This window comes from Pleurodeles waltl, chromosome 8 (genome assembly GCF_031143425.1).
Source record: "Pleurodeles waltl isolate 20211129_DDA chromosome 8, aPleWal1.hap1.20221129, whole genome shotgun sequence".
NCBI classification, from domain to species: Eukaryota; Metazoa; Chordata; class Amphibia; order Caudata; family Salamandridae; genus Pleurodeles; species Pleurodeles waltl.
This window is the reverse complement of record NC_090447.1, coordinates 1,435,850,207-1,435,994,385: the sequence shown is the minus strand read 5'-3', so window position 1 is coordinate 1,435,994,385 and position 144,179 is coordinate 1,435,850,207.

Sequence of the window (144,179 nt, the reverse complement as noted above, 5' to 3'; positions counted from 1 at the left end):
TGGGGGTTCTTGGTTGCTAGACGAGTCCAAATTGCACTTCAGCTGTTTAGAGATGCTTGCAGGCTTCTTTATGATTAGAAGCCCAGCAAAGAACACAGTCAGTTGCTCCATTCTTCTCCACATGGACAACATCTCGGCCGTTCCATATATAAACCACCTAGGCAGCACCAGATCCAAACAACTAGCAGAACTAGCAAAAGGATTTTGGGATTTTTGCCTGTTAAACAAAATTTTTGTCAAGGCCGAATTTCTTCTAGGCAAGTTGAATTCTGCAGCAAACTGGCATTCTCGACACCTTCGAGATTCCAGCGATTGGAAGTTTCACCCTTCAGTATTCAACAACCTTCAGCACAAATGGTATCCTTTTCATATAAATCTCTTTGCTTCCTGTCTCAACACGTAACTTCCTTGATTCTTCAGCTGGCACCCAGATCTCTTAGCTCTAGCCTCAGATGCTTTTTTGCAGGATTGGTCAACTTCAATGATCTACACCTTTCCTCCTTTTCTCATGATAAACAGAGTTCTGGCACAAGACAGACATCAACAAGCATCTCCTGTCCTGATAACGCCATTCTGGCAATCACAAGTGTTGTTCCCTCCCCTACTCGAGCTATCCATCAATTTTCTAGTTCTCCTGCCTTCCTTACAAGATCTTCTCCTGAATCCTTTCGGCCATCTGCACAGTCTGATTTTATACAATGTCCTTACCCTCTCAGCTTGGAAAATAACAAGAATTCCCAACCTTCTGCTCTTATTTCGGCAGGAGCTTTTAGTTTCTATAAGTCATGGGCTCCAGGGACAACGAAGGCTTAGAAATCATCTTAGTATTTATTGTCAAGCTGGTGTATGGGAAAACACATCAATTCCTTTTCAGATGATGTAGTATTTATTGTCAATTTCTAGGTGGCAGAAGCTAGCAGTGGCAAAAGATATCGAACTATAATCTTATACAGATCAGCTATCTCTACCAACCATCCTTGGGAAACCAGTGGGCGAACATCCACTCATTTGCAGACTACAATTGGAATAAAATGTTGTAATCCTCCTGTTCCAAAATATAGTTCATTGTGGGATGTAAATGTTGTTTTTAAACTGTTTCTATCATGGTCTTACAATGTTTTTTCTTCTCTAACGATGTTATCAGCTAAACCTACTATGTTGTTATGTTTGATATCAGTTAAACGACTTTCAGATGTTAGAGCATTGGATATTTCCTCTAGACAATTTACTCCAACAGGTGTTTTGTTCACAGTGCACAGACGCACTAAAACCAATCTCTCCTCTGTGTTTCATCCTTACTTTCCCGACCAGCCCAAACTTTGTGTGGATCAATGCTTAAACATTTATGAACAGAAAACCGCTGAGCTAAGAATGTCCTCAGCTACTCAACTTTTGATTTCTTTCAGAAAACCTTAAGAACCAGTTTCTTCTCCTACCCTTGCCCGTTGGGTTAAATGGATCACGTCATTAGGGGGAATAGATACTTCCATTTATGGGGCCCATTCTTCTAAGGCCTTTTGGGCAGTTTCCCATCTTGAGGACATTCTCAGATCGGCTGATTGGTCAAACGACAATATGTTTAAAGTGTTTTATTGCAAACCTGTACAAAATGCTGCTTCTTCTGTTATTAATTTGCTTTGAACAAGCATAATATGAGCCTCCAGTCTTGAAATAAAATGTAGATTTTCCTAGTAAGTTATGAAGGAAAATCTTCATTTTATTAAAGACATGGAGGCAAGTATTATCCCACCACAACATTGATTAACTTCTTGTCTTTTTTCTCCCTTCCAATCAGCAGCTTCCACATCTGCGACAACTTCTTCATAATCTTTACTCACATAGATCTTTTTCCTGCATCACCACTACATACTCTAGGAATCTCCAAGGAGCTCTTGTGTACCCAGCTTCTCTTCACGCCAGTATCACTCTTGCTTTAATGAACTTTTGCCAAGAACTGTTTTCTCTTGTTATGGCTACGGCTATTATTTCTTCCATTTTATCGTTATTCAATACTTTTTGACACCTCGCACAAGAAAAGAGGGCTGTTCTCAGTCAAGCTAAGATGTTACTGGGGGTGTATTGTTGTGATTGGTTGGTTTGATTCTCACACTACTGTTTTAATCCCATTGGCTCTGCCTGATGGGATTTGTAGTTTTTTCTGTATGTTATCTTGACTGTGGCTATTAAATTAGCAAGAATTGAAAAAGCATAATACTCGCCTCCATGTCTTCAATAAAATTAGGACTTTCCTTCATAACTTACTACCAAAATCTACATTTTTCAACACAGTTTTGCCATTTTAGTGGGACATACACCATTTTTCCTATTTTTTGTACTTTCAATTTCTTTCCAGTTAGTGACAGAAATGGGTTTGAAACCAATGGTGGATCCTGGAAAGCTATACATTTCTGAAAAGTAGACAGAATTCTGAATTCAGCAAAGGGTCAGGTGTTTAGATCCTTTAAGGTTTTCCTGTAGAAAGTAACAGTTGAAATAAAAGAATATTGAAATTTAGTGGAATAAAAAAACAGCCATTTCTGTCTACATTTTCATCTGTAACTTTTTCTAGCTATGGCAGATTTTCGTTACGTCCGCTGAACTTTTCTGGTTGCGGGTATAAATAGGGTTTCTAGGTTCATCAAAAACCCACGGTACTCAGAACCAGTAAATCAACTGCACCTTGCAATGGATTTTCATTGTGTAACGGGTATACAGCAATTCATTTGGTAAAACATAAAGAGGGAGAAATAGGTATCAAGGAAACCTATGTATTTCTGAAATGGGCAAACAATCTGGAGTTTAAAAGCAGTGGTTATTTGCACATTTCTGAATTTGGGGGTACTCACACTACCATGTGAATTTCATGGCATTTCTCAAAATGACTTCTTTCTTACACACTGCCTTACATTTGGGAGGTGTAAATGCAGAGAAAGACAACTGGTAATAACACTTGTTCTGCTATTCTGTGTTCCCCCAAGTCTCCCGATAAAAATGGTAGGCCTAGTGCCCGAAATAGGAAACGTCCCAAAATGCAACATGGACACATCACATTTTCCCACTGAAAACAGACTCGTTTTTTGCGAAGTCCCTAGCTATGGATTTTGGGCTGTAGCTCAGCTGGCACCAAGGGAAGCCTAGCAAACCTGTACATTTTTGAAAACTCGACACCTGGGGAAATCAAGGAATGGGTGACTTGTGAGGCTTTCACCATGTTCTGTCACTCAGAATCCTTTGCAAACCTCAAAAGTTGTCTAAAAAACACATTTTCCTCAGATTTCGGTTATGCAAAGTTCTGGGATCTTAGAACCACAAACTTCATTCCAACTAGCATTCCCCTAAGTCTCCTGATAAAAATGGCATCTCACTTGTGTGGGTAGACTAAATGTCCACGGCAGGAAACACACGAAAATGCAATGTGGACACATCACATTTTTCCACTGAAAACTGACATATTTTTTGCAAAGTGTCCAGCTCTAGTTGGTTCTAGCTTAGCAGACACTTAGGGAAACCTAGCAAACCAGTACATTTTTTTAAACTAAACACCTAGGCGAATCCAGGATGGGGTGACTTGTGGGGCTCTCACCAGGTTCTGTCAGCCAGAATTATTTACAAACCTCATAATGTATCTAAACATAAATTTTCCTCATATTTCGGTGATACAAAGTTCTGAAATTTGAGGGGAGCCACAAACTTCCTGCAACCCAGCATTTTCTTAAGTCTCCCGATAAAAATGGTACCCCACTTGTGTGGTTAGGCGTAGGGCCCGCTACAGGAAATGCGCCAAAACGCAACGTGGGCACATCACATTTTCCCACTGAAAACTGTCACGTTTTTTGCAAAGTATTTAGCAGTGGACTTTGGGCTCTAGCTCAGCCGGCAAATAAGGAAACTTAGCAAACCTATACATGTTTGAAAACTAGACACCTAGGAGAATCCAGGATGGGGTGACTTGTGGGGCTGTCACTAAGTTCTGTCACCCAGAATCCTTTGCAAACCTCAAAATTTGTCTAAAAACATTTTGCTCAGATTTCTGTGATGCAAAGTTCTGGAATCTGAGGGGAGCCACAAACTTCACATTCCCCTAAGTCTCCCAATAAAAATGGTGCTTCACCTGTGTGGGCAGGCCTGCTGCCGGTAACAAGAAACTACCCAAAGTATAACGTGGACACATCACATTTTTCCAATGAAAACTATGCGTTTTTGCAAAATGCTCAGTCGACATCTAGAGAAACCTAGCAAACCTGTATATTTTTGAAAGGTAAACACCTAGGGAAATCCAGAATGAGGTGACTTTTGGGGCTGTCATGAGGTTCTGTCACCCAGAATCCTTTGCAAATCTCAAAATATGTCTAAAAAACACATTTCCCCACATTTCGGTAATGCAACCTCAAATTTAGCTAAAAATTCACATTTTCATCACATTTCTGTGTGGATCACCGCGCTTGCACAAACTTCCTATCACCCAGCATTCCCTTGGTCTCTCAATAAAAATGATACCTCACTTGTGTGGTTGCCCAAAGCAGAGTCACCTTAAAAACTTATCAAAAAAACTGCGCTTATGAACACGATTTGGTGCCCCCTCTATCTCTAAAAGTTTTTGGCCCTTCCCTGTTGCAGGTAATCTCCCCACCCACACAAGTGAGGTATCACTTTTACCAGGAGACTGAGGGGAATGCTGGGTGGTAGGAAATTTGTGCTGGTGCAGTGAACCCACTTGGTAATGTGAGGAAAATGTGATGTTTTTTTTTGCTAAATTTGAGGTTTTCAGGGTATTCTGGGTAAGAAAACTTGTTTGATTCCACTACCCTTTACTCCCCTGGGTGCCTGGTTTTTGAACATATCTAAAGTTTGTAGATTTTTCCAAGACAAGAAGCAAGCACTCTATCACGTCTCTTACTTCTGTGATGTTCCACACACTCATTCTGTGAAAAAAGCACCCATAGGTTTTGTTCAAAAGACACCTCATCCACCAACCTAGTTGATGGCACGCTTCATCATTGGGGTGCTTTGATGCCTAATTACAGCAAGCATTTTTTTTCCAGGATAACACACACACACTGGTTGGATTTGGCATAAGGGTGAGTGATGGATTAAAAAAAATATATATTATTAACAAGAGATTTCAGAATAATTAAATGCTCTGTTATTAATTGATAGGTCACAAAACTGAACCAATGACTCACAGCTCGTGAGCTGTAAAGCCACACCAAGGCCATTCACACTCCTTGCGACCTTGTCAAACTTAAGATCATTCACACTGCCAGCTGCTGGCCCAGCACATTACAGCATTCACAACAAGAGAGAATGCAGAGACAATGTGCACCTGGGCAGAGAAAGACAGAAAAGACCATTATTACTGAACAACCATATAGTCATCAAGTACACACACATACCAGTTGGATTTGGCACTGGGGTGAGTGCTGGTTCAATAGATTAAATTTTATTAACAAGAGATTTCACAAAAATGAAATGCACAGTTAATAATTGAAAGGTTAAAAGACGGAACCAATGATTCACAGCTTATGAGCTGTAAAGCTGTGTCAAGACACCAACTGATTTACTGTCTATTCACACACCTTTCATATGTGATACACGCAAGACCATTCATGCCGCCAGCCGTGGGCCCAGCACATTACAACACTCACATCAACAGACAGCGCCGTTCAAGGGCCCATCACTTTCATACACACACATGACTGACACAGCAATCACACTGGCTGAAGGAGCGCGTGGACTGACGTTTGGCTAGCAGTGTGTGTAGTGACCAGCAGCAAGTCACTACTCGCAAACCACCAGCCATGCACCAGCTCACACACACTGCCAACCTAACGTCAGTCCACGCACACCACCAGCCAAGCGCCAGTCCATGGACACCATCACATTTTCTTAACAAAAAAGAAAACACAAACCAACTATAAGTAAATAGAAAACTACAAACACAACAGCTCTAACTAAATACATCACACTAATGCCACCCGTGAAACTTAAAAAAATATATAATATGATCAGACCAGGCAACGCTCACATGTGCTCCCGGAAGTGTTTTTGGTGTGGTACATTATGAAGCAAGCGAACACACACAGCCCAGGTTTAGAAGGACAACCAGGACAGTGCATGTCACTCTCCTTCCGCATGCCTCTTTGCATACATACTCTACATTACTTACAGGAATTGTTTTTTTGGGTGTTGGATGAATATAATCAGCAAGTGGCAATCTACCCACATCCTTACCATTCCAACTCTACGAACACATGCCTGTTCCACTACAACAAGGCTGCTTATCACAGATTTCTGAAACTGAATAGAAGTCATCTTTGACTCCGGAGAACAATCCTTGAAAACAAGAAAAGCATTAAAGGTTGCTAAATGGAAGAGATGAATAGCCAACTTCTTATACCAAATGTAAGCCTTATGAACAGCAGTGTAAGGTTCCAACCTCTGATCTACTCTATCTACACCCCCCATGTGCTTATTGTAGTCTAAGATTCACACAGGTTTGTGCACTTCAGCAACCTGATCCCAAATGGCCATAGGTGAAGTACTTTCATCATGGATGGTAGTCAGCATGTAGACATCCCTCTTGTTTCTAATTTCACAGCTAGCAGTTCATCATTACGCAAGGCACTGCACTGTCCCTTCTCTTGATTTTTTACACACAAGCTCCCTTGGATAACCTTCTCGGTTAGAGCGGATTGTGCCACAAGCAACAGTGTCCATTTTGAACAATTCCTTAACACTTGCAACCCAGAGTAAACATTATCTATGTACAAATTATGACCTTTGTTAAAAAGATGTCTACCAAGTTCCCACACAATTTTCTCACTAACTCCAAAAGTGTACGGACAATCAGGTGGGGCCAGTAGTGGAATCCCTACCGATATAGACCCAGAAATTATAGACATATCCTGCACTACTCTCACACATCATATACATCTCAATTCCATAATATGCCCTCTTACCAGGAATGTACTGCCTAAAAAACAAATGGTCCTTGAACAGGACCAAAGACTCGCCACAGCTATATCTTTACCTGGAACATAGATCTCTGGAAATCAGTCCACAAAGTGATCAAGGACAGGCCTAATCTTAAAATGACGGTCACAATCAGGGTGATCTTGTAGCAACGCTAAAGCATTATCAACAAAATGCAGCATCCAAAGCAGAAGTAAATAACAATCACAACTCATGAATGCAGGAAATATGGCTGTTGCCATCAGGGGACTGGTAGACCAATATGTGATGGCTTTCTTAATAACCCCATCAAAAACGTTAACCCCAAGAACTTCTTCAACTTTTCCAGATTTGTGGGAGTCCACCGGGTAGCTCTAGAGTGGGGCCTAAGTCTGGCACTGTTGTCCCTCAAATACTGTTCACCATACAAATCAGTCTGCTCAACAATCTCACCCAAAAATACATCATCCATAAACAACTCAAAGAAATGTATAGGTAAAAAGTTTTCAACATTCACTCTATACCCTGCGACACCAGTAAAGGCAGGCAATGCCTGCTGCACCATGTTTCAGGCAACCCAGATGTCAGCCCTTCTAATGGGAAGCCTTGCAGCCCCAGGCTGCAATCCAGATGCCTCTTGCTGCACTATCAGCACATCAGTGTCCTCCTCAAAAACAGGCACTTCATCTTCACTGCGAGTGGCTTCATCATCAGATGATTCCTCTTGGACAGAAAATTAAATGCCAGAACCTTGTACTTCCTCCCTTGCCTCAAATGCAGAGTCAGTCTCATAATCATGGTCAGAGGAAGATTTAAATATCTACCAGATTCATGTTAACAACCTGCTGAGCGGTAATCCTGCAGCTGGCCATGATCCTTACTGATAGAAGTAACTTGACAAATAAGTCAACAACAACCAACACTGTGTAAAACAAGGAATAAATGAAGTGTGGCTTTATCATAAAGACCTATATACAACAATACCACTCTATTACCAGACACAGCAAGCACCAACAATATCCCACTAAAAATAAAAAAAAACAAAATAAAATACACATAAGACAACACAATACACACTGTGCACAAATCTAAGAAGAATTTCACACACAATAAAACATAAGCTAAATATGCTGCGTTTATTACACCATTTACAAAAAACTCATTCATGCATGGCAAGGGTACTCATTTTGAGTAAACAGAAAAAAAAGGTTTTCCTTACTAAACACATGCAACTATGTAAACTGCAGGTCTACCACTGCCAAAACTGCAAGCAGGAGTCACAGCAAATGCCTTAACATTTTTGGACTAGAATAAAAAGGAAAAATAAAATATTATGATCACAAATGCAAATAATGCGCCAGTCCACAAACACCCCACCACCAAACATTCAGAAACTTTCCCTGTTGTCTAGTTATCTTCTGCATGCCTGGGGGGCACATGGGCCTAAACAAATGGCCAATCTATCCCCTGAATGGGGCAGAAATGGCCAAAATACATGCTCCCCAAAGGGGAGCGACCCTTCCTCAAGGGGCTGCGCCCCATACAAACAAAAGGTGGCACAAATCATCCCTGGTGCCTAGTGGTTTCTGCCCTCCTTGGGGGCAGATGGGCCTAGCATAAAGAGGACGATCTACCTGCAAGGGGGACAGAAACAGAAAAAATGAATGCCCGCCAAAAGGGAGTGACCCTTGCCCCAGGGGCTGCTCCACAAACAAAAAATAAACATGTGCCACAAATCAACCCTGGTGCCTAGTGGTTTCTGCCCTCCTTGGGGGCAGATGGGCCTAGCATAAGGAGGCTGATCTGCCCCAAAGGGAGCGGAAGTGGCCAAAATGAATGCCCCCCCAAAAGGGAGCGAACTTTGCCCAAGGGGCTGTTCCTTAAGCAAAAATAACACATGCCATAAATAGTCCCTGGTGCTTAGTGGTTATTGCCCTCCTTGGGGGCAGATGGGCCTAACATAAAGAGTCTGATCTGCCTCCAAGGAGGTCAGAAATGGCCAAAATTAATTTCCCCAAAGGGGAGCGACCCATGCCCAAGGCGCTGCAGGCCGAACAAAAAATAAACATGTATCACAAATCATCCCTGGTGCCTAGTGCTTTCTGCTCCCTTTGGGGGCAGATGGGCCTAACAAAAAAGAGGCGGATCTCCCACCAAGGGGGATAAAAACGGCCCAAAGGGGAATGACCCTTGTGCAAGGGGCTGCTCCCCAAACAAAGAAAATGGCCAAATAACATCCCTGGTGTCTAATGGGCATTCCTGCTGCACGATTGCAGTGTGTTCATGCAAATGGAATGCTCAAAGAGACATTGAAGGAAAGGAAAACCCTTTCCTTTCCCCCCGATGCCCTTTTGTAAAAACAAAAAAAAAAACTGAAGAGAAACTCACCTTCCAGCATGTCAGGGGCAACTTGTAATGGTGTTGGCACACGGTGCGGGCTGACATCATTAGATGCCATGGGGGGTCAGGGGTGGCAGCAGAAGTGCTTCCGCCACCATCCCTGGTGGAGAGGTATACAGGGGTTCCCCCATGGTGGGTGCTAGGATGTACGGGGCCGTCCCACACACATGCCCACCACAGCATTGGGCAGTACCTGGCGATCCCACGGACACAAGGGGTTAAAGTGCCAAAAACGAAATGCAGATTTTCTGTCAATATACCTTCCATTAGACCCGATTCAGGAAGATTGCCTCTGTTTTAATCTGTCAGTGAGGAAAATACATTCTCCCAAGACTGTGTTTTTTTATCTCGCACTTTCCTGCTCTAAAATATTGGTGTGTATGTAATGGAGCTGCTGAGAGAGTTTAATTTAGAATTTGTGTTGGCATCAATGGGATGGGTGTGGAAGAGGGAAAGTCAGGTGTAAGGGGTTTTGTTTCTAAGTTAAGTGGGTAGATGGGAAGTACTTGAAGAGGGATAAGGGGTAGTGCTGTTGATAGCAGTCAGAGAGAGTCAAGTGGGGTGGAGAGTTGGGGGTATATGGAAAAGGAGAGACTGGACCAACAGTGAATTGGAGGAGAGGTGGGGTAGCTTCTTCCAGGGCTGGAGTACCTACTCACAAGGTGTGCATTTTTTCTGGTGGTAATTTAACCAAGTGGGAAATTTGAAGTTTCTGTTGTATGCATAGGGTTGATTTTTAGAGTGGGGCAGAGGATTGGTTGATAGAGGTGGTGCATTGAGTGGGAAAGAAGGGACATGCTGGGAATCGGTGAAGTCAGTGAGGGTAGTGGAAGAACATGTATTGTGTTTAGTAGTGGCCATACATGTCCATGGGGGTTGTAGGTAGAGTTTATTACTGTGTTTGGGCAGTGTGTGGGTTTAAGCCTTTGAGATTATTCTTAGACCTGGGTTGATTGTTAGTGGAGATGCTATTGGAGGCGAGTCAGGTGTGGGGTGATTGCTGTGATGGCATGGGGATTCGGTTTTGCCAGGATTGTGTTGTATGGAGGTTAAACAATGTGGAGGTAAGATTGTCCAATTTGTAATGTTGAGGGTTTCTTACTTTGAAGTTATTCTTGATATTGAGGAGCCTCCTGCAGTGGGAGACAGAGTTTGACGTTATAGTCAGATGCTTGCATTATAATGTCTATCATTGCTAATGATTCAGATGGTCATTATAGCCTTGAGGTAGGGTGATGTTGTAATTGTGAGCTCCCATCCACATGTGTGTTCTTAGATACCTTACATTTGGAGTCCTTAGAGGACTTTGAGCTAAATCTGTATCCTGTGGGTGATGAATACGGGTTGGTTTTTAATTTCCCTTTTTTAGAACAGTAGAAGTGGTCAGCTATGAGTAAAACCTGGGTTTTCCTTAAGGGATTTTTCTTTGCAGTTTTTCTACCATTAACTCATTGAGTATTTAGAGAGGTAGTTATATGTTCAATGTTAGATCTCCAGAAGAGAGGAATCAGAATACTCTGGTGTGAATGAGGGCTGAGAGTTTAGCTGGAACCCCTTCACTTCAGGTCATAGTTTGAATAGGCTGGGCCAGGTAGTTTTCAGTGGAGTGGGTTCGGTCAGGTAAAGTGGAGGCTTGTACTGTTCTAGACTGGAAAGGAAGGGCATAAATAAAAGCTTGTAGGAGGAACTAAGCTCAAGGATGTATGTTCATGTTCCATAAGAAGGGGGATTTGTTGAGGACTATTCTTGAGATTGTAGTGATCAATGAGGTTAGAATACCAGCAAAGGGATGATCAGAAGAGGACTAGTCCTAAGAATAAAATGATCAGAGTGGATTTTTTTCGACTGGTGTGTTAAGACCAGGTGTAGGAGCACTTTGTGTGGGATTCATTTTCTTAGAAGAAAGAAAAATATGTGGCAAGCAAATGTAAGATTCCATTGGAAATGGTGTGTCTATAGGGAACAAAGCACATTCAGGCATTTGTAGGGCTTTTTGGGCAACCAACCAGACATTGTAGATTATGACTGTTTGAAATGGGGTCTTTGGTTGGCAGTCAGGTTACCCCCTGTCCAAGCAAGGACCCTTACTCTAGTCAGGGCAAAGGAGAAACACACCTGGTTAACCCCCACTCACCCCCTTGGTAGCTTGGCACGAGCAGAAAAGGCTCAGCCCAGAAGCAGTGTGTAAAATAGTTGTACCAACACACATAGTAATGCAGTGAAAACACTACAAAATGGACACCACACCAGTTTAGAAAGTAGGTAATATTTATTTAAATCAAACCATACCAAAATAATAAAAATCCAGCTTACACAAGTCAAGATATTAATTTTCAAAAGAATCAGGGGGTGATTCTAACCTTGGCGGACGGCGGAGGCCGTCCGCCAAGGTACCGCCGTGAAATGACCGCACCGCGGTCAAAAGACCGCGGCGGCCATTTAAACATTTCCTCTGGGCCGGCGGGCGCTCTCCGAAAGAGCGCCCGCCGGCCCAGAGGAAATGCCCCTGCAATGAGGACGCCGGCTCAGAATTGAGCCGGCGTAGTTGCAGGGGTGCGACGGGTGCAGTTGCACCCGTCGCGTATTTCAGTGTCTGCAAGGCAGACACTGAAATACTTTGCGGGGCCCTCTTACGGGGGCCCCTGCCGTGCCCATGCCATTGGCATGGGCACGGCAGGGGCCCCCAGGGGCCCCGCGGCACCCCCTACCGCCATCCTGTTCATGGCGGGTTTCCCGCCATGAACAGGATGGCGATAGGGGCTGTCAGAATCCTCATGGCGGCGGAGCGCGCTCCGCCGCCATGAAGGATTCCCCCGAGCAGCGGTAAGTCGGCGGGAGCCCGCCGACTTGCCGCTTCTGACCGCGGCTGAACCGTTGCGGTCAGAATGCTCGTGGGAGCACCGCCAGCCTGTTGGCGGTGCTCCCGTGGTCGGTGGCCCTGGCGGCCACCGGCCGCCAGGGTCAGAATGACCCCCTCAGAGTCTTACTCCATAGAAAACAATGGAAACGTTGATTTTACACAAAGTACCTGGCTTGCGTCAAAAATAAAGCTGCACGGGCGAGCGGGCATCGGAAAAGTCAACAATGCAAGTGAGGCCGTGTGTCGTTTCTTCTCTGGTCAGGTTGGTGATGCGCTGTTTTCCAGATGGGGCGTCTCAGATCCACGCAGGATCAGGATGACCTTGACAACCAGGGACGATGCATGAGAAATCTGGTTGCACAGTGTTATAAAACCACACTGAGTGGGGTTTGCGTCATTATCAGCAGCCGTAAGCATGTGTTGTGCGTTGTTTCACCAGCCACGATGCGCCAATCTCCCAGCCGCGATGCAGGTGAAGTGTTGATTTCATCTGAGAAGCTGGCAGCGTGTCGTTTATCAGCCCCGTAGCAGATGGTGCGTCGAAACCTTTCCTGCACGGCGTTCTGTGCGTGGATTTTAGCTCTTGTTCTGCCAACTTCACTTTCAAGGGCCCAGGGATTGGATAGGATACCACTTGGAAGGGCAGGAGTCTCAGCAGAAAGTCCAGGTGCTAGCAGAGGAAGTCTTTGATGGCCCTGAGACTTCAAAACAGGAGGCAAGCTCAGTTCAAGCCCTTGGAAATTCTTCTCAAGCAAGAATGCCCATCAAAGTCCAGTCTTTGTCCCCTTTCACAGGCAGAAGCAGCAACTGCAACAAAGCACAGTCACAGGCCAGGGCAGCCCTTCTCCTCATCTCTTCTCCTTGGCAGAGGTTCCTCCTGAATCCAAAAGTGATCTTGACTAAATCATGGGGTTTTGGGTCCACTACTTATACCCTTTTCTGCCTTTGAAGTAGCCCAATTTCAAAGAAAAGTCTCTGTTCTTTACATGATCCTGCCTTGCCCAGGCCAGGCCCCTGATACACATCAGGGAGTTGGAGACTTCATTGTGTGAGGGCAGGCACAGCCCATTCAAGTGTAAGTGACCACTCTTTCCTTCACTCTAGTTCAGAAATTCCATCAGGATATGCAGGCTACACCCCAGCTCCGTTTGTCTCCCTGTCTAGAGGGGATTCACAAACAGCCCATTTGTCAGTCAGACCCAGACAGGGAATCCACAAACAGGCAGAGTCACAGAATGGTGTAAGCATTTTCAAAGTGACAATTTAAAAAACAACTTTACCAAAAGATGTATTTTTAAATTGTAAGTTCAGAGACACCAAACTCTAATTTCTATCTGTTCTCAAAGGGAGTCTACACTTTAAGAATATCTAAAGGCAGCCCCCATGTTAACCTATGAGAGAGATAGGCCTTGCAAAAGTGAAAAACTAATTTGGCAGTATTTCACTGTTAGGACATGAAACACATCAGTACATGTCCCACCTTAAACATACTTTACACCCAGCCCATGGGGCTACCTAGGGCCTACCTTAGGAGTGCCTTACATGTATAAAAAGGGAAGGCTTGGGCCTGGCAAGTGGGTACACTTACCAGGTCGAATTGGCAGTGCAAGACTGTAGACAGACCCTCAGTGGCAGGTCTGAGCCATGGTACAGGGCTACTAATGTAAGTGGCACAACCAGTGCTGCAGGCCCACTAGTAGCATTTTATTTACAGGCCCTGGGAACCTCTAGTGCACTTTACTAGGGACTTACTGGTAAATCAAATAGGCCAAATCATGGATAAACCAATCACTGATACAATTTACTCAGACAGCATATGCACTTTAGCACTGGTTAGCAGTGGTAAAGTGCCCAGAATCCTAAAGCCAACCAAAACTGGCCAGAAAAAATAGGAGGAAGGAGGCATAAACAGGTAGTAAGCTCTATAAATGGAAGAGGGGACTACCTGCTTAAACTTCATATGTTGCGAGTGATTTTCATAAGAAACCTATACCCTTTAAAAGGATGCAGAAAGGCCATGGCGACGACCACCAAAAGACAGACTCTGCCGGCTGTGTGGGCTAACACCCAAAACGGTGCTCCACCTGCTTTGTCTGTGCCCCTGGACCCTGGAGGAGCATTGCAGACTCCTGAGACCACATAGCGTTCAACTGGGGGTCCTCAAATGCAGACACGCGTTAGTATTCTGCCTTAACTCCACTAACCAAAAACTGATCGTTCATACACTGAGATATTTGGAGGGTGTAGATTACGCACTGGACAATGTACTCACGGCTGACAACAAGACTCTGCAACGAGCCCTCAGCCAGGAAGCTAACACTATAACACCGCAGCACCTATATCACCAGGTCTGCAACAGACATAACTCCATGGTCTTATTTGCTATGGTTCTATTTTCATTTAAGTGCGACGGTCTGTTTTTACTGTTTTGCTTTGTATAAGTGCAATGGTTTTCATTAACTAGAAGCACTTATAATAAAAATTGATTTGATTTGATTTGATTTGAAAAGGATGCAGACCTTTTACCAACACTGGGTGCAATGCTTTCTCACTGGGGTCACACCTCACCAGCAATGTAATATTACTGATGGCCTCAATAAGGCATTTTTTGATTTGGAGTACATATAACCTCTGGGGGTATAAGTTGCTGTTAAAATTGTGTGTAGCAGAGATGTCTATTATTATTATTATTACTATAGTGTATACCATGCTACCACAAGGTTAAAAACGTACAAGATTTTGGGCCAGATGTATCATTCTTCACAATAGCGATTACTCAATTGCGATTTTTAGTGAATCGCAATTAAAAGTCATCGCTATTGGAATGTATTAGGAGTTTCATACTGCGATTCGCAAGTGCTCACAAATGGACCTACCTCATTATTATGCATGAGGTAGGTCGCAATTTGCAACCCATTGCGAATGGCTACAATCACAGGGATGGTGTAGTGCTGGGCTCAGCAGACCACCATGTCTGTGATTGCTTTTAAATAAAGCAATCTTTTTTTTTTTTTAAATGCAGCCCGTTTTCCTTAAAGAAAAACGGGATGCGTTTAAAAATGAAAATGAAAAGTTTTATTTTCCTTCTTTAAGAGTAGGCAGTAGTCCGTGGGACCACTGCCTGCTCTTAAAAAACGTTTTTGCATGCATTTACAAAGGGGAAGGGGTCCCTTGGGGACCCCTTCCTCTTTGCAAATGGGTTACCACCAATTTGAAATTGGTGGTAACTGCGATTGTTTTGCGACCGCATTCACGGTCACAAAACAATCATACATACTTCTTCGGTTCGATATTAGGAAGGGACACCCTTGACACGCCCCTTCCTAATACCGAATCGGTATGTAGTCGCATATCCAATTTGCGATTGGGTAATAAGTTACTAAATCGCAAATTGGACTTGTTACATAACAAAATGCATTTTTGCCATTGCAAACTGCCCAACAAAAATGTTTGATACTGGCCCCAAGTTGTTAGGACTGTTCTTGCATAGTATATGTTTGTCAACATGTTTCTGCTCATCTGTTTCGCCTGTATGGTTGTGGGGATTCTGCAGGGCTCAAACAACAAATAATACATCTATCGCCCTAGTTGCGGACTTCTGGTCTGTGTGCTGTACAAAGTATAAAAAGATTTATCCTGACCATAATTTCATGCTACATGCATTGTGTCTGAAACTGTATTTGTTGCTGTTTACCACGACAGAGCTTATATTAAGCACAAGGTTTGAGGGTACAGTCTCAAACAATAAGAAGAGGATAAATAAGGAACATTTCTCATATTTACAGGGTCCTTATCCACAGTATTCAGTGCATCCCATACCGGGCAATGCCATGATCTGTGCACACAGTGTGCCTTTTTGTCACTGTATTCCATCGCAAGCCATGACGCTTATAAACTAATGTAGTTGAAGAAAGACAATGAATATGGTTAATTCACTGCCATGCTACAATGGGGGTGTGGAGTTTTGAATCTGTGACATCATCAAAGGTTGTCAGAGAATATGGGGGTCATTCCAACCCTGGCGGTCGGTGTTAAAGCGGCGGCTAACCCGCCAACAGGCTGGCGGTTTAAAAATTTGAATTCTGACCCTGGCGGAAACCGCCAACAGAGACTGCCACTTTAACACTCCGACCGCCACAGCGGTACAAACAAACAGCGCGGCCGTCACCGTCAACAGACAGGCGGGAGTCAATGTACCGCCCACCCTATCACAACCCACCAATCCGCCACCTTTTCCGGGGCGGTAGCCCCGCCGATAAAAACACGGCGGAAACAGACATTTCAAACGGAAAACGCTCACCTCCATACACCCCACGAGGAATCTGGACAGCATGGAACCCGAACTACACATCCTACCAGCTATTGTATTCCTGCTCCTCTACCAGGAGCACGAACGCCGGCGCAGAAGACTACGGTGAGTACTGCACCTACGACACAGGGGAGGGGGGAGGAGAAAATATTACGGGCACACATACGCTACACACTCACCACCACCCTCACCCACTACAACACACACATCAATGCATAGCAATACATCACTGTTACAACCCCCAAACCCCCCGGAAGATGAAATGATCATAAACAGTCGAATATATTGTATTATCGGCATATAAAAATATCACACATTTAAAACTAATATATACATAAATATTAAAAGTCCGATACTTTTAGCAGTCATTGTCCGTGGACCACTGGGCCCAAATCACATGGGCAAGGCCCACACAGGATACTGACACCAACAGAGAGAACACTGTGTAGTGTGGTCAGTTTTACGTATATTTTGCGCATTAGCTTCAGGCCTTAGGCCTCTGTGCCCTTTGCCCTAAATATATTTTATTCATTTGCTAACAGCTTAGAGCCTCTGTGCACTTTGCTCTAAATGCTTTCTATTAGGCTTCGTACTGTTATTTTACAGAATAGCCAGTTCTACGGTGTTGTTTTTTATTCATATCACACTGTTTTGCCTACTTCAGCACTGGAGTTCTTCATAACATATTCACTCTGTGCTTTAGTCAAGGATACAGTCTGGTACATTGCCGTTAGACGTGGTAGGAGTCTAGACTTGCCATTTCTGCGTAGGAACATTTTGTGATCACGATGACATGTTAGTTATAAAATCACTTCCTTGTCCCAATACATGCAAGAGGGAGATTCCGACCAGGGAACCACAACTAGACGCTGACAGCCTCGTTGCAGATGCTGAACCAGATCACAGGCCTTTGCTCAGGTATGAGTGTGTCCGTCTCCCTAGTGATACAGAAAGGCAAGCTGAAAGCTTAACATGCTGAACAAGCAGAGGGAGAGTAGAAACGGTTAGGAATTATGATAGCTTTATTTCTATGTTTTACTCTCCTGGTTACTATATCAATCCTACTATGTTGTATTGTTCTGGTTATTGCGGCTCACGCCTTAATATCTAAAATACAGTCGTTTTATTAAAACATTATATAAAACTTATACTGTCTTTGTCATTTGTATATGAGACCATATAGTGAATGAGAGAGTTGGTTTGGATCTGAGTGACCACGACTTCTCTGAGAAGTTCCAAAGATGTCATGCGCTCGGCTGCCCAATCATTTCTTCCCCGTGGGAGAAATGAGGCACTGCTAGTTAGCCGGAGCAACAACCGGATTTAGGGTGACAGAGTTCCTTACACGTGGGTCAGACTCAGTCCCCCACACCGTTATCGATCCTGCTGCCTAGAAATCCAGTAGTCTCATTTAGGATAATGAGAGCCCACGCGACATGGCGCCGCCAACGTTTGGTCTGGCTCTAATGTTTGGGTCCGACTGACTCTCTCGGTCTCGTATATATTTTGACTCCTTGGTTCCGTATGCGGAGACGTCCGTGGGGCTGAGGGTTTCGGCCACCACAGGTTGGGTACATCCTATTACTTAGTGGTTGGTTGTTCAAGCTTGAACTTTGAAAGGAAATACCCCGATATTGGTGTGCCTTCCCTGTCCTAGAGCTATTATTGTTATACTAATGGCGAATCCAGTTGTAGTAGATATACCGCTTAATATGCGATTCCGCTCAAGGGTCATCTGATAGCACATGGACTGACGGTCCAGGGGGGTCCAGTCACTTTTGTGGTGGACGCCCATGCAGCCTATAGATCAGAACTTTTTTATTCTTGGGTCGTATTTCCAGCAGCTGATGGGGGTACAAATACTTTTCACGAATATACTGTTGCGAATGTCCCTGGACAATACAGGGCTTATGCATACTTAGAAATACCTTTATCTTATCAAGAACACCATAATTGGCTTGATGGCGCTCTCCCACATTCAGTAACACCAGTACGGTTAGGTCCGTTGAGTAATGATGGTCCGACCTGGCCTTTATTGGCTACATATACACCATATCCTGGAGTGGCAAATGTGGCAGTGGCTGAAGTGCGTCGTTTATATGTGGAATTAACTGCAACGTACAGACGATTAGTTCAGTTTGTGATGCAGACATTAAATACTAATGCAGCGCGTGCTGCTCCAGCTCATGCACATGCGGTGGTGCCGGGAATAAATCCGGCCACTGTACGCTCTGTAATGGGCAAGGTACCGGCTAAATGTGAGGAGACTCCATTTTGGCTGGCGCAAAAAATTAATACGCTGGAAGCAGTATTTCCCCATACGGGACCTCAGGATAAGCATAGAATTTTGACGATGTGTTTGCCGTATGGGATGGTTCCTACGGTGGATCTTTGTAATACTTGGGGCACGGTGTTTGCCGCTCTCTATACTACAGCACACGGTACACCGACTTTGGCTAATTTGCCGGAGGTGCTTAAACAAATTCAGGATGAATATGGGGCTGCCCCTGCCTTGGATTTAGGCATGCAATTGATGGGTAATTTTGACGCGGTTTCTTCTATTATTTTGAGTAATCTCAAGGGGGAGACTGTAGCACTAGCAGTACGAATGCGTCTTCGGGACGTTCCGCAGATTAATCAGGAGCGGGAACTTCCGAGAATAATAGCTGAAACATATTCTAGTATTGGTCGTGATAGCCTAGGGGCTCGACCGCAGAAACCACAATTGCAGGGTAAAAATAATAAGGATAATTCTAAGCAACAGCAACCTGAGGGTGCGAAAAAGCGCTGGGATAAGAAACAGCAAACACCTAAGAAAGATGGTGGGCAGTCTCCGCAACCGGAGACCCCACAAAATAAGTATAATCTCAGGAATAGGGATACTTTGAAGACGCCTGATAGATATCAATATAATGATACGCGCCAATCTCGTTCCTTTCAGGACTCCTCGGAGAAAAGAAGTGAGAGAGGTGGGCGGTCAGAGCGGAGGACGGAGTACGTGAAACCGAGACAGGATTCACAACGCTAAGCGGAGGTTTCTATTAAACAGGAAGAGAAACCGCTGCAACAAAAACAGCAGTTTAAAAAGAAGAAAGTGGCAGCAGTCTCAGTTAGACATGCCGCTCAAGAAGAGAGTTCTCTTGACGAACAAGACATGGGCGGTAGCGCTGTTAGACAGCGCGGCAGAGGTCACAATAGTTCGCCGGAGTCTTCTAGAGCATCTGGAGGTGAAAGCAACTGATGACTTCATACAAGTCGAGACGGCGGATATGCGAGTCTCTGATCCTGATCAAGTATATCTTGTGACTCTACGATTAGAAGGGGACATTGACCGCGTTGTACACGCCATCTTTTGGGACCATATGGTGAAATCATATGATGTCCTGTTGGCCGAACAAGATTGGCCACCTGACTTTGTTCGCGACTGTCCAGTTGGGGAGGAGGTTATTGCGCCTTCCTTTTCACCACTTGTTCCGAGAGAACTAGCGGAGTCATATGGTAAATCATGGGCTCTAGCACAAGCCCCCGCCCTATATAGAAATAATGTGGGGTGGGATAAACAATCACCTTATCATGTAATTCCCATTATAGGAGAACCTCAGCCACAGCCGCAATATCCTATTAAATTTGAAGCAAGGGCATCGGTTCTGAAAATTCTTACACAATTGGAGTACCAAGGTGTGATTGAGCCTTGTGTCTCGCCGATGAATAATCCCTTATTTCCGGTTGCTAAACCGGACCATTCCTATAGGATAGTGGTGGATTACAGACATTTGAATAGTCATACACGCACATATGCTATACAGAATTCACATAGCGCTGCGCTTATGAATAATATAGTGCGTAAAAAATACAAAACAACCTTGGATATCTCGAATGGATTTTTCTGCCAGAATATAGCACCCGAAAGTCGGGACTATACCGGTTTCAGTGCGTTTGGCTCTCAGAAAAAGTTTTGTCGTTTACCTCAGGGGTATAAGAATAGCCCAGGACTGTTCTCGGCTCGTGTGACTGAACTTCTGCACGAGTTGGACCCTGAGGCGTTATCATATGTTGATGACATTTATTTGACGGACGATGAGATTCTACAACATCTCAGTCGCGTATCGCGCATTGTTGTGGGTTTTGCTGATATTGGTTATAAGTTTAATTTTAAGAAATCGAAGATTGCCTTCCTCAGTGTTATTTTCCTGGGATATGAGTTATCGAGTGAAGGCAAGAGCCTGGCGCCACATTTTTTGGAGAAATGTGCTTTACTGCAGCCTCCTAATACGGTTCGGAAGCTCCAGTCTTTGTTGGGGTTTCTGAATTTTGGCAGAACTTACATTCCTGATTATGCTACACGTATAAAACCCTTATATGAACTGATTCGCCCGAATTTTTCAAGTAGATTTTGGACGATTGAGCATACACACAAACTGCGAGAGCTGCAGAATGATCTCTTAGCAGTTAAACATTTACACACGCGGGACAATAAAACTCATTTGGTCATCAGGGTGATTCCTGGGGCTCTTGGATTTACGTATGTCACCTTTAATGAAGGGGAGACAGTCCCGATAGCATACAAGTCCCACTTGTATTCTGCTGCAGAACAACGTTTTGCACAGACTGAGAAAATTCTCACTGCAGTACAGATGGCTGTGATCAAAGAAAGACCGCTAGCCCAGGGCCAACGCATTATTGTCGTTTCCCCAATTCCAGCCTTGGAGGCTGTTACAAAAGCGAGTGTTCCTAATTCGAAAGCTTTACACCCGCGGTGGATACAATGGGCTACGTCTTTGACGGCCACTGATGTGGATTACATATTTGACCCTAAGCTGCAGACTCAAGAATTTCTTCAATATGAAATAGAGTACCCGGTTCCTGCTGGCACATTACCTATTGACCAATATGAAGTGGTCATGTATACCGATGGCTCTGCGCAACCGGCGGTTGGGACTAAACAACAGTATTCTGCTGCTTGTGCGGTGGTGAGCGGGACTATGGAGGGGGGAGTTTTCTGCCCCGACATACTTATACTAAAACTTTGGGAGATTGCACGGCGCAGCTGGCTGAGCTCAAAGCTCTTTTGTTAGCGTTGGAGCATGCAGAGCCGGCGATATTGACCTTGCTAGTCTGTGACTCCTACTACTGTGTGCAATCCTTCAATGAATATCTGCATTATTGGAAAATGAATGGGTTCAGAGATTCTAAAGGCAACACCATTAAACATAAATTGTTGTGGGGTAAGGTTGCGGGTCTGAAAGAGACGCTTCCTAAAGTCCATGTTGTACATACACTTGGACACCAGCGCGTTGGAATACACGTTGCTGGGAATACTTTGGCTGATGAGGCTGCAAAGTCGGCAGTGGCTATCGCCACTGTAGCCGCGGTAACTCGTTCGAGTTCAAAACCAGACATAGAGATTTCGGCTGCCATAAAAGCTACGGCTGATGGCACGCCATTTCCTAAAGGATTCCCTTCTAAATATAGTTACTGCTTGAGTGGTGCACTAAATGCTGTTGTTAATATTCCAGGCGTTGGTGTACGTGAGTTACCGAATAAGATTGAGAGACCTCGATTAATTTCTGCAGCGCATGAAGGGGTGGCATCTGCGCATGGTGGTGTGGCTGCCACGATTTCGCTTTTACAGGCCCGTTATTGGTGGCCTGGTCTCTATAAGGAGACAAAGCAGTATGTCCTTTGTTGTGACGTCTGTCAACAAATTAAAGCATCGTCGGCTAAACGCCCGCAGCAGACTCCTCTTCTGATATCAAATAGACCATTACAGTGTGTGTACTTGGACCATTGTGGTCCACTGACACCAGATAGTGCATACAAATACATATTGGTTGCTGTAGATTCGTGCTCCAGATTTGTGTGGGTCTGGCCACAGCGCTCGGCTGACGCTCGGACTGTTATTAAAGATTTGCGTATCTTTGTCGATACATTTGCAGTTGCGACTTTTCATTCGGACCAGGGCCCTGCTTTTGCCTCTAAGGCATTCAGGGACACCATGGCTTCGTTGGGGGTCCAACTCCAATTCTCGTCTCCATTTCATCCCGAGGGAAATTCTGTCGTGGAGCGTTTAAATCATGATTTAAAGCAATCCTTAACAGCCAGGGTTATAGGTACGGGTCGTAGTTGGCTAGCCCACCTGTATGGAGTACAGAGAGCACTTAATAACTTGCCTAGAAGGTCACTGGGGGGTCGTACTTCATATGAGTGCCTGTTCGGAACACGAATGTATGTTCCTGATCTGGATGGTCCTGGTGTGGAGGCGGCAGATACGCCCTTTGACATAAATGATCGTGTCACTGTTTTGCAGGATTTACAACAATTCCGTGAAGATAACTCTTCTGCAAGTGCTGCCTCCTCTGGAATTAAGGATGAGCCAGTAACACCTACTGGTTGGATACCCAGGATTGGGGATCTAGTGCGTGAAAAGGTCGCAGTAAAGAAAGAATTTGGTCCTTCTTATCGAGCACCTGTCCCGGTGTTGGGGGTGAGAGGCACGAGAACTGTGATTTTGCCGCCGCTGCAAGGGGCCAAAGGAAATCGTTTTGTTTCCATTGATAATGTCAAGTTACAACATGTAGCCGATTCTGCACAGCAGACCAAGAGGGACACCCAGTAGTTCCGGCATCCCTCTCACTACTGGGGAAGAAGTCCCGCTGCAGGTGATTAGCACCGACCATGTTTCCTCTCCGAGCTTGGGGAGGGTGGAAGATGATCTTGCGATTGTTCCACAGTCGACGATTGATATCGATTCTTTTTCTCAAGTTGCTGTACGTTCTACTGATGTTTCTGAACATGTTATTTATAGCGTACCTAGGAGAGAACCTCCATCAGCTTCCTTGTTCACTGTTGCACCTTTTGCGAGAACTGCCTCTGGCTGCTTCAACGACGCGGATGCGGCTGTATCCAGCTCTTCGTCTTCGCTGTCTTCAATCCGAGGTCCACGTAAGCTACTAAGTTGGCTTAAACGTACATATTTTGTTGTTCCTTGGAACTATTTGTGGCTTTTTATGGCTGTACTGACTATTTTTTTATGGTTGGGATTTGTGGTTACCTTTTTTCTAGTAATACATGGTCATTTTCTTCCTGATCGATCGGACATTGAGCACGTGGAGACTGTGTTGAGACCACATTTTTCGTCTCATATGGTTCGAAGAGACTTATCCAATGTGAACATTTCTGCAATACCAATTCCGGATGGAATTGTGTGGGATAAAGTAATGTTTGATATATATGGTCCCACTGAATTGATTCAAATACCGTATGTTCTTAAGTTATCAATGAATGATATTGTTATTCCAGGCATTGTTTCTGATGATTGGGATGTGAAGACAGTAGATGCTATGCTAAAATATTTGCAATATTATACTGTCTATGACGATGAAGATGCTTACCAATTTAAAGATAATCATGGTGATATGTTTTTCTACACCTATTATGGACACCACTTTATTCACAAAGCGAGTAGCCCTAAGTCCATCTTTAATTATGTACAATGGGAACATTGCTCGACTCCTCCACAAGGGAGTTCGAAAACGTATAATGATAAATTTGCATATTTTTCTGGGCATGATCAGCGAAACGCTAAGTCTTACTATTTTAAAGTGACACCGTATTCTAATAAGCAAATTTTGTTGACCGATACTAAATTACTGTATTCTAATTCGTTTGTATCTAAACTTTCGGTCGAAGGATATGAATACTGGTTGAAGACTGTTGACTTGAAAAGTGTTTGGGGTACGAAAAATTGGCAGATGCAAGGCAGAGATACATTATTTCGAGCATGCATTATCCCTGTGCAAATGATTTTCCTCAATGACACAGTACAACAGACTAGTTGTTTGGGCTTGGCGTCGATTAGAGAATTGACTTTGCCTAGAATACCTGTCCCTTCTAAATTAAATAACTGGCAGCACTATGTGAATGCTACTTTTAGTGAATTTACGCATTGGGTCCAGAATGGTACGCTTAACGCTTCATCGTTACATCCGGGAGGGTGGTTATTGTGGCCTGTAGACACTAATCAGTGTCATCAACGTTTTGTTACCTCTTCTGGGGGGTTCAGGACTAGTAGGGCAGACCCTCGTTACATTTCACCAGAACATGCAGATATAATAACTACATACAGCGTGGGGAAACTTTGTCAACAATGGTTGAAGTACTCCACGCTGGGTGCAGTTAAGTCACACCTCAAGTTACTGTCTAATGGTACTGATTTACAAGATTTCTTGTCAGGTCTCAAGGTGCCCCGGAGAAAAAGGTTCTTATACGAAGTGTATAATGAGTTTTGGAAACTTTCCCAGCAGGAGGCTGCAGCCCGGTTAAGACAGATTGATCAAGAAAATCTGCTGCAGACTTTGTCTGTTGTTGATAATGGCATGCATACCCTTTCTGACCGTGTTTACACGATTGACAGCATTGTCTCTTCTGCTATTGACATTATAAAATCAGACATGTCTTCTTTATATCATGGGCAGAGTCAGACACGATCTATCATGCAGCTGGGTTGGACTCTTCAGACCTTGAAGGCGGGTCGCGTTCCATGGCAGCACATTCGTGCCAGAGAGATCTTTATCTCCTTTAATTTAACTCGTCAACAACAATTGATGGCTAAGAAGGAAGCAACGTATGTTATGTTAAATATTGAAAAGTTGGAGAAACTGCCTTTTACAGTGGCTGAGATTCCGTCAGCTGAGTGGTTGATTCATGGGGTTATTAATTTGCCTATCTCCACTCTGCAATTTACTTCTTGTTTGAAGCACATTCCGGTGGGTAGATATGAACTATTGGGTGACAGTTACATACACGAGGTGTGGGAGCTTCCTTTTCAGTACAGATGTGTTAATGGTTTGCGGGAAGTTTTTCTTAGCGGTAGCGAATGCGAAGCTTCTGTTAGCCATTCCATGGTTTGTAAACAGCTGTCCTTGCACGGAGCGTGTAATGCTTCGATTGCTAACTTAGCTTGTTATCTGAAGGGAGTTCCAGTCCCGGTAATTAAAAACACTTTCCAGGTGCTTTCTAACGGCAGTTACATTGTTCTTAACAGCGAACACTGCTGTGGCATGCGTGCCGGAATAGTTTACGTCGTTGTCGTCAACAAGGCCGTTACGTGCTGCGGGAATGTGTTGTTTCCCCCTACTGAATTTAGGGAGGTAGCGGACATCTGGCCTCATATTGCTACTTCCAAGGTTGATTTCGACAAGTTGAGTCGGCTGAAAGCTTTATTGTTTCAAAAGCATGTGGCCCTTACATCTGCTAGCGAGACCTACGCACTTCAAGTGGCAAGGTCATCGGCGGAGATACAGTCCCTTTTGAATACTAACTTTCCGAGTCACTTCGGTGAACTTGTGGGACGTATATTTAATGCATCCAGCACTGCTGGTATTGCTCATTTTTTCAAAGCCGTTGGTGTTGGTTTCGTTCACACCTTCTCTTCCATATTCGGTTTGATACCTTCGGCTATACACTCTATTTTCGGAAGCATTTTTGGGGGTTTCCCAATTACTTTGGCTTTATTGGCTGGAGTTTTGCTATTGTTGCTATTTTTTCGCAATGGCTGCCCCGCCGCAACGAGATCCTGTATTGCTGCTCCCGTCAGCGCAGCTGTGTCGTGAACGCATGATGCAGTGTTTTGGAGCAACACTCCTGGCTCATTTGGAGTGTGACTGGTCTTTGTCGTTCCGACCGGTTTTGGATTGTGTGCAACCCGTGTTTCGATGCCTTTGGTGCTCGTTTGAACATGCACTGGCTTTCTGTCTCTCACTGCAGCGCTCTCCAGTGGTTGATCTTGATCTGTTGATGTTCCCGATTAGGGCTCATTCCCAGACTTGTGCACTGCGGTTGCGTTTGCTTTGTGAAAGCGGATTATGAGATTCCCTTCCTGGAGGAAGATGGTTTTGTCTCTTTCCGTGGCACTACACGGGGTGCCGCCCTGAATGGTTTTGGGGCTTTGGAACACACCTGCTCCATGGTACTTTGTGGCGTGGATCTTCCGATATTGACATATCTCGAAGTGGAGGAGCTTCTACGTTCTATTGCTTCTGTTTGACAATTGGATTTTTTTTCTCTCTCTCCCGACTAAATTGACACTATATTGCAATTCGCTCTATCGTCACATGTTTCCTAAATTTATGACTTTGTTGTCTTCTCATCTTGTCGAAATGTTGGGTTTAAATTTAGGTCATGTTTTTTTTTTATGTTGTTGGAACCACTTGCTACCGACAAGGGGAGGGTGTAGTGTGGTCAGTTTTACGTATATTTTGCGCATTAGCTTCAGGCCTTAGGCCTCTGTGCACTTTGCCCTAAATATATTTTATTCATTTGCTAACAGCCTAGAGCCTCTGTGCACTTTGCTCTAAATGCTTTCTATTAGGCTTCGTACTGTTATTTTACAGAATAGCCAGTTCTACGGTGTTGTTTTTTATTCATATCACACTGTTTTGCCTACTTCAGCACTGGAGTTCTTCATAACATATTCACTCTGTGCTTTAGTCAAGGATACAGTCTGGTACATTGCCGATAGACGTGGTAGGAGTCTAGACTTGCCATTTCTGCGTAGGAACATTTTGTGATCACGATGACATGTTAGTTATAAAATCACTTCCTTGTCCCAATACATGCAAGAGGGAGATTCCGACCAGGGAACCACAACTAGACGCTGACTGCCTCGTTGCAGATGCTGAACCAGATCACAGGCCTTTGCTCAGGTATGAGTGTGTCCGTCTCCCTAGTGATACAGAAAGGCAAGCTGAAAGCTTAACATGCTGTGCTCTAAATAGAACAAGCAGAGGGAGAGTAGAAACAATTAGGAATTATGATAGCTTTATTTCTATGTTTTACTCTCCTGGTTACTAAATCAATCCTACTATGTTGTATTGTTCTGGTTATTGCGGCTCACGCCTTAATATCTAAAATACAGTCGTTTTATTAAAACATTATATAAAACTTATACTGTCTTTGTCATTTGTATATGAGACCATATAGTGAATGAGAGAGTTGGTTTGGATCTGAGTGACCACGACTTCCCTGAGAAGTTCCAAAGATGTCATGCGCTCGGCTGCCCAATCATTTCTTCCCCGTGGGAGAAATGAGGCACTGCTAGTTAGCCGGAGCAACAACCGGATTTAGGGTGACAGAGTTCCTTACACGTGGGTCAGACTCAGTCCCCCACACCGTTATCGATCCTGCTGCCTAGAAATCCAGTAGTCTCATTTAGGATAATGAGAGCCCACGCGACAACTGCAGGGGCATCAGATAGAAAATCTACAGCCACCTCAGGGGGAAGGGAAGAGGGGGCACCTCAGCCACATGAGTACACGACGCCAGATCCACGAGGGGCCTCCATGGCCACTGTCCCATCCTGGGGAGTGCAAAGCCACAGTCTCTCAAGTCCATACAGTGGGTGGTTTGCCCACTGTACCATCCTGGGGAGTGCAAAGCCACAGTCTCTCAAGTCCATACAGTGGGTGGCTTGCCCACTGTACCATCCTGGGGAGTGCAAAGCCACAGTCTCTCAAGTCTCTACAGTGGGTGATTTGCCCACTGTTACATTCTGGGGAGTGCAAAGCCACAGTCTCTCAAGTGGATGACAGTGTCCACTGGTTCTGGAGGGGGACTGGTGCCCAGAGTACTTCGTGCAGCCCTGCCCGACACAGATGCGGCACTGCCCCTTCCGCCAATGGGCCAGCGGTGCTTGAGATGAAGGGCCCAGCGGAGCGGTGCTTGAGATGAAGGGCCCAGTGCAGCGGTGCTTGAGATGAAGGGCCCAGTGCAGCGGTGCTTGAGACGGCGGTGCCCAGCGGAGCAGTGCTTGAGATGAAGGGCCCAGCGGAGCGGTGCTTGAGATGAAGGGCCCAGCGGAGCGGTGCTTGAGATGAAGGGCCCAGTGCAGCGGTGCTTGAGACGGCGGTGCCCAGCGGAGCGGTGCTTGAGATGAAGGGCCCAGCGGAGAGATGCTTGAGATGAAGGGCCCAGTGCAGCGGTGCTTGAGACGGTGGTGCCCAGCGGAGCGATGCTTGGGATGAAGGGCCCAGCGGAGCGGTGCTTGAGATGAACGGCCCAGCGGAGCGGTGCTTGAGATGAAGGGCCCAGTGCAGCGGTGCTTGAGACGGCGGTGCCCAGCGGAGCGGTGCTTGAGATGAAGGGCCCAGCGGAGCGGTGCTTGAGATGAAGGGCCCAGCGGAGCGGTGCTTGAGATGAAGGGCCCAGTGCAGCGGTGCTTGAGACGGCGGTGCCCAGCGGAGCGGTGCTTGAGATGAAGGGCCCAGCGGAGCGGTGCTTGAGATGAAGGGCCCAGTGCAGCGGTGCTTGAGATGAAGGGCCCAGTGCAGCGGTGCTTGAGACGGCGGTGCCCAGCGGAGCAGTGCTTGAGATGAAGGGCCCAGCGGAGCGGTGTTTGAGATGAAGGGCCCAGTGGAGCGGTGCTTGAGATGAAGGGCCCAGTGCAGCGGTGCTTGAGACGGCGGTGCCCAGCGGAGCGGTGCTTGAGATGAAGGGCCCAGTGCAGCGGTGCTTGAGACGGCGGTGCCCAGCGGAGCGATGCTTGAGATGAAGGGCCCAGCGGAGCGGTGCTTGAGATGAACGGCCCAGCGGAGCGGTGCTTGAGATGAAGGGCCCAGTGCAGCGGTGCTTGAGACGGCGGTGCCCAGCGGAGCGGTGTTTGAGATGAAGGGCCCAGTGCAGCGGTGCTTGAGACAGCGGTGCCCAGCGGAGCAGTGCTTGAGATGAAGGGCCCAGCGGAGCGGTGCTTGAGATGAAGGGCCCAGCGGAGCGGTGCTTGAGATGAAGGGCCCAGTGCAGCGGTGCTTGAGACGGCGGTGCCCAGCGGAGCGGTGCTTGAGATGAAGGGCCCAGCGGAGCGGTGCTTGAGATGAAGGGCCCAGCGGAGCGGTGCTTGAGATGAAGGGCCCAGTGCAGCGGTGCTTGAGATGAAGGGCCCAGTTCAACGGTCCTTGCCCTGTTCAGCGGTGCTTGCCTTGGCGGTCCTTGCCCTGTTCAGCGGTCCTTGCCCTGTTCAGCGGTGCTTGCCTTGGCGGTCCTTGCCCTGTTCAGCGGTGCTTGCCCTGTTCAGAGGTGCTTGCCCTGTTCAGCGGTGCTTGCCTTGGCGGTCCTTGCCCTGTTCAGCGGTGCTTGCCTTGGCGGTCCTTGCCCTGTTCAGCGGTCCTTGCCCTGTTCAGCGGCGGTGCTTGCCTTGGCGGTCCTTGCCCTGTTCAGCGGTGCTTGCCCTGTTCAGCGGTCCTTGCCCTGTTCAGCGGTCCTTGCCCTGTTCAGCGGTGCTTGAGTTGGCGCTCCTTCATTGCCCAGCTGGGCTGTGGCTGGCGCTCCTTCATTGCCCAGCTGGGCTGTGGTTGGCGGGGCCCTCCTGGGCAGCTGGGCTGTGGCTGGCAGGGCCCTCCTGGGCAGCTGGGCCGTGGCTGGCGGGGCCCTCCTGGGCAGCTGGGCTGTGGCTGGCGGGGCCCTCCTGCACACCTGGGATGGGGCTGGTGGGGCCCTCCTGGGCAGCTGGCCTGCTGCCGGACTTGTCGGGCGTGCTACCCTTCCCACCCTTCCCTGGTCGTCTGTGGCCCTTTCCCACCTTTGGCGGTGTGCCAGGTGGCACCCCACTTCCAGCCGGAGCCAGGGTAGGGATTTTGGTCCCTGGTGTCCTTGGCCTCTCGCGCCGGGCACTGGTGATCTTTGGGTGTTTTTCCGGGGGTGGGCTGGCCGTGCCTTGGCTCCTACCAGAACTAGTTGCCCTTGAGGGTGGGGGACTCCACAGTCCTTGGACAACAGTCTTGATAGGTCCTGGTTTGGTGGTGGCTGAGGTGCTGATTGCAGTCTTATTCGATGGACGGGGTGGGGGAGTTGTTGAAAAGAGGTCAAGTTTGGAAAGGAAAATCAATTTGGAAAGAGAGGGACTGCTAGGTGTAGTGGGTATGGGAGTGGAGGAAGAGGATGTGGTTGTAGGAGTGTGGAGTCTGGTGTCTTTGGGTGCAGGTGCTTGGGCTGGAGGCTGTCGTGAGGTGGATGGCTGTTGGGTGGGTGGCTGCCTGCGTTTGTGTGGTTTGGAAGAGGGGGTGACAGACACACTGGGAGAGGACACAGGGGACGTATAAATGGTAGTGGGGGTGGTGACTGCACGTGTGCGGAGTGTTCTGGTGGGTGTGCTGGTGATGGACGTAGTGGCTGAAGATGTTGTGCATGCAAGTGTGAGTGGAGACGTCACAGGGAGGGAGGAGGGAGACGAGGAGGAGGGGGACACAGTGGAGGCAGTGGGTGTTGGTGTGTCTGCATGTGGATGTTGCTTGTGTGAATGCCTGTGTGAAGTGTGGTTCTTATATCTGGATGAGCTTCCCTTGGGTGTTGAGGTGTGTGCAGGCTGGTCTGTAGGTGTGTCTGGGATAGGCAGAGGTACAGGGGATTGGGTCTGGGTGGAGGAAGTTGGAGGGGGGAGGCTAGAGACAGGGACAATTGCTGCCGTCAGTGCTGAGGCCAGAGCATTGAACGATCGCTGATGGGCAGCCTGACCCGAATGAATGCCCTCCAGGTATGCATTACTCCAGTGCACCTCCCTTTCTACACCCTGGATGGCATTCAAAAGGGTAGACTGCCCAACAATGATGGTCCTCAGGAGGTCAATGACCTCCTCACTGAGGGCAGCAGGGGTGACAGGGGCAGGGCCTGAGGTGCCTGGGACGAAGGAGATGCCCCCCTTCCTGGGTGAGCGGGCACGGGGCAAACGCTGAGGGGTTGCTGGGAGGGCGGTGCTGGTGCGGTGGGTGGCGGCTGTACCTGTTGTTGCGGGGGGCACAGATGTTGCCGCCACCACAAGGGAGCTCCCTTCAGAGGACGAGTCGGTGTCACTGATGTCTGCCCGAGTCCCCGCTGTGGAGCTCCCCTCGCCCTCTGTCCCACTGGTGAATTCGGAGTCCGTTGCATGGCCCTCCATGGCCATGTGGGATGCAGCTCCCTCGTGCTCCGATGCCACTTCTCCTCCGCCTGATGATGCTAATGCACACATGAACAGGAAGACCACAAAAAAGGGGAGGGGGAGAAAGAAAGACATGTTGAGTGCATGGATTACCGCTACCGTTGGCGGAGAGGACAGACACAGAAGACCCCTGCACTACTATGCGCACTTGGGGTCCACTACTCAATCAGTGGGACATGGCCTACAAGCCTATGGACGACAACTGCACACATAGATGACACAGGGCCATGAATAGCTGTACTTGGCACCCTACAGAGGTGGGGGGCGGGGGCACAGGGCCATGCCTTACGGAGGGGCCTAGCCTACAGAAATCGCCCTGGCCTAGAGATACCCACAGCCCACCTCCCCCACCCAGACACCTCCACTGCGCGCAAAGTCACCAGAATGAGAGTGTACTCACCCCCTTGTGTCTGCTGTGATGTCCTCACGCGCCCATCCAAATCGGGGTAGGCCACCGCCAGGATCCGGGACATCAGGGGGGTCAATTGACGACTGGCACCCCTTCTACGTTGGGAGGCCATCCCCAGCAGAGCCTCCGCCATCTTCCTGCTCCCGCGTCGGATGTCATCCCACCTCTTCCGGCAGTGGGTGCCCCGTCTGTTGTGGAACCCCAGGGTCCGGACATCCTTGGCGATGGCACGCCAAATAGTGATTTTCTGGTGGGCGCTGACCTATGTGACATGTACAGGGGGAGAAAAAAAATCATCACCTTCTGCATGCTTGATGTGAGTGGCCCCCCATCCCCACCCTTGCCATGTGGCCAATGCTCTCATCTGTCGTCTGATGCATGCCTCAATCGCTCCCCTCCCCACCATCTTTCATCCACCCGACTCAACCCAGGCATTGCCCACAAAGCATGGTCCCACTGTACTTACCTGTTGGTCTGGAGGACCGTAGAGTAGCGTATGCTGGGGGAGGACCCCATCCACGAGTTTCTCCAATTCTTCAGAAGTGAAGGCAGGGGCCCTTTCCCCAGTCGCAGCAGCCATTGTCTCTTCCAGACCAAGGTCACAGCAGCACTTGCAGTGTAGGTCCTCTCCTGTGGAAGATCAGGTGTCGAGTGAATAAGTAGATAGAAAATGGCGGTCACGCCCGCGGCGGTGCGTACCGCGACCGCCGGCGCACATCGTCATTGGCTCGTGAAACCCATAGGGTTCAATGTTAACCAATGCGGCTTTGCGCCGCGGTCTTCGACCGCCTACCGCCACGGTGTGCCACGCCAGCGCATTGACCTCACATCCCATTGTCACACTTCACAGGTCAGGCAGCCGCCATTTCAAGGGCCCACATGGCTTAATTTCTACTGCGTCACACATACCTAGGCCTTTCCTCAACACTCATACAAACCATTCACTGCATAGTGAATCGTGTTGTGTGCAAGCTGTGGGAACATACCTGTGGGTTGATTGACTCTGTGCTCGCTGTTGTCCTTCCTAGGCACCGTCCGCTGGGCAATGCGAGGAGATGGAGGAATCTTCCTGTGTACAGACCGCTGGTGGACCTGTCGACAATGGAGGAAAGACATGTCATACCGACATACAGGCTTGACCGAGCCACTATACAGGAACTGTGTGCTCAGCTGGAGGCAGACCTGATGTCACCCATCCGCCAACCCACAGGGATCCCCCCTCTAGTGCAGGTGCTGTCAGTACTCCATTTCTTAGCAAGTGGGTCATTTCAAACAACAGTGGCCATATCATCAGGGATGTCTCAACCTATGTTTTCCAAGGTGTTGTCCAGAGTGTTGTCTGCCCTGCTGAAACACATGAGGAGCTACATCATTTTCCCTGAGGTGGGGGATTTGCGTACAGTGAAGGGTGATTTCTATGCCCTTGGACAGCTCCCCAACATCATAGGTGCCATTGATGGGACACATGTGGCTTTGGTACCCCCCAGCAGGAGTGAACAGGTGTACAGGAACAGGAAAAGTTATCATTCGATGAATGTACAGATGGTCTGTTTGGCAGACCAGTACATCTCCCATGTTAATGCCAAGTTCCCTGGCTCAGTGCATGACGTCTACATCCTGTGGAATAGCAGCATCCCGTATGTGATGGGTCAACTCCAGAGGCACCGGGTGTGGCTATTAGGGGACTCTGGTTACCCCAACCTGTCCTGGCTACTGACCCCAGTGAGGAATCCCAGGACCAGGGTAGAGGAACGCTACAATGAGGCCCATGGGCGGACTAGGAGGGTGATCGAACGCACCTTTGGCCTCCTGAAGGCCAGGTTCAGGTGCCTCCATATGACAGGTGGATCCCTAATGTACTCACCAAAGAAGGTGTGCCAGATCATCGTGGCCTGCTGTATGCTTCACAACCTGGCTTTGCGCCGCCAGGTGCCTTTTCTGCAGGAGGATGGTCCAGATGGTGGTGTTGTAGCAGCTGTGGAGCCTGTGGAGAGTGAAGAAGAGGAAGCCGGAGAGGACGACATAGGCAACAGGAACACAGTAATAGAGCAATATTTTCAGTGACACACAGGTAAGAGTACACACCGGCATATTACATTTACTTAAAGACTCCTACCTCTCTACTGTCTGACTTTTTCCCCCAGTGTATGGTAACTGTGTTGTGACTTTCCCTTCCGTTTTCAGAGCTGTGGGCCCCACTGCGTGACATCTGCTTTGTTTCCCCATGGACTACAGCTATGTGACAGCGGTTTGTTGGCATCACAATGTGAATAACAATTTTGGCACTGTCATGTCTAATACATTTGTTAAAATCACAGACAGACTCCAGATTGTTTATGTGCAATAAGTGTGTTTATTCAAGTGCTCTAATTTGGATGGGTGGTTGCAAATCGGTGAGGGGTGATGGTGGAGGATTGTCCATGGCAGAGTCCAGACTATCAGGTTCACAGGTGCATTGTCCAAATGCCTGTGGGAAGTGGAGCAGGGGCAGTTTAAGGTTGGACAGGGTGACAATGTGGGACAGTGAGATGACAATCAGGGCGGTATCCTTTGCTGGCGGGGGTCTTGACATGTTACTCTGTCTTCTTCCTGGATCTCAGGGCCCGCTTGCGGGGTGGTTCTCCTTCTGCAGGGGGTGGGGTTCTGGTGGCCTGTTGGTCTTCTGTCGGGGCCTCCTGTCCACTAGCGCTGGCGGAGGTGGTAGCCAGTTCTTGGTCCATGCTAGTGTCAGGGGCCCTTTGAGGTGCCACAGTGGTCCGCAATGTGGAGATTAACTCATTCAGGGCCACTATGATGGTACCCATGGCGGTACTGATGTTTCTCAGTTCCTCCCTGAACGCAATATACTGTTGTTCCTGCAGAAGCTGGATTTCCTGAAACCTGCCCAGGACCGTCGCCATCGTCTCCTGGGAGCGGTGGTATGCTCCCATGATGGAGGAGAGGGCCTCGTGGAGAGTGGGTTCCCTTGGCCTGTCCCCCCCCTGTCGCACAGCTGCCCTCCCAGTTCCCCTGTTTCCTTGGGCCTCCGTCCCCTGGACCGTGTGCCCACTACCACTGCCCCCACGTCCCTGTTGTTGTTGGGGTTGTGGGTTAGCCTGGGTTCCCTGTAGTGGTGGACACACCGCTGATTGACGTGTCCTGGGGACAGAGGTATGGGCCCGCTGGGTGGGTGCTGTGCTTGTGTTCCCAGAGGGGGGAAGGTCTGCTGTGGCATGTGCCTGTCTGAGGGGAACCGACTGTCCCGAGGTCCCCGATGGACCGGGCTGGTCATCTAGATCTAGGGAGACAGAGCTGCTGTCATCACTGTGGGCCTCTTCTGGGGGTGGAGGGGACATTTGTGGACCCTCCTGCGCGGTGACCTGGCGTTCGGGTCCTGCAGGGGTATAAAAGTATGGTTATTGCTTCTGTGTGTGCCAATGGCGTGTAATGGGTGGGTGCCTTTGTACCCCAGTGCTGTCATTCCTTTGTGGGGGCTGTTGTGACGGTATTTTGGTGGGGGGGTGATGGGTATGTGCATTGGGCATGCCTTGGTGATGGGTGTCCATGCTTTGGGGCCGCATGCAGGGCTAAGTTTTGGGATGGGTGGGTTGTGATGGTGAGACATTTGCAAGGGGTAGTTGTGATGGGGGTAAGGGTGAGGGTGGGGGTATGAGTTGGCATGCAGGTGGGGAGGGGGATGAAGTAGTGAAGGTGAGACTTACCAGAGTCCATTCCTCCACCGACTCCTGCGAGGCCCTCAGGATGCAGGATGTTCAAGACTTGCTCCTCCCATGTTGTAAAATCTGGGGGAGGAGGTGGGGGTCCGCCGCCAGTCCGCTGTACCGCGATGTTGTGCCTTGATACCATGGAACGCACCTTCCCCCGTAGGTCGTTCCACCGCTTCCTGATGTCGTCCCTATTTCTTGGGTGCTGTCCCACAGCGTTGACCCTGTCGACTATTCTGCTCCATAGCTCCATCTTCCTGGCAATGGTGGTGTGCTGCACCTGTGTCCCGAACAGCTGGGGCTCTACTTGTACGATTTCCTCCACCATGACCCTGAGTTCAGCATCTGAGAACCTGGGGTGTCTTTGAGGTGCCATGGGGTGGTGTGGATGATGTGTGGGGTGGAGTGTGTAGTGATAGGTGGGGTGCTATTTAGTGGTGTGTTGTGTGAGGTGCGTGGAAGTTCTGTGGGAATTGGTATTGTGTGCCTGTGGATGCTTGGTAGTTGACTGTGGTGTCTCTCTCTCGCCTTATCTCAGAATTTATGGTCGTAGGGGTTTGTGGGTGATGTGGGTGTGTGTTTTATATTGTATTGGGTGTGTGGGAGTGGTGTGTGTATGTGTATCAGGTGTGTGTATTTCGAATAGTCCAATGTGGTTGTGTTTTGTACGAGTATGTGTATTTCGACCGCGGCGGTGTGTACCGCCAATAGAATACCGCGGTTGAAAGACCGCCGCGTGGATCGTAATGGCATGGGCGTATTTCTGTTGGCGTGACGGTGGAGGTTTGGTCATCGCCAGTTTATCGCTGACCTTTGGTGTGGCGGACTTTTGTGGATGTCGGTATTTTGGCGGTTTACCTGTTGTGGGTCAGAATGACCGTGGCGGTTTACCGCGCCGGTGTTATGGCGGTCTTCTGTCTGGCGGTAAGCGCCTTTTACTGCCGAGGTTGGAATGACCGCCTTTGTCTCTGTTGGTTCACAAGCTTGCTTGCACTGGGCCATTATAGGGAATGGAGTCATATTGCCTTATAGATAATTTTTCCATGTTATAGATAGAATGCATTAGAAAAACTGTGAATGTTTCATATGGAGTAACTACTACAACTGTCATACCTGAATGCAGTACTACAAATGTTATCTGCCTTAATTAAAATCAATCCTTCTAAAAGACTAAGGGGGTTATTACAACTTTGGAGGAGGTGTTAATCCGTCCCAAAAGTGACGGTAAAGTGACAGATATACCACCAGCCGTATTACGAGTCCATTATATCCTATGAAACTCGTAATACAGCGGGTGGTATATCCGTCACATTTGGGACAGATTAACACCTCCTCCAAAGTTGTAATAACCCCCTAAGACCTCCACTCCCTGGATAGAGGCCTCTGCCGAATTTTGAGACCCCCCCCATGCCAGGGATCTCTTTTCTTTCAGCGCAACTGCCAGTACAGTCTATATTTGTGTCTTAAAAAAACAAACTCATAAAGCAGGAGTTACTTTTTTGAAAAACAAAATAACAATAACTCTGGCATGCATGGTGTTTTAATCCCTCATCAGGGTCATTGTTTGATTTCCTTGACTTCGTATGGCCGTCCAGGGATGGAAAATATATTGACGGTCATCCGTGCTAAACGTGACAAATTACTATCACTAGGTAGCACTGGTAGCACAGTGGCACCGGAGCCTCCAGTTCAAAGGTTTTCAGCAGAGGAGAAAACTGAGGCTTCACCATCAGAAAACTGTTGCTTCGTCTACCTCTAAAAGAAGACGGTAAATCACTAGTTCTGTAGAGCCAGAATATTAAGGGTTAAATGGCATCCAAAATATTGACTCTCACAATATTGTGTAGTTAAGTGTTGGACTTGGCCCTCTCTGCAGTTCATCTCCAAATGTTTTGTCTCCTCTCCTACTTTCTGAACCCTCTTTTTTTGGTTTCAGGACTGTGCCCTTTGCTACTGCTAACTGGTGCTAAAGAGCTTGTGCTCTCTCATTTAAATATGGAAATATTTACTAACACCCAATTTACACACTTAATTTACCTGTAAGTCCCTAGTAAACTGGTACTACATGTACTCAGGGCCTGTATATTAAATGCTACTTGTTGGCCTTCCACCCATTTAAGTAGCCCTTTAAAACATGGTCCATGTCTGCCACTGCAGCCTGAATGCAGTTTTAAACTGCCAATTCGACCTTACATATATAAACCCCTTGCCAAGCCTTAAACTCCACTTTTATTGCACATATGTCACCCCTGAGGTAGGCCCAAGGTCACCCATATGTCAGGGTGCATTGTAATTAAAAGGCTGGACATGTACTTTTAAGATTTACATGCATTGGAAATGAAAAAGTCCTAAATTTGTTTTCCAGTACTGTGAAGCCTACCTCTGCCATTGGAAAACATTGGGTTGCCTTATTACATTTATTAAGTTCTAATTTTTGATTTGGGAGCAGGTAAGCATTTCTTGTTTGGTGTCTGGGAAATTGTAATAAAAATCATCTTTAATGGTAAAGTCGGATTTTAGGTTACAATTTTGAAAACATCACTTTTAAAAAGTTGACATTTTCCTACTGTGAACTATTTGGTACCTATCTGGTGCCTGCAGCCTATCCTAGGTCACATGACTAGGTGCAGCTGGCAGCTGGTCTTTGTTTTTTCCTCACAGACAGCCACACATTAAAGGGATTAGATGTGCCTGGATGGGCCATTAACTGCCGGGAAGGGGGGGTGGATCTGGGCACAGCCCCACTTGCAACTGAATAGCCAGTGCTTTGCCTTCACATAAATGACTTGTCACCCTTGCATTGTTCATGCAGTCAGCTTCGAGCCAGGCCAGTGGAGTCAGGAAACTTCAAGAACAGATAATTCTCTAGAATCTTCCCCTACTTCAAAGAAGGCACCATGTACAAAAAGCGCCCCCTTAGACCCACACTTCAGTTCCCTTTCTGGACCTGTGGAATGATTCTCCTGCTGCCTGCCTGCTGCTGTGGCCTTCTTTGTACTCCACAAAACTGCTTTGCTGCACCGGGAAAGACTGCTTTGCTGCCCGGAGCCTACATTGGACCCACAGAGGCCTGCCCTGCTTGAGCGCTGCTTCATCACCTGAACCTAGGACCACCAGAGTGACCCCAAGGGGTAGTTTCCTGGCTTCCTGTTCAGAGCCTCAGGGACAGAAAAGGCTCCCACCATCATGAACCCGCACCTAGTCCTGCCTGAGTGAGTCCTAGCCCCCCAAGTGAAGCCTCTCCAGTCCTGGACATTTGGTAGTGGTGCTAAAAGTGCCCAGGTAGCAAATCCAAATTTTGGGGTTTTTTTGGGCTAAAAACTGTTCCTAGAAACAAGGGAAGGCTGGGACCAACTGGCTCATCTTCCTGCCCAAGCTGCATCGCCAGTCGGCCTGACTTCGCAGCAGCTCCTGCCATATCTTCTGCACAGCAGCAAATCCTGTTCAGCAGTCACTCAGGGAAGAGGTACCCCTGGAAATTTCATGGACTACAGCCTCCAGCTCCGTTCCACTGAAACCTTTGTACTTCCAAAATATTGAATAAGTCGAATATAGAAATATCCCCCATGACTTTATCCAGCAGCTCTCCGACGAAGATGATCCCTCCTCGGACACCGCCTGCCACCTTGACTCACTGAGCTTTACCTTCTCAGAACATTTTTCTCAGAATTGTTTCAAAGTCAAAAGATAAGTATTGACTGCACCCATTACACTTCTTGCGTAGACCTGCACTCTATCTAGGTTTGCTATATTTTTCGACTTTGACCCCTTCATGCGACTAGTTGGTACTTTGATGTTTTAGGTCCTAGATTCTACTTACACCTTTAAAAAAAATCATAACTACACTTCTACTGATTGAATTTTTGTTGTTTTGGTGTCAAATGTATTAAAATGTACTCTTCTTTTCTAAATTGGTGTGGGATTTTTCTTGTGTTGTGTTTTCACTGTATTACTGTTTATATGCTGCCTAAATACTTTACACATTGCCTCTAACCTTACTGCTTTTGTGCCAAGCTACCAGAGGTTTATGCTGAGATTAATTTAGTGAATTTTGTTGTTCACCCGAAAGGGATTGTGGTTGTTGCTTGAACAGATGACATACCTTCCCTCTTTAACCAGCAACTCAATTTTCCACATACAGTGGTTAATTTATAAATAGAAACGTGCAGGTGCTCAAAACTTTCCTCTGAAACACGTGTCTGCTGCATTTAAATGTGCGAGCACAGAATACTGAGGTAGGATAATCCTAAAACCATCTTGGGTCTCTTCAACCCATTTACAGCTATTCCTTGCCCCTTGGGGTCACTCCTTGAGCGTTCTGCTTTCTCCCTCTGTGACGCATTTCCGTCTTGCTTTCCTCCATCATTCCCATATGTCTTTTGTTTGCAGTTGCCTGGTGCAGACAAATAAGTGCTGGCCTTCAAAAATAATTGCTGGTGCCCCACACCGGCAAACACCAGCTCAAATGAAGCACTGCTCACATATCTCCATTACAGCTGTTTTGTACAGGAAATACAGCATAAAAAGCATGTTTCTCAGCATAGGAGCTGTTCCCGTTTCGCTTTGAAATGCATTTATGGTCTCTATATTGTTGTCTTTTCTGCACACCCTCGTCTTTCCCTTTCATCTTCTACTATTATTCTTTTCTCCCTAATCTCCTTACTCTTACAGACATAAGAAAATAATGATAGGATTTTGCTTCTGAGTCAGGATAGGTGAAGTTGGGGACCCTGACATTCCAGATAGTAATGTCAAGGCAGGAAATGGTCGCAATGGATGGCCCTAAGAAAAAGGATACCAATAGAAGTAGACACTGGAGAAATGTAACAGTAAACCTGGAGATCTGATATGACTGATGCATACAAATGGGTAGTCAATGCCTCTACTAGATGGGACAATTGTCTTAGGAGCTCAATAAGAGATTTCATTCATTTTGTACTAGAAATCCCATTCCTCTATCAAAGGTCAAACAGTCTTTTCTTGATTCTGGTAGGTAATTTCATGTGATTGTCATACTCGTTCACGTTGCATGTCATTTCCTGTAATGTCACCATTATGCAAATTTGCATGCTTGAAGCTGAAAACCCTACTTCTAGTTGGCACAGACTGTTGGCACTCGGGTATAGTGTCTCATCACCATCGAATCCCTTTACATAACACTTAAGGCCCCCATACATGGCAACATTTGGAGGTGGTTTAGAGGGAGCTTGTAAAAAAACAAATCGGATGAATTTACTTTCCACATTTTCGTGCAATGAAGTTTGGGCAATTTCAGGTGGGAGGAAGTTGAAATAAAGCAATTTTTTGTTTAAAAAGTCTGAATCTTCTGCCTGAATCGGATGTGCTGGTATGTGTGCGGTATAGGCACTGATGGATGCACCGGGTTATTTACTGATGCTATTCCTGTGTGCAGAGTAGGTGACAGGGAGCAGGTTTGTGTTTTTAGAGTAATATACCGCACTACGAGTGCATCCATTGGGTACGTGAGCCATCTTTCATAACTGCCAGCAGTGCACAGGTCCGTTTATTCATTCCCGTGACCCGTGCCTTTGGATATGAATTCCTGTCATTGCGTACTATGTCACTGTCAAGTAGAGAGAGAGACGATTTCCAAGCTGTATTACACCCATGCCAGGAAACATTGTATCATTATCTTCAGCGCTTGATCTTCCGGCAGACTTAAAGTGAAGATGCTGCAAGATTGGGAAACATTTTTTGATAAATCGCGTGCAGCATTTTTCTATCCCGCCACACTTTCTGCTGTCTGATTCTGTTTGTAGGGTGTGGTGAGCCATATATGTTTTCATGCTAGTGAATATACTTGGTACTGTCTGCATTATGATAGCTGTTGTGTCATCAGTGGTACCCTGCATCAACTGCTCAGTAGCAGCTATCACCATGTGAGAGCATGGCAAATGATTTTGGTTTATTCATTCCTTGGAAATTCAGACTGAACTTTGAGAAATACATTGGACTGTGTATCATAGTGGGAACCACAAGTATATGTGTCAGGAGCCTCTCAGAGGTACTTTGGTCACTGAACCCCCTTTCTTCTGTCCCGCAGGTAGTGTTCACAGGTCCAAGGTCGGCATTGCAGTCACCAGGTTGAGTGCTAGACCAATGGAGAGACCCAGTGCTAACTGGGACTGGGATATGAAGTATGTACATTGTACAACATTGTACAGATTCCATGTGGGTCCCAGGATCAAAAAAGTCAGGGAAGGCTTTACCCGGTAAGACCAATGGCTTCTACGAACAACACTGAGGCCCTCATTACAACTTTGACGGGCGGCGGAGGCCGCCCGCCAAAGTTGCGCCGCAGGAATACCGCACCGCGGTCTGAAGACCGCGGCCGGCATTCTGAGTTTCCCGCTGGGCAGGCGGGCGGCCGCCTTAAGGCCGCCCGCCAGCCCAGCGGGAAACAACCTTCCCACGAGGACGCCGGCTCGGAATCGAGCCGGCGGAGTGGGAAGGTGCGACGGGTGCTACTGCACCCGTCGCGTATTTCACTGTCTGCTATGCAGACAGTGAAATACAAGCGGGGCCCTCTTACGGGGGCCCCTGCAGTGCCCATGCCATTGGCATGGGCACTGCAGGGGCCCCCAGGGGCCCCGCGACACCCCCTACCGCCATCCTGTTCCTGGCGGGCGAACCGCCAGGAACAGGATGGCGGTAGGGGGTGTCAGAATCCCCAAGGCGGCGCAGCATGCTGCGCCGCCTTGGAGGATTCTGACGGGCAGCGGAAAACCGGCGGGAGACCGCCGGTTTTCCTGCACTGACCGCGGCCAAAGCGCCGCGGTCAGAATGCCCTAAGGGGCACCGCCAGGCTGTCGGCGGTGCTCCCGCCAACCGCGAGCCTGGCGGTCACAGACCGCCAGGCTCGTAATGAGGGCCTGAGTGTCACTCTCGCATTGGTCACAACCTTGCATCTTCACTGCCTCAAGTACATATTTGGCAATATGCGTACTGCATTTCACTGTAGGTATGTTTTAAAAGTGGTGAGTTGTCAGGACTAATGCAACAGGTCAAAGTGCGTCCTTAAGGAAGGTCTGATCACCAAGTCAGTCTTTGCTGTGTAGCTGTGCATTTGACTGCACACCAACATGTGCTCCAGAAATTACTCTATGACGCGGCGAAGACCGGCGGTGTCTCACTTGAGGGCCGTGGTCAGACCGGCAGTCCGCGTCTCGGACAGCTGTTTCTGCCGCAGGCCGCTTTTCAGGTCGATACCTGTTTTTTGGGCAGCAGCGTGACCTGAAACTTTCCCTTTGGGCCCTCTTTCATGCTGCGCCCACCTTTTACCCCCCTAGTTTTTCTTACCTGTTTTTTAATGTTTTTCTTATTTTCTTCTTTTTTCTCTTTTTCTTTTTTGTTTCTTCTTGGCCATATTTTCTCTTTCTCAGGAGTCTGTGTTCCCTTTCCTGCATGCCTGGCTCCCTGCTTTTTATAATATGGCTATTTTTCCATTTACTTTAATGTGGCTTTTCCCAGTCCAAGATGGTGTCTTTATTACTTCCTGCATGTCACTTCCTGTTTGTCAGTATACAAGCACAGTTGGTCTTCTGTTCCTTGCGTTGCAAACACTTCCATTCCGGTTGTGCTCCTCGCTCCACTATCCTGTGATTTTGGACTTCACCTGCTCTTCCCTGTCTGCAGATTTTTGTTCCAACTTTTTGTGCCTTAATTTTCTATTTATCTTTTTCAGGAGTTCCTTGATCTGAGGTTTTTCCCAAGTTGGATTTTTTCCTCTGGGACTCCTTCTGGAGGTTTCGGCCTGCTTGGTGTTCTATTATCAGCAGCACTGTGGCTACTGGAAAGGGTCGCCACTTCCTTGATCAAACCTGAACATGCAAGAAACCTGGTGGTGCCCAGAGACTGGCAGATTGCAGCAGTAAGAAGCGCTCAGGTCGTGACAGACCCTTCTTCCAGATTGATTGGCCTCACTGCTAGTCCCTTCTAGTATATCTGTTACAATCCTCACAGCAGTGTTTATTATCTATTTCAGATCATATTGTTTGACATGCCAACATTTAGAACCTGCAAAGAGGGAGATTCTGAAAAACAAACTAGGGGGATTTACTTTCCCCATTGACTTACATTGATGCAGAGGAGATTTTAGGTGGGATGCAGCTAAAATAAAACAACTTTGGACTTAAAGATCAGTAGTAGTAAAGTTACTCAAAAGTAGGAGTAAACATACATGTGTAACCTACTTTTTTGTTAGGAAGCCTGGATCTTGTAGATTTTCATGATTCTTGAAACCACAAGCCTTTTCTCACTTGGGCTGGTATTCTTGTTGGACTGAAGATGTCGAGCACTGATGTAGAATTAACCTTCCAAATCTATCCCTAGTAAAAGTGAGTTGCCCTGTCCGCTGGTTCGGCTCTGCTTGCCTGCTGTGGTAGACCCAAGTGCTCAGTGGTCTGTTTGACGTGATAGTGATTAGGACTGTCATGAGTAAAGAATAATAGAGAAGTGAAAAAGTCCTGTGTCCTGTGAAATACTCATTTAAACCCGAAAGTCCACATGCTCCATCCCTCTGAATAGTATCCAGTGCTCTGTGTGACAGAAGATGTCAGCTGAAATGCATTAAAACAATCTTACTCCTATAAGAAAATGGAGGCGAAGTGCTGGTACTGATTCCATAAAGATGCAAACATATCTTTCTGTACCAGCACTATTCTCTCATCAGAGCTTTTTCTAATCTCTAAACCTCTCCACAGTGGGCAACCACCACTGGTACCTGATGCTCTGGGGCCCTGTTCAGACCAATCCTACTAACCATGTCCATTAAAGCGAGAGGACCTCTGTGTTAGCCACAATAAGATAGCCAACCAAGAAAGGTCCTCCATAGTACAATACCGCTCCTTGGCCAATTGGTGGCACATTCCACCTGAACCCTCATCAACTGTGGTTTTCTTCCTCACTGTGAAGGTACATCCAGCTTTTTCGAACCTCATGGAGCCCTCATGAGATGAACAGATATAACCTGGTAATATTCTTTCACAGGGTCAGCAGCTGTCAAGTCACACCCACCACCCTCCAGAAGTGTAATATCTTCAAAGATGTGGTGAAAAGCAATGCACACAGGTGGGTTCAATCTAGCCCTTGATGTACGTTAGCAAGCATTTGCCAATCTTTCACATTTTTAACAACTTGCATAGTCAATGCACCTTCCTCTTATATCTCTCGAGCCCTCGCAAAACGGCTCTGTAAGCAAGTGCATGCAAATAGTGCAGAATAATTACAGTGTGCCGCCTGGCACTACAATACAGGAGCAGGCAGTAATTAAATGTCATATACTTAGAAACCAGGCACTTTAAACCCAACCTCTCCTGCAAACTTCAGAGCTGCCCTAAAGTGGTGGTGTAATCAAGTGTGCTCAAAATGTGTTCAATAAGATCCTATGTGAACATGACAAGAAAACAGAGCACCAGTCAGTTTTAAAATGCCACACTGTTAAAACGTCCTCCAAACGCCCAAGAATGTTCCCAATTAGCTGAATGAGTACGTGCATTAACATGTGTTCAATATCGTGTGTGTGTGGAACAAATATCCAGGATAAAATACAATGAAATGTTCTCAAAATGTAGGAGGCCGTGTTCCAAGAACATCAATAGAAAACACTGGAGGGGTCTCCAAAACGGATGTGAAGCTAAGGGAGCTGATGCCTTTCATAGCTTAGGATAGATCAAGACACACCCTAATTAGTCTGCCCAAGTCTAACTTGGAAGCTGTTTGAGCATTTATTGGAGAGCTAAGTGAAATGGACACTTCCAAAGAAGGAGATGCCACACTGTCAAGACCAAGCTCCACTGAGTTTATTTATAGATACTCTTAACCCCTTGGTCTCCACGGATGTAACGGTTACGTCCTTGGCTGCAGAGCTGAGGCGCCAAGGACATAACCATTACGTCCTGTGACCGGCCTATGGGGGGTAGTGCTAACACTCCCCCCATGAGCCTAGGGGCAGAGATGGAAGGGGAATTGCTTCCCCTTTCACCCCGACCCCACCCTGCCCCCCCAGTGATGTCTGATGACATCAGCGCGCAAATGCGCGCTGACCTCATCATAGGCAGTTCCAGCGCAATCAGAAGAGAAATGCTTGCATTTCTCTTCCGATCAAGGGTTGGGGGGTCGGCAGAGAGGAACCAAAGGAAAGGGTGCCTCCCCTGGGAAGCTAATTTATTTTAGCCCGTTTCTGCCCCCCTTGGGGTCAGATCGACATACTTCTAACAGGCCGATCTGCCTCCAGGGGGGGCAGAAACCATTTAGGCACCATGGATTGGTGTGTGTGTGTTTTGTTTGGGGGGGCAGCCCCTTGGGCAAGGGTCACTCCCCATGGGGACACATTACTGTTGAATATTTCTGCCCCCCTTGAGGCCAGATCGCCCTTTTCTTGGAAGGCCAATCTGCCCCCAACAGGGAAGAAAGCCCAGCATAGACCAGGGAAGATTTTTTTCAAAAAAAGAGGGTGAGAGTATGGCCATACCCCCACCCCAAATAAATGGGGACAACGTTTTTCTGCCCACCGGTGGGCAGATGGGGCAATTACCCCCAATCCACTCCCGGGGGGGGGGGGCTAAAAGCCTATTAGATGTCCCCCGCACACTAAAAGATCTTATCCCAACGGCAAGCAAGAGGACATTTGATTACTGTGGGTTTTAATTTTCATTTGGGCCAGGAGAGCTTGGCTAACTCTCAAAATCGTCTCACTTGGAATGGTGAGGGCTGTACTTTTTGGACTTTGTGACTCAGCCATGTAGAAAAATCTATGAGAGCTAGACGCATCTGGGTGAGTCCAGGGGGGTGTTCTTTCACATGCATCCCACACCATTTTCTTACCCGCAATGCCCTGCAAACCTCCAACTTTGCTTGAAATCACACATTTTCCCCACATTTTTGTGATGGAACCTTCTGGAATCTGCAGGAATCCACAAAATTCCTACCACCTAGCATTGTCACATCTATACCGATACAAATTCTGCCCCACTTGTCAGCCTAAAAACGTTTTTTTTCGAACTGCCCTTTTGGACCTGCTTTGGTTCCCTCTCAATTTGGACATGTTTTTGGCTCTTCCCTGTCACAGGCACTTGGCCCACCTACACAAGTGAGGTATCATTTTTATCGAGAGACTGAGGGGAACGTTAGGTGGTGGGAGATTTGTGCTGGGGTCAGGATCCCTCACAGAAATGTGGGAAAAATTGGGTTTGTTTAGCTAAATTTGAGGTTTGCTGAGGATTCTGGGTAAGAAAACAATAGGGGTTCCACGAAAGTCACACCTTCCTGGACTCCCTCAGCTGTCTAGTTTTCAGAAATGTCTGTGTTTGGTAGGTTTCCCTGGATGGCTGCTGAGCCCAGGACCCAAAATGCAGGTGCTCCCCCCGGTTGTTTTGTATTTGATCATTTTGATGTGTCCACGTATTGTTTTGGGGCATTTCCTGTAGCAGGCACTAGGCCTACCCATACAAGTGAGGTATAATTTCTATCAGGAGACCTGGAGGACGGATGGGTGGAAGGAAGTTTGTTGCTCCCCTCAGATTCCAGATCGTTTTATCACCGGAATGGGAGGAAAAAGTGTTTTTTTGCCAAATTTTTAGGTTTGCTAAGGATTCTGGGCAACAGGAACCTGATGAGAGCGCCACAAGTTACCCAATATTGGGTTCCCCTCTGTGTCTAGTTTTTAGAAATGTCCATGTTTGCTAGGTTTTCCTAGGTTCCGGCTGAGCTAGAGGCCAAAATCCACAGCTAGGCACTTTCCAAAAAACACGTCCGATTTCAATGTAAAAATGTGATGTGTCCATGCTGCGTTTCCTAAAAGCACAAAAATAGTAAAAACAGGGTATGTCCTAGTAAAATGTCACAATTGTGTTGAAAAATGTGTTTTTCTGATTCAACTCTGCCTGTTCCTGAAAGCTGGGAAAATGGTGATTGTAGTACAGCAAACTCTTTGTTGATGCCTTTTTCAGGGAAAAAAACACATGCTTTTTTCTGAAGCACTTTTTCCCATTTTTTGCAAAAAAACTAAATTTTAGCTGTATTTCGGCTAATTTCTTGGTCTCTTCCAGGGAAACCCACGGACTCTGGTTACCTCTAGAATCCCTAGGATGTTAGAATAAAGCATGCAAATTTGGCGTGGGCAACTTATGTGGACAAAAGGTTATGAGGGCCTAAGCGCGAAGTGCCCCAAATAGCCACAGAAATGGCTTGGCACTGGAGGAGGAAAAGGCCTGGCAGCGAAGGGGTTAAATTGCCTCCATTAGATACAGATCCTACAAGGACAGTTACTAGGTAGCCATCAGTACTGGTGCAGATAAAGCTGTGCTGGAGGCAACGTCCCCTACGCTGAGCCAGCAAAGATGGGCATTTGTAAAAGTAAGTCGAGTTTACATAAATTTTCGATGACCATTGATCTCCTTTCCGGGGATATTATGAAGAAGATGTGGTGGGTGATGTTAGTATTCATAGAAGTGGATGTCTCGTGAGAACATGTTGCCTTAATGGTGACCTGGAGCCTGCGCTAATGTATTCCTTTTTGATGACTGCTAATTGCCTTGAATATGTGAAACCTTAAGGAATCTTACCGCAGACACACACCTGCCGACGTTACCCTGCATCCGCACTTGCCAATGAACAAACAAAACACTTAGTAGCTCTGGCAACAGACATGTTTGAAGCTTTTACTGGAAATAGGTGCAGGAATAGGGCAGCAGGGGTTCGGAGACATAGGTACCATGATGTATTGCAAGGCTTTGTATCTGGGGCCCACAGCTTTAAGGGCCACCATGCACCTTGAAAGTGAGAATACTAGGGGTCTCTATGAACCATTGCTCCACGTGTTCAGCGTGTGATGGAAACCTTCATGACTCGCAGCATAGAACTGGATGAACAGTCAACACACAGCTCAAGGAAGATGGCGACCACAGTAAGTATAAGGCAAGTGCAACACAATTACCACATCTGCAGCACAGATGTAAACGTTCATCCAAGAATAACTCAAGAAAATAGAGATCTATCTACAGTGCAAATGATTGCGTCCAGGGATAAAAGTACACAACAAAATACACAAAGAGGAGCTCACAATAGAGCAGTAAAATAGAATGATTGCTATGCACACATATACTGTCTGCGATCACTAGAAGAATGTGAACATCAGTGCAACTCTGCTACGAGAGGCTCAATACCATAACAACAGTTTCGGAACCACTAGTAAAGATACACATTGTTTGCAAACAATACAACGACTGCAGTCAATATTCTGAAAAATGGGGAATTTATAATCTTGCTGCAAAAATTGAGTTATTTTGTTAGAAGTCTGTACTATTTAATGTTTGCCACTTTATTGTTGACGAACACCTAAAACAGTGTGCCCCCAAGCAAAAACAGTAACAAATAACAGGCAGTGTACCTGGTTCTCAGCAAAAAAGGGAAGAGTGTCTCAAAGTTCAGGAAGTGTTTTGAGGACGGAAAGGCCAACCCTTGGCCTAGGGTTAGTGACGATGCTGACCCAAAACGGACATGTCTCTTTACAATGGACACTAGAGGCTCCTGGACAATGGTTCCATATTCAGGGTGGGGGCAGCCTCGATGATATGTTGGCGGGCCTCTGTCTGAATTCCAAACGGAGGAGAAAAGCAGAGAGGCGCATAATGAGCTACTTTTACAGTACTGACCGATCCTCAGATTGTACTAGGATAACAAAGGTTTGCCTCCCTACCTGCCCCTGATTGAGTGTGATAACAAAGATAGCCGTCGTCACTGGGAACAGAAATTTGCAAATGCACGCAGACCAGCGGAAAACGCAGGACAGCTAGAAGATTAAGGAGTCACCAGAACAGATATTTCGTCACAATGACTCCCAATCAAAGGATGACTTCATAGGAGGTGTAAAAAAAATGAATTATTCTTGTTAGTGTGGAAGATCTGTTATTATAGATGTGTACATCCGTTCAGAAAATGTGCTTCTCTGCTGAACCTTCAAATCTGAGATTTGCTGATAGACACAGCAGGCATATAAAACTGGGCCATTAAACCCATCAGTATCTCCCCCCAATTATTAACACATCAATGCACAATATAGTGTTTACGTGTTTGTTTGTTTTTTGTTTTATTGTACTTTTCATGTCGTTTTCTATTTTTTATGTTTAATATAATTTCTTTTTTACTAGCAAAAAGTGGCTCACCTTCATGGGAAAATGGCCCAAGATTTGATTTTTAGAAAACGATTTTCTTGATTATTTGGAGGAAAAAGAAAAAAGGTGCATGTTCTTCCTGTTTCCGTTAATTTCATTCAGCTGAATCTTACATCATCATCTAAAAGTTCTGACCTTTCTGACTCCGATACATAATAGAGATGACAAAGTGAGACCAGATGGCTACTCTGAAAATTACTAATGTAAACATACATGGTTTCAACTCTCAAAAGAATAGGAGGGTAATGTTAAAATGGTTAAATGCCAAGAAATTAAATGCAATCATGTTCAAAGAAACCCATCAAAAGAAGGGGAACACAAAACAACTGCATTCGTATTGGTTTCTAACTCAGTTCCATACCCATATAGCTAATGCGACTCACAGGGTCTTCCTCCTGTTTAGAAAAGGACATTTTGTCAGCTCAAATCCCCACAACACAATAGAGCTCTAGGCTTCAGATGTAACTTGGAGGGTTGGTCTATCACCCTCTGTTTAGGCCATGCTACCAACTAGGCTAAGGAGATGTTACCCTGTGATCTATTCTACATGACTGCCAATTTTCCTATAGTTCCACTTTTTTAGGGGGATAACCCATTCTAGACTGTTCTACAAGTGAACAAGACCTCAAAGCAACTCTAGCTTACTTTCTTCATGGACATGAGCATATAGCCATAAAAGATGTCTTGTTATATGGTTCCGAAATTGGTAATAGGACTGCATGTTTAGGGCGGCAGCACCACCGAGTGTGGGAGACTGAGTCAACCCCTCACCGCTTGGAAGCTAACACCTGGCTAGCTTGCCGTGCCTCACCCAACTCTATTAGAGTAAGAGGTAATTTGTGGCAACCTGAACCTGGCACTTTGACTCCTCAGGGAAGTCTTGGAAACAGATCAGACCCTCACTAATGATCTGTTTCCATGATTTCCCTGAGGAGTCGCTAATGCCAAGGCAAGACACCATATGCAAACTGGATTTCAATGCATTTATTGAAGTAGTTGCACCCTAGTGTAAAAAGCATATGGTGTGATAATAAGGCAGATGAAACATAACATCCAAAGTGAAGAGAATGAACAATCCGACAATTTTTGTGTGATTCTAGAAAGTCTAGAGGTTCTAGAGATTCCTACTAAACTCTAGGTCTAGATCTGAGAGGACAGTGTTTGTAAGCCTTCTGCCTGGCCCCACCTAAGGAAGTAGGCCCAGCCCCACACCTGAATAGAGCAGCATGGGTCTGCCTGTTGTCTGGATGGCAGTCCTCTTGGAAAGCTGAAGAGGCAGCACCAGGCTCAGCAAAGCTGTCTGACGTGTGGTACGCATACCAGGACAATCATGACCAGAATGCTCTTTACCCTCCTCAGGCCTATGTGTTGTTTATATAATAACTCATACAGTGTTCGGAGAACAGGCCTGATGTAATGATGTGTCTCGAGGATAGAAACTGGCTCTTGGGCTGGCAATACAAGTTAGCATATCATGTACCATACATGGAAGCCTTGGACAAAGGTACGGATTATGGCCCTCATTACAACATTGGCGGTAAAAGCCGCTTACCGCCGTGCAGAAGACCGCCAACACACAGCCGCGGAATACCGCCACAGCTATTATGACCCACAGTTCGGAATCCGCCAAAATCTAGACACCCACACAAGTCCGCCACACCAAAGGTCAGTGATAAACTGGCGAAAACAAAACCTCCACCATCACGCCAACAGGAATACGCCCACACTATCACTACACACGAATCCATGCGGCGGTCTTTCAACTACGGTATTCCATTGGCGGTACACACCACTGCGCTCAAAATACACACACTTTTACAATACACAACCACATTGGACAATTCCAAATACACACTCATGATACACATACACACACCACTACCACACACCCATTACAATATAAAACACACACCCACATCACCCACAAACCCCTACTACCAAAAATTCCGTAAGAAGGCCAGAGAGAGACAGCACCAGCAAGAACAACAACATCCACAGGCACACAACACCATCACCCACAGAACTTCCACACACCTCAAACAACACACCACTACATATCAGCACACTTATCACCACACACTCCACCCCACACATCACCTACACCACCCCATGGCACGGCAAAGACACCCAAGGTTCTTGGAGGAGGAGCTCAGGGTCATGGTGGAGGATCACAGGTGCAGCACACCTCCCTTGCAAGGAAGATGGAGCTATGGCGAAGAATAGTGGACAGGGTCAACGCAGTGGGACAGCACCCTAGAAATCGGGAGGACATCAGGAAGAGGTGGAACGACCTACGGGGAAAGGTGTGTTCCGTGGTCTCAAGACACCACCTGGCGGTTCAGCGGACTGGCGGCAGACCCCCACCTCCTCACCCACAACTAACAACATGGGAGGAGCAGGTCTTGGCGATTCTGCATCCTGAGGGCCTCGCAGGAGTAGGTGGAGGAATGGACTCTGGTAAGTCAAATCTTAACTATTACATCCCCCACCCTACCTGCATGCCAGCACATACCCCCACTCTCACCCTCACCCCCAGCACTCCAACTCCTCACATATGTCCCAACATCACAAACCACCCATCCCAACACCAAGCCCTGCATGCAACAACAAAGCATGGACACCCATCACTAAAGCATGCTCACTGCACATACCCATGCAACCCCCTAAACCATCATCACACAAGGTCCCACACAGGAATGCAAGCACTGGGATACACGGTCACCCACCCATTGCACACCATGCCATACACAGATGTAATAACCATCCTTTTATACCCCTGCAGGACCCCTACCAAACGTCACCGGACAGGATGGGTCCACAGATGTCCACACCACCAACAGAAGAGGCCCACAGTGATGACAGCACCTCTGTCCAACTGGATCTAGATGACCAGCCCGACCCATCGGGGACCTCGGGACAGTCGGTTCCCCTCACCCAGTCACAGGCCACCACAGACCTTCCCCCCTCTGGAAGCACCAGCACAGCACCCACCCAGCGGGCCCATACCTCCGTCCCCAGGACACGTCAATCAGCTGTGTGTCCACCACTACAGGGAATCCAGGCTAACCCACCACCCCAACAACAACAGGGACCTGGGGGCAGTGGCAGTGGGCACACGGTCCAGGGGACGGAGGCCCAGGAACACAGGGGAACTGGGAGGGCTGCTGTGCGACAGGGGGCGGCAGGCCAAGGGAACCCACTGTCCACGAGGCCCTCTCCTCCATCATGGGAGCCTACCACCACTCCCAGGAGACGATGGCAACGGTACTGGCCAAGTTTCAGGAGACCCAGCGCCTGCAGGAGGAACAGTATATGGGCTTCAGGGAGGAACTCAGAACCATCAGCTCCACCCTGGGCACCATTGTAGGGGTGCTGAAGGAACTTGTGAACACCAGGAAGGACACTGTGGCACTACAAGGGGCCCTGACACTAGCATGGACGCTGAACTGCCCACCACCTCCGGCGCTAGTGGACAGGACGCCCCGCCACAGGACCACCACACCAGCACCCCACCCCCTGCAGAGGGAGAACCACCACGCAAGCGGTCCCTGAGATCCAGGAACAAGACAGGGCACGATGCCAAGACCCCGCCAAGAAATGAGACCACCCTGATTGTCATCCTACTGTCCCACTTTGTCATCCTGTCCATACTTAAACTGCCCCAGCTCCACTTCCTATGCCCATATGGGCAATGCACCTGTGAGACTAATAGACTGGACTCTGCCATGGACATTCCTCCGCCATCACCCCTCACCATTTCACTACCCCCTCCAATATTTAGCACTTAAATATACACACTTAAAGCACAAAACAATCTGGAGTCTGTCTGTGATTTCGAAATAGTGTATTAGCAATTACAGTGACAAAATGCTCTTTAAATTGTAATGTCAACATACCTATGTCACACAGCTCTAGTCCATGATGAATCTAAGCAGATGTCATACAGTGGGACCCACATCTGTGAAATCGTAAGATAAAGTGACAACTCAGTGACCATACACTGGCTGAAAACGACAGACAGTAGAGAGATAGTAATGTTAAAGTACATGTAGTAGGCAGGTCTGTACTCTTACCTGTGTCTCACTGGAAATATTGCTGTATCACTGAGTCCCTGTGGTTCATCCTCTGCTTCCTCGTCTTCACTGTCCACAGGCACCACAGCTGCCACAACACCGCCATCTGGAACATCCTCCTGCAGAAAAGGCACCTGTCGTCGCAAAGCCAAGTTGTGAAGCATACAGCAGGCCACGATGATCTGGCACACCTTCTTTGGTGAGTAGAATAGGGATCCACCTGTCATATGGAGGCACCGGAACCTGGCCTTCAGGAGGCCGAAGGTCTGCTCGATCACCCTCCTACTTCGCACATGGGCCTCATTGTGGCGTTCCTCTGCCCTTGTCCTGGGATTCCTCACTGGGGTCAGTAGCCATGACAGGTTGGGGTAACCAGAGTCACCTGCAAATGGCGAGGGACAACTGTAAGACACACACTAACCTGGAGGGATATCCCCAGACCCAGACAACCATTCCCACTGTCTTGCTTTCAGGTGCTCACCTAATAGCCACACACGGTGCCTCTGGAGTTGACCCATCACATAAGGGATGCTGCTATTCCGCAGGATGTAGGCGTCATGCACTGAGCCAGGGAGCATGGCATTCACATTGGAGATGTACTGGTCTGCCAAACATACCATCTGTACATTCATTGAATGGTAACTCTTCCGGTTTCTGTACACCTGTTCACTCCAGTGAGGGGGACCAAAGCCACATGGGTCCCATCAATGGCACCTATGATGTTGGGGATGTGTCCCAGGGCATAGAAATCACCTTTTACTGTAGGCAAATCCTCCACCTGAGGAAAAACGATGTAGCTCCACATGTGTTTCACTTCACCAGTGGGACAGAGGGCGAGGGGGGCTCCACGGCGGGGACAGGAGCTGACACCAGTGACACGGACTTGTCCTCTGATGGGAGCTCCCTTGTGGTGGCGGCAACATCTGTGCCACCCCCATCTACAGGTACAGCCGCCACCCCCCCCTTCCAGCACCGCCCTCCCAGCAGCCCCTCAGCCTTCGCCCCGTGCCCTCTCACCCGGGAGGGTGGGCATCACCTTCGCCCCAGGCACCTCAGGCCCTGCCCCAGTCACCTCTGCTGCCCTCAGTGAGGAGGCCATTGACCTCCTCACGTCCCTCACTGTTGGGCAGACTACCATTTTGAATGCCATCCAGGGTGTAGAAAGGCAGTTGCAACAAACAAATGCATTCCTGGAGGGCATTCATTCTGGTCAGGTGGCTTTTCAGACTCTGGCCTCAGCACTGATGGCAGCTTTGTCCCTGTGTCTAGCCTCCCCCCTCCAACTTCCTCCACCCCAACCCCCTGTACCTCAGCCTATCCCAAGCACACCTACAGACCAGCATGCACACACTTCAACACACAAGGGAAGCTCAGGCAAACATAAGCACCACACATCCCACAGGCACTCACGCAAGCATCACACACATGCAGACACACCAACATCCACTGCCTCCACTGTGTCCCCCTCCTCCTCGTCTCCCTCCTCCCTCCCAGTATCGTCTACACTCACACCTGCATGCACTACCTCTACAGCCACTACGTCCCTCTCAGCACACCCACCACCACACCCCGCTCACGTGCAGTCACCACCCCCACTACCATTCACAGGTCCCCTGTGTCCTCTCCCAGTATGTCTGTGACGCCCCCTCCCAAGATACACAAACGCAGGCACACACCCACCCAACAGCCATCCACCTCACAACAGCCTCCAGCGCATGCACCTTCACCCAAAGTCAGCAAACGAACACCTCCTACAACCACCACCTCTTCCTCCACTCCCAAACCCCCTCCAGCTACCCGTCCCAGTGTGTCCCAAAAACTTTTCCTGTCCAACCTTGACCTCTTTCCCACACCTCCCCCGCCCCGTCCGTCTCCTAGGTCCCGAACTAGCACCTCAGCCACAACATCTCCGGGACCAGTGGTGCCTGTAGTCATCGGAATCTGGAGTGCACCGGCCACCAGGGCAGCCAGTGTGGCACGGAGCCACAGCACAGACAGTCCCCCACCTGTGAAGCATCAGAAGTTGGCCAGTGCCTGGCGGGAGAGGGGGAAGACCCCGACCCAAAGCCGCTCCCAGGGGTCCCGGTGGGAGTGTGGAGTCAGCTGTCACACCATCCAACGTGGGGAAGGGCCACACAAAAAAACGGCAAGTCTGGGAAGAGCAGCACGGCGGAGAAGACCGCCATCATCCCCGCTGCCCAGGAGGCCAACTCCAGCACCAGCCCAGCTGCCCAGGACAGGCCCGCCAGCACCAGCCCAGCTGCCCAGGACAGGACCGCCAGCACAAGCCCAGCTGCCCAGGACAGGCCCGCCAGCACAAGCCCACCTGCCCAGGAGGGGCCCGCCAGCACAAGCCAAGCTGCCCAGGACAGGACCGCCAGCACAAGCCCAGCTGCCCAGGACAGGCCTGCCAGCACAAGCCCAGCTGCCCAGGAGGCCACCGCCAGCACAATCCCCGCTGGGCCATGAAGGACCGCCAGCAAAAGCCCCGCTGGGCCACGAAGGACCACCTGCAAAAGCCCCGCTGGGCCATGAAGGACCGCCAGCAGCTGAGTCCCTGCAATGGAGACCGCCGCCTCAAGCACCGCTGAACAGGGCACCGCCGTCTCAAGCATCGCTGAACAGGGCACCGCCATCTCAAGCACCGCTGAACAGGGCACCGCCATCTCAAGCACCGCTGAACAGGGCACCGCCATCTCAAACACCGCTGAATAAGGCACCGCCGTCTTATGCACCGCTGAACAGGGCACCGCCATCTCAAACACCGCTGAACAGGGCACTGCCGTCTCAAGCACCGCTGAAAAGGGCACCGCCATCTCAAACACCGCTGAACAGGGCACCGCCACCTCAAACACAGCTGAACAGGGCACCGCCATCTCAAACACCGCTGTCTCAAGCACCGCTGGCCCATGAGCGGCAAGGGCACTGACGCAACTGAGTCTGTCACGGGGTGAATGATGCACTCTGGGCACAGAGCCCCCTCCAGAACCAGTGGAGAGATCCATCCACTACCTCTGTCCTTAGCAGGATGAAGCACTCTGGGCACCATGCCCCCTCCAGAACCAGTGGAGACTGTCATCCACTATGTCAGTCCTTAGCAGGATGAAGCACTCTGGGCACCATGTCCCCTCCAGAACCAGTGGAGACTGTCATCCACTACCTCTGTCCTTAGCAGGATGAAGCACTCTGGGCACCATGCCCCCTCCAGAACCAGTGGAGACTGTCATCCACTACGTCAGTCCTTAGCAGGATGAAGCACTGTGGGCACCATGCCCCCTCCAGAACCAGTGGAGAGATCCATCCACTACCTCTGTCCTTACCAGGATGAAGCACTCTGGGCACCATGCCCCCTCCAGAACCAGTGGAGACTGTTATCCACTTGAGAGACTGTGGCTTTGCACTCCCCAGGATTGAACAGTGGGCAACCCACCCACTGTAGAGACTTGAGAGACTGTGGCTTTGCACTCCGCAGGATTGAACAGTGGGCAACCCACCCACTTTAGAGACTTGAGAGACTGTGGCTTTGCACTCCCCAGGATTGAACAGTGGGCAACCCACCCTCTGTAGACACTTGAGAGACTGTGGCTTTGCACTCCCCAGGATTGAACAGTGGGCAAACCACCCACTGTAGAGACTTGAGAGACTGTGGCTTTGCACTCCCCAGGATGGAACAGTGGGCATGTGGCCCCCTCGTGGATTTGGCGTCGTGGACTCAAGCGGCTGAGGTGCCCTCCCTTTCCCTCCCCCTGAGGTGCCTGTTTAGTTGTTCTCTGAAGCCCCTGCAGTGTTCTCTCTGTCATGGTCAGGGATCTTGTGTGGGCCTCGCCCATACCTTGTGGTCCCAGTGTTCCACGGACTTTATTAGAGCACTAACTGGACTGCTATGCTTGGTATATATTTTGTACATGGTGTAAATCTATATTTCTGCCTACTTGCTTTTAATATATTACAATGGTTACACTCATTTTCTATTGTCTTTGCATTCTTCCGGAGGGTTTGGGGGGTGTAACTGTGATGTATTGATATGCATTAGTGTGTGTGTTGTAGTGGGTGAGGGTGGGGGTGTTGCGTGTGTATGTCCCTGTTTTTTCCCTCCCCCTCCCCTGTGTCGTAGGTGCAGTACTCACCGTGGTCTTCGCCACCAGCGTTTGTGCTCCTGGTAGAGGAGCAGGAAGACTATTGCAGGTAGAATTTGGAGTTCCGGATCCATGGCGTCCTCGTTCCTCGTGGGGTGTGTAGAGGTGAGCGTTTTTCCTTCGGGATTCCTGTTTCCGCCGTGTTTTTATCTGCGGTGAATCCGCCCTGGAAAAGGTGGCGGATTGGCCTGTCATAATAGTGTGGGCGGTACATTGTCTCCCATCTGTCTGTTGGCGGTGACCGCCGCGCTGTTTGTTTGTACCGCCGTGGCGGTCGGAGTGTTAAAGTGGCTGTCTTTGTTGGCGGTTTCCGCCACGGTCGTAATTGCAATTTGTTTACCGCCGGCCTGTTGGCGGTCTTACCGCCGCTTTAACACCGTCCACCAGGGTTGTAATGACCACCTATATGTTGTACAATGGCTGATAAAATGTGCAGCTTGATCTCTGCCCTCCTGGAAGAGGCAGCTGATAAAATATGTAAAACAATTTCTAAAAGCAGGCTTGCTAAAAAAAATGAATAAAACGTGAATAAAACATATAAGAGTGTAAGAGGCGCAGGCCAGGGAACTAAGCTAAAATAGGGGTTTCCAACCCGTGTACTAAAGGGTCCTCACAACACCCTCCCTTGCCAGATTAGGAGTGCAGATTCTAGTATCTTTATAAAAGGAACAAGCTACATAAAAACACAATATAAAACCTATAACAAAATTATAACAATTATGAAAAAAAATAAAATGTCCAGGTCAACAAGCAGAGCAGTCCAGAAGGACATGGACAAATATACATAAAAACATTCCTTTTGGAAAACAGTTGCAAATTAAAATTCATTGGAATCTGCATGAGTTCATCAAATACATCAGTGGAGATGGAATCCAAGAGAGACTCCACTGCGGCAGACAATGTAACCACCAGCGCCTCATTTAGAAGATCAAAGACACACACATGAGCCGTAGCCTCAGCCGCAGTTGAGGGGGCAGCATCCTGCACAGTGCCTGATTTTGGGGCGCAGGAAGCCTAAGTGACCTGGTCCTTGAAGAATGGCTCATAGAAGGCATCGCAGAGCAACCGCAATCTCATAGAACAACTCCAGGAATTAACCCTCATCGGGAACATCATAAGATTCAGGTCCACAGAAAGTACTTCTTACTGAACTAGACACACATCTATTTCATTCTCAAAAGGGCCCCGTAGGCAACAGAAGAAAGGCTGCACACAGCAGAATACTGGTCAAAATGACAATGACCAGTTCTTAGCAAGTTCTTCCAACAGTGACACTCCAAAGTACTGCCTCATGCGTTCACAACGCAGTTGGGCTGGTGGGAGGTCCATCACTCCTCTTGATTAAGATGGAGCAGGCATTGCAAATCAAAAATAGCAATAGCATGATACCACCAGGTAATGCCAAAACAATTGGGAAGCCACCAAAAACACTAAAAAACAGTGAGTGATTATACTTACAAATTCAGATCCAACAGCCTTAAAAAAGTGTGCAATCCCTGCAGTATCAGATGCATAGAAAATGTGACTCACCAGTTCACCAAAGTGTCATGGTAAGTTCATATTTCAAAGGGACTGTATCTCAGCTGATGACGTTGCCACTTGCAAATCATAAGTTTCATGGGCTGATGTGAGCCTCGGGTGTTTTTGAAACAGTAGTGCCTCTAATCTGCTCAGCTTGTCGAAATTGACATCAGAAGTAGTACTCTGAGGCCACGGATTTGCTACTTTTATCTCTTGCCTGGGAAGAAAAAGTACATTTCCACAGCATGTCACTTTTTGAGAAACAGAAATCACATATGGGACACCTACTCTCATCCCACAACAGCCTTGATCACTCAGCATCAAGTAACTCCCATTCAAGAGTAACAGAAATTCGGGGCAGATCATAGCGACAGGATACCCTTCAAGAGACAGGCTAAGTTAGCAGCCGATGTGTCACATGTGCTGTGCAATGCCACCTGTTTACAAATTATTGAGTGGCTTACAGAAGTCTTACATTTGCTTCAACCAAGAAAAAACTCTTTTTTACCCATTCATGCATTTGAAATCGAAAGGCAATGTCCATACCTCATAAATATAACTCCCTCCTAAATGTTCAAACTTGCCAATAGGAAACTGTTTCAAGCACGAGGTGAATTGAAATGTGGGTATCAGCAGGGATATCACCCCATGTATTAACCACATTGACAATGGCGTTTCGGCTACTGTAAAAGGCAACTTCTAGCTTTTCTATATTAAGCATGGCGTAACTTGTTTCCTTTTTTGCCATTATCTGTTGTTTCCTCGTAAGGTTGAATGCAGCAAATAACTCTTTAGAGTCCACATTTTTCCAGGGCACACAGTTTGCCTTAAGAACTTGTACAGTCCAACAAAACTGCATAATGTGCCTAAGCTGATTTTGCCTATGTTGTAAAAATGACATATCAGTTTGAATAATATCAATAGCTCGAAGACACAATGTTGTTTAATGAGTATATATGAGTGGAGAGTGCATTCATACCATTATCGACATAGGCTAAAGCTTTCTCTAAGTTTTCTTAATCTATTTCCCTCGAATGAGCAGCAGCTTCCATTTGTGAATGCTTCCATATTTCATTATACATTGCATATAGAAATGTTTTGGAGAGTAGTTTTCTGGGACCTTACAAAAAATCTTGTAAGTCTATAGCTACGGACAGGAGAGAGAGATCTTCTTTTACAGCTATTAAACATGGAGTGCTGCAACCATTGCTGACATAATTTACCCATACTAAATATAGTGATTGTACCTGAATGTTCTATGGTGACATAACAAGGGTTAAGTCTGCTTGCTCTAAAACCCCACATGGAGGTAATAAAACGCAGATGACAACAATTTGTGCCCACTAGCCACAATAACCATCCACTGGTACCTTAAAGTGATTAATTAAATGTACCGTTCTGAACCATACCATTGAGCTGGTCTTCTGAAAAATTCACAACCTTTTGCCAATTGTCAAACTTAGCTATTGAGGGAATACTGGGCACAAACATTTCTTTTACTTTTGCTAACCCAAGTTGCTTGCTGAACAGTTTCATTCAAGAAAATCACACATGAGGGAATTACACATGCTTTAAATAAAGCATCCATGCCTTCCACCTGCCAATCTTTCATTCCCCAAACTGTTTTTAAGTCAACTGTCTTTTTCCAACAATCATAGCCTAGAACAGCCAACTGGGAAACAAATCAATCAGAAAAAAATAATTTAGTGTCTGTTAGCAGTGTGTTTCTTGCTTTTGCTGTGGGTAAGTTGAAATAATATAACTCAGGATTTGTGACACCTTGCCCCGAAAAATAGGTGAATTTTTCTACATATGTTTTGGAACTCCCCACTGGTGGAGTTGGACAATGTTCCCTTTGTGTGTAATTAAAAACCCTTCTGGGAGTACTGGCTATGTGTAAATAATAATGTCCTTACTAATGGGTAACAGATCATTTTCCTATAATTGCTGAGTTCATGTACACATCTTCACTTTCAAAAACAGTATAATATTCAAGCTCATGTTGCATAGAATCAACTGTTTTAAAATCCCAGTCATCAGAAACAATCCCAGGTGTAATTATGTCATTCATGGAACTTTGAAAAACATATGATATCTGTATCATTCCTAAAGGACCAAATCTATCATATGGAACCTTATCCCAAACAATCCCATCTGGAGCTGGACCAGCAGAAATGTTCACAAGGGATACGTCTCTCTGCACTTTATGGGAAGACAAATAAGGCTTCAAAATGTAATTCACCAGTTCAACAGCAGAGCGCTCAGGAAGATAATGCCCATGTATAAGCAAAAAGAAGACCATACCAAATCCATTCCATAGAAGGAAAGCCGGCAGCATCAATATAATCCATAGGTAGCACCATAGACAAATCAAATAATGGTGTTCAAGCCAGTTAAAAAGTTTATGTATACTATGTGCTGATGAAATAGTTGATACTGAAGATGTTGAAGAAAATCATCTATGTCAGCAAAATAACCAGAAGCAGTTCATGCAAAAACTGGAACCAGTGTAGGTAAAAGAGAACTGGTAGATATATCCAATGGTAGTTCATCATAGACAATCCCATCAATTTGTGTTGCATTAGTAAATTGCAGATTAACATTTATATATTTCTTGTACTTTTAGTGGTAACTGGAAGGAATAAACATAAGTTAATTCTCCGCCTTCCCCAACCTCGGGGAAACAATCTCAGCATTGTTTAATGCTTGAACAGGTATCTCCTATACCGTAGCAAGAGAGGCAAGGGAACTACCCAGGAATACTCACGGTCTACAATGCAGAACTGACCACATGATTTAACTGTATGTGATCAATGAAGACAAAAGATTGTCTTTGAAGCCATGCAGTGGTGCTAGAATGACAATACTTGTACCTTGTATTCTAATAACCGGCACCAGTGCCTGGTAGGGTGGGTCAAGCTCTTTCTTCAAAGGTATCTTTTCTCAAACAAGATCCTCACTTTTTTAAATCCAGCCTGTGGATGTTGTTGAATGCCTTATTCCCAAAGTGGCGGCATGTGTTGTGGAACATTCATCTTGGAACTTTTATAATTTCTGTAAGACAGTGACACGTTAATTTATGTCAAAATGTGTTTCTGCCGCCAGCGTGCCAGGACCATCAAGATCTGGGGCATACATAGGGATTCTGAACAGGACTTCATACGGGGTATGGCCTCCCAAAGATTTTCTTGGCAGATTATTTAATGCTCTCTGGACTTCATACAAGTAATGGATTCAACTATGACCTGAGCCTATACCCGTAGCTGTTAAGGATTGCTTTAAGTCTAGTTTATTTCTCTCCACAACCCAATTTCCCTCAGGATGGTATCGCCAAGAATAATGCACTGTAACACCCATCGTTCCCATGGCATTCCTGTATGCCCTCGAGGCAAAAGGTTGGCCCTGGTCCAAGTGGAATGCTACCACTGTGTATATCCCGAAAAGACTTCCAAATCTTTAATAACAGTGCAAGCATCAGCTGATCATTGTGGCCACATCGATAGGAATTTGGAGCAAGAGTCTACTGCAAGTCTTTTGTATGCACCATCTGAAGTTAGGACACCATAGTGGTCCAATACACACTGCATAGGCTTGTTTGATATTAGGAGGGGTGTCTGCGGTGGACGCTTGATGGTGGAACCTTTGATTTATTGACAGATACCACAGCTAAGGACATACTGTTTGGCCTGTTTGTATAGAAAGTGCCACCAATAGCATTTTTGTAAAAGAGAAATGGTAGCTGCCACACTAGCCTGGGCAAAAGCAACACCCTCGTGAGCTGCTTTGTTCAGTTCTCACCTATGATCTTGGTTGGGGATCACATGATCACCCACCCCTGGTTTTGTCACAAAAAATGTTTTGGGAACTTAGTGGTAGGCATATTTGGTGGAGTATGCTTTTGGTACAAACTTGCCATCAAGGGAATCGTTCATAGCAGCTGAAAAGTAATCATCCATCCTTGTTTCAGAATGAGTTATAGCAGCAAGTTGCAGTTTCAGCAGCCTACAAATTCCCTACAACATCTATTCACAGGTTCATGTAACACATACACTGGACCTCCAACGTATGTGTTACATGAACCTGTGACAGTTTGTCCTTAAACTTTCCCCCCCAATAATTTGTGTTTTATGGTGTTTACTTTTGAATCTCTGAACCCATTGTAGTGCCAGTACTGTAAGTTTTTGTTGACGGAATGGACACAGTATTATAAACCATACACACGAGTGTGGGGAATTCAGGATTCGTATGTTCCAATGCCAAGATCAATGCACTGAGCTCAGCAAATTGAACTGTGCAGTCACCTAGGGATTGTGTGTAGTTTTGTTCAGGGTGGAGCTCGCCATCTCTCATAACTCGATAGATGGCTGCTCAAGCCACAGAGTATTGGTGTTTGGTACCTACAGCTGGTTGAGCTGAACCTTCAGTATAGATGATGTATTTGTAATGGTCAAGAGGCATGACATTAGTGGGCATCGGGTACTCAAGTTCATATTGGACAAATTCTTGGATCTAAAGTTTTGGATAAAAAAAATAGTCAACATCAGAGGCAGTCAGGGAGATAGCCCATTGATTCCAACATGGATGTAATGCTTTTGCTTTTGGAACACTGGCTTTGGTAACAGCCTTAAGGGCGGGGACTGGGGTAATGACGATGATGAGCTTACCCTGGTGTCTCCTTAATGACAGCCATCTGAACTACAGTCAGTATTTTTTCTGTTGGTGCAAAGTGGTTTTATATCCTGTGCATAATCTGGAACATCTGTTCTGCCAAAATTAAAGAATCCTCATTGTATTTTTTGTTGTTGTGTTTTTGTGGTTGTAACTGTGCACATTTCTCTAGGAAGTGTGGTGCCACACTCTTCCCCCTTATTTGAAAGCTTGCATCCCAGAAACAGAACACTGAGGAAAGCAATTTTAGGTTTCTTAAAATTTAATTTATAGCCATAGTCGGCAAATCCAATACAATGCGATCCACCCTGGCTAAATGTCCTTTACAAAGGACAATGCCTCAGGATCAATATCTGTTAGAAATGGGGTCTCTAGTTGTCAGTCGATTTACACCCTGTCCATGTAAAAGCTCTCACTCTATTCAGGGTAAAGGAGTCACACCTCTAAGATAACCCCTGCTCACCCCCTTGGTAGCTTGGCATGAGCAGTCAGGCTTAACTCAGAGGCAATGTGTTAAATCTTTGTATCCCCATATAGTAACAGTGAAAACACTACAAATGGATGACACCACACCAGTTTAGAAAAATAGCCAATATTTATCTAAGAAAAAAAAGGACCAAAACAACAAAAATCCAACATACTCAAGCAAAGAAATTAATTTTAAGAGATTAAATCCCAATAAAAGCACTTAGAAACACAATAGCTCCAGCTTGTGCTATCACGGCGTCGTGACAGAATCGTTCCCAACAGTCCAATGCCACTCGCGAGCAAGTGTGGCGCTGGTTGTACTTTAAAAACGATGCAGAGTCAAAGACGTGACACGGAGTCGAGGAGGTGAAGCGTCAGTTCCATACTGCTACGCGGGAGGTGAGGCGAGGGTTCCTTACTGCTACGCAGGGTAGTTGAGGCATTGGTTCCTTATGGAGGCAGCATAGGTGAGGTGGCATTGGCGGTGAGGCATCGGTTCCTTACAGTCTGGCGGGGTCCATGAGTCTGGCAGATAAAAACGCGATAAGGCAACTTTGCAGTGTCACAGTCACACTATGGGGCCACAGGTGCTCTGGCAGAGTTGGGTGTCACAGAGGTCAGTGACATGGCAGGCAAGACTCACGATGTTGCAGGACTTCCGAGGCACTGGGGAGGCATCAGTCGCAGTGGTTGCACTTCTGCAGGGACTGAGGCTTCGGGTGCAGGCAGTGGCATGGAGTGCCGGTTCTGGAGTCGTCTGGAGTTGGTGTACATGGGTATTCTTGTTTTATGCCAGACGTCACTCCCAAGGGCCCAGGAACTGGAGTGGGCACTTCGGGGAAAGTTAGGGTCCTCAGCAAGAGAACCCAGGAGCTGGCAAGTGAAGTCTTTGATGTCCCTGAGACTTCTTAACAGGAGGCATGCTCAGTCCAAGCCCTTGGAGAAACTTCACAAGCAGGATACACAGCAAAGTCCAAAGCAGACGCAGCAACTGCAGGTCAACCCAGCAAAGCACAAACAGCAAAGGGGCAGTACTTCTCCTCACAGCTCCTCAGTTCTTCTCCTTGGAGGACTCTCCTCTTGATCTAGAAGTGTTCTATAAATCTAAAAATCTGGGGTTTTGGGTCCAATATTTATACTCATGTCTGCCTTTGAAGTAGACAAACTTCAAAGGAAAGTCTTTGTAGTGCACAAGACCCTGCCTTTCCTGACCTGGTCACAGACAGACTCTAGGGGGTTGGAGACGGCATTGTGTAAGGACAGGCACAGCTCTATTCAGGTGCAAGTGTCAGCTCCTCCTACCACTCTAGCCCAGGAAGACCCAACAGGATATGCAGGGCACACCTCAAGCTCCCTCTCTGTGACTGCCTAGAGTGAATTTACAACTAGCCTGTTAAAAATGGGGTCTCAAGTTGGCAGTCAGTTTACACCTTGTCCAAGTAGGGACCCTCACTCTAGTCAGGGTAAAGGAAATGCACATCTCAGATAACCCCTCGCCATTGGTAGCTTGGCACAAGCAGTCTGGCTTAACTCAGAGGCAATGTTTAAAGTATTTGTAAAAACATACACAATAACACAGTGAAAACACCACAAAAGGGCAGCACACCAGTTTAGAAAAATAGCCAATATTTATCTAAATCAAACAGGACCAAAAAGACAAAAATCCAACATACACAAGCAAAGATATCAATTTTTAAAATAAAAAGAGTCTCAGTCTATACAAATCAATGGATGTGTTGTTTTCACACAAAGTACCTACTATGCATCAAAAATAAAGCTGCCTGGCGGGTGTGCATCAGAAAAGCAAGCGTTACATCAAAACTTTCCTCGCAGGGAAGGGATGCCTCAGTTTCCAGGCATGCAGCCTCGGGTCCGTGCAGTGAAGTTCAAGATTTGGCACCCAGGGACGATGCTTTAAAAAATCCGGACACACGGCTGCAATGAATCTGCACTGAACTGGTGATTCATCGATTTCACCAGCGCTGTGTTAATTTTTCTGTCACGGTGCAGGGGCTGCATCGTTTTATTTCTGCCGCTTGGCTCTGGTGTGTGGATTTTCACCCTGGGTTCACCAGCTTCTCCTTTCAAGGGCCCAGGGACGGGATGTGGCACCATTTGGCAGGGTCTCAGCAAAAGAGCCCAGGTGCTGGCAAATGAAGTCTTTGATGGCCGAGAGACTTCACAACAGGGGGCAAGCTCAGTTCAAGCCCTTAGAGAAACTTCACAAGCAGGATTTCAGAAAGCAAAGTCCAGTCCTTTCCCTCTTAAGGCAGAAGCAGCAGCAGTAGGCCAGTACAGCAAAGCAACAGGCAGAGTGGCAGGTCCTCCTCAAGCATCAAGCTCTTCTCCTTGGCAGAGGTTCATCTTGATCCAGAAGTAATCTATAGTGGTGAGGTCAGCAGTCCAATACTTATACTTATTTCTGTCTTTGAAGTAGGCAAACTTGAAAGGAAAATCTTTGTAGTGCACACTACCCTGCATTTTCCTTGCTCTGCTTCAACCACACTCTAGGTGGTTGGAGACTGTATTGTGTGAGGAGAGGCACTGCCCTTTCAATTGCAGGTGTCAGCTCCTTCCCCCAAATCTAGCCCAGGAACACTCATCAGGATATGCAGGACACACCTCAGCTCCCTTTGTGTCACTGTCTAGAGTGAATTCACAAACAGTATGACCCAGACATTGATTCAGCTGCCAAGCAGAGGCACATAATGGTTAAGCAAGAAAATGCCCACTTTCTAAAAATGGCATTTTCAAAATTGCAATCTAAAAACCAAGGGCCAGATGTAGCAAAGGGGTTTTCCTATTCTGTGTCAATGGGAAAATGTGTTCATACATATGGCCCCAACTTCACAAAAGGATGTATTTCCAAATTGTGAATTCAGAGACCCCAAACTCCAAATGTCATCTGCTCCCAATGGTAAACTGCACTTAAAAATATTTCAAGGGAATCCCCATGTAACCCTATCGCCCTTGCAATAATGAAAACGTAATTTGGCAGCATTTCACTGTCAGGATATGTAAAACACACCAGTACATGTCCTACCTTTTAAATATAGTGCACCCTGTCCATAGGGCTACCTTGGGCCTTCCTTAGGGGTGACTTATGTGTAGTAAAAGGGAAGGTTTGGGCTTGGCAAGTGGGTACACTTGCCAGGTCGAACTGGCAGTGCCAAACTGCCCACACAGACACTGTAGTGGCAGGTCTGAGACATGTTTACAGGGCTACTCGTGAGTGGCATAATCAGTACTGCAGGCCCACTAGTAACATTTGATTTACAGGCCCTGGTCACTTCTAGTACACTTTACTAGGGACTTACTAGTAAATCAGATATGCCAATCAGGGATGAAAGAATCACCGATCCAATTTAGCCAGAGAGCATATGCACTTTAGCACTGGTTAGCAGTCGTAAAGTGCCCAGAGTCCTAAAGCCAACAAAAACAGGTCAGAAAAAAAATAGGAGCAAGGAGGCAAAAAGTTTGGGGATGACCCTGCAAAAAGGGCCAGGTCTAACACGGCCCAACTGTCATCCTGACACATACTTGTATTCCACAGCCAGGCAGAGGCACAGAATGGGTAAGCAAGAAAATGTCCACTTTCTAAAATTGGCAATTTCAAACATGTAACTTAAAAAACACCTTCATTAAAATATGTATTTGTGAGTTCAGAGACTCCAAACTCCAAATTGACATCGGCTCTCAATGGGAAATTACACTTAAGAGATATTTCAAGGCAATCTCCATGTTAACCTATGGGAGAGATAGGCCTTGCAACAGTGAAAATCAAATTTGCCAGTGTTAGACCTGACAGCCTTAGGGTGGTCACCCCTAACTTTTGGCCTGCCTCCCTTCATTTTTTGGACACTGTTTTTGCTGGTTTTAGGACTCTGCTCACTTTACCTCTGCTAACCAGTGATGAAGTGCATATGCTCACTCCATTAAATATGATGACATTGGATCATACCCAATTGGCATATTTAATTTACTTATAAGTCCCTAGTAAAGTGAACTATATGTGCCCAGGGGCTGTAGATTAAATGCTACTAGTGGGCCTGCAGCACTGCTTGTGCCACCCACTTAAGTAGCCCCTTATCCGTGTCTCAGGCCTGCCATTGCAAGGCCTGTGTGTGCAGTTTCACTGCCAATTCGACTTGGCATTTAAAAGTACTTTCCAAGCATAAAACTCTCCCTTTTCTATATATAAATCACCCCTAAGGTAGGCCCTAGGTAATCCATAGGACAGGGTGCTGTGTAGACAAAAGGCAGGGCATGTACCTGAGAAGGACTGCTGCCTTTCTGTTGCCCTGCTGCCTTGCTGCTCTCTAGCTGTGCTGTGAAGTGCTCTCCAGGGGCTTGGATAGAGCTTGCCTCCTGTTCCCTGAAGTCTCAGGACCAAAAAGACTTCATTCCTGCAAGAAGAACTCCCTGTGCAGCGGAAATCGATGCACAGCCTACAGAAAACGACACACAGCCTGCATCGCGGTGAAAAATTCATCAAATGCCGAACCGGAACGACGCAGCCCGACCTCGCAAGGAGAAGATCGACGAAGCGCCAGTGTAGTGACCGGAAATTACACGCACGGCCCACTGGATCGATGCAAAGCCGAGCTGGAACGATGCAGCCTGACTTTCAGAGAGGAATCGACGTAGCGCCTGCTGTGCGGTAGAAATTTCCACACAATGCCCACCGGATTGACGCAGCCCCATGACTTCGTCCTGCAAGCACCGGATTTCAACGCATCATCCCAGAGGCATCCAAAAAACCCACAACCCGAAGAGGATCCAAGACCGAGTGCCAGAAATCGAAGTAAAGCCTTCCCTGCGTGAAAAATAAACAACACATCATCCGTGTGTGCCCTGAGAAATTGACGCACACCTCCCTGTTTTCCACGCATTTCCTCCTCTGGAGTTCCTTGTGGAGATTTTGAATGCAAACCAGGTACTTTGTGCTTTTAAGAGACACTTGTTGCTTTTAAGAGACTAAAGACACTTTATATCATTTATACAGTGATATTTCAACATATACTTATTGCATCTTAATCGTTTTGACCTGCATCTTATCAGATAAATATGATATATTTTTCTAAACACTGTGTGGTGTATTTTTGTGGTGTTCTACTATGTTATTGCATGATTTATTGCACACATACATTACACATTGCCTTCTAATTTAAGCCTGACTGCTCAGTGCCAAGCTACCAGAGGGTTGGCACAGGATAATTTTGATTGTGTGTGACTTACCCTGACTAGAGTGAGGGCCCTTGCTTGGACAGGGGGTAACCTGACTGCCAACCAAAGACCCCATTTCTAACAGGCAGTATTTCACTATCAGGACATGTAAAACACACCAGTATATGCCCTACCTTTTAAATGCACTGCAGTCCGCCCATGGGGCTGCCTCAGGCCTATCTTAGGAGTGGCTTACATGTACTAAAAGGGAAGGTTTGGGCCTGGAAAGTGGGCGCACGGGCCTCGTCAACATGGTAGTTTAAAACTGCACATACAGACACTGCAGTGGCAGGTTTGAGACATGTTTACAGAGCTACTCATGTGGGTGACACAATCAGTGCTGCAGGCCCAATAGTAGCATTTGACTTACAGGCCCTGGGCACACATGGTGCACTATACTAGGGACTTACTAGTAAATCAAATATGCCAGTCATGGATAACCAATCATAATCACAATTTACACTGGGAGCACTTGCACTGTAGCACTGATCAGCAGTGGTAAAGTGCTCAGAGTACCAAAACCAGCAAAAACAAAATCTAGCACACAGTGAAAAATACAGGAGGCAGGAGCAAAAAGATAGGAGGATGCCAGGCCTAACAATATCATGCAATATTGATACCACTCGGGCTGAGAACAAACCATGGACTGTTATTATACCCTTGAGGAGGCGGCAAAAGTGACACTGAGAGCCTAATGCAGTAAAAGCACTTAAATCTCTGCTTTCAGTCACTAGGTTTTGGCAGAAAACACAGTTGAAAATGTCCAGGATTGTAAGGGCTGTGCTGTGTGAGTTTAGAATGACAAAGGTGTGTGTATAGGTATTTAAGTGTCTGTAATATAAGACTATTCTGTGGGAATTGTCCGGCTTAGCTACAGGAAATAAAGGGTTATTCAGTGGAGATAAGCAGGGTTCAATTACTCCCTTATATTTAAGTTGTGAGAGAATTTCCCTCACAGGGGCTTTTGCATCATGTTTTATTGTGTATTGAGATTGTACTTGTGGGCTGGTCTCTAAAGGTATAACATGATAAGGATAGTCCGTATCCCAACCCACATGGTTGCGGTACATCGCTGGTGGCTGTGCTGCAGCCCAATCCGCAGCATAGGCTTCTTGTACAGATTCTAGAAGTAGGAATGAAAAAGATGGAAAAATTACATCTTCCTTTTGTGGGAGTATGCTGACAAACTTTGGCGGGCAATCTTTTTCTGCCAGAAGAATGTCATAGCTGAGTATTAATCTTTCCAAGAAAATTACTTTAATTATGCCCATAATGTCCCCCTCAATTTGAATTTTTAATTTATGGACTCTCAGAGGTGGAGCGACGGGCCTGTCTGGGGGTTTGACTTAAAGGTAGTCATAAGTTACTGTCACATTCAGAAACTCTTGAAGATTCTGGTGAACTATTGTGACCTCTGTCGCGCTGTTTAGCATGGTCTCTGCCCACGTTATGTTCTTCTGTAATTCTCTCAATATGTGTGGCATACTTAGCCAAAATCCACACAACCTTCTTCTTTTTAAATTGATGTTTGTGTTGTGGAAGGTTCTCTTCCTTTTTTGTCATGACCATTGTAAGTCCTTCCTTGGTTTCAGATACTTGTCTTTTCTACCTTTTGACTGCCCTCCTCTCTTGGCTCGTTTGTCAGATGAGTCCTAAAAGGAATGAGAAGGGCATGTATCAGTGTACTGATACCTGTCAGGGAGTTTCAAATCATCGCAATTTCCTAGGTTCTGATGTTTTTCTGAGGTCTCCGACTATGAAGATTCTCTTTGTTGTTTTATTTTATTTTTGTTAGATTTTTGTTTATCCCAGCATTTTTTGGATCGCTCCTGCGCATGCTTGTTATTGTCCATCTCAGAATTACCTTTAAGCTGTGGCTTATTTGGCCTGGCCCCCAAACTAGCCTGCCCTATACTGGTATAAGTCTCAGAGTCATTTCTGGTGGCTCACGTTCCTGTTCTATTTGAGGAACCTGTTTGAGCCATTGACGTGCCTCCAACACTGCTGCTTCCCCTTTAATATTTCCTAAATTGATTGAGGAGTCTGTGACAAAATTGCCCATTTATTTCATCCACAAATCCAGGGCAGGGGTAGCTCCGTGTTCATTTTGTATTTATTTTAATACCTCTGGAAGGTTTGAAAGTGTTGGTGTACAATGGGTTGTGATATAGACTGCAGCAAATACTGTGCCCCAAGTGGCCCAGTCGTCTATGGAGATATCCATCCCAAATAGCAGGCGTATTGTGAGAATTCTATGTTTATCTTGGGGTTCCGTATGGGGGAACACTGCTTCCAGATGGTTCGTTTCTGTGCAATCCATAACAGAATGTTTTCATTTTTGGTGGGAACATTACCCATAATTGCACTGATAGTTATACTGCATATAACCTGGGTGTCACCAAATGTTAGACAGGTGGAGCAGCCTTCGCTGGGACAGTTCTCAGAGTTCCTATTACAAATTGTATTAAGCGTCTACATAATCTAACTAGATTATTGTATAGAGGGCGTATATCTGCTGCCTGTAAATTTGTCTATTTGGAAATGGTGTGTAGATAGCCATGAGGCCCCTCATTCTTGATGGGTCACAATCTAACATTCTCAATAACGTGTGGGAGGGTGCCTTGAAACCAGTTTTGCTGTTCTTGAAATGTTAATGGTATTTCTAAATATTGTTAAGCTCTGTATTGTGAAGGAGCATTTGCTACAGTGCATGTATGAAAAGTGTTTGAATTAGCATTGACTGCAGGAAAGTTTACCCATGAATAGAAAGTTCCGGTTCTGTACACATTGTGTGCCTCTACTACAAACGTAACATTTTATTAGCCCATTAGCCCATCAGCAAGTAAATACTGTGTGACAGTATGTCTACATTTTACTGGTATTACTATTGGTTGTGGTTGTGCCATATTTGTAAAACAGTATTCAGAGATAGAAACACCAAATTAGGTATCCTTTTAAGGTTTATGCTTTAACAACCGACAGACTAGTATAGGTACTACCTATATAGGAGAGGAGGATTTTTCCATAACACCATGGACGTCTCTATATAAAAAGGTGTTTAGGGCACCTTTGGCATGCATGAGAGAATTACTCAGGAGATCTGTTAAATAAGTACCTATTCTTGATATGCTGGTGGCACCCTGTTTTGCGGTTCCTATTTTGGTAATAAGACTGCGTGTTTAGGGCTGCAGCACCACCAAGTGTGGGAGATTGAGTCAACTCACACCACTTGAAAGGTGTCGGTCTAACTCCTGGCTAGCTTACAGGTCCTTCCCCAACCTTATCAGGGTAGGGGGTAATTTGTGGCAACCTGAACCTGACATTGTGGCTCCTCAGAGAAGTCATGGAAACAGATCATACCCCTCTCTTTTGGTTACTCAGTTACTCATGCATGCCAAGGCAAGGCAAAAGATGCAAACTGGATTTCAATGCATTTATTGAAGTAATTGCATCCTAGTGTAAAAGGCATGTGCTGAGGCATTAGGGCAGATGAATCATAACATGGTTATCGTCATTACAACCAAAGTGAAGAGAATGAACAACCCCACCAATTTTGTGTGATTCCAGAAAGCCTAGAGGTTCTATAGTTTCCTACTAAACCCTATTTCTAGATCTGAGAACATAGTGGTTGTAACCTTTCTGCCTGGCCTGACCTAAGGGAGTAGCCCCAGCCCCATACATGAATAGAATCGCAGGGGTCTGGATTGTAATCCTCTCAGGAAGCTGAAGAGTCCCACCAAGATCACCAAAGCTGGCTGTTGTGTGTAGCCCAGCCTAGGATGGTCATGCCCAGAATACCCTTTGCCCTTCTTAGGCCAATGTGCTGTTTATATATTAACCCATACAGTGTTTGACGGACCTAACGTAATGATGTGTCTCGAGGACAGAAACTGGCTCCTGGGCTGGCAATGCAAGTTAGCATATAAGGTACCGTACATGGCAGCGTTGGACATGGTGTACAATGGCTGATAAAATGTGCAGCGTGAATTCTGCCTTCCTAGGAGAGGCAGCTGATACATGTAAAACAACTGCTAAAAGCAGGCTTGCTAAAAATATGAATAAAACGTGAATAAAATGTCTGAGTGTAAAAGGCACAAGACATGGAACTAAGCTAAAATAGGGGTGTCTACCCCAAGGATTAAAGGGTTCTTAGAACAGTCCAGAGGGCTCAATGTCCTGGAGAGAGACCATACTTTTTTCTACAATGTCCACACATCATCAACAAGAACAGATCTTTTGTGATCAACAGAGATATGCAGCCCTTAGCAATACATTCTGTAATAGACATACGGATTTTGTCCAGTCATTCACTGGTTACAATACCAATTGGCATTCAACATAAAACACATAGGCCCAGAAGTACCAAGCCATTGTGAGGTTCCAAAGCCTGCGATTCACAGAATCATAGGGTTCACAAATTGTTTTTGTATGTATTTAACCAATTTTGTGGTGCAGTAGCATGTCACCAAATTGCAGAATGGGGTTAGAAATGCTAACATATTGCTATTTGGAAGAACTATTTTAGCGCATCCCTTCCAAATAGTGATTCGTTATTGCATATATCAATGTTTTGTGACAGACATCCAGTCGCAAAACATTTAAAAGTTACAGACTCCCCAAATGGGGTGGTACAAATTTGTAAAACGGAAAGGGTCTCATAGGGACCCTTTCCCCTATGTGAATGATACAAAATGTTTATTGGGGAGTAGACTGTGGTCTAGGGGACCACTGGCAACTCTCAAATAAAAAGAAAACTTTTTCTTTTTAAAATTATCCGATTCCCTTTAATTAAAATCGTCAGCATTCAAAAAATGTTTATCTTATTTAAATAAGATCACATACCTGGTGGTATGTTGACCTCAGCAAGCCACCATCACTCTGATGGCATCAACTCATAGTGTGCTGCAGTTTGTGACATACCTCATAAATATTGATCAAGTAGGTCGGATTACAAAGATGATTCCGAATTTTGTGAACCGACACGTTACTATATAGATTGGGTTGCAAAATTATTTTCGTGCCACAAGTAGTCAGTGTGCAAATTAGGGACCATCCCTACAAGAGTTAATCATGGAATCAACAAATCATATTTTTGAGGAAAATAAATATAGCAATGTAGATTGGGAAATAATGTCCTCTGCTGCAAAGGTAGCCCTTAAAGGCCAACTTGTTTCACACATTACACAGTCATTAGAATTTGGGGTGAAGCCTTTAACAACAGTTTTTAATCACCTTTTGCAAACTGGAATAATTACTTACTCAGTGCTGGAATCTATCCTTACATTACTGTTGAAATCTGATAAATATCTAAAGAAATGTGGAGGTTATAGACCTATTATGTTAAAGTTCACATCAAAATTCTAGTAACACGTTTGAGAATTATTTGAACAACTTTGGTCTTCATACTGATTAGTATGTAGTACTAGTAGTAATGAAGGATTAGGATTCTTCATTAGGAAGAGGCAGATAAAGGATAATATTTGATTAGCTGGCAAAACCAGGCCTAGATGATATTTCCCTCATTAGCCACCGAGAATGAGTTGGATAGAACTGAATAATATTTATTTAAAAATTAAACAATAACAATGGACTGGGCCATAACACGAGCTCTGATAATTTGGGTTAGTATGTCAAAATATTAGCAAGAATAAAAGTAAAGGGTGATTTAATAGCAAATGTGACTCCTACAAGAGTTATGTGACAGTGTTGTGAACGTCCACTTCTGCTCTTTGCTCTTTTAATGGAATCCCTGGTCTACAATATTAGAATCTATTTGAGTATCCAAGAGGTAGAAGCAACAAGCTTCATCATAAACTGGCTTTGTTTTCCAGTGAGCTTCCAGCTTCATATGAAAGGTCTCTTTCAGACCTATGCAGTAAATATGTTTATTCTCAGATATCTTGGGCTTTAGTATTAACCAAGCTAAACAAACTAGCAATGGAGGGGGGTCTCATATAACTTGAACATTATCAAACATTTGTTAAGAATTAACGGTCTCACTTGGTCAAATGATTCAATTAAATACCTGGGGATCTTTTACCTAATTTGTTTTCTCAAATTTACACAGCCACTATAACTTATACGAGCAATCTAATATAGATGGGTTATCAAGCATTATTGTGGCTTGGCGGAATATCTCGAAAATTGTTCTCTGTTCAAGGCATCAAATGTTGAAAACACTTTCTTTACCTGCTGTGGACCTGGGTGCCCAGCACCTGCCTGGTGCTTAGGAACAGCACAATAGAATTCTTGCTAGCCATCAAGAACAACAAGCAATATGTAGTCCAACTCTAGCTCAACAACATCAAACTGGATGGATTCAATACCCAACATTCACCCAATGTCTAGTCATTCATATTCACATTAGACACAGACCTCAGCCTCAAGGACTCCATTGCCAACAAAACCAAGGCAGCATGGTATAACTTTTTGCTGCTAAGAAAGTTAAATTCCTACTCCCAGAAAATAACTCTGGGGATGGCAAAGCCCTGCTCCATGGCCTCCTAGACTCCATACTGAATCACCTTAAGGATATCCTACATGATGCAGCACCCCTGATTAAGGGCTTTATAACATATGACCACTAAACTAAGATCCTGAGAAACCCCTATTGGCTCCGCTTGCTGGCATGCATCATCTTCAAAACCAAATGCATTGTCTGCAAATCCTTCCATCACGACTGGCCTTCCTGGCTGATAAGCTATCTCCAACAACTCTTGACACACCTGCAGCCAGAACATAATTAGACTGGGGACAAAGAAGTGCAAAAGAAACAAATCAAGATAACAGACCTCATACTTCAAAGCACGTGATCCTGAACCCATATCTATCATCCATCACAATGGCTTAACCTTGCTCCATTTTAGGAAAGGGGAGAATTCTCAACTCTTTGAAGAACACTACACCATGATGCAGTAGAAGTCAACAAGCCAGCTTCTTCTCTTATCACATGTTGTCTGTGCCTTTGATTCTGTAGATTGCACTGCTGTGTTTCTTGTAGACACACGCTATTTAAATATCATACACATAAATCAAAATACATTTGATGCTGCATCTCCTATAGATAACACAAATGCCTCCCTTACGGTCTACAAAATCCACTGTTAAAAGTCTACAACATAAAGTAACAGATTTCACCAGGAAGAATAAGTCTCCTAGAATAGCTCAACATGAGTGAAGCATTGGATTTGTGACTCTGGACATTATATTAGAGCAACTCACATGAGTCCATCATTAGAATGGTCCAAACGTCCTTCTCGTGAACCTTGAATCCTAATGGAGCAGGACTGCTTGCAGATCTCCTTGCCATACCTCTTATGGTTACTCCAAAAACTCTCTACATTGATATTGATGGAGATTTTTTGGAGGACTTGGATCTAGAGGTGAGAAAAAACTTGGTTACCATGTATCACTTTTCCATGATGCCTACAATTCTTAACTCTGACTTTCTGCAAGTGAAAGTAGGTCTTGGAGGGGGGATATTCTCCCACATTTGAGCAAACTTGTTGAGAATGGCAAACATACAAATGAATTTGATTAATCACTTTGAGACAATTATTAGTTGTTGCAATTGCTGAGCCCAATGAGAACCCCATATAACATGTGGAGGGTGTGATTAAACACCTGTGAAATTTGTGTTCAACCAACACCAATTTATGATAGGTTTTTCCGAGATATACCGGGGTCTGAGGAGCTCCCTTTCCAGTTGTAAACATAAATATATTAGAAAATGGGTTGCTGAACTGGTGTTGGCGATCACTGGGGAATTCATTCTGACTAGTAATATGGGCAAGAGCAACAAAGTCGTTGATTTGTACTCAACATAAAGAAAATTTGTGCAAGATGGTATGGTGGTAGTACGTCGTCCTAGTGTGACTGAGAAGGTCTGCATTTCTGAACATTGCTGGAGGGGATGTGGAGAAAGGGGAATCATGTTGCATGCATAATGGAATGTATCTAGATGCAGTTTTTCTGGAAGTTAATCTCCCACTTGATAAAAGATATTACAGGATTTTTGCTGCCTTTAGTCCCTATTGTGTTATTATTGAGACACACCAGGGTGGAATGTGCATCTCCACTCACAACACGCATGAACAAGCTAATTTCACATGTGCTACTGGCAGACGGATCCTCCATATCCTAATTTTGGAAATCTCCCAAACTTCCATAAATGAATGTTTGGTGATTTAAGATAGAGAATGTTAAATCTGACAGCCTTAGAGTGATCCTCCCCCCTAACATTTTGCCTACCTCTTCCACTTAAGTAGCCCCTATCCATGACTCAGGCCTGCCATTGCAGAGCCTGCATGTGGAGTTTACCTTGCCATGGCGACCTAGAAAAGTAGCCTTGTTGCCAGGCCCACACCTTTCCTTTTTATCCACATGGGTTACTCCTAAGTTATGCTGTGAACAATCTAGAGGGGAGGACGCAATGTGTTTAAAAGGCAGGACAAGTACTTTTATGAAGTTTAGCATGCCATGGTAGTGAAAAACTCCCACAGTAATTTTTTCCCTACCACAAGGCCTATCTCTCCCATAGAATAAAGTTGGGATTACCTTATTACATCTGAAAGAGATAAGTTTATCAAGCTTGGTGTCTTTGGAATCACAGTTTAAAATCACACCTTATAGTGAAGTTGGAATTTAAATTGTAATTCTGAAAATGCAGCTTTTAGAAAGTTGCCATTTTTCTACTTTAGCCATTTGCTGCCTGTCTCTGATCACTTGTCGTGGGTTGTGACAAATGGGCTTTGTGAATTTCCCCTAGACAGCCACACGCAATGGGAGCTTAGGTGTGAATTGGTGGGCCACCCACATCCTGATGGGCCATCCTGGGCAGGATGGGAAGGAGGAGCTGGGCACAGCCTCACACATACACCTGAATAGGTTGTGTCCTGTCCCTATCCCCTTTAGTGAGTCTGGAGCCAGGACAGGAAGGGCTGGACCTCTGTGCACTTGAAGGGCCTGTCTTTGGAGTCTCCCCCACTTTAAAGGCCAAACTGGGTATAAGTACTGCACCTCTGACACCACTAAAGGGTACACTTCTGGACCTGTGGATACTTTGCCAGGAAGATGGACTGTTGTGCTGCTACAAGGACTGCCACTCTGCTGGACTGTTACTGTGCTGGACTCCTGTTTTGCTGTGCTGACCTGTTGCCTGCTGCCCTTTTGCCTCGGAGTGAGAAGGACTAGACCTCCATCTTGCTTACTAGAGTGATTCCAAGCGCCAGCTGACTGGTCTCCAGATTGAAGCCCCAGGGATAAAAACGACTTCCAATCCATCAACATCTACACCTGGTCTCTGCCATCTTTGAGTCCTCACTGCCAAGTGTTGCTATCCCAGTCCTGGACCCTTGGAAGTGTCCTTAAGGTGTTTCGCTGCAGCTGAAATGACGCATCACCGCCGAAGCGTGGTTCGGAACCAGTGCATCACCCCAGTTGCATGGATTAGAACTGGTGCATCTGCCCCTTGTGTGGATTGAAGTTGACGCATCGTCTCTCCAGCGTGGATCAAAGTCAGTGCATCGCTTTCAGAACTGCAGCATCTCAGACCCAACCCATTGCCGCTGTTGTGTGGAAAAAATAGACTCATCTCTGCTACTTCGTGGGAAGGATCGACGTATCCCCACCGCTGCGGGGATCGACACTGATGCATTGCTTCACCCTGCTTCCTGCATCTTCTACGTTGACACAACCAGGATTAAGGTACCTTTGTTCCCTATAACTGGCCCACTCTCCATCCCGCTCCGGTGTGACCAGATGTCCCCGGTTGGTGCTTCTTGTTTCTAAGCACTATGTTACAGCTTATTCCTTAAAAATTCATATCTCAAGTTCTTGTTGTTAAAGTTTTTGTCATGTTAATCTTGTTTATTTATTAAATTAAGACCTATTTTTCTAACCAGGTGTGGTATCTTTTTGTGTGGTGTTTTCATTGTTATACTGTTTGAAGTTTTCCACAAATATTTTACAAATTGCCTCTTAAGTTAAGCCTAACTGCTCTGTGCCAAGCTACCAGAAGACAACCACAGGTCAGTTTATGGTATGTTTGTGAATTACCCTGACTAGGATTGGGGTTCCTGCTTGATTAGGGTGCATATCTCTGTCAACTAGAAACCCATTTTCTAACGTGGAAAATTTATGTGATGGAGAAGCTCGTAGCTGTGGTTCTTGATCGCTCAGATACATTTGAGCGAACCTGGTCAGCTTTCTCCACCTATGATAAAAGGGATGTCACAGACTTTACAAGGACAGCCATATTTGAGGCGTTAGGAAGGTCAGGGGAAGCTAGGGTGACATTGCTCCTTAAACTGTGGTATGTGTTGCTAATTGGTGGATAGTAACACTTTGGTTTACAACCTTCTCTTCCCATACATTTCCTCCCATCTCAATGTGGTCAATGTAGAGCATACTCAAAGCTGTAATGTAAGTGTAAATTCGGAAGTATAATTCTTATTAACTTTTTACACTACAGAGAGGACCTGTGTCTGACTCCTTTTGACTCATAGATGGTTGACACATATGTTGTTGATCACTCTGTGCTACGGAAATACAAAAGAAGGGCTGAGACTTGATGGCAGTAGGGTGGATGGGCATTCCTCTGCGGTTGCATTTTTCCCTAACCCTTCATGCATACCAAAGTAAGGGCATGTAAACTGAGTGCATCATTGCCTAGGCTTAGATGAGCTACTTCGACGTAGTGCTAGACCTATTGGTGTCACGAGCCTTAGATTCTATAACCATGTCCCCACTGGAAGCAATATTCACTTGCATGGGGCCTTTCAATACATTAAAATGTCCATACTTGAGTTAGGGGTGGGTATGTTAAATACTGTTTTCTCCATTCCTTCCAGCACAACCAGTAGAGATTATACCGACGGATCAACCCTGTTTTGTTTTGCACCGGTGCAGCGTTTCTTCACTGTGCCCCGTTGGATGGCAGCTGCATTGACAGGGCGTCGTTATGCACCTATTGCCTCTCTCTTGGAAGCCCTGCAGAGAATGAATGGAAAACACATTCTATGGTTTCTCCGAAAAACAACGGGCATCTCTTTTTTAACTTAGATCAAATGCTATATTGACGGGAAACTGCACATTGTAAGTAATAGAGAAATTATCGCCCGGTCGATTAATTTGCCTTGCGCCCTGTATTGCTTCGAAATCATGCATCGATCTGCTGCTGATGAATTATTCACAGCAGGCCGGCAGCAAGCTGGTGCGCGCCACCCACAGCAACGTCAACTTAATGTGAACAAAACAGAGGCTATCTGTGGTACTCGGGCAAGAACTGCTGAATTCCAAAGGAGGCGTTTAATGTTTCACGTCGATAGCAGCCTCTCGGTCCTGCGTTACATCAGTGCCATTGTCAAGGCCTGGAATTCTAAATCTCTCGCTGTTTTACAAAATGGTCTCTTCCTGCCGTCAGACGGTATCCAGCTGGTTAATGGAGCTATCATTGTACTCCAGCCTGACAGCCACGTGCCCGGGATTATTGTCTTGGATAATGGGGACATTTGTGCGTAAAAGGGACAACTGGAATAAACCAAAAACATCAATTAGGGGTAGGTGGGGTGCACATGGATGCCCTTAGATTTTTCTCAATCAAACCGGGGCCTTTGCTAGCCCTGGTATCTATGATCCTCTTTTATCCCCTCAGCAGCAAAGAAGGGTCTGTGATGTCACTGGGGTTGGGGAACATATTTTGATGCCGCTTCTGCTACCCCTGGCAGTGGGTTAAGTCGGCGTCCATATTGGTGAGCCTCAGTTTTAGAGCCTGGGATTTATAAAATATGATGATGTTTCGCTTTGAGAACTAGTGTTGGTTAAAAAAAAAAACATCTTTTTTTATAGTTTAGTTGTTCAGGTTGAGCTCACTGGTGTACAAGAAGTGTCTTATTTTTTAGCACAATTCAATCAATCAATCAGGAATTTGTAAAGCGCACTACTCACCCGTGAGGGTCTCAAGGCGCTGAGGTGGGGGGGTGAGGTGAGGGGAGTGAATGCTGCTACTGCTCAAACAGCCAGGTCTTGAGAAGTCTCCTGAAGGTAGGGAGGTCTTTGGTCTGACGCAGGTGGATGGGAAGATTGTTCTGCGTCTTAGCGGCGTGGCTCTGGTTGCTCTTAAAGTTCCTCCCTACAATTGTATTTATCCCACCCAGGAGAATTTCCTTTTTCACAGTGCTCTGATTGGATGAGTTGTATTCTTCCACTGCATACTTGAGGAAACTATTTTTTATATTTAGCATTTAGCACTCCAAGTGAGTGTATGTCTCTCACTAAAATCCTGCTGCTCACTTTCTTCTAACTCCTGCCTACCATGCTCCTCGAAGCTTTATGCCCTACTTTCAGATCTCTTTCCGTTCCGCTATGTTAATTGTTTTTAAAAATTTTTTTTTTTTTTTCTAAAGACCCAAGAGGTACCAGGCCACTAGTTTCAGTTTCTGTGTTAACACTTTTTTTATACATTTTTATTTACGATCTTCCATGCCAGAATGGTAAATTATTTATGGCCGGCATGGTGATACGTGTATGCATGCATGCACATCAACAGAAATCTTGGAATGGGGTTTCTTTAATTGCAAACCATTGCAAGATTGATGGGCATGGTAGTACATGTGATTTAATGCCTATCTTTGCATGCGCTTGTCAAAAAGCCTCAGTTTAGAGCAGAGACCTATTTGTTATACTGATATGTGTCTTACTAGGACTGCAAAATTGCAGTGTTTTGGTACTGCCCAGGTGTTGAAACTGATCAGGAGATTGCACATTTCATGAAGTTGCATAGTTTTTCACTCAGCATATGGGATTAGTGTGAGCAATTATCTGCCACAGGGAATGCCTGTTTCCCAAGTCTTTACAATTCATAATTCTACACAGAGCAGTGAACAGCTCTGAAGTGATATATAGAACTACATTTTAAGTTATATGTATCGCTGTCACCATACCCTCCTGAAATGGAACACACATTCATACTAGAATACATAAACCTCCATGTAGAGATAGTGAAGAATAGCTAGGGAAAAATGTATACCAAGGCATTGTCATAATTGAGCATGTAAGGAAAATCTCACTGGAGATTAACTTTTGCGAATTTAGTTTAATGCATAGATGTATGTTTTTGGTTATGGCATGTCCACTAACAATTAACCATTTATTAAAATTGTAAAAACCTCATACTTTAATCGCTAAATTGTTGTAAATTTGAGCAGTAATTTGAATTATACATCTTATCAGAATAAAAACAAAAGTTTACTTTTAAAAGTACAAGTATCACTAATTCTGTTCTCTATATCTTGCCAATAATTTTCAATGTCTACTAATGTCTCTTCTTTTTCATCATGTAGTATAAGTCATTCAAAAAGATGAGCTTTGAAATAAATATAGAATATTATGAACACATGTTTCTTTTATTAGTGGTCTAGTGAGTAAGCTTAGCATTCATTCTATGTGTATGGGGTTTATTCACAAGTAATCTTTTAGATCTTTATGAATAAATAAATGTCCCTTTCAAATTTTCATTTCTGCATAAACAGAGAAAAGTTCCAGATAAGTGAAAAGTCCTATTTTAACACCAATACTATTTTCTATCTGCTATTCATTCATTGTATACTTATTAACATTAAAAGTGTGAACATGTTTTGAGGAACGCAAATCATACTGCATGTAATGACCATGTATAATGTCCAGCCTTGAAGTGCATGAGCTGCGCTACAAATTATTTGCGTTTTTTAATAAATACTGAAACAGCTACCATGCGTTTGATAATCTACAATTCATTGCATTGAACACATAGATAGTAGTGTTACAGGCCACAGCCTGCAGTTCAGGTTGTTTAGGGGTGGTCACATTTGATGGAGAATTTACCTGTTATGCTGTAAATGAGATCAACAAACCATTGAGTCCTGCTGAGGGTTGAACAAGAAATAGGAAAAACAAATCCATCTAGCATCATTAATATTAAACAGTGTAATCAATGCGGCCACACATTGAACACCTAAATCGACATAAAGTTTAAAGGCTTTATTACAAGTTAACACTCAAGTTATTATAGTCGATTCTCAAAAACATAGTATAAAGCTACATCATGACAATAGGACAACTATAACACCAAAAGAACTGTAGACGGGCTAGCGTAAGACACACAAATAGTTCAGAATGTCAACAATAAAATCTGCTGCTCCAGAAAAAAAACGCTGGTGCAATCTATTACACATTAGTGCAATTTAAAGTAATCTAACTAAATATGCTAAGGCCAATCTGAAATCTCCTAAAGAAACCACAATAAAGCATGTGCCCAGAACCTAAATGACACAAGGCAAAGAGCAAAAAGCCAAATTGGGACAAATATAATATGGAAAATTGTCATCAATGGCAAAAGAAATATAACTAAAAAAACAAACATTTGGAAAACAGGGAAGGTAACAGGGAAGGAAACAGCATGTCAGAAGCAGAGTCAAGAGTCTTCTTAGGAAATCTAGTTTTAGCCAAAGCCACACTCAGCAAGCATGGGGGAAAGGGAATTATAGGTCCGTGCCTCTCAAAGTCCAAGGGAATCTCTCTTAACATCAATCAGTGAGAGTCTTGGTGAATACAGCAGTTGATTTGGTTACGCCTCCTCTGATCAGGAAAGTTCCAGTTCCATCTTCTCATCATCTCACGGGGTACTTTGCAATACAAGCATCCTTTCCCAAGCCTGTCCTCAGAAGGTGAATGGTCCTTGGTTTTCCATACAACTATGTAACAATTGTACATGCAGTTCTCTCAAAGCCTTGTTAAGGTTCTTTTCTTAGGCTCTCTATGAATAAGACAATAGCATCTCTATTTCCAAATTAACATTTCACTGCACAAATACCTAAAGGAAATAACACATTAGCAGAAAATGGAAAACAGTTTTCCATGTTCAGGAAATAAAATATGATTCAGGCCTAGTTCAGCTAGCAAAAAGAAATGCATTTATGGCACATTTAGTTCATGTTTATACTACTCTTCAAGTTAACGTTTTTCAAAATAAAATGTTAATTATACTTTGTCAGCCAAACTCCTTGTTAAATTAAAAGGCACAACAAAATAATTTGTTAACACAGCTAAATGAATATTAATAGGAACTACATTTCTTCAATGTTAATCAATAATTTCAAAATAATTGTTATGAAATCTATTATCGTTTGAGGGTAAGTCAGTCCTAATTAAGGTAAAAATCAATATGCAACATTAATAAATGATTACATTTTCATAAATAGAGTCATACCGCATACGTTTCTTCATCTACCTCAATAGTGATTGCACCTCATAATGCATGTTGAAGCAACACTTTACATTCACTATTAGATTAGTCTCTACTGTTAATTCGATGATATGGCCACATATAGGTCATGAATGTGACATCAGGGACGATAGAAATCTATGCTATTCCAAATCCAAGTAGTGACCTGAAAAGTCCAATTTATGGCAATGTAATTATTATCATTCCTAACTATAAATTTGAGTATAAGTGGTATTGTGTTATTAAGTAATCCACTGAATATTCATTCTGTTTGAGTGCAGAGGACATTTGAATCCAAAGTGTGCACTGCACCATACTATGCATATAGTTTGGAGTTCCAGTGATGCAAAACTTCAGTAAAACGTAAGACTAGGTGACTTGATGGCACAACATCCACACATATCTCTCTGCAAAAGGAGTAGAATACAAACATAGCACAAAATTGAAACATCAAAACACTGAATAGAAAAATATCTGTAATACAAATACCAGTGCCTGAGGTGTTGAGTTGATGTGTGCTAACAATCTAGATGATTTGTTTTTAAACATGAGATATAATTAATAAAGAAATGGATTCAGCCGGTCACAGTGACCTGTGGGCAAAAGTGAGATAGCTAACAGTGTTTACTTGACAATAAATTGCAGAACAGCAGAAACAGGGACAAACAGAGAATTTAGATTATGTGTTATTAAACAGTGGTACTTGGAAAAATAAATGTTTATTTACTAGGAATATCAAATGAAAGTTTCCGATTCTCATCACCAACTAAAACTGCACGATCGTGTCCACATCGTATTTCTTTGTTGCTGAGAAATGGAAGAGTGCCTTTCTAAGCACATACACACCAACTGATTTAAGAAAGAAGTGAGTTTATATGCCTTTGCATTTAAGAGAAAACTATTTCTTCCTCATATCTAATTTTTGATATTTCATCCGTTAATACCACTTAACAATCAATACATATCCAGGGCTTGAAGTATTTGCAAGATGCCATTCTTACTGAATACTCATGGCATAATAAAGTGAATTAAATATGAGGATCATCATCCATTTATTTTCATTTGTTTTCATCATTTTCTGTTCAAAATATATTTGGGTTGTAATAATAACTTTGTGGATGTTTTCAACAAGCAAGAAATCAGCCATCAAAAAGAAATGATGTTTTAGAACATTGCACCAAATAAATCTTTGATTAGTTAAATAGTGTCTGATCATTTCATATATGTTGAATACATTAAATGACATAGGCAGAAATTAATATGATCAAGATTATCATAAAACATATATGCAAATGTATAAGACATAGATGCAGGGCTTCAGTGTGCAATAATCAATTTAGTATCAATGCTGAGGCAGTGGACGGGCATCATACCCACACTGAAAACCAGAAAACATGTAAACATATTGCAATCACTGAAAATTATACAAAATAAAATTATGCAGCACTTGTAAAATAACATAATTCATCACCGTGTGAAAATTAAATTCAATTGAAACATATCTGTTGAATACTTCAAATATTACAGTTTTCTTTACTATTCGAAAATGTCACACACACACATTTACACACACAGATAGCACCTGAAATGAAGAGGTTAAACAAATGCACAGAGGAAAACCCTGTACTCAAACCCTTGAGGGGAAGCCTAAAAGATCCACCTCAAGGGTTTGAGTACAGGGTGCTCCTGTAGAGACACTTGCCCATATTTATACTTTTTTAGCACTGCATTTGTGCCGCTTTTTGACACAAAAGCGGCGCAAACTTACAAAATACAATTTGATTTTGTATGTTTGCGCTGCTTTTTCGTTAAAAAGCAGTGCTAAAAAAGTATAAATATGGGCCACTGTCTGCCCAGATGATGCTGCTCTGCCAGTGTCTTTGCAGTGGAACATCTTGTTTTTGTGTAGAATAGGGGCCAGGTAACCTTACACAGGGGTATAAAGTGTATAACCCAATACTCTATCTGAGGTGGTGTGTGGAGGATTTCAGTGAACACACCAAAGAGTGTGACTGAAAGGTTCACTAAATATGTGTCTCATGGGTTATGCACAGCTAAGGTGTCCCTGACAGGCCCTTATACCAATATAGTTGTGTCCGTAACTGGCATAGGAGCATGGCCAAAATGTTCACCAATTTGCATGGGTCTCTCCCTTGAAGAAGAAGAAAAGTGCACTTTTCATTGCACAGGAACTAATTTTGCAGCCAGGTACAGGGTATCACAGATGTGACTGCACACATGCCTGTAGTCTCTTCAGTAATGTCAAAATACCAAATACCACTTAGTTCAAAAAAATTGTGCAAGCCCTCTCCTGTGGCACTTTGTTAGTTTGGCTGTGGCACTTTGGGTCAGATGTAGCAAACTTAAAAATTGCGACTCGCGTTTTGCGAGTTCGTGAGACTCGCAAAATGCGAGTCGCAAAACGAGATGCAGGCAAAAAAACAGTGCCGAAATTGTGACTCGCACCCGGACTCGCAAGGCAGTGTGCGAGTCCGCCGATTGCGAGGTCGCTTTTTGCGACTGTGCAAAAAACGAACTCGCAATTAGCGAGTGCTAGTCGCAAATTGCGATTAGCTTGTTAATTGATTACAGGTGCTGCAGGACACTCCAGAAACCACTCCAGAACACTCTGGAAACACTTCCTGGCACATGATGATGACATCACAGCCAGGAAGTTTACTAATACACCTGGGAGGAGGGAGGACCACACCCTTTTATAACTGCTGAACTGCACACAGGAGAAACAGCAGCTGCCATGGAAGGAACTCCAAGGAAGAGAAAGCTGAAGTTCTCTGAGAGGGAGCTGGAGGTGCTGACAGACGAATGCTGTCAGCACTATGACGATTTGTTTGGGAAATCAGCCCTAAATATGCCTGAAGCCACCAAGAAACAGCTGTGGCAGGACATCCAGGACAAAATTAATTCCCTGGGGGTGAGCCACAGGAGCATTGATGACATAAAAAAAAGGTGGTATGACCTCCGCTCCCGGACCAAGGAGAGGGTGGCAGAAAGGCTCCGGGAGATGAGAGGCACAGGAGGGGGACCATCGTCTGTGCCACCACCCATACCCCTGGAAGAAAGGGTGGAGGAAACCCTGGAGCAGGAGGCAGTCTCTGGATTTGGGGAACTGGTCACCTCACAGCCTAGCACATCAACCGGTGACTACCATGTGGCATGCCTGTACCCCTATCAATGCCATACCCCCACCCACCATGTACACAGGGGCATGCTCAACCAAGATAGCTCCATTTCAGGGTAGCAAACGCCAGAATGATGCATTATGGGAAATGTAGTCAAGTAGGCAGTTCATAGTCAAATGTTTATTAGGAAGTGTGCAACAGATAGTAGACACTGACAGTCTGTTCCCCATGTCCCACAGGTCTCCAACAAGACACCACCACTACTCCAATCAGCCAGCCCCATGAGGACACCTCAGGACCCGCCAGCACTCCCACCTGCACGGCCAACAGCATCCCTGCAGTATCCACACCTGCTGCAACTGTATCCCAAGAGGCTGCGCCAGCAACAGGCAGGAGTGAGACAGTGGAACTCACAGGGCAGCCACCGCTGCGCAGGCGAAGTAGGTCCAGGACATCAGGGCTGCAGTCCGGCCAACAACCTCCCAGCACCAGTGAGTCACAGCTGCTGCATGGTCAACGCCTACAAAATAGAATTTTAGGGAGGATTAGTGGTGTGCTGCACCGCTTCGTGTGCAATAACCAGGCCAGCATGCAGCAACTGAACTCCAGGATGGACATGATATGCTCGAACACTGGGGACCTTGCCCTAGCCATGAGGGAACTGGCGGGAGGACTACTGGCCCAGGCCGAGGGTGGGCGGCGCAGGGACCGTCAGCTCCTGCACAGACTAGAAAGGATGGCCACATCCATCGGCAGGCTCGCCATGAACACCACAGGCCTGTCGAGGAGGACAGTTGGGCTGCAGGTGGAAATGGGCTATTTCGCTGGGGATGTGGCTAGGGGCCTGGGATGTCTCACACACATCATTGACTTGATGGAGGCACGGCATCTGTCTAGGGGCACAGGGGAAAAACCCCAGGACAGTGAGGAGGGCTGGGGACCTTGCCCTAGCCATGAGGGAACTGGCGGGAGGACTACTGGCCCAGGCCGAGGGTGGGCGGCGCAGGGACCGTCAGCTCCTGCACAGACTAGACAGGATGGCCACATCCATCGGCAGGCTCGCCATGAACACCACAGGCCTGTCGAGGAGGACAGTTGGGCTGCAGGTGGAAATGGGCCATTTCGCTGGGGATGTGGCTAGGGGCCTGGGACGTCTCACCCACATCATTGACTTGATGGAGGCACGGCATCTGTCTAGGGGCACAGGGGAAACACCCCAGGACAGTGAGGAGGGCTCGACAGTGAGCAGTGTCTCTGCCACTGACAGTAGGGTGCTCAGGAGTACCAGGCAGAGCACAGCAGAAGCACCAGGGACCAGCCAGGCTGGCAGGAGGGGCAGAAGGTCATAGACATTACCCTGGTCCTGTAGAAGTGGCACATGACGTCAATGTGCCACATGCCTGGTTTGCATTTTCATGCCCATGGACATTCTTTACTTGTATTTAGTTCAATTTCTGCACTAATAAAATAGTTATTTTTGTTCCACTTAACGAATGGTGTTTTTGGTCAATAGGTGAGTATGGTTGGAGTTGACACGTACCTCCCAAAGTATTGATTTGCGATGTGTTCCCGTCTCAGTCTGCCTTGATTAGCTATACTCCGATCCCCATGATGGCGATGTGGTTGTTCTTGCTCTTCATCATCAGGATCTGGGTCTGCAGGGGTGAGAGGTAGCCCACGTCGGGTGGCTGTGTTGTGGAGGATGGCGCATGCGACCACAATTTTTAATGCTGTAATGGGGGTATACTGGAGGGAACCTCCACTGCGGTGGAGGCATCTGAATCTTGCTTTCAGGAGTCCAAAGGTGCGCTCTATCATGTTCCTGGTCCTCTTATGTGCATTGTTGTATCGCCTCTCACATTCATTGCTGGATGTTAAAAACGGAGTCCGAATCCATGGCCTTAGGGCATAAGCACTGTCACCTGTTAGGCACAAAATGTACACTGTTAGGAAGTCCTGATTGTTGTGCACAGTGACCTGTGTGTATGTCTGCAAGGTGTATGTAGCTCTACCTAGGAGGTATCCGTCTCCAAACTCCCCACGTTCCAGGCGTTGATGTATCCCACTATGCCTAAAAATGTATGAGTCATGGGTACTGCCTGAAAACTTAACTACAATGTCAGTGATGACATAATGGGCGTCACAAACTACCTGAATATTCAGTGAGTGGGTACACTTTCTGTTGCTGAAAATATGTTCCAGGTTTCCAGGGGGGCATATTTGAATGTGTGTCCCATCTACAAATCCTATGACATGGGGAAAGTTGGCAATGCGGTAAAAGTCCAGCTTGGTGCTGTTAATTTCTGCCTCATTCCTTGGTAGGTATATGAAGTGAGACATGTGTGTGACTAAGGCATCTAGGAAGGCCCTGAAGAACCTTGACACTGCACTTTGGGATACCCCACCTGCGACAGCAATGACCCCCTGATAGCTCCCTGAGGCCAAGAGGTGCAGTGAGCATAGCACTTGCACGTGCATAGGGATGGCGCAGCCACGCAGAGTCTGGTGTTCTAGCTGTGGTTTCAGTAAATCAATTAATTGTAGTATGGCTGCGCTGCTAAGGCGGTATTTATCGTATATCTCCTCCTCAGTTTGCTGGAAAAGAGTCTGCCTTGTTCTATATATCTTCTCCTGTCTGTGGCCCCTCCTCCTCCTCTGCTGTGCGGCGTGGACTCTCCTCCTCACTGCTAACAGGTATATCTCCGCCATCTTGAGTAACCCAGATGCTTTCTGGGTCTCCTTTTATGCTTTGGTTATGGTTACCACCTGCTCTGAGTTAGTGGTAAATGGGACATGCAAACTGGGCTTTTTTGCGACTAGTCGCAATTTGCGAGTTGCAATTGCATAAGCTTTGCGACTCGCAAATTGCGACTTGCTATTTGCGGGTCGCAAAATGGGGTCGCAACTGTTGCGACTCGCAAACGGCTCCCATCGCTTTTTGCAAGTCGGAAATGGGTTTTTTGAATCCCATTTCCGATTTTGCATTGTCGCAAATAGCGAATCGGCCCATTTGCGACTCGCAATTATTTGCTACATCTGGCCCTTTGTTAGCAGGCTGTTGATCTGGGCTTTCCTGCTATTAGTACGGATGTTGATCTGGGTTTTCCTGCATCTCTTTTCAGGATGAATAGTGAAGTATAAGATATACTGTGGGGAAACTTGTGTTGCTTCTTCACAGATGGAATCTCCCAGTTTGTTTTACTAAAAACATGTTGCTTTGTTTCTTTAGCCGGCGAAAGGACTTTACAAAGAATTATTTTTATAAAATACTGATTGTAAAATAGGTTTCTCAAAGATGTTTATTGTTTTTATTCTAGTTCATCGTGATTACAGTGTCAAGAGGCTTAGTGCACCACTTCCTCTGTCGATATAGTGACAGAATATCTTGGGCAAAATATTGTACTATAAAAAATTGTAACTTAAATATCATTTAGCAACATGTCATGAAGGTAAGTATATATAGGTAAGTGTAAGTTTTCTATACTAAACTACACTTATATGTACCTTGTAGATATCATACAGTGACAATAGCCATTTGTGGTAATGTTTGGTAAAGTGTTTTGACCCTGTTGACAGATATGCATGAAACGTGGCACTCTACTTCATAAATCAGGTAAGTTTCAGAATTCCACCAGAAAAAAAAAAAACGTATGGGGGTGAAAAATGTATAATTTCCTATTTTAGCTTCCATAGGAACTTTTCCCGAATGACAGAGTAAGAAATGTTGTAAGAAATCGGGTCATTGGTTGTCAGGGTGTTTATTGATTGATTTAGACCTCAACAGAGGTCAACAATACATACAACCATAAAACATCACAAAAAATATCTTAAAAAAGAAGAAAGGTTAAAAGACACAAACCAGCATTACGAATGCCTTCAATTAGTACAAAGATAAGAACATTTAAAAAAAAAAAACTAAACAGTAAATTACACACAAATTAACCTGTGCTTAAACCTCTGGTAGCTTGGCACAAAGCAGTCAGGTTTAACCTAGCGGCAATGTGTAAAATATTTTGCAGCACACAAACAGCAATACAAAAAAAACACAACATATTGATTAAAATGATACCAGATCATTAAAAAACCAATTAGTAGAACCAGTGATATTTAATTTTAAAGTTTTAGGCTGATATAGCACCTAAAAGCACAAAGCTCGACTGTCATCTGGTCAAGCTAGATCAGGGGAAAGGCACACAATCAGGCCAATCACAATGGAACATGGGCTGAATACAGGGATCAGGTTAGTCCAGCTGAAATAGTTACCTTTTCAAAGTCCGGTGCAAAAAGTTCCGTTTGCAGTGGAGGAGGCAGCGAGGAGCAGGGAGAGCATTGCAGAAGGTCATCACTGTAGCGCAAAGAGTAGGCCAGGAGGTGCAGGCTGTCATTGCAGTAGTGCACAGAGCCAGAAGAGCGTTGCAGACAGTCATTGCTAGAGCTTTGCTTTGGCGGTCACTGTGGCTGTCGTTGCTGACTCCCATAGGAATATAGGGATGATCTTGAAATGACAGCAGGGGTCCAACTCTCAAAATAAGGGGGACCCGTAAATCTGTCACTTCTCAAGGGCACATCTTTAGGACTTTCTGAAATTCAAGCAGTAAACCTAGAAACCTGCAACCGTTTCCAGGAATACTTCTAACATCGAGGATGCATTTCAGCGTGCATAATTAAACATTATAAGATTATGCATCAGTTATGGCACTTTTTTGTTCTTTGGAAATTGGTTGTGTTACTTTTTTTATTCATTAGAAATTGTAACTCTTTTGGAAAATAGCTCTTGCCCTAAACTCTTGCCTGTTTTGGGAGTGATCCATGCCATCTGAAAATAAATATACTACTGTCCTACAGAGGAGCAATTTTTCTTACATTTTTGCGTGGGAAAATTGGTGGCGGAGAAATTTGTGAATACCTACAAATGCGTCAACAGCAGAGACATCTTAATGATTTTGGGGCCTTGGGCCAAATGTATTTTGAGGGGGCCCTTTTTGAAACAGCATTGAATATATGATCAAATTCCAACTCTTTCGTGCTCTCTTTGGCCAGGTCACTGACAGTTCACAGTCATACTCCTCCAAATTCCAAATGTGTTTACATGTAATTTTCAGGGATAGTGACTTGTATTTTCAGTATTGCAACATAGCAGTAGCTCTCTAATATTACTGCAAATAATCTCTTTGACACCCTTCCATTTCTCATATGTGATGTCCTGCTTTGATCTAAAAGAAACTTTTTTTATGGCTGTTGCATAAAAACGGTATTTAAAACAATCTATTTCAGAGTTATTAAGATTCATCAGGGCAAGACTCTCTTCAAAAAAGAGTTGGCTCTATCAAGGGGTGCCCTGAAATGCTGGGGCCCTGGGCCAGAGACCACTTTGTCCATGCCCTAAAACGTCTCTGGTCAGCTAGTACACATATTCATGGGAAATTCCAGGTCTGGCTCTAGGAGTAGATTAATTTTTGTACGAGTAAATGACATGAAGTAAGTGAAAAAACAACTTTTGTGAATTTCAAATTGAGTTTGCCCCCAAAAAGGTCATTTACAAATGCAAGCCAAACTAACGTGCAAAGATCTATATGAAATCGTCCCTGGAAATTCTACTCAAAGCAAAGGGCAGTGATATAGCAAAGACTAGTTAGGTTCTCCAACTGCATGCATACCAAATGGAAGACAGAAATTAAAACAGTAGCTCCATCAAAATTCCATGTCAATATACATGCCATTCAATGATTAATTCATTCACATGTAAATTCTGAATCATGTCCAATTTATTCTGATGAGATTTAAATCGCATCCACACCTCCAGCGGCATCTTCAGTGAGCTTCCTAAAAGCAGAATGCTATCATTTTTCCGTACCATGAACATTCTAAACTATTTTTACTTTATAAAGTGGTGTTTGCTATCATAAGATGAGCGCAAAAAGTTTAAATGAATAGTTTCAGCCTTTCTGATTTTTCTTAGAAAAAGAGTTGTTCACTTGGACCTATGTCCCTTGCAGCACTTCCGCTTCTACTGCTGTAATGTCGCTTATCCTGTATCGGACAGGACTCTGCTGCCTTTAAAAAACAGCAACCAGAAATTGGCCTAATCTGTCAGTGTCTATCGCCTTTAAATTATGGAGGACTCGGGTGAAATGTACAGCCTTATCGAAAGACTGCAGAGGACAGCATAAACACTACTATATAAAGCCAAGGTGGGCCCGGAACATCAGATAAAATGAGTTCCCAGCCCAATGTGCTGAGGCAGTCACTTTTGGGCTTTGCAGGGTGCTTTAACATAATATTTCCCATTGCAAATTCCTGCACAGATTTCCTGTTTAATATGGTTACACTTTTTAACAAGCATTAGCAAAACCAATAAGCTGGCGTTAATGTGTTAAAATGCGCTTAGACAAAGGTGCACAGGTTATTTGGGCTGTGTCTTTGTGAAACATGCCAAATAGTCAGCCTCTAATGTCTGTTTTTAATATTGTACTCCCCAGGCTTCTGGTGCTGTTGCAGTCGTGGCTCGCAGGGGTAACAAGGGGGGGGGCAGCACATGGCAGGGGGAATCTAAAAATAGTGAAAATAAAACGTACCTGCACATCGCTCCGCCACTCCTCAGTCCCCTCAGGAGGCAAAGTCTCCCAGCCTCCCCTGCAGCCAATCCTGATGCTGCTCAGAGCAGCATTAGGATTGGCTGAAGCACCCAGCTAAGTGACTCCCAGACAGACTAGGAACCTCTGCCTTTTCTCTCCAGCCCGGCAACACAGTGCGGGCCAGTCAAACACACATGCGCACTGAGGTTCCCTTAATAATGAAAGGATAATAAACATAGGGGGTCATTCCGACAGGGCCAAGGGCAGCGGAAGCACCGCCAACAGGCTGGCGGTGCTTCCTGGGCTATTCTGACCGCAGCGGTAAAGCCGCGGTCAGAAAAGGGGAACCGGCGGTTTCCCACCGGTTTTCCCCTGGCCCAGGGAATCCTGCAAGCAGCGCTGCCACGGGGATTCCGACCCCCTTCCCGCCAGCCTGTTTCTGGCGGTCTTCACCGCCAGAACCAGGATGGCGGGAACGGGTGTCGTGGGGCCCCTGGGGGCCCCTGCACTGCCCATGCCACTGGCATGGGCAGTGCAGGGGCCCCCTCACAGGGCCCCATACAGATTTTCACTGTCTGCTTAGCAGACAGTGAAAATCGCGACGGGTGCTACTGCACCCGTCGCATCCCTGCAACTCCGCCGGCTCCATTCGGAGCCGGCTTCCTCGTTGCAGGGGCTTTCCCGCTGGGCCGGCGGGCGGCCTTTTGGCGGTCGCCCGCCGGCCCAGCAGGAAAGTTGGAATGGCCGCCGCGGTCTTTTGACTGCGGGGCAGTCATTTGGCGGTAACCGCATGGCGGGCGGCGGTCAGAATGACCGCCATAGTTTGTTATCCTTTCGTTGTTAAAGGTTTGCAGTGGCTTCTGCTGGCTGGGGGGTGGCACTCCTCCATAGTGGAGGAGCTGCCACTAGGTGCTTGGCATCGGCACTGCACACTTGGCATATAAAAAACCAGCAGGAATGTAACTGTCTTCCTTGCAGCGGTGATCTGTTCTGGTATATAGGGACAGTGCTGTAGTAGAGTGTTGTCTGTCAAGAAGGTTTTGAGAAGTGATAAGTGAATATTTTCATCTTTTACTTAGTGCAATTTGAAATCTCCTTGGAAAATCTGATCATAAGAGTAGTCCAGGAGATCAGAGTTTTAACTAGTGAACAATCAAAAAAATACTTTTTTGCTGTCATCTGTGTAGTACTAGAGATTTAGCCTAATTGATTTAGGCGTCATGTTTATAAACTCCACTGAGTGGCACTGGAAAGATAAACGTATAGAGGTAATCAGTTTGCATTTATGGGACTCCTGTTGGATGAAGGAAACCACTGCACCAGGTGTTTCTATTCTACCAAGGTGGACAAAGTTGCATTACAGTGGGAAGGTAGTGTTATAGAGGATGGGTAGAACACGTTTCAGAGAGTACAATAGTATGCAGATAGGGTTGTTGCATTAGAGACACCAGATCAACATTTAAGGAGTTTAGGTTTGATGTGATGTGTTGAAAATGGGTCACTAGCTTGGTAGGAGGTGATTCTTTTGAGGCTGTTTGGGAAGTTTTGTTTAAGATGTTAGTAATGGAGATTGTGATAACATGATGAGTTGTGGGATATGTTATTGAAGAGCATTCAGGTCTAGGGGGTGCATTAAAGATAATGTCTTTGAAGGAGTGCTACACAGCATTCAGCTTGGTAGGCATGTTCCTGTTCATAAGTAGTTGTGTGTTGTGATGTGTAATTGGGGGTCAGAAGAGTAGCCTCGTGGGAGAAGGGTGTTTGTGGCATAGAGTTTAGGAGTGTGATTCCATTCAACGTATTGTCTCATGCAGGTGATCCAGCTTCCACCACATGCCAAGCAGTTCAATTTGGAGCCTGGATAAAATATGTGTGATCTAATTAGTAGCAAGAGACTGTAATGAAGTATAAGGCGAGTATTTGCATCTCTCATGTGAATCATGCCTCCGGTTGGTTAAGTCTGTCTGTGGAGAGTCAGTATGTGTCCTCTTGTGTTTGCATAGCCGTGCTGGATTGTGAAGTTAGTTGACAGAGGAAGGCTATATTGGGGGTAAGGGTGACTATCAGAAGTGGGATTTGTTTTGTCTTATACAGTATTTCATCCTGTGTCCATGTCCGCGTATCTCGTTTCCTGGTATGGTACTAACTATTTTGGTTTATACTGACATTATATTGTCTGGTTTCATTCCGAAGGGGTATTTAGGTGATTATCAGGAGTTGGCTGAAGTGGAGGTGAGTGAGTTAGAGGTGTTCTACTTAGTTGATGTAATAGGTATGGTACCACTGATAACATACTTAGCCATGGTAAAAGCTATTAGAGCCTTAAGGGTTTCAAACAATGTGATGATGATATGGAGGTTGATATCCAAGGATATCTGAGGATTGGATTATAATTTGATAACATGGTCTTGGATATGGTTAGTGACCTGAACTATTATTTTCCGTAAGGGATTTCTGAGTTCTTCAAGACTAAAAAGAAAGAAGCATAGTGTACCAGTCCAGAAGGGTAGGCTCTTAGTAAGAGAAAAGAGTAGGCACATTTTGATGGAGTCCAGTCTGAGAGTGTACTGTTTGTCACTTATTAAGCTCTCCATGGTGACCATCAGTGCTTTGTGTTTGAGATATTAGAAGGCAGTTTTGCATGGGACAGTAAGGTTAGGATTTACTTAGTGTTGGTATATGCATTCTCAGGGCCACACTGGGAACTGATTGTAGTCCTGGCAAATTGAGTCAGACCAGCCCCCATAGGGTGCATAGCGAGTAAGCCTGACCACTTTTATGGGGTTTGGGGGGGGTTCTCCCCCTTCAAAGAAAATTTGGAAAAAAATGGCAAAAACAGTGCATTCTGCAACACATTTTTCATTATATAGTGAATTGTATTAGTTTTTAAAGCATAGTAAATGATGACCTTACAGTGCACCAGGATACAGCAATCTTTAATGGAGCTCTTCAATGATTTCCTCACCATTACCCCCTAATAGTGCCTCTCATCTTGTCATAGCCCTTCTTTAAATGCACTTATTGTGGTTAATAAAACATATACACTCTGATCAATAATCATGATTAAAGTTATTGTTATAATAAAGCATTTTAAAAGGAACAACTCATGTGTCAGTATGTCTTTTGTAGATTTTTAAACCATGTAAATCCAATCATCAAAACAGCCCCTAGAGAGAACCACATGTTGACTACATTAACCTACAACCATAGACTATAGACTTATTCCCTAGAGGTCATTTCAGTTCATGTATTTCCTTTATACACAGGCCACAATTAATGTAACCATAAAGTATGCCTCTAGAGAGCACAGTACTCCCAGCTATAAAGCCAAATCTCTAGCCTAGGGTGTGCTTTGAAACATTAGGAAAATTCCAGAGGGGTCCTAGTTTTGAGGACCTCACAAACACAGGATTAGTAACTTAAAAAAAAACTCCTTGGGGAGAGCAGCTCCCGTGTTGTTGCAGCCCCGCATGCTTCCATAGTGTCGGTGATGATGACCCTGTCATCTTGGGGCCACCATGAGTAAAGCAAATGAGGCAACTAGAAGAGCCCTGTAGGGGGCATTATAGAACACTCATCCAGGAGCAGTGAATATTTTAGTAGCAACTCTGTGTCGGGAGAGCCCCAGAGCTTTCTTTTTCTAGTGTGTGGCCACACACCTCTTTTCTTTCTTTTTTAGGTGTGACTGCTCCCACCTGGCAGCATCTGTTCCTGCTGCTATGGGAGCCTGTGCTCTGTTCTTCCTAGTCCAGACCATGCAGGAAGGGAGTGAGTGATGCAGTAGCTACCCCACTTCCCCCATGCATGGGCACGGGGAGCAAGGGCAGGGGAGGGCCACCGTTATTGGGGGCACAACAGGAGATGGGGCGCCCCAAGGACAATAGTGAAAATGCATGGACCGTCCCCGGAGAAAAAAAATAAAGAAATCCTGTGGTAACCTCCAGGCCCTGGCCAACACCGGTGATACATTAAGAAATGGTGGCAGAGCCCCACATACTTCAGCACCTAAAAGGTCAAAGGTCGACAAACATTAGAATGACATAACTTAGGCCCCGTTGGGCTGATTTTGATGATCTCAGGCTTATTATACTCCTGATGGTAGGCTCTGGTTACCAGGGGCAGTTGCAGCAGACCACCTCACATCTTAAGTAGTGCAGTCCTGAGGGGGCTGGTTCTCCTGGCTCCCTGTGCCAGCCTTCCTCCTGTTCTCTGTCTCTGGCACAGGGGCTGTAAGGGGTCAGCCTCACTGGCCCTTGGGGAGACCCACTGGCTCTGGGGTCAACTGGGGCAGAGCCCTTAATGCTTTGTGGGCATCAGGGGGTTCTTCCTTCCAATCGTCCATGGCAGCCCCAGGGTCCAGCAACGAAGTGCAGAAAAACCACAAGCTAGAGAGAATCTCCCCTTTGTGCAAGAGTTTTTAAAGGGTAGATGAATGTTCCAGAAGCCAGGCACCCCTGGCTAATCCTAGGATGCCATGTCACCTCTCAACCTCTGTCCCAAACCTCCTGGCCCAGAGGTCTGGCCTCTTTGTTCAGTAGGCTTGGGCCGACTTATCCCTGGTACAGTGTGTCAGCTGATTGATTGATGCAGATCATTCCGCCCCACCTTTTTCCTCCTCAGAAACTGCTGGAGGCACTGTTAATTGCTGCCTTTTGTTTGGGTAGGCCTTTGTTCCTGCTACTGGAGCGAAATATAATTAACTAGGCACAGCGGGTGACAAAAGGCCTAGGCTTTGATCCTGAGCTGAGCCAGAGAAATATGTTAACTGTAGATGAGCCATAGTTTTACAAATATATTTGTGGTACATGCAGAATTGATTTTCCCACACAGGTTATACCCCAATTTGATAAGTCACTGGTCTCTGTAGGCCAAAGGGAATCAAAACTGCACTTCAAGGCAATGTTCCCCCTATGTGTACCATAAAGTGTCACTACAGAGAAAACAGTGAATCTCACTGATTTTCCCTATTAGTGTACACTAATGTTATAAGGTCTACCCTAGGTCAATTTCTAATCCTGCACAGTCCCCACTGTGCCAGCCACCTATGTGCAGTTACCAGTCTGAGGACAACAGTAGTCTCCCATGTGCAGCCTGCACACGTGTGCAGACATGTGTGCACAAATGTTCATGTGTAACCAGTTAAGTGCCCTTTACCCAAGAGGCCTCGCAGGGGCCTTATCTTAAAAGGCGTACACTGGCAGTAAACATATGTAGTCCATTTGCTATGTAATTGGCATGGGTAAAACACTTGTAGTGAGACTCACTCACAATAAAAAGTCCAAACCCAGGTGATCCAAAAGGCAAAACATTCCAGGTGTACCGAATGGGCAGAACCCAATTACAACACACACCTACAAATGAACATATTTTTCCATTGTATGAAGAAAATAAAGTAGTGTTTATATCAGTAGATGTAAGAATTGCAACATGCAAAATGTACCTCACCTCATCTCCTTTGTTCTCACAAGATCTGGTTACTCAAACAAAAAAGAGGAGACCATACCAACTTGTAATCCTTATAATTGCATGATTGATGGTCTCAAGTTTAAACAAAAAAGACAAAAGACAAAGACTTCTGATGACGTATTTATGGGGTTTAAAAGGAAGAAATGTGTTTGGTAATCTTAAGGATTACATACAGGGCAATAATGAAGAAGAAACAAATGAATTTCAGACAGCATGTAAACAGACAGAACTAACTATATTGCAAGGGACAGAGAAATGTGTTATTTTATAGGAACACGTTTTTTACAAGAGCACAAAGCCCTGGGGAGTCAGTAGACACACGTATTAATGCACTAAAGGTGTTAGCGAATGACTGTGAATTTGAAGGTTTTAGGAGGGAACTTATAAGGGATCTGTTGCTCATGAAGGAGAATTCAAGCAAAGGTAAAGAACAACTATTGTAAGATCTCAATCATAAAAATGCAATTGAAATACAAAAGATGTAAAGACATCTCCAGAACGAGTAAAAGAAGGAGTTATTAAATTGGTATGTGGAGGGAATTCAGGGACTGTGCGTGTGTCAGCAAAATAGATAAACACAAAATAATTAAGGAAAAGTATTAATTGATGGTCAATTGTGATGCAGAGGGAAAGAAATATGTCAGGCCCAGAGTCAGATAGTACAACACATTCTACATCAGGGGATTACTGTGCTATTGAGAAGGATTTGTAGAATGCAGGGGAGATTGGATCATTTTATTCACATTTGTAAAGGAGGTAGGAGAACCATAGTTAGACAAATAAAGGAGGCAGTTAGCGGTGATGGTGTAGGTGACATAAAAATGAGAATGGAGTAGAAAACAGAACAGGTGGAGAGTATGAAAAAGAGGAGACTAGTCAAGAAAAAGACATTTGCGCTGATTATGTTAGCATAATTAATGCCCTGATTTAATCTCGCATAGCCTATAGTAAAATAACTCACCTTGTCTTTCCCACAAGATCGATCATACTTCTGCAATGTATTTATAGTTTGGCAGCTAGAGTATTTTATGGGTTTACAAATTTGACCACTGCACCACAGACCACGAATCTTTGATTTTTTTTAAATTGACTTCTTTGTCCCTGCTCGAAGAATTAAGTGCAAGGGTCTAATTCCTATGATTCCTAGTTCCTATATATTTCTTTAATTAATGATCCATCTATCTATCTATCTATCTATCTATCTATCTATCTATCTATCTATCTATCTATCTATCTATCTATCTATCTATCTATATATGTGTGTGTGTTTGTGTGTGTGTGTGTATATCTATATATATATTTGCAAACAAATTGGTCCTCTCACAGCGTGCTCAACAGCTGGTGCCTGCGAAAGGGGTGGACCAATGACCTGTAAATCTCCTCATCAAAACCAAAATGATGCACTGCACTCCTGGAAAACGAGTATTCCTTTTTAATAAATCAAAAGCTACAAACGACCATCACAGATGCAGTTCGACCTCCAAGGTCTTGATCACGGTTGCTGAGTGCATTTTCTATTTCTAATAAATATACTATCCAAACATGAGCCTCTATTTAGCATTAAGGGATATGTAGTTTATAACACAACAAAAGTGAAAAGTGCTATACAACCAATCCCCAAATATACACCAATTTGTGATAAACATTCCATTTCCAATGTTGTTAGAAGGGCTAGTACTAATAGGGATCATGGATTAATTATGAACAGATTACAATAGACTGACGTTAGACATGGCAAGTTGATCTTCTGTACCCATTTGTCTACTATATCAAGTTGGGGCTCCTTCATATTGAACTCATGTGAATTACTGTCCTCATAGTTGAGTGAAGCCGGGGGCATGTGTTGGGTATAGTACCCAATTACTAAGGGATATCTCATATTTATTTTGCATATCTCATGCCGCATATACAGAGAAAGCAAATACTGCCCCACATGTTTACAAATGTCATTTTCAATATAACCCATACTATCAAGGGAAGATACAGGTGAAAAAGTGATTTTGTGAAATATATCCTAAGATGTAGTTGTCCGAAAATGTATGTAGGCAGCACTAAACTACAGGTTCATAAACGGATTCTCCAACATCTGAGGGCTTTTCAAAATAAAGATGACACCTATCCAGTTGCTCGCCACATGCATGACATTCACGGAGGCAAAGTGGAAGAACTGTTATAGTGTGATAGATGGGATAGCCAAAGATATCAGAGGTGGTGATAGAGAAAAGAAACTGCGTAAGTTGGAGTCGAGATATATAATAGCATTGGACACTAAGGAACCGAATGGGTTGATTTGAATAGCAGTGAAGAATTATACATTCATCTTCATTAAGCTGTACAAAAAATAGAGGAGAATTTCACACTAGTGATTCATGTCCCTGAGGCCTAATTAATTATGGATTAATGATACCCTTTGAAATCTCATGAGAAGTACATTTCGACATATAATATGGTGCATTAATGTGCATTATACATGTCAACAATGGTAGATAGTTTGTGTTGTAATATTTGACAATTTAAGAAGAAAATATGGATTTAATATGTATTATTTATGGACAAATATGATTGATGAGATAAGTATTTTCACATGAAATGATTATGTATTCCAATTTATTGAGGCAGTTGACAAGTTTTCTTTTATGCCTATAGTCATTGTTATGTCCTGACTCAGACGCTTTAAAGAAAAGTCTTGTATAGAAGGATTATAGGTTGCGTGGATATATATGCATTACATTCAGCAGGAATTATTATGATTTATGATATAATTATTTGGTGTTTATTTGAGAAGAGTATGTTAAAATTGTACTTAGTGATTTCTTTCGCAATCACATGATATATAAGGGCAGCCAAGATGGCGACCACCAGGTTGAGAAAGGCGGTGACGCCAAAACGCGTTCCTGTGTGTAAATAAACCACTATACTCTTAACGCTCTTGGAGTGCCATACTTCTGGATTTTGGGAAGAGAGTGTGGAATAATAGACGCAGTGGCGCGCGCCACGTACATTGGCATATTGATATATATATATATATATATATATATAGATCTATTTATTTATATATATATACATACTTTGAAGGCTCCAAACTGGTGTGGCATGGTGAGCAAAGAACAATGGATTTAACCCAGATCTGTGACTGGGAGTGAGTGTTTGAAAAGTTTCAGCACTCCGTCCATCATCTTTTTGTGTTGCTAACCAGTTGTTGCCGTCATCTGGTCTTGTCTGTTTAATTTTGCGGAAGCAGGCATGAACATTACTGGACCCCACTAGCCGTCTTGTAATTGCTTCCTCAAGGTCATTTATATCTTCCTTCGGTGATGGCAAGGAATTTTCTAACTGATAACAGAAGGACACTAAGTTAACTCAAGACCAGTTCCTGGATAAAGTACCAGCTCGGGGTTTATGATAAATGAGGCCTAATAGTGAAAAGGAGATCAGATAATGGTCTGACCATACACAGCGGACAAGCTTAAGTTCCTCAAAGGGAATTTGGTAGTCTAAATTTGATCAAGGGTATGGCCTTTAATGTGTGTAGGCTGAAATACCTGCTGTTCCAGGTTTAAATTACTGAGGGTATCCGTGAGATCAACTACCTGCTGCCCACCTTTTTCCTCATTGACCCAATAGTTCAAATAGCCAATTAAAAATGTATTGGCTTGATCAATGATTAAGAGTGAAATTTATTCTGTGAAAATCTGAAAGAAGTATGCATTTAATTATGAGGTCTATACAAGAGGACACAGGTGGAAAGCTTAAGTTTAATTACTAAGTTCTCATCTGACAGAAGGTTTAATGATGTCAACTTAGTAAATTTAAGATTTTTCTTGATTATTGCTGTGACACCACCACCCAGCTTTCCTGCTACCCTGTTAGTTGTCAAGATGTAATAATCATCCAGGAGAGCTTATAGTATGTCTGGAGATGATTCATCTGTAAGCCAAGCCTCAGTGAAATATCGCAGATCTGGAGTCTCTTTACCTAATAAATAGTATATTTCAGACTGGTGTTTAACCAAGGAGCGTGTTTTAAGATAAGTCACCAAGAGTTCAATATGATCTGGCTTGTGTATTGTGGTAATGGAACTATTAAGACTAGAGGGTGGCAGAGGTTTAGAGTAGTTGCAAGTGGAGGGTATGGTATCCTGGGTGTTTAACAAGCCTAACTTACTTAATTGCAAAATGAGTGAAGGAGTATATTTTGACTTGCTGAATTGAGGTTCCATAGCTCTTCCGAAGAATAAGCGATGACGGCCGGTACAGTAGACGTGAATTGCAACATCATAACTATTGCTGTAAATAATATTATGTTAAATTGTATATGGTATATCATACAAATACTATAACCAGTGCAGTATACCAGGAGTACATGCGGATGAAAAGACAATGGCCCTCATTATGTCAATGGCGGTAATGACCACCTACCGCCTGGCGACGGCCGCCAAAACACCGTCGCCGCGGTTACCTACTGTCCACCATATTATAACCGTAGCCGGAATTCCGACAGAAGGCTGGCGGAATTCCAGTTACGCTCATGGCGGCGGACGGCGGTAAGGTGGCGATGCTGCCAGCAGCATAGCCATGCCAGTAGACCGCCGCAGACCGTATTATGATCCGTGATACGGCCTGGCGGTGTTCTGCTGGCGAATGCTGCTGCTGGCAGCAGCGCCACGTCCCGTCTCCTACCGGAGGACCCCCTGCAAGCAGGTAAGTCAGGTGCTCCGACAGGGGAGGGGGGTGTTGTGTGTGGGGGAGTGTGGGTGTATGTTTGTGTGTGCGTGCATGTGGGTGTGTGGCGTGTGGAATGCGTGTGTGCATGAATGGGTGTGAGTGTGCGTGTATGTTGTGTGCATGCATGTGTATGTTGGTGCATGAATGTACGTGTGTGTCGTGGGGGGTCGGGAGGGAGAGGGTTGGGGAGAACTCTGGGGAGGGGGCGGGGGAGACCCCTATCAGTGTCAGGGAAGGAATTCCCTGGCACTGATAGTGCCTACTGCCATGGTTTTCGTGGCAGTAAGAAAGTCAGGAAAAACATGGAGGTAGGCGGGGTATTAATCCCGCAAATGGGACAGTGACAGCCCAGCGGCTGTTACCACCCTAGCGGACGGAGTGGTACATTGGCGGTTTGGCCTGAGCCAAACCGCCAATGTCATATTTTGGGGAGAGGTACCGCCAGCCTGTTGGCTGTACCTTTCTCCAAAATACAGCCGTCTGCCAGGGTTGTAATGAGGGCCAATATGTGATTGCCTAATAGCTGTGTTTAGCAAAAGAAAAAGGCAGCCATGTGTTTTGAGCACAGGTTGGCGGTGTTCTGCATTTCGCTGTGTTCTGGGTCAGGGTCTTAGATATAGCTAAGTAGTAGGTTTTATTGTTGTTCCCTACCTATTGCCACTTTATGAAAGTGGTAATAGGTAGAGTAATTTATTTATAATTTTCTGTATATTTTCACAGCAGGATAGGGAGAGTTTAATAAATTGATAATTGGTAGAGGGGAAGATATCAAGCCGAACACTTACCTTTATCTGAAGGCGTAATGCAGAACACAATCAAAGTGTACCTAAAAAAAATGCCATGGAAATCCATTCAGCATTTTTCATGCTATGCCAGATACAAAAGTCTATGGAAAATACATTGGTGAAAAAAATGCGTTCTGGAGCCCCCATTTTATTTGTGCATCTCCTTGGCTAGTCACTGCCAAACCTTCTATCCTTTGCCAATGTAGAAAAAGCTATAGGTTTGGAACAAGATTTGTCAAATGGGTGCAATGTACTAAATGATGAAAAATCCAAGGAATTCCTGGATAGATAGATAGATAGATAGATAGATAGATAGATAGATAGATAGATAGATAGATAGATAGATAGATAGATAGATAGCAGGTTAGAGCTCAGTTAATTTACACACTGCCTTCAAATTGCTATGATTACTATACAGTTGCTACAAAATTACTGTAACTCATGCACCTCCTTACACAGCATTGTCAACTTGCTAACCACAGTACATGAGCTATAACTTGCGTTTTCTCCATGCACAGCTTATACACTTTTATATGACATCACTTATACAACGCTAAATCATATTTATAACAAAAATCATCATATCTTCAATTACATTTTGTTTGAGAACACTGTGCATGGTAGCAGGGCGAGTTAAAGCTTATGTTCTGTGTGGTTAGCGAGGGGACTTCTTGTTGGGAGGTGAGGAGTATTGAGTTGGGACCTATGGAAGAATAGAGGAAGCAGTAAGTACAGATTAGCAATAGAAATGTGCCTAATGCAAGGTTGTTTAATAAAGGGGTGCATGAAGCTGTGATGATGTGTATGAGCCCAGTGCACGTTAAGGCCCTTTATTGGGAAACTCCGATAGAGCATAAGCCCCTGTATACCAATGTTTTTTTTTAGTATGCATAATCTGTAATATGAATGCAATACCGTATTAAGCTATCCGTACAGCATTCCTGTGAGGGAAAAGGGAAACATACCTGCAGTTGAGACTCCTGTCTTCTGGCTGCCTGATGCACTGCCCAACCTAGGGAGAAACAGACAGAGTGTTAGAGAATGGGTGGACAGGAGAACTGGAGATAGAGACAATGGACACAGAAAAATGAAGGTTAGAGGACACATGGCAAAGCAAACACCAATGAAGGACAACCTTCTACATGAGAGGGATGGAACGAAAGAGGCCAAAAGAGTGGAGGAAATTGATGAGGGGGGAAGCAGAACGAGGTAAAAGCAAGAACAATGGAAGGAGGAAACAGAATCGGGGGACTGCTACGAGCAGAGAGAGGAAGACCTCACACAAGAAGACAATGAGGATCTCATACGGCACTAGGTTCGGACCGAGAAACAGTTGAGGAGGCCACCTCAACTGACAGCAAGGATGCCAACGAGTGGTGTGAGGTGTGGTGGATGACACCAGTGGTTGCGAGAAAGCCCATCACAATTCAGGAGAGTTGTAGCAGACCAGGTGAGTGACTGGGACCTCTGAATACATGCCATAGAAAGGGGACTAAAGGAGTGCATACTTTTGGTTTTTGGGTTGTAATTTTATTCCAGGAGGGTGGGAGAAGAGAAGCGGGAACAGTTAGAGCAGAAGAAAAAGCCAAAAGAAGACCTAACCACTCCAAAATGGTATAAAGAGTGACACCTCCGGGAAGTCAGCGAGGATACTGTGTTAAAGGAAGAGGGACTCATAAACTTAGTTAAATGAAGCAGTGACACCATCTCTTGCAACTCTCCTTGAGTGCATGAATACACATGGGTGAGGGCTGCAACGTTTTGTGAAAGAGTGAAAACCACTCTAGTGATGCTCGATAATCCCCTAAGTAACAGATAGAGGTTTCATATTTTTGCTAAATACGTACTTGGGTGTTCTGGACTTCTCCAGAGGGTACTGGCAGCATCGGTATCCCCATCCTGAAGGAAGCAGAACAGAAAAGGAACCCATCCTCGATACCAAACTGGAAGATATTCATTGTTGATACTCCTCTGAATATTCAAATAACTCAGAGAGAGTATACTTTTCTCCCTTCCATGTTCTTTTTCCCTTCTTTCTTATTGAAGTTTTTTTCTTTTACCTCTAAAAAAAGTCCTACATTAAAGCAATCATTTAAAAACCTGACAAGTCTCCAAAGCCATATTTCTAACCATTCCTCCGACATTAAACTAAGGCCCTCATTCTGACCTTGGCGGGCGGCGGAGGCCGCCCGCCAAAGTCCCGCCGTCAGGTTACCGTTCCGCGGTCGAAAGACCGCGGCGGTAATTCTGACTTTCCCGCTGGGCTGGCGGGCGGTCTCCTTCAGACCGCCAGCCAGCCCAGCGGGAAAGAGGCTTCCACGATGAAGCCGGCTCGGAATCGAGCCGGCGGAGTGGAAGCTGTGCGACGGGTGCAGTTGCACCCGTCGCGTATTTCACTGTCTGCGCAGCAGACAGTGAAATACATTTAGGGGACCTCTTACGGGGGCCCCTGCAATGCCCATGCCAGTGGCATGGGCACTGCAGGGGCCCCCAGGGGCCCCGCGACCCCCCCTACCGCCATCCGGATCTCGGCGGTCCGACCGCCGGGATCTGGATGGCGGTAGGGGGGGTCAGAATCCCCGCGGCGGTGCAGCAAGCTGCGCCGCCGCGGAGGATTCAATGGGGCCGCGGTACACTGGCGGGACCCCGCCAGTGGTGCCGGTCCGACCGCGGCTTTACCGCCGCGGTCGGAATCCCCATTGAAGCACCGCCGGCTTGTCGGCGGTGCTCCCGCGGTCCTCCGCCCTGGCGGTCAAAGACCGCCAGGGTCAGAATGAGGGCCTAAGTCTCTTCCCTGTCCAAGTTAACCAAAGAGGGATGAGTTGCAAATTATTCAGTCTCCCCTCTCCCCTCACTCCAAGCTGTGTCCAAAATCCAAGTGGCTCCATTTCATCATTCTAGGTGGCAGATTGTCCACAATGTCAATTAAATTCCTGAGCCTAGGAAGGCCTCCAGTGGGATAAAGACAGAGCAAGGCTAAGCATTGTATACTTACGATTGGGACTGCCCGTGTGACCAACCTGAAAGAGTCCGATCTCCAGATAACAGTGCCAGTGGTCCAACAAGCACCCACCAACACAAATTAGGTACCGTTTTAATGTCACAAGTCATTCGTGTTACTAGCTTCATTAGTTCTAAATATACTTAACAACAATAAGATTGAGCAGTTTCATAAAAAATATCTATATTCATCATTTTTATTTGTATTTGTACACGTATGCACAGTAGACCATAATTTCTTACTAAGCAAATGATTAAATGTTTAGAAATTAATGCCGGCACACAGGCAACTTCCCTGCCGTTCTCATTAAGAGTTTCCCGCTAGGTCAGCGGGCGGAAACCTGTGTTTTTGCCCACTGGCCTAGCGGAAAACAGCCTTGTTTTCAGGTCATAATCGAGCCAGCGGCAATGCTGTAGAGCACAGGGTGCACCAGCGCCCTCATAATGTTCACTGTCTTCATAGCAGACAGTGAACATAGTGAAGGTGCTGACCAGGGGGGGACCCTGCATGGGCAGTGCAGGGGCTCCCCTGGAGCCCCCTGCATCCGTTCTCCACCAGCATTTTCATGGCTGCAGTACTGTCATGAAACTGCTAGCAGAGAAGCAGCGCTGCTTAGCTGCTGCTTAGGATCTCTGATCCTGGTGGAGCTGGTGGTTCCCTGGCGGCCCGACCGCCAGGGTTGTAATGTGGTGGTCGGACTGCTGCACTGGCGGCGGTTCGACTCCCATACGAATGTCTGGTGGTCAAGTCACCGCCAGACTCGTAATGAGGCCTTTATTGCCTACAATATTTACAGCTTTGCTTTCTGACATCAAGTTAATGTATGCATATGTTTGGTGCGGGTATAAATACAAAAATATATTGTATACATATGCTTACATTCTTATACATACATTATTCCACCACTGACTGTAAAGTAGGCCAATCCCTTTTACATAAGGGATTTTATAGGGGTATAGTTTCATTTCAGGTAACATCACTTCCTGTGATATCACTGTACATGACATAATTACATATGCAAATTAGCAACCCCCCAATCATTGTTTTAGGACTTGTGGCTTGGATGGAAGGTAGACTTGAGCTTTCAAGAACATTAACTCATGACTTGGAGGCTACAGTGATGGGTATTATCCATGGTCCTTAGCTACATTTTGCATTTTTGGATTTCAAATGTTTTTGTGACGTTTACTCCTTCGGAAAAGGAAATTATCAGTCAGCTGCACCAGAGGTTGTGTTTTGCTATTTTCACGGTTTTAATAAAAAATCACGTCTGACCCTAAATAGACCTAAAGTAGACTGAACATTACCCCAGTCCATCCTGCGGACACATAGATGTTTATGAAAGTGATAGTGAGCCTGTTGGACATGTGAAGCACAAGACACACCTGGTGATAGCTCAGTGCTTGGAAATGCCTCAGTAATGGCAGAGACATCGAAGGTCCATGTTATTTCTTTCTCTACTGATCCTAGATGTTCTCCAGCATTGACGACAGCATAATTTTTGCAAAGGCATCAGTACATAAGAGCGGCAAAATCTTTGGCTAAATTGCAGAGAGATGGAATGAAATGCAACTTTGGAAGAATACCTTAGAAGCAAAGAAGATGGAGCTAGCAGGAAGAGGGACTGGAAATGTGTCTCAAAGGCCATAGACCATCCACAAAGATGAATTATAGTATTTTGTGATTTGTGGTCTGTAAGTAACTCATCATTCTTGCTTTAACTTAATTTCCTTCCTTTCACTTGACCGTATTTTCTAGCCATATTTTTCCTATGCACAGTTATTGAGCATGCTGAAAGGCAACCTTTAATAAGAGTGGTGAGGTGCCATGTCTTTGGGCAGACTTGGTTAATAGACGGAAAGTTAGCTGATCTTTATGCAGCTGTAGGTTACAAACATTGACCCACAGGGCACATGCCATCAGTTCACAAAGGTGGTAGGCCACAGTACTATAATGAAAATGCAGAGTGACAATTTTATGGTTCCACGGAAGACATTTGTGAAACATCCGGAATCTCTGCCATGTTAAGAGGGGATGCAGACCCTCTGAAGACCCCTTCTATCTTGGAGCATAAATGGAAGTGCCACTGGAGATAGAAATCTGGAGAGGGACAAGGAAGGAGAGAGAGAGTGAAGAAACCCCCCAGACTGGAGCTTGCTTCTAGATGGAACTGTCCCAACCAAAGGACAGTAATGTTCAACCTCACATTTTTTAAAATAGTTTACTCTCACTAGTTGGAAAACAGAGGACAGATGAGTATATCGAACCTGTCAGAGAAAAGGTGTGAACATATATAAAGATAGAAGCTTACCAGCTTTAGCAGCAGAACTTGCTGTATTCAGTCTGGGGCTGACCAGGAATCCAGCTCTAAGGCTCTAGATGTTGCTGCAATACACCAGTATATATAGAACTACAAGAGGCAAACACACCAACAAAAGGAGGCAAGTGAAAACAAAAAACTAGGAAATTAAAAGCGGAAGGACTCAGGAAACTGAAAAGGGAAAACAAACAAACATGAGGGACAATACAAGTGCAAACTGGTATGTAAACGGAGCGAGCCAATGCCACTACCAACACGTTGCTCTGGATGAACTTATACAGAGATCTGACACTGTTGGCCCAAATGTGACCTTAACACTAGGAAGTAAGTATGTGAATTGATGCAGTTAGCGGTCTAGTATCCCAGATCTCATGGGTTTACTTTGACCTATCTTCCCCCATTTCAGCCATGAACATACCACACTGCCTGTATTTTCCCTGAATCCTGATATCCCTCCCTGCCTTTATACAGTACACCACTATAAGTGTGCAATCTCAACTGTTTTTGGTGAATTTTTACTGTGTGGTTTCAGTCTGTTTGATTTCAGTAAAGAGCATGATTGGTGCAGAATTTCCATATTTTGCTGTTCATTATGAATATGCACATATTTATGATGAAAGGCCCTCTTAATATCACACTGATTGAGTAAGGACTATGATGAGGAGGGCAGACGGAGGATGATGTTGTGATGTCTTGATTATTTACTAATAATCTTCATTGCACAAGGTCCTAGATTTCCTAGTCACAGTCCTTCATCCCCACTCTTAGTACTTTGCTGGCCAAATTACCAAGTCTGATATTGCTTGCTGTGAGCAAAGGCTTGATTGATCAGCTTTCACTTCCTTCGTGTCGATCAAAAGAAATGGAGTTAAAAATAAAGAGTCTATTTCTGGGTAGAATCAAGGGGAAATATATTTTGTGTTCCATTTTAGGGTGCACTTGAGTTCTTTGTCTGTAGGCTGAGGACTCACCATTCTTGTGATGAGGAAGCCTAGACCGTAGAGTAATTACGTTTTTGCAAGACTTACTCTCTTTGAGTTATACTCACTGATACTCCAACGTAGACCATGAGCCATAGATACAGAGTCATTGATACATCAGTCACTACTTCTCTTTTGTCATTGCATTGTGAAAAATTCTGTTAATGTTTGACCAGTCTCAATTATAATGTTGGCCCCAGCTCAGGTTAGGTTATATGGAAGAAAAAGCAGCGAGCCTGTAAAAGCACTCCCACCTTGTACAGGCAATTTTACAAAACCAAATCACAATGTGCAAACACTATGTATACCCACTGCCCAGAGGTGTCATGTCAAAAGTTCAAAAGCACAAATATTGATCCACCATCCAAATGTTTAAAACAATCTACCTAGAATGTCCAATAACTCAATTCTTCCTTTTACTTGTATCCAATCTTCACATAATCAATATTCTGTGACCTTTTTTCAACAAGTGCAGCTTTAAGACACAGCCAGTCAACGTGTTTCGTTTACATCAGTAAACTTCTTCAGGGCTGTAATAGTAACAAACAAACTTAAATATGATACAAAACTAAAAACACTTGTTGTGATGACATGCTCCTGTGTCCTACAATCATACATACTAAAATATACATAGTAAACAGTCTTATATTAAAAAAACATTCCCAAAAGAAGAGGGAAAGCAATATATGATGTAGTGGTGATGCAATGTAATATTACCAATATATAATAATTGTAAATATGTTAAATTGAATCCTTATATCAAAAAGACAAATATCACCCAAAAAGAATGGGTCTAAAGACAAGATGCAAGAAACAATAGTAATGATAACATGCCAAAATAATGCTATCCAACAGGACTTGCATAATACATCCAAGTTTGAATGGCCACAAGCATGTATACATTATTCAATCACCACTTTACAAAATTGAACAAAAGCAGTCCAGTGATAATATCCACATTTGGGGGGTCATAGCTATTGAAACAGGGTATCCCTGATAGATTCAAACTGCGCCCAGTCCTTAAAGTCCAGACCAGCAACCCTGGTAAATGGCACCTAGTGAGATATTATGAGCATCATATACCCAAATCCTAAAAAGGTCATTCAAAAAACTGCATCCATTAAAAATAAAATTCTGAACCTTGGATGTTATCACCTTGTAAGGAAATGCCTCCTTGGCATGGTTACCCCCTGACTTGTTGCCTTTGCTGATGCTAAGTTATGATTTGAAAGTGTGCTGGGACCCTGCTAACCAGGCCCCAGCACCAGTGTTCTTTCCCTAAACTGTACCTTTGTCTCCACAATTGGCACAACCTTGGCACTCAGGTAAGGCCCTTATAACTGGTTCCCCTGGTACCAAGGGCCCTGATGCCAGGGAAGGTCTCTAAGGGCTGCAGCATATCTTATGCCACCCTAGGGACCCCTCACTCAGCACATGCACACTGCTTCACAGCTTGTGTGTGCTGGTGGGGAGAAATTGACTAAGTCGACATGGCACTCCCCTCAGAGTGCCATGCCAACCTCACTCTGCCTGTGGCATAAGTAAGTCAACCCTCTAGCAGGCCTTACAGCCCTAAGGCAGGGTGCACTATACCACAGGTGAGGGCATATGTGCACGAGCACTGTGCCCCTACAGTGTCTAAGCAAAACCTTAGACATTGTAAGTGCAGGGTAGCCATAAGAGTACATGGTCTGGGAGTTTGTCAAACACGAACTCCACAGTTCCATAGTAGCTACACTGAAAACTGGGAAGTTTGGTATCAAACTTCTCAGCACAATAAATGCACACTGATGCCAGTGTGCAATTTATTGTAACATACACCCAGAGGGCACCTTAGAGGTGCTCCCTGAATACCAACCTGACTTCCTGTGTAGGCTGACTAGTTTCTGCCAGCCTGCCACACACCAAACATGTTGCTGGCCACATGGGGAGAGTGCCTTTGTCACTCTGTGGCCAGGAACAAACCTGTACTGGGCGGAGGTGCTTCTCACCTCCCCCTGTAGGAACTGTAACACCTGGTGGTGAGCCTCAAAGGCTCACCCCTTTTGTTACAGCACCACAGGACATCCCAGCTAGTGGAGATGCCCGCCCCTCCGGCCTGCCCCCACTTTTGGCGGCAAGGCTGGAGGAGATAATTAGAAAAACAAGGAGGAGCCACCCACCAGTCAGGACAGCCCCTAAGGTGTCCTGAGCTGAGGTGACTCCTGCTTTTAGAAATCCTCCATCTTAAGAGTGGAGGATTCCCCCAATAGGATTAGGGATGTGCCCTCCTCCTGAGGGTGTAGCCACCCTCCAGGACAGTAGCCATTGGCTACTGCCCTCCCAGACCTAAACACACCCCTAAATTCTGTATTTAGGGGCTCCCCAGAACCTAGGAAATCAGATTCCTGCAACCTTAACAAGAAGAAGGACTGCTGACCTGAAGCCCTGCAGAGAAGACGGAGACGACAACTGCCTTGGCCCCAGCCCTACCGGCCTGTCTCCCAACTTCGAAGAAAACTGCAACAGCGACGCATCCAACAGGGACCAGCGACCTCTGAAGCCTCAGAGGACTGCCCTGCACCCAAGGACCAAGAAACTCCCATGAACAGCGGCCCTGTTAAAAAACCTGCAACTTCTTTGCAACAAAGAAGCAACTTTAAAGATTGAGACTTCCCACTCTGCACCCAACGCCCCCGGCTCGACCTGCAGAAAACCAACACCTCAGGGAGGACTCCCCGGTGACTGTGAGCCCGTGAGTAACCAGAGACGACCCCTCTGAGCCCCCACAGCGGCGCCTGCAGAGAGAATACAGAGGCTCCCCCTGACCGCGACTGCCTGTAACAAGGGACCCGACGCCTGGAACCAACACTGCACCGCAGCCCCCAGGACCTGAAGGAACCAAACTCCAGTGCAAGAGCGACCCCCAGGCGACCCTCTGCCTTGCTCAGGTGGTGGCTGCCCCAAGGAGCGCCCCCTGTGCCTACCTGCATCATTGAAGTGACCCCCGGGTCCCTCCATTACTTCCTATACAAAACCCGGCGCCTGTTTGCACACTGCACCCGGCCGCCCCTGTGCCGCTGAGGGTGTACATTCTGTGCCTGCTTGTGTCCCCCCCAGGTGGCATACAAAACCCCCCCAGTCTGCCCCCGAGGACGCGGGTACTTACCTGCTGGCAGACTGGAACCGGGGCACCCCTGTTCTCCATAGAAGCCTATGTGTTTTGGCCACCTCTTTGACCTCTGCACCTGACCGGCCCTCAGCTGCTGGTGTGGTAACTTTGGGGTTGCCTTGAACCCCCAACGGTGGGCTGCCTATGCCCCAACTTTGAGACTTGTAAGTGTTTTACTTACCTTTAAAACTAACCTTTACTTACCTCCCCCAGGAACTGTTGATTTTTGCAGTGTCCACTTTTGAAATAGCTTATTGCCATTTTTACAAAGACTGTACATGATATTGTGTTCATTCAAATTTCCTAAGGTATCTAAGTGAAGTACCTTACATTTAAAGTATTAATTGTAAATCTTGAACCTGTGGTTCTTAAAATAAACTAAATAGATATATTTTTCAATATAAAAACCTATTGGCCTGGAGAAAGTCTTGGAGTGTGTGTTCCTCATTTATTGCCTGTGTGTGTACAACAAATGCTTAACACTACCCTCTGATAAGCCTACTGCTCGACCACACTACCACAAAATAGAGCATTAGAATTATCTCTTTTTGCCACTATCGTACCTCTAAGGGGAACCCTTAGACTCTGTGCACACTATTTCTTACTTTGAAATAGTATATACAGAGCCAACTTCCTACACACCTCAATAACCATATAATTCCAATTACACTTGAAAATTACAGCACCAGATTATGATGTAAACAGTGCCATAATGCCTGCTTGCACACTCTTTGCACATCCATACCCCCACCGATATCACGTCAGTTCAGAATTTCACAGAATAATCACATAGTTACTCCTTTAGAAATCGAGCCACTGAGTTAAAAATTGGGTACAAGTGCCCTGATGCAACAAGAAAGTATCTAACTCATAATGGAGTGCCCTCAAACCCCTAACAATTGTTCATGCACTGCAAATCCTGCATACAATCGCAATGGTCCGTGTCAGAATATAAAGTGGAATTCTCAGTCCACACCACACCCCATCAGACAAAGAAGAAAACCACAAAGTCTAAGGAAACTAGAAAATAGTGAATTGAATAATGAAAGCCATACGTAACAGTAGAAAACATTCTATGCCCTCTTCATTATCAAAATGGTGCAAAGCACCCCTGAGTAGTCCCATGATTATGCATGCAGAAATCTTCCCACTGAGTGTCAGGTCAGGTACACGCCCCCCAATACCACCAAACAGTTTGCAATGTTCATATGCGACTCATATACGAGTACTCATGTGGCCCCCACCGATCAAGCATAAGCTTCGTATTGCACATCTATTTACTATAGACTGTGCCGAATGTCAGGCGCAAGCCGCACACCACACCAACACTTAAAAAGAGAAAGAAAAAAGCACCAAATTCAAGAGGACTTAAGTAGCGAGTTGCTCACCAAAACATATGTAACACCTGTGCTCAATGCCATGCGGCCTAGTGTAAACTTGTTGACAATCTTGAAATGTGTCAAAAAAGTAAGCAACATTATCACAAGACTATATCGAAACCACAAGATGCAATATAATAAATCAATAACAGTTTCAAATTGCCTCCAGTTATGTTGTACTCCATTACGCCACAACATTCTACTCCTTTATTACACTTAATTGATTTATAAACAGTTACGATGCTACTTACAATCATTAATCATCCAATGTGTCAGCCATCTAGGAATGTGTACAAGATTCACAGCCTCTTCAACTCACCTTTATCGATTTACGAGTTATGATATAACCAGAACACAAATTTGCTAACATTAATATTATATCAAATACTATTATATTTCTTATTATATCAACTATACCAATACCCCATTGTCATTTCTATTCACTTTGCAAAGGTCACCTCCATCCTAACAGGGGCTAGAAGTGTGAGATGCCATCCTAGTAACAACCGCAATAATGTGCATAAGGCCAACATGTGGACTGTTCATCCTTATTTGTTTGTAACAAGAGTCTCAATATGTATGAAACTAGCATGAAATAACATATTGTTATACACAAATTAGTTATCTACACTTCATCAATCCCATAATGAATCCCTCAAATGTGATCACATCCCACCATACAGTTATTAAAATAACACCCGGGCCAGCAAAGCCCTTATTCTATAATAATAAATGCAAGTTCTTGCAAAGGCAGATTCGAGAAGGCCACAATGATCAATGCTATTGCCTTACCAGTCTTTGCAAAATGCAAGCATCAATTTCAAGGGATATCTCATCTCCACTTGTAATAACTCAACACACACGATATTTAACAATTGCCCTAAGTTAAATAGGCAATAACGCACATCACTGAGTTACAGAAGGGGTAAAGTGAGATCGAAAAGCAAAACGATTACCACAGCTATACTTGTCCCACGGGGTCAATCAGACCCTATAAGAAATGGTGAGATTCACTATCAGTGTATTTACCGTATTCAACACTATGCAGCAGGCAAATTCAACTTGCCTATTTACGCCGTAACAGTAGCTCTATATCACTTCTTGTTCCCACGGGTACATGATCAATCCCATAAAAACCAAATTGTGGTGCTAACTGCAGGATGTTCCATGAAATGAAAGTCCATAGGATGTTGCATATCTCTATTTCTAAGTGCCTGTAAATGCTCCTGGATGCGATGCTTTAGTGGTCTAATCGTGCTCCCTACAAAAATCAAATTGCATTCACATCCAATTATATATGTCACATATTTGGTGTTACACTATATAAAGTGTCTTTTTCATAGGTCTGTTTGGTGTTAAAGGAAAACTGCTTGATTTTATTTCTCCCAAACTGACATAGGTTACGTTCATTACAAATAAACAACCCACAGGGAGTAGAGGGTAACCAAATTGATACACCTCTATTTACTGCTAACATAACTGTGATACAATCAACTCCTAATTCTGTCTCTTTTTTGGGTGATATTTTCCTTTTTGATATAAAGCTTCAATTTAACGTGTTTATAATTATTATATATTGATTATATTACATTACATCATCACTACATCATGTATTGCTTTCCTTTTTCTTTTCTTTTAGGAATGTTTTTTAATACAAGATAAGACTGTTTATCATGTATATTTTAATATGCATGATTGTAGAACATAGGAACATGTCATTGTATCAAGTGTTTTTAGTTTTGTATCAAAGTTATGTATGTTTGTGAATGTTATAGCCCAGAAGAAGTTTACTGATGTAAACAAAACATGTTGGCTGGCTGTGTCTTTAAGCCGCACTTGTTGAAAAAGGATCACAGAATATTGATTATGTGAAGATTGGATACAAATAAAAGGAAGAATTCAGTTAATGGACATTCTAAGTAGATTTTCTAAAAATTTGGATGGTGCATTACTATTTGTGCTTTCAGGTCAGGTTACACTTGAGATGTTTCCAGGTGGTTGGATCTATAGAAGTTTGTATTCCAAAACTGTTGATTTTTGAGCTTACAATTCCAGGTATTTTTAGTTTGTGCCCTGAGATTTTTCCTTTGGAAGATCCACCTGTATACATCACTCCTAGTGGAATTTCTCCATCAAATAGCGGAATTAAAAATGTTTCCTCACAGTTGTGGTACAGTTTTAGTGCCCATGCATCCATTCTCCCCTAGACACCTTTTGCCTAATGTTGAAGACATTTTGCTTGTCTTTAAGTGAAAATATGCCACCATTTGCATGGCAAACTTTCACAGAGGTAACACCAACAGAGATGACGGAGGATCAATCACTTTAAATCAATTTATCTGACACCATTTTTGGCAAAGCTACTCCACACATTGGTGGAACAGATGAGAGAGTCAGAGAACTTTCTTCAAGAGCAGGTATGGATTGTGAATATGCCAGATTCACATTGGATTTTAAGTTACCACCCTTCTATAATCAGACTGTTCATTACACCTTTTTGTCACCTTACATGAAAGACTTTATTGGTTGAAGACAGAACTGACCCTTGTTTTAACATTTGTATTTTATTTGAGGTTTTTGTAAATCATAGCAACTATACTTGTGGTGCTTCAACAAACTTAATATATAAGTGATAAAGTATCCCCTGCAGTACATTACAAGGATATTGCAAGTCACTGAAAAGTTCCATAACCTTTATGAGCATAAGGTCATGGAACTCTGAGGTGACTTGTAATATATACTTATCATGTACGCAAGGGTGTACTTTATTTCATATGCTGCATTGTCACAACATCACCTTTCTCACATAGCAATCAAAACCTTGGTGTGTAGCTCTTTCATATAAAAGAACGAGCATGTTGGGAAACATGTACAATAAAAATACAATCTCTAGTGCAAAATGAAACACATCAAAAACCTATTAGATATTTGTGGAAAAGAGACATTAGAAACAGGTCAATCCAAGACAGTTTTTTTGTTTAAAAAAAGCTGCAGTAGCTCGGAATGTGTAGAAACATGCAGGAAGATTCTGGCTATTCTTTATATAAGGAGAGCAACAACTAAGCATAGTCTCTCTGCTTGTCCTTGTAAGCTATTAAAATAGAGCAGAAGAAAGAAATGCAACTTTCCAGTTGTGTTGCTTTAATCAGCTGCTAAAATTATGCACCAGGACCTGACCTGCCTTTCACCTAGCTGCTGACTCTGGCAGCAGGCATTGTGATGTTAGAGCTCGAGTTCTGTTGTCTTTACTTTATAATCGGCTACTGGGTGCATCACAAGGTGCCAATTATAAAGAAATCAGAGATTTATATAGGATTTCAGAATCCTATGTAATGTTAGCCTCTTCATAATAACACATTTCTCCCTCATGACAAATAAACTTCTCTCACACTTCTTCTCCGATTTCTTCCCATTTCTCTATGTAAAACAAAAGAAAGCCATTATAGCACTTCACTCCAGGTTCCTTGAAATATTTAGCGAAGATTTAAAGTTTCAGTAGGTGAAATGTTAATGTTGTTATAAGATTGCACACGGGTGACATCAGATGTCATTCAAGATGAGTCTTAGGTATCATGCAATTTATTCATGGGTAACTCAGACTTGCTGACAAGGCCTTTCAGTGCACCCTGTCATCAATAAAATAAAGGCTGCTTAGTTGGGTAGATTGCTGCCATTTTGCAGGGATGCTGCTAGTTTGAGTCCTGGTCTCACGGAATTAGGTCCCTCACTTTTTATCATATTTTATTACATATAGTATCCTGCGCATATGTTCTACGCTGTGCAACAGGAGCACATGTAACGTATACCCACTTGTGAAGTAACTTGAAAGTTAATCAAGATACAGTACAATAACTCTCAGATCTTTGATATAGTGCCTGGGAGCCTTCAATTCTCATTTAAAACCCTGTCTCTAATTTCCTTTTTACAGGCGACTTGTAAAGCACCTACTCACATGCAACAAAGTAATTTTAGAGGCTCAACTGTAGTAAGTTATTACTGTTGAGCTCTGACACCACAGTGCCTGCTGCGAGAGCCAGCAACTGAGGGGAAAGGCAGGTCAGGGAGCATAACAGTTTTAAAAACAAAAATGAAACATGGCTATTCTTTCTTCTGCCCTGTTTTTCTAGAGGAAAATTGATAAGTAGAAAGGAGATATTTACGTTTATGCATTTATTTTTCAATGCTTTATGTAATTATAGGAAAGATAGACTCTCTCTGCATCTTTTAACATATTTTGAGCTATAACTTTTATTATCTTTTGACAGCTAATATCTAAGAGCCTTTTGGTGTGTTTAATTTTGCACTACAGCTTCTAATTTTATTCTTCATGTTTACAAACACCCTATCTCTTTCAAATGGAAGAGCACTATATCAAGTATATACGCGTTTTGTGGATAGGGTGATGGTGTGACCATGTATTATAATGTTCAAAGTACCCCCTGACATGTATTATAAGAATAGTTCAAGTTGCCACTAAATTCCATGATCTTATAAAGTAAATTGCCCTAACTCTGGGACTCCTGTGGACCCATTATTTGAAGTAGAAATGATATTGGTTGGAACAATGAAAAGTCCTTCAGCTGAAGGTGAAAAAGAGTACCAGTGTAAGTCTGGTTAATTTCTGTATTGTGTAGATGCAGAACATAGGATCAATGTCTGTCCTGAAAGGGTTCTAAAGAATGCAGGATGTTGTGGCTCGTCTTCCAAAAAGAAAGCAGGAAGGCATTATCCTGCTATGAATAATATGGATAGTAACTTCTTAGATGGTGGCGTCTGTGTAAGATTTAGTGATCTGCATTGGGCCCAAAGGAGTAATATTATTGGGAGATTTATAAAACAAAATCTGGAAGTAATTATAACTGTTGATAGCTCAAACATATATCTGTGACCTGTTTGTGAAATTCCTCTCCCTCAAGTCTCATTTGGTGATCATACAAAGGTATTATCTTTTGACCTAATTGCAGCTCCTAGTGATGCATTGAAGTGGAATAATCCATATTTCAGCATGCCAGCTTGCTTAATAGCTATGTCATCACAGTTTTGCCACGATCATTGTTATGTTTCAAGATGTCACTAGCCACTGACTGACAGGATGGGAAATGCTACATACGAAATAATAGCAGCAAACCAGTCTTCTTTGCCTCTGCAGTAACATGCCTTTTCTTGAGTTTTGTTAAGCCTAAAGTCAGTTCACAGCCTCATCAAAGGAAATGTGATTGTGCCATCACAACTGTATGTGATGCTATTGTTCCCTTTAGAAAAAGTGTTCCGTAACTGAATAAGAGAAGGACATTGTAAAATCTTATTTCTAAGAAAATGTACAAATAGGTTAATTATACCATCTTCATCATCTGCTGGTGCACCTTTGTTTCTTGTACCCAGAACAAGATCACAATCAAAAATAGATATACTTTGCTTCTTATGAAAGGTATTTTGGAATCAGTCTACAGAGCCTGAGTCTTTACTAAATTAGATGTATGAGGGCATAGTATCCACTGTTATGTTAAAGAAGACATTGAGTGGAAGGTGGAATATTGCACCCCCATCGGGCATTTTGAAAGTTATGCTGTGCAATTGGAGTTTGCAACATTTTTGCCTTGTTAAATCTAATAAGGTTTGATGTCCTTACCTTTTTAGTCTTGCATCTAGAAAATATTTTTGTTTATTCAAAGACTCGTCTGGGGAATAAGAAACGTGTGGGTCTGGTGCTGCCTAGACTCCAGAAACGTCATTTGTCCTGTAAACAAGAGAACTCTGAATTTGGAAAAGAATTTCTTGATATTTTGATTTTAGATTGAAGGCCTCAGGCCTTTCTATTTTTCTGAAGAGAGTAGGAGTCACCTTGGGGTGTCCTTCTACGAGTGTTAAAGAAACTCAAAGCTTCCTTAGAATTACAAACGTTTCGCATCAATTTATTGACAATTTTACAAGAAATGTTGGCATCATTACTTCAATCCTGACAAAGGAAAATTGGAAGAAAGGTTTTAATTGGGAAGGAGGTTTCTGTACATTAAAACAGATGTTTGTTCAAGTGCCAATTTTGTATCATCCTGATACTTCAAAAATGTTTATTTTGGAAACGGACATCTCTAAAAGTGCAGTGGAACTGTTCTTTTGCAGAAGCAGGAAGATTAAGGACAAGATCATTGTGTATGTCCTCATGTCCTGTATGTACTCATGTCCTGTCAGAATCTCAACAGAACTACTCAGTGCTTGAAAGGGACCTTATGGTCATGAAGACGGCATTTCCTGACAGAAGACGTGTTTTGATGGGCTCTAGAGAACCATTTGAAATTTGAACTGATCACTGTAATTTGCAGCATTCAATAAATCTTCAATGCAGGAATGGTTATCATGCACAGTGGGCATTGTTCTTTCCACAGTAGGATTTTATTATCAATTAAATTCCCGGAATGTGTTAGCAGATGCCTTCCCCTGTCATTATTCAAAGGCATCACTTATCGGTGAGCAGTCTAGGATTCACCCTCAATGTGCTGTTGGGATAGTTCAGTCAATCCTAAATAAGGTCAAGAAAGCACAAGACCAGATGGATCTAAAGGTTAGAGGACCATCTAAAGATTTCCTCTGTCCAACAAAATGAGCTAAATTTCAGTCCAAAATCTATCTTTTATCCCACTAAACAATTTTAGGTGCATGCTATGAAGATGTTCCTTGATTCAGGAATTTGTGATCATAGAGGAGTGAAAAGTAATTTGGATTTGGGGGGCAAGTGCCCATTATGGTGCACAACAATGTGTCCTCGTGTGTCATGATTGTGTGCAACATAAATTCTTGGGCTCTAAGCCTTTTTGATATTTGTAGCTTGACAGAAGCATCCTTATGTTGCCACACAACCTTCACAGATCATCACTCCTCTGAAGGGTACTGTGTGGTAATGGCTACAGTGGACTCTTTATAAAAGGTGCCTATTTTCCTCCTGTTGTTGAAATTACCATTGACTGGGGAAAGGGCTCAATGCTACTTTTCAGGTGTTTTTCACCTTTAGGTTGTTTCATACTGCCCTCTCTAATAGACCTACTCAACATATATCATATTAATGGAAGGCTCAGCATGGGGCACTGGAAATTGGACAAGCATTATTTACACATTATAACCTCCTGTCGTAAGGGCTAAGAGAATTAACCAATGAAAGTTTGGAGTAATGCCTCTGATGTTTCTGTAGTGCAACTCAAGACAGTTGGACTTACTATTTGCCAATGTTAGAGTTTTCTTGCAACAATGCAACTCATAGTGCTGCCCAAGATCCACCTTGCATTTGTATGCAAGATTTTCATCCTATGGCCAGCCGATCACCCAACCTAGCATGGCAGCAGCTATAGGTTGCCAATGATAAGAGTGGCTGAGGCCACCTCTTCCAATATAATCCCGTTAGGAAATGATATGGTACACACCTCGTTATACCTTTGACATAGACCTAATTTGCTGTGTACCATTAGCCATCACACTTTGTTGTGATATATGATTAGAAACCGTGGAGGGTGTGCCCTGGCCTACCTCCACCTCCCCCAGTGTGTTACGTCGTTCTGCCACATGGTCATAGGTTAACCTCTGATATCATAAGAGTCATTTATCGCTACACCAACTGAACTCATTTCAACTGAATGTAAGCACCAGGGTAGAGTCATATAAATATGGTTTCCTTGACTACAGTTCTAGGTTCACAGTTGGGACCTGTGGATTGTGTGTGGGGCCCATTCAGAAAGATCGCATGCCCTCAGTTCTTAGCCAGTGGTCTTTGAATACCAATGCAGTATACACATACCCAGTAGTCTACTATACACTATCTTTAATGAGAGGCATGGCAGGAGAGAGTGGATCTGCTAATGTCTCTTCATCCACATCACTCACGAAAGTTGCATTGACTTGGCCTTGAATGGCCCACACCTAGCAATGGTTACAATTACATGTCTACCTCTAATTTGTGATGAAAATTGATTCCATACTCTGTACTCAATGGCTTACAAGAGCATTGGATAATAGCTTTTATAGTTAGAAACGGACACTTGTTTCGACTCAATACTGTATATTTTTTGCACCGGCTTGTGCCGTACTAGAGGTGCTGTATGGGAATGGGATATGTAACAATACAACAAGATTACCACATTCCTTTAAGAAGCAGGAGTGAGTTGAGATCTGTTCTTCACCTTTTTTGTCCCATTCCAAAAAGCATATATTGCATGGGAGTTCCTGTGAGACAAACAAGACGTGTTGGCCTGCAGTAATTTTGCGCTTCTGCAAATATCTTTTATGAATCTGCGCATGTGCAAAATATGTTTATTTCAATATCCCATTTGCTATAATATTGACTGAGAGAAAATACCTTTTGTGAATCTCTCACTGGGCCCTCACTGGTGTGGAAAGACCAATTTCTGATGGTTTCTCAATTCGATAGAGGGTTAATTGTAACATCCCACAGTTAGCATACCCGCGGTTTCTATAATTCCCGTTGCAAAAGTACCACATCAGAATAGCCAATGATCTTTGAGGTTCTGAGGTGCTTTTAGGTAATTTTCAAGGCTCTTCTTTTACACCAGCAGAATTGAATATGTACCTAATTTTCAAGGCTCTTCTTTTACACCAGAATTGAATATGTACCTGCCAGCTGCCACACCTGCCGCTTGGGTTCAGCCAAGGAGCACTATTTTGGACAGAAGATAAAACTTTAAATTTTTGATGAGTTTGAGAAAGAGTACCCTGTTACCTGAAGCCGCACTTTCGCGGCCATTTAACCTTTTAACATTTCTTTTAATGATCTGAGGGAATACTGCCTGCGTTTAAAATATTCATGCCAGTGTTTGTGTTATTTTTATCTTGGTAAGGACATAGCCGGAGGGCATAATTAACTGGAGTTTGGCTTTTATTGCAGAGACCAGTGATTATACACTGTGAGAGAGTATTAAACTAACAGACACAACAAAGTAGTTTGTCTCGGGCATTGGAAGCCCTGCAAAGGGTATTAACACCTGTCTACCAGGAGAACCCAGGTTCATGCTGTGGAAGAACTGCAAAAAAAGATGCTGTATTTACACAGGGCGTTCAGAAAAGGATGTAAATTATCTGTCCAAACACAAGAAACAAAAGAGAAAAAACAAATACTGCTTTGAGTATAAGGGCATCGATCCTTAGAACGTATTCTAAAATGCAGGAAAAAAGGCGCTTGCAACAACAGCGTGGCAAAACGAGGAAATGAGAAACGGAAAACGATTTGTGGTATTTTTTAGATTGTGATTTTGTGTAGTTGAATGTGATGTTAGATTATGTGATGCTGTTATATGTTTCATTCTTCGGTTATGCCATGCTGTGGGATTATGCGTTGTTACGTTCATGTATTCGGCGTTTGTCATATTCCAACACACTGCTCAGCTAGCGGACTTTTAGCCCAGACTCTTCCCTGTCACAAGTCTAGTGTCATTCAGGATTATGCTATTATTCGTTGTTACATAGCTTGGACACATTAACATTAGTTATGCACAAGACACTGTTTAAGTAGTAAATAAATAACTAAATAATTAAATAAATAAATGAGGGCCTCATTACGACTTTGGCGGTCCCATGACGGGACCACCAAAGCCGCAGGGAGAAAGCCTCCATCATTCAGATGGCATCCCCCCATCGTATTACAATGTTCCCGCCGGGCTGACTGATGGGAACATTTTACTACAACGTTCCTGCCGGCTGACCGGTGGGAATAGTGCTAACTGGAAACAGTGCGTATTCCCATGGTGCTGGCCAGAGGGCTGGGAGGGGGGGAGGGGAGGAAGGGGGAGGGGGTTAACCAAGGACCACCAGACTTGTAATAACCCACTAAGTCATGGTTCACTTTTTTCTCTCGGGGGTGTGCACGCTACTTGGGCTCAAAGTTCCACTAGGAGCCGTGCACAGGTGAGGAGGGGAAGTGGGCCAGGACAGCAGTCTTACTTTCTTTACTTTATGGTTAGTTTCTGACAGTAGCTGTAGTGCCTCTTTGCCCAGTACCCCTGTGTTCTTCTTGCAATTGACAACCCTTTGAGTTGCTATAAAGCTGCAAGAATACCATCAGACAGCGAGCACAACAGTTCTTTTTTTAATTTCTGTTGTAGTTTGTGCAAATAGAAGAAGGTCTCCAAATACAATGGTGAAAAATATCAGTATTGGTGGCCCTTGTTGTATTTCTCTGAACTTATGCGGAAATATAAGAAGGATTGAAGCTGATATCACCCGCTGCTCTGCAAATAAATATATTAAAACACACATAGGCAAACCCATAGACCAAGGTGGATGTGGGTGCTGATTATAACATACAACAATTGACACCAAGGAGTAAAATATTTTCTAGTTTTGCGAGAAACGTTTTCGATTCTATTAAAGACAGAGAGGCAAGGGTTATGCTTTCTTCTTATTTACTGCCCAAAAATCAGCAGCCAAGGAAAACAATAGAAAGGTTATAATAAACACTACAAATCCCATGAATCTCAAAACCATTCCCCCGACCACATTCTACCAATCATCTCCTCTCAGAGACCCTAAAACAGTGAGACACCATCTGGACTGCCACTTTGTTTGCAAAACCCAAACTGCATGGAACTGGAAAAAAATGGAACTCCTCTAGAAGAACCTCAAAACTCCAAGCGGAATGGCGGGAACTCCAGTAGCTATAAAGGTACATGTGAACAAAATCAGTTCACTCCTGTTTCTGATCTGTACCTGAAATCAGAAGACATCATTTGAAAAATATTCTTCAACTAAAGGGTTGGCAAAAACATCCAGTAACAGCCACCTCTATGTCATGTATCAAACAAATGCAATCAGATAAGATGTTTTAAAGAGAACATACTTACATGACCCAAACATGGAGGATAAACCTTACTTCCATGTCCTTAATAGAATGGAAAATTCACGTCGCAAAAGCTAGAAATGTTTTTATTCTATGTCAGGACCAGAGGCTCAGATTATGCTAGTTCAAGTCTAATTTACCTTCACAGAGAATGCATGAACAATAGGTATATCATAAAATTGTTTAAACATAGAATAAGACGACCAATCGGCTGCACAAAGAACATCTTCCAATCTGGAGCCCAACACAAAAGCTTTGGACACCATAGCTCCTCCGGTTGAATAAGCACCATACATGGAAGCATCAGTACCAGCCTCTGCTGACCCAAAGGGCCAAAGTCGCAGCAGTCACAGGTTTAAAAGGTTTCTGAAAAGATAACAGGTGAGAATTAGGATTTGTCATGAATGTCAATTCACCAAAATGACGGGGTAGAGGAAGTGACATCACACGCCCTTTGACCTTCAATTACATTCACATACACACACACACATGCTTACATATACAGGGAGAGCCGTAGTCCAGTTAGGTGTACTATATTTTTATTACACTAATAGAGAATAATTAAACATTATTTACTATTAGTGTAATAAAAATGAGAGTAAACAACAAGAAAGGAGCCCCAAACGACATTCATAAAGACGTGAGGCCACTGTGTTCCTGGCACTAATTTTGCTACCTCTGAAGCCAGGGGTCACAAAGACTGTGACAGGGTCGCAAAGGGCAAGCCAGGGGTTGCAGCTGCAACCCATGTTGAAAAATTTAACCACAGAGTGTTTTTGATTATGAGGAAAACATGGGTACTCTACACACCTGGACATGGTTTCAGTTGTTTTTGAAATAATGAATGATACACCTTCAGGAGGAAATAACCTACCTCCTCGATCCAATGCTCGTACATCTGAAACTCTCCTACATGGCACGAGACATAGTAAAAAAGTCAATTTGGCCGATAGCTGTTTCATAGATTATAATACATTATCAGGCCATTGTTCAAAGAGAGATAAAACATAGTTCACATCCCATAATTGAGTATATCAAGGTTTGGGAGGATTAGCGACTCTAATACCCTTAAGTAATATGCAAACCAAAGGATGTATACCTATTGATTTATCATCTACTTGAGCTAGAGGAAAAATGATGACATCTTTTAAATAGTATTCTACAGAATCCAACCCACCCATTTCCTCCAAGTCGAAGTGTACCGTTTGTGGTGGGATGGTACCCAAGCTGGTAGCATTCTCTGAAATTCCATCAATTGGGCCAGGAACCAGGATAACAAAACTGTTGAAGAAGGGACGCCATCCAGGAGAGATGCGATAGGAGCTTGTCCTTGGATTGAGCCAGGATGATCATATAGTCGACATAGACTATCATTCAAACTACATATTCTCTCAGCTTCTGTCACTCGTTTTAGACATTTTGTGAAAAACCAAGGGGCTGAGGAGAGCCCAAAGGGAAGGGCCAGGTACTTGAACCACTGGGATCCCCATTGAAACTGAAGAAAACATCTGTGTGGAGGAAACATGGGGACTGTGAGATCAGGGTCTTTTAAATCTAAGTGCACCATCCAGTCTTTCTCTTGGAATAAATCACGAAGGAGATGAATCCCCTCCATTTAGAAGTGGTAATAAACCACCAATTGATTGAATTGTCTCAAATTGACATGGGGACTGTGAGATAAGTGTCTTTTAAATCTAAGTGCACCATCCAGTCTTTCTCTTGGAATAAATCACAAAGGAGATGAATCCCCTCCATTTAGAAGTGGCGATAAACCACCTATTGATTGAATTGTCTTAAATTGAACACTAACCTCTGACCCCCACCTTTCATTTGAACCATAAAAACAGTACTACAGAATCCTCTTGGATGAGGGCAAGAATGAGCAATAGAGTGTTTTGCCAGCAGTTCTTAAATCTCTAAGTCTATAAATCTCATTTCTTTTAGGGAAAAAGGGGAGGGGGCATAGGTCTGAACAGGGATCTGCAAGAGTTCCTTGTGATAACGCTAGACAGCTGCCAGAACCCTTGCACCTGAAGGAAATGTTGGCTTAATTGTGAAAAAAATGACAAAATATGCCCCTGGAAGGAATATATGGAAAAGGAATTACCTGTGCATGTAGAGGTTGAGGATTGGGAACCTCTGGCAACACCTTTATGGAAGAGACGTCTGCAACCCCTGAATCGGGGCGGGGGGAGAATCGAGCCTGGGAGGTGTCTTGTCTGTGTCCTCGGTGTCAGAAGCCGTAACCTCTCTGAGGATCTGGGGAGAAGGCCCAGGGTCTTCGTCCTCAGGTGGCCCACCCAAAAACTGGTTGTGATATTTCCTTAAGAGAGGATTGGCATGTGTCAAAGGCATTAAAGGTGTTAACAAATTTGCCAATGCCTTTAACAAAACAGTCTCCAAAAAGTTTACCTTCAGCCAGTGGGCCAGCTTCAGAAATAGCTAACTCGACTAACTCAGGATCAATCTTCATTAAGACTGATTTATGTCTTTCTGAAGTGAGAGCGCAGTTGGCGTTGCCTCGGAGGCAAACCCCTCCTTGGACCCATCCAGCAAGAATGTCGGGATTCACACTGTTAGCATCTTTCGTAGCGCCAGATCCAAGATCTAAGTCAGAGGACCAGGGACCAGAAACATCTAAACGTTTATCCTGACAAGTTTGTAAGGCCCTTTTGATGCCTTATTTGGGCTCAAAGTCGTATTTCGATATAAAAGTGATCATAGTAGGGTCAATATCAGGGGTATCTGCTGTCTTGTGAGGAAGATCACGTCAGAGACATTCCATTCCTGGACCCCTTTTTCAAAACCCTGGCACTGGTGTGCTTGCATGTAATTGGCCACTGTAGGGGAGGGGGTCCAGTTGGAGGACTTAGGGTGGACAATTTCATCCGGTTCAAAGTCAAAGGGAGTGTGGGAGGCACAGAAAAAGGAACTGCCAGGGAGAGGGCTGGAAGATATTTTTTGTTTGGCACAGGAGTGTCTACTAAGTGTCAGAAGTAGGTGATGAAGTGTTGTCCGAGTTTGAGTCAGTGGAAAAATCCTGAGTATCTGGCCTGGGGGTAGATTTGGAACTGTAGCTATGTTCCCCCAAGATACTTTGGGAAAGCGTAGCCATAAGTACTGAGTGAGGCCAGGGTAAAGTCTGAGTCACAGCAGGAGTGCTTTGCCCAACGAGCGTTGCACAGAGTGGTCAATAACGTCAACAAGGCCATCATTGATGTGATAACCATCTTCATCATCCCTAGGCTCATAGGCCTCATACTCCTGGTCCACTTGCTCATAATCTTACATATTGAAGGCACAAAGGGGTGCTAATAAGGGCAAAAGTCTTACAGTCCCGTCCCCAGAGGGAAGCAAAAAATTAATTCCCAGAAAGAGGTGGGGCCCAAGACATAATTATTATTACAGTCCTGCTGACTCCAAGACAATCAGGACTTCGAATGGGAGCCAAAAAACAGTTTAGAAGAAATCAAATAAATATTTGTGTAGGAAATTAGAAAAGTCAATGTTCAGTCCCTATTATTACAGCCCAGTGAGGCATGTAGGGCCAGATGTAGCAAAGGATTTGCGCGTCGCAAACGGCGAAAATCGCCGTTTGCGAGGCGCAAATGCCTCTTTGCTATGCAGAAATGCATATTGTGAGTCGGGACCGACTCGCAATATGCATTTCAGAATCGCAAATAGGAAGGGGTGTTCCCTTCCTATTTGCGATTCGGAGTGGCATGCAATACCATTCGCGACCGCATATGCGGTCGCAAAGGGTGTCGCAGTTACCATCCACTTCAAGTGGTAACCCACTCGCAAATTGGAAGGGGTCCCCTTTGCGAATGGACCCAATACTATTTTTTCAGGGCAGGTAGTGGTCCAAGGGACCACTACCTGCCCTGAAAAAATACCGAAACTAAAGGTTTCGGGTTTTTTTTAAGTGCAGCTCGTTTTCCTTTAAGGAAAACGGGCTACACTTAAAAAAAAAAAACTGCTTTGAGAAAGCAGTCACGAACATGGAGGTCTGCTGATGACAGCAGGCCTCCATGTTTGCGAGTGCCTAGACTCGCTATGGGGCCGCAATTTGCGACCCACCTCATTAATATTAATGAGGTGGATCTTTGCGACCCCATAGCGACTTGCAGACGGTGTCTGAGACACCGTTCTGCATACCAAATTGCGAGTTGCAATTTGCGAGTCGCAGGGACTCGCAAATTGCAACTCGCAATTTGGTTTGTTGCTACATCTGGCCATTAGTTCTTCTCTGCTCTTGTCACAGAGCCATTGAGCGCAGATAGAGAGCACTGCTGTAGTCACTAAAGGAGGACCTCATGCCAGTAGCCCATTTGGGCTATTTAGATCTTTCCTCTCTCCTGAGCGGGACCGCAGTGACGCAGTCCACTCAAATTAGAAAGGAAACGGGAATGAAGCAGGTGCAAAACACGCCAAGGGTCAAAAGAGAAACAATAAACTAGTGAAAACCTTAAAACGGGATAGTTGGAAATACATAAATAATACCTTTGACAGGTGCTTCGCACTAGGGAAAACAAGCAAAACCGAAGAAAGCAATCACACACTACATCGGTATAACACAAGCTAGTGGAACCACACAATGAGAAATAAAGGCAATTAAACATTAAACACTACATACTCCAAGCAATAACAATGAGGCAATTATCTTGACTGTGGAGCAGCAAAGAAAGGGGCAATCCAGATGGTGTCCCACTGTTTCAGGGGCTCTAATAGGAGATGATTGGTGGAATGTGGTTGGAGGGAGTGGTTTTGAGATTCATGGGATTTGGGGTGTTTATTATAACTTTTCTAATGTTTTTATTAGCTGATCTAGGAGAAAGCATAATCTGATCCTCAGGTCCTGACATAGAATCATTATGAAACAAGCTAATTAGAAGATAAAATTAATATAACCTCAACAACAAATGTAAAATTAACACAGCAGGACCATGTATACAAAATTAATTTAGAGAATTATCTGTATATGTCAGTAAGCAGTTTTTTTTTTAAATGCGTGTGTTTTAGGCATAGCCAGATTGGATAACTAACAGCTATGTACTCAGTGTAAAAAAGTGAAGCCCAAAACGTGTTTAAAAAAAGGAAAATGTCTAGTAGCAAACTGTAAGCACCTAGTATGAACAGGATTTGTTAAACTTAATGTAATTCAAAAGATAATACTCTGCATCAAAATTAAAAATGTCTTTGTAGTTGTATTAGTGCAGACACCATCTCAATATGTGTCCCATGATGAAATTATAACATCATATGATCATATGTAACAGCACTATTGCCTTTCACAGAGTCATTTATTGCTTTCAAAGAGGCATGACACTTAGGGGGTGATTCTGACCCCGGCGGTCAAGGACCGCCGGGGCCAGGGTCGGCGGGAGCACCGCCAACAGGCTGACGGTGCCCCGCAGGGCATTCTGACCGCGGCGGTTTGGCCGCGGTCAGAACAGGAAAACCAGCGGTCTCCCGCCGGTTTTCCGCTGCCCTATGGAATCCTCCATGGCGGCGCAGCTTGCTGCGCCGCCATGGGGATTCTGACACCCCATACTGCCATCCTGTTCCTGGCAGTTCGCCCGCCAGGAACAGGATGGCGGTATGGGGTGTCGTGGGGCCCCTGGGGGCCCCTGCAGTGCCCATGCCCCCGTAAGAGGGCCCCACAAAGAATTTCAGTGTCTGCCTAGCAGACACTGAAATTCGCCACAGGTGCAACTGCACCCGTCGCACCTTCCCACTCCGCCGGCTCCATTCGGAGCCGGCTTCCTCGTGGGAAGGGGGTTTCCCGCTGGGCTGGCGGGCGGCCTTCTGGCAGACACTGAAAATCACGACGGGTGCCACTGCACCCGTCGCACACCTGCGAATCCGCCGGCTCCATTCGGAGCCGGCTTCCTCTTTGCAGGGGCTTTCCCACTGGGCCGGCGGGCGATCCTTTGGAGATCGCCCGCCGGCCCAGTGGGAAAGTCGGAATGACCCTCGCGGTCTTGTGACCGCGGAGCTGTCTTCCGACGGGGGAACTTTGGCGGGCGGCCTCCGCCGCCCGCCAAAGTCAGAATGACCCCCAAAGTCTGTTATGTACGCCAGTGTACGTTGTATGGTCACTGCACATGAGCTCGGGACCACTGCAGTCATATACATGTCACAGTAATTTTTCTAAATTACTGTGACCACTGCTGTCATATACATGTCACAGTAATGTTTCCAAATTACTGTGACATGCATATGTCGGGAACATGATCGTGGCACACATGGATGAGAACACACTGGTACAAGGCACATATCGCACACATACACAAATGTCATTTTGGTGACAGTATTCATGGCCAAATGAATGCTGGCACCACAATGATATTACATTCATTTGTCAGCTATGTCCATCTTTGCACATGGCAAGCGGGACTGTACCTGTGATGTTGTGCTTCCAGTTGTGTTAGTGAGTCAGTAAGTGTGTGTGTGTGTGTGTGATTGGATTGGGTGGTTGAGGTGGAGGGAGCTGGAGTGGGTGATGTGGTTGTGTCGGATTATATGCATATGGGCCCAATGTTGTTGTGTATCTTTGGTTGTGTTGCTGTGTATAACATTCAGACGAGTGTCGTTGGTCATTGTCGTGATGTGTGCAGTTGTGCTTTTGTGTGAGTGTGTTTGTGTAGATGAGTGTGTAGTTGTGTTGGTTGTAATGTGGCTGTTAATATTGGTATAATCTATGTTAATGCACACAAACGTAGACGTGAACAAAGTTGCATCACCATTATTAGATTCCCCCATTGTGAACTCTTTCAACCCCCAGCACGAAGGTACGTAGTCAGGCACACACTGAGGCCTAGGTCTGAGGATGCTGAATGACAGGTCACACGTGGTGTAACACATAGCCGACAGGCAAAAACGCAAACAGGAAGCTTAGATTGGATCCTACAGATAGGGAGCGACACCACAATGATCCCAGGAGATTTGCACACATGGCCAGAGGGGTGCATGCAGCCCCAAAAACACCATAATGTTAGATGCCACATGTAGTTAGGAGCACAAGGTCAATCATAACCCAAAACACACAGCACATGCAGAGACCACGCGCCCCTCAGACCGGATATCTGGACACATTACCAGCTGTCCCACATTGTGTCCACGCAAGGTCGAGGCCCACCTGCATTTGTTACCAGGACCTGATTTTATGACTCCATGACAACTGTTTGCATTCTTGACCAAGAAAGGAATGTTTTTATTACTTTATGGTACTCAGAGAAATGTTTAAAAATCACTCCAAACTGATGTACATTGAGAGTCAGTCCTCAGACCCCGGTTGTGTAAATGCTCACCCAGCTGTAATGTTAAATTAAACTGTTTTTTAAAGGTAAATTCTCATTTGAGCAATATTTTAGTGAGCCAAACAGGAGCTGATTGGTACCTCAGACCCAAACGGCGACCAAAGGAAGGGGACCCTGCCCGATTGTATTCACATTAGCCCAACAAAAAAGGTGTGCAGATGCCGCAATTGACCTTACTCCAAAGCTGATATCGACAAGGTAATCAGGCTCACCTAGTCCCAAGTGCTGTGCAGAGCTGCGCCTGGTCACAGGATAGCAGGTGCTAGGTACAGGCTATTCCTTACAAGGTCGTCCCTTTATTGTTTTCATCCTTTGTCAGTCGTTTGGTGCCAGTTTAAATGGTTTCGTTTTGATATTAGAATAAATAAATTGATGCAACTGTGTTTGTCTTAAGTGTTGTGTTTTGTCAATGACTTAATATGCTATGAAGACAGCACTGCTTCTTACAAATTGCTATTTGATACCAAGTAAGACTCACTATTTTGATTCCAAATTTCATGCTGCTTTAAATTAACAATTGCACTTTTTCCTAGGTTATGATTCTTCATATGCATTGATGTTTGTGCTTATGTTTATTTTGATGAATCTGTAAATAATGTTGAGCTCATTAGATCTAGTAATCCTGTGTATTCTGCCCCACTACCAGAGTAGACCTAGTAATCCCTGTGTACATATGCCCATTACTGGAATCTCCCCTAAAGCATATGCAGAATAAGTTCCCTAGGCAGCTAAAAAGCTTGACAAGTTTTGCCATGAACGGCAAGCACCCACTGAGGAACACCCATTCCCCTAGCCAAAAGAGGGAACCTTTGACACCAACATAATTTAACACACAAGAACACACATATAAACAAAATACACAGAGCAAAAGAAGGGAAAAAAGAGGCATTACTAGAATTATGGTCCATCTTTGAGAAGGCCCAGAGTGCTAACATTAACCCACAAACAGCAAGTAAGCCACTCCCAATCTGCCAGTCGAAGGAGCATAAGGGGCCCCTACTGAGCAACAGGCTCTTAGGTTTAGGCTTGGCAGACTAACAGGCCAACAGGCCCAAACACCCCAGTCCAGCGCTAGAGCTCCCTGAAGTTCAGCCCCCCCATCTGCCACGTTCAGCACACCAAATCTCAGTTGCGTGAAGGGGAGGGGCTGACCAGGAAATTAGAAACCAAGGTAGCCTGGTGCTAACTCAGCTTAAACATTGAGGAACTAAGATGACACCTTTGCATGCATATGAGGAGAGCAGCAACAAAGACGTCCCCTGCTCCTCCCAAACAAGCAGGACAGATAAACTAACCCCAAGGGATATAGTAGCTTGAGAGGAAGGTGAGGTCTTTGCACAACCATTCTGCCATCTGCTTGCCAAATGGACCAAAGGAAGTGACCAGTAGGATAGACCCCGGCCGGAGGAGGGATCCTTTGAACCAGAGGAGATAGCTCTTGCGGAGGACTGCATCCAGCATAGAGGTTGAGATTCCAAGTGGAACTTCCCTTACATGGAAGTTTCTCTGAGGAGATGGGAACACTATGTCAAGGAAAAACCAGCGGAGCTGCCCAAAACAAGAACATGCCCGCTATTGCAGAAGGGCTTCTCAGGGACCATCTATGTGCCATGGACTCAGAGGGATAAATAAGGGCTAAGAGCCAAACTGCTGCCATTGTGGATGGGGCCAGGAAATGGATCTCATACTTCTAGAGTAATACTGCATGGATAACCCTAGTGATAGGCACTGTTAAAAGTCTGCTAAGTAGCATTATCGGTCAACGGACTAACACAGTGTTCCCTCGAGCCCACATCCCAGCAATCATGCTGACAAACACCGAACATGACGGGGCCTCATTTAATTCATATAGGCACCAATATATGGACGGCCCTGTGGAAAATGTTCCCTGATTGCCCACATGTAGGAGGGTTGATGGCAGAAACCATGAAACCTGGGAGACCAATAGAGAGTTTTTTAGACAGGAAGAGAGAAAAGGTGGGGACAAGAGACAGGACAGCATCAGACTGATACAGGCCTCCAGGTTCTATTCTTCTTCGACATCCTCAAAAAGGGGCTGCCCACAGAAACACAAAGTGGTTTGAACAGTGTAGTAGAGCTGGGGATCAAACCCTAGTGGGAGATACAAGCACACATATTGCATTTTCACAAAAGGAAACAAAAAGGATAAGGAAAAACAGGAGCAAGCCTAGAGGGACACTGCTAAGTTGGTCCACATAAACTGCAAGACCCCTGAGGGTTCCAATATAGCTACAATGCTATAAAACTTGGAGTTTGGCAGCAGCCAAACGCCATACAATGCAACTACTGCCACCGAATAAGTCACATGGCCAACAGATGCCGGTTAAAGGCATACCGCAAGCAGAAGTCAATGAGCCAAGGCCGGGCCCTGCAAAATTCCATCCGCAAAATCAAGCCCAGGGGAACCTGAATGCACCTTTTTTTCAGCCATAGGGAAGTCAGCCCATTGCCGCGTCACTGCAATAGGGGTCAGGTGGACCAACCACGACAGAGAGGGATAACTGTTTGGGGAAGCAATGCCAAACCCAAATGCGCTGTAAATCTTAATATCCCCAAAGCAAAGCGACCAATTCGCACACACCTTAAGATTTTACTGTAATAAAACGCAAAAGTAAGGCAAACGAAACAAAATTAGAGATTAAAATCTTTACTTGAATTCTGGAAGCTCAGAGTTGCTGTGCAGCTGACGAACGGGTACCCTATATATAGTTTGCCATTTAGGGTGCCGGCAGGAGCCTAGGCCCCACTCTGCCCCTGATCCCCCAGGGCAGGGTCAGTTGGCCACACTCCAGGGGGAGGGAGGTCACGGAAGGGGGCCAGTGCGGCTCCCCGACCAGTGCTTAAAAAGCAGGATCAAGGTCCGCACCCACAAGTCAAATGGGACAAGTTCTTATTACCAAGTCAAAAGCAAAAGGTCACCATTCTTGGGCCCCCAGTCTGGACTGGAAAGCCTTTGTTGCGTTATCTCAGCAGCAATAGGGCCCCCAACAGTCCCCAGCCAACTTGGAGCCCACTTTAAAGTAAAAAACAAAGCTGTCTTTCAGTGCTGAAAGCCAGGCCTCCAATGCACCTGGGGTAGCACATACCCCATAAGCTTCGCAGAACATGCATGAGTTCCAACAGATTGCGGAGCACCACATGACAATAAGTCAGTAGAGGGTGTTTGCCAGAACTCCAGCTGTCCCAGTCCATTCCCATGATCCGGGCAAACGTCAACAAGTTCTTGCCCTTTCTCCAGACTCTACATGCGGTGATATTTTTTTGCCTTCTGCTTTCCCCCAAAACTTTCCAATGGCAATCGGGAACCGTAGGTCCAAAAATATAGGGTCCGAGGGAGAGGAGGTGCCAGGCAATGGAGTCCAAAACACCCATCGCAGCTTCGAGCACAGCAGAATGCAGAAATGTACTCAACCCCGCATCAGGCCCAGCAATCAGGCAACATGCAATGCATCAAGCACATTGTTTGAAGGGAGCAACAATACTGATTTTGTGTGCCACAAGTCAGAGGCACAAGGGCTGTGGAACAACTTTCTGACCCCCTCCGCTTCACGACAATCATAGCAACTGATCATGCGAAGGTCTAGGAGGAAGCACCCAAAGACAAATAAAAAGAAGCCCAAAGCTAGCCCAAAGGGAGTCTCTAGAAAAGGGCGTAGCCAAGACACCTAGTGCTACTTGGGACTGTCACATTGCATGCCACATGCCGGGACAAGAGGGGCACCCACATGACCTCAGGGCACGTTGTGATTGCCAACCAGTGTTCAGTGAGACATGCCTCCTCTTTATACATCCCTGTGCATGTGTAGGTCAAAAACACTGTTCTAAAAAAGGGGCAGCCCACAGAAACACAGAGTGGTTTGGACAGTGTAGTAGGGCTGGGCATCAAACCCTAGTGGGAGATACAAGCACACATATTGCATTTTCACAAAAGGAAACACAAAAAGGATAAGGAAAAACAGGGACACTGATGTCACCTCTATGCGCGTACTAGGATACTGGAGGGCTGGCGACGTTGGCAGAGCACCAGTAAAAAAAAAATATATATCTACATGCTCACGAGAATCACCCTGTAAAACATACGCACAGATGTACAATTAGTCAGGCACAGAGAGGGGGGAAGCCCAACAACCCATGAAAAATTTAAAATGTTCATAAACAATAACCCATTTTTTCCAAACTAGGTGTCACAAGCCTTACTAAAATCATGGAAAACGCAGAAATTCCTATGAAATAATAAGTGACATGCAAAGAAGTAATGTGTTTTTTCTTTTATAACAACCAAACCTAGCTTATATCCAACAGGTCTGCAGTCGAGCCACTAAGTGTACCACCTCTACAGTGAGCAATCATTTTCTCAGCAGCCGCACCAGTAACCCCAACAGGATCAGGAACTACAAACTGCTAGAAGAATTTTCCGTACCAATACTCCAACACGATGAAGAGCTACAACTCTCTCTAAGACCTTTCCATCTCCATACTCCCAACAGAATGCTGAACCACACCTTGCTCCAAAGACTTTTTTTAACTGTTTACAACTGAGGAACTCCCATCACCAAAGAACTTTTGCCATCCAAGCCGGAATTGTCTCAAGGCATACAATGTCCCACAAGGTATGTGTTTTTGTACATTTGCACATTCCCTGTTTGCTAGGGGTGCTACAGCATCCATGCATTTCTAAAAAACACCTTGTCTAATGGAGTCTGTTCAGAAATCACCACAGTGCTTGCATAGATATCTCTTCCACGTCACCGATAATTACACTGCAACACACATTAGCATTCCACATGCACTACACAGCGCCCTTTCACACGTGGTATCAGCACATGACCTCCGTGGGATCCAGGACATCAGCCAGGTCATATCTGTTTGCTGATATCACATGCAGTAGGTGAAGATAGGCTTTAACTATTCCAAGAAATAGCCCCTGAAAAAGCAAAATGCCTTCTCCACCCGTACCTCTGTAGAATTAGGGCCAAAATATAACCCAATAGAGTTGACCCCCTTACAGTGGTAGTAACTCTGACCCGCAATGAAACCAGTCCCACAGCATTGTACCTTCTCACTGAGCCTATCGATATCCAAACTGAGCTAGATAAGATGCACAGGAAAGGCACTTTAAGGAAGGATACTGTTTGGCCCGAGACTTTCCTGAAAACAGATTCTTGGAGGTAGCAAAACCACCTAATCAGTGCACAAACACATCACCTTTCGCTTCCATCTGTGGTCCCTGGTGGCCCTTAGCGTAGCTGAGGCTGTCTTCGTTAACAACAAGTAGACCCCAGACATGGAGTTTCAGTGCAGCGCCATCCACCTTGATGATATGAAGGGAGATAGGTCTCGTAGGGGTGGGCAAAATAACAGTATAGATACCCAATGTCAGGAAATCTGAGACAGATAGATACACATGGATGGATGGCAAGGGGCAAACCCTAATTGGACGGAAACTGATGCTGTATTCCTTTAGTTTCAGGGGCAAAGGAACCATTCCACTGTGCACAAATGAAAACTGTGGCACAATCCTGCACATTCTGCACATGCAATGGGGTACATCCACGCTGAAGGGCACCTATTGGCAATGAGGCAAGCTTGCTTACACCCAGCTTGTCCCCGGATGGCATGGCCTCTGGTTCCTCATCACCATACACACCCCCACCCAGTCAGAAGTGTACCAGCACCCGCTAAGGAAGAAAACAACTCTGTTGCATCAGACTTGAGAGAACTGAACTGCTGGTTATTTCAGAGGGGCTCAGTACAAGGTAATTCTAGGGGAATTTAGACTGTTCACCGACTGCTAAGTGTCAGGGGAAGGGTCCATACCCTTCTTCAACTTGCAGACAAAAGCGAATGCCCACTGGCTGCAAATAACAATTGGGAAATGCTCAGAATGATGAACAGTACTGAGCTCAGCCTTAATGTAATCAGGGAAGAACTGAGAGCCATCTGCCTCATGGTGATGCAACTGTACATGTTGGATATAATGACCACAATGGAGGGTGGGATTTGCATGAAGATCTGTGCATCTTGCTGTACTTTTGTAACTGGCAAGAATATGGAAAATGGAACTCTGACTTTTGCCATTCAAGCATTGCACTGACTACAGAAGGACATGCATGAAGAGAGAGGTGCCCCTGAGAAGGAGTGGTTCACAATCTGGTTCTCCTAGTTCCCATGGTGGTTGACCGGTTTGTGCACATCATTGTTGCCAATTTTCATTGTGTTACTGTTTTTGTGCGGGTTCCTACAAAGGAGGATACCTGCTGTAACAACGCAGTCCTCAATTGGATATATGCAAGTACCTAGGGAAGTGGGACAACCAAGCAATGTGACTGTCATGATGAGTGGGTTTGATAGTGTAGTTGAAAATTCAACTAGAGGGGGAATGTTAACATTGATATAACCAATGTTGATGCACACAATATTAGGCTCATTTACATGAACAAAGTCACATCACCATTATCAGATTACCCCGTCATGAACTCTCCCTCAACCCTGGTACAAAGGTACGTTGTCAGGCAGGTGCTCAGGCCTAGGCCTGAAGATGCTGATAGGTCACAGGTGGGGTAACACATAGCCGACAAGCAAGCGCAAATAGGAAACGTATTTTAGATCCCACAGATAAGCAGCGACACTGCAATTTTCCCAAGTGATGGGCCTCAATAAAACACAGATGGCCAGAGGGGTGTGTGCCTTCTGTAAAACACCATTAAGTTAGATGCCACATGTAGTTAGGAACACATAGCCAATCAGAACTCAGCACACGCAGCTACCATGCACCCCTCAGGCCAGATATCTGGACACATTATCGGCTGGCCCACATTGTGTCCACGCAAGGTCGAGGCCCACCTGCATTTGTTATCAGGTCCTCATTTCACAACGCAAAAAACAACAAGTGATGGACGGAATGCTGAACATTGTCAAACACTCACCCCCAGTCATAGATCTGGGTTTAATCCATCGTTTTTTTGCTCACCATGCCACCCCAGTTTGGACCCAGCCATATGCAAATCAGTCTTGACCCTGTTCCTCATGGGAACAGTCCAGACCGAACTGCCAAGCCAGGTCCTCACTGGACCGGAAACAAGCATCCTGGGACCGGTTTCGGGGTTTCACCCCTCATCAGCCAGGCTAGCTTGAATCCAGTGGCATGGGAAGCACGGGACCCACGTCTGGGCATACCCTTCCCACTTAGGGCGACAAAGCAAAAAACAACAAGTGATGGACGGAATGCTGAACATTGTCAAACACTCACCCCCAGTCATAGATCTGGGTTTAATCCATCGTTTTTTTGCTCACCATGCCACCCCAGTTTGGACCCAGCCATATGCAAATCAGTCTTGACCCTGTTCCTCATGGGAACAGTCCAGACCGAACTGCCAAGCCAGGTCCTCACTGGACCGGAAACAAGCATCCTGGGACCGGTTTCGGGGTTTCACCCCTCATCAGCCAGGCTAGCTTGAATCCAGTGGCATGGGAAGCACGGGACCCACGTCTGGGCATACCCTTCCCACTTAGGGCGACAAAGCAAAAAACAACAAGTGATGGACGGAATGCTGAACATTGTCAAACACTCACCCCCAGTCATAGATCTGGGTTTAATCCATCGTTTTTTTGCTCACCATGCCACCCCAGTTTGGACCCAGCCATATGCAAATCAGTCTTGACCCTGTTCCTCATGGGAACAGTCCAGACCGAACTGCCAAGCCAGGTCCTCACTGGACCGGAAACAAGCATCCTGGGACCGGTTTCGGGGTTTCACCCCTCATCAGCCAGGCTAGCTTGAATCCAGTGGCATGGGAAGCACGGGACCCACGTCTGGGCATACCCTTCCCACTTAGGGCGACAAAGCAAAAAACAACAAGTGATGGACGGAATGCTGAACATTGTCAAACACTCACCCCCAGTCATAGATCTGGGTTTAATCCATCGTTTTTTTGCTCACCATGCCACCCCAGTTTGGACCCAGCCATATGCAAATCAGTCTTGACCCTGTTCCTCATGGGAACAGTCCAGACCGAACTGCCAAGCCAGGTCCTCACTGGACCGGAAACAAGCATCCTGGGACCGGTTTCGGGGTTTCACCCCTCATCAGCCAGGCTAGCTTGAATCCAGTGGCATGGGAAGCACGGGACCCACGTCTGGGCATACCCTTCCCACTTAGGGCGACAAAGCAAAAAACAACAAGTGATGGACGGAATGCTGAACATTGTCAAACACTCACCCCCAGTCATAGATCTGGGTTTAATCCATCGTTTTTTTGCTCACCATGCCACCCCAGTTTGGACCCAGCCATATGCAAATCAGTCTTGACCCTGTTCCTCATGGGAACAGTCCAGACCGAACTGCCAAGCCAGGTCCTCACTGGACCGGAAACAAGCATCCTGGGACCGGTTTCGGGGTTTCACCCCTCATCAGCCAGGCTAGCTTGAATCCAGTGGCATGGGAAGCACGGGACCCACGTCTGGGCATACCCTTCCCACTTAGGGCGACAAAGCAAAAAACAACAAGTGATGGACGGAATGCTGAACATTGTCAAACACTCACCCCCAGTCATAGATCTGGGTTTAATCCATCGTTTTTTTGCTCACCATGCCACCCCAGTTTGGACCCAGCCATATGCAAATCAGTCTTGACCCTGTTCCTCATGGGAACAGTCCAGACCGAACTGCCAAGCCAGGTCCTCACTGGACCGGAAACAAGCATCCTGGGACCGGTTTCGGGGTTTCACCCCTCATCAGCCAGGCTAGCTTGAATCCAGTGGCATGGGAAGCACGGGACCCACGTCTGGGCATACCCTTCCCACTTAGGGAGACAAAGCAAAAAACAACAAGTGATGGACGGAATGCTGAACATTGTCAAACACTCACCCCCAGTCATAGATCTGGGTTTAATCCATCGTTTTTTTGCTCACCATGCCACCCCAGTTTGGACCCAGCCATATGCAAATCAGTCTTGACCCTGTTCCTCATGGGAACAGTCCAGACCGAACTGCCAAGCCAGGTCCTCACTGGACCGGAAACAAGCATCCTGGGACCGGTTTCGGGGTTTCACCCCTCATCAGCCAGGCTAGCTTGAATCCAGTGGCATGGGAAGCACGGGACCCACGTCTGGGCATACCCTTCCCACTTAGGGCGACAAAGCAAAAAACAACAAGTGATGGACGGAATGCTGAACATTGTCAAACACTCACCCCCAGTCATAGATCTGGGTTTAATCCATCGTTTTTTTGCTCACCATGCCACCCCAGTTTGGACCCAGCCATATGCAAATCAGTCTTGACCCTGTTCCTCATGGGAACAGTCCAGACCGAACTGCCAAGCCAGGTCCTCACTGGACCGGAAAC